Source organism: Phodopus roborovskii, unplaced genomic scaffold (assembly GCF_943737965.1).
Source record: "Phodopus roborovskii unplaced genomic scaffold, PHOROB, whole genome shotgun sequence".
Classification (NCBI taxonomy): domain Eukaryota; kingdom Metazoa; phylum Chordata; class Mammalia; order Rodentia; family Cricetidae; genus Phodopus; species Phodopus roborovskii.
The window spans coordinates 12653828-12797704 of NW_026126578.1; the positions used below are offsets into that span (position 1 = coordinate 12653828).

General features: G+C 42.5%; 3 protein-coding genes across 7 annotated transcripts in view; 2 read left to right on the top strand and 1 right to left on the bottom strand.

Annotated features, from left to right (window-relative positions):
• The first annotated feature begins 6815 nt into the window (after nucleotides 1-6815).
• LOC127236111 (chromatin remodeling regulator CECR2) lies at nucleotides 6816-116560 on the top strand. Of its 5 annotated transcripts, none has more exons than XM_051203545.1 (19): nucleotides 6816-7193; nucleotides 66785-66879; nucleotides 79044-79227; nucleotides 81084-81223; nucleotides 82434-82538; nucleotides 84478-84527; nucleotides 85470-85639; nucleotides 91124-91207; nucleotides 98567-98720; nucleotides 100096-100225; nucleotides 101207-101244; nucleotides 101328-101419; nucleotides 102198-102324; nucleotides 103542-103930; nucleotides 105150-105275; nucleotides 105452-106289; nucleotides 109030-110446; nucleotides 112353-112464; nucleotides 113537-116560. In XM_051203545.1, exons 1-19 carry the CDS (start codon nucleotides 7068-7070, stop codon nucleotides 113540-113542), a joined length of 4383 nt encoding a protein of 1460 aa, XP_051059502.1. In that variant the 5' UTR covers nucleotides 6816-7067; the 3' UTR covers nucleotides 113543-116560. The 5 variants fall into 5 exon arrangements, with proteins under 5 accessions (XP_051059502.1, XP_051059503.1, XP_051059505.1 ...); XM_051203546.1 differs by having other exon boundaries at nucleotides 109033-110446; XM_051203548.1 differs by having other exon boundaries at nucleotides 105452-106124.
• A 14462-nt stretch (nucleotides 116561-131022) lies between these two features.
• On the top strand, nucleotides 131023-139328 carry Slc25a18 (solute carrier family 25 member 18). Its single transcript, XM_051203586.1, has 9 exons — nucleotides 131023-131114; nucleotides 132403-132525; nucleotides 132693-132748; nucleotides 134944-135034; nucleotides 135965-136083; nucleotides 137692-137857; nucleotides 138113-138267; nucleotides 138696-138771; nucleotides 139165-139328. The coding sequence occupies exons 1-9, from the start codon at nucleotides 131095-131097 to the stop codon at nucleotides 139304-139306; spliced, it is 948 nt and encodes a 315-aa protein (XP_051059543.1). The 5' UTR covers nucleotides 131023-131094; the 3' UTR covers nucleotides 139307-139328.
• Nucleotides 139329-140971: 1643 nt separating this feature from the next.
• Nucleotides 140972-143877, bottom strand: part of Atp6v1e1 (ATPase H+ transporting V1 subunit E1) — a 14893-nt gene continuing 11987 nt past the window's right edge. Inside the window, exons 8-9 of the mRNA XM_051203654.1 lie at nucleotides 143555-143642; nucleotides 140972-141492 (exon numbers count right to left, since the gene is read on the bottom strand). Of these exons, the coding sequence (XP_051059611.1) occupies nucleotides 141430-141492; nucleotides 143555-143642 (151 nt within the window). The 3' untranslated portion in view covers nucleotides 140972-141429. The remainder of the gene's footprint in view (nucleotides 141493-143554; nucleotides 143643-143877) is intronic.

Genomic DNA, 143877 nt, shown 5'->3' on the forward strand with positions numbered 1-143877 from the left:
TTGCCTCTGGAGTGCTGGGATTAAAGGCATGTACCAGTCCGGTCATTTTTTTTTTTTTTTTTTTTTTTTTTGTAGTGTTGATGATGTAATCCAGGGTCTGTTAGGTAAGTATTGTTCCATTGGGCCACATCCTTAAACGTGTGGTTTGTTTTGCTTTGAGGCAGTATCTCATTTTATAGCCCTGGCTGGCCTGAAGCCCCAGCTCTCTATGTAAACCAGGCTATCCACAAAGTCAGAAATCTGCCTGCTTCTACCTCCCAAGTACTGGGATTAAAGGTGTGTTCCACTATGTCCTGCAACCCCAGTTTTGTTTGGTTTGGTTTTGGTTTTTCGAGACAGGGTTTCTCTATTGCTTTGGAGCCTGTCCTGGAACTAGCTCTGTAGACCAGGCTGGCTGCGAACTCACAGAGCTCCTCCTGCCTCTGCCTCCCAAGTGCTGGGGTTAAAGACACACCAACGCCCGGCACAACCCCAGTTTTTTGTTTGTTTGCTTGTTTGCTTGCTTTGTTTTTTGAGACAGAGTTTCTCTGTGTAGCCCTGGCTGACCTGGAACTCACTCTGTAGACTAGGCTTGACCTCAAACTCAGAGATTTAACTGCCTCTGCCTCCTGAGAAACTCGGGGTTTTCACATACTGTTCCTTACTATTGAACGTAAACTGATAGAGAAGCATCCAGGCGGCATATGGGAAAATGACGCCGGAGGTGGGAGAGACACGGGGAAGCTTGCTGAGAAAGGTCTACAACCTATGTGGTTATGAGTGAGTGGGTCCCACGACTGAGTGCAGAAGGCAGTGGAAAGCGGCAGGCAGGCTCCCACGCTCAGGCTTCCTTCATTTCTTGTGGTATATGCGGTCATGTACATCATCATTATACAATTGGTAAATATCATAGAGGATTTCCTCCCAAAGTCTAATTGAGAAGAAAAGACTCCAATAACAGGAGTCAAGAAACTGCAGAATCGGTAAGAGGAAGACACATGAGCTTGATGAGTGAATCATACAATGCCCAGTCTCTTGTTTAAGAGTAGCTAAATTACGGTGTTTCAGGAACACAGCATCAAGGAAGTGCTTTGAACACTTCGAGCTTAGAAGTCAAGTTGTGAGTAGTCTTTCCAGGCGATTGAAAGGTGTGATCAAAAGAAGCCAAGGTGATCGATCTTGCAGTTGAGTGAACCTGTTTGGCAGGGGGAGTAGGATCCCCGGTGGTATAGGGTGGAGGTGTTAGTGGCAGAAAAGGCTAGAAAGGCAGGTTAAAGTCAAAGTTTGCCAGGCTTATTTCTTCAGTAGCATCTACCAGAGTTGGAACATTCTCTCAATGCTCAAAAGACAGTCATTGTTTCTCTTTTTATATTGTGGATATGTGTGGTGTACATATGATATGTATTATCATGGGTGCATGCCATAACTTGTGTTTGGAGATCAGAGGACAAGGGTTTTTGTTTTGTTTTGTTTTTCAAGACAGTGTTTCTCTGTGTAATACTCCTGACAGACCTAGAACTTGATTTGCAGACCAGGCTGGCCTTGAGGTCACAAAGATCTACTGCCTCTGCCTCCCAAGTGCTGGGATTAAAGGTGTGTATTACCATATCTAGCCTGATTTAAAAGAAAAAAATTGTTGCTAGGCATGGTGGTGTATGTCTTTAATCCCAGTACTATGGGGCAAAGGCAGGAGAATCTGTGAGTTCGAGGTCAACCTAGTCTACAGAATGGGTTCCAGGACAGCCAGGGCTACACAGCGAAACCCTGACTCAGAAGCAAAAAACAAACAAAATTGTGTATGCGTGTGCCCCAGTGTGTGTACACAACATGTATGCAGAAGCCCAGGGAGGTCAGAAGAGGAGCTGGATCCCCTGGAACTTAAGTTTTAGGTGGTTGTGGGCCCCATGTGGGTGCTTGGAATCCTTCCTGAACCCAGGTCCTCTGCAAGAGCAGCAATAAGCAGTCTTAACTGAGGAGCCATCTCTCCAGTCCCTAATTTTCTGGAGATTGGGTCTCATTATGTAGTTCAGTGTGGCCTAAAATTGGCAATTCTTGTGACTCTGCCTTCCAGGTAGGAGATGTATGCAGCAATATTCTGCATGGATTTAAAATTAATCAAGGATCACCTAGTAAAAGCCCCCTGTTTCTTTGATTATTACAAGAGGGAGGATTTCTTGTCAGGGTGAGAATGTCCTGATCATAAACCTATAACTTTCTTATGGGGGGGATGATTTAATAATGATATACTTTTAAATTTTTTTTAAAAATTCAAAAATTGCTGTGATGATTTCAGATCCTCTGGAACTGGAGTAACAGGTGCATGCCTTTATTCCCAGTACTCAGGAGGCAGAGGCAGGTGCATCTCTGAGAACTGGAGGCCAGTCTAGTTTACAGAATGAGTTAGTTCCAGGACAGGTTCTGCCTGCCTCTGCCTCCCGCGTGCTGGGGCTAAAGTTGTGGGCCACCACCTGCCCTGAGTATTTACATTTTTTTTCATTACATTTCTGTGTGTGTGCATGTGCATTCATGTGTGGGGATGTTTGTGTGCATGCCATAGGTTCATGTGTGGTCTGAAGATGATTTGTAGGAGTTGATTCTCTCATTCCACCATGTGGGTGACAGGGATTGAGTTCAGGTTGTCAGTCTTGGTGGCAAGTGTCTTTATCCACTAAGCCACCTTGCTGGCCCATTGTTTTATGTTTTTGAGACAGGGTCTCACTGTTTAGAACAGGCTGGTCTTTGATTCATGTAGCTCAGGCTAGCCTCAAACTTGTGGTGATCCTTTTGCTTCATTCTCCTGAGTGCTGAGATTACATGCATGTAGCCACTACATCACAATAGATTTTAAAAATTTACATGTGTATGTGTGCCATAGCATGCTTGTCTAGGTCAGACAAGTCAGTTCCCTCCTGATGAAAACTTTCTGCACCCAATAAGCCTCTATGCTGATGCAGCAATCCAAATCAAACCGAATTAGAAGCAGCCCATGTTTAATGGATACAAGGCTCCTGGATGGCCTTCCAGCCCCCCCCCCCCCCAGAGAGGAGATGGGAGAGACCAGGAAAACCACTTGTCTATTTTCTGGGGAGGGGAGGCAATTTAAATATCCTGTGGGAGTGGTCTTGAGCATTTCTGGGGGAGGGGTCATCATTAGAAGGGCTTTCTGAGATGTAGCTGGGTTTGGATGGATGAAGGGGAGGAGGGCTTGGGTGGAATCTGCACCATAAAATCCCAGACTGTGGGTTTGTTGATGCCAGGGGCTGGGACAAAGCTTCCACCATAACACCCACTAGCATGTGATTTCAGGCGATGAGACTCTGGTAGTCGGGCTTTGTGGCAAGCACCTTTATTTCTTGAGCCATCCTGCAGCCCTGTTTTGTTTTTGATACAGAATCTCACATGGCGCAGGGTAGTCTTAAACTTTTGTGTAGTAGAGGTTGAACTTGAACTTTCGATTCTTGAGTCTCTGCCTCCCGAGTGTTGAGAATGAGGGCCTGCCCCACAATGTCTTTGTTTCTTATGTGTTTGGATGTGCACGGCACGTATGACAGGGCACATACATGATGTTTGGGTCTCTCTCTACCATGTGGGTTCAGGGACTTCAGCGCAGGTTGTTAGGCCCAATTTCCCATTTAATGGAAAATACTCAGGGAGAAGAGGTTATGTAAATAAGTTGTGGGGAATATGAAACAATTATCCCCAGGGTCACTTGAGGTTAGCGGTGCTGGCTCCTGAGTAGGAAAGAGCAAGACATGGTGTAAGGAAGATCCAAAGCCCAGTGATTGGAGAAAAGTGGGCTGTGCTGTAACAGTCAGGGGTTGCAGCTCCACTCAGAAGCAAGGGGAACATCTAAGGGGGCACATGTTTGAACATTCTTACAGGGGTCATTATTCTAGATTCCAGATTAGTTCAGAAAACAAGTCTGAAGCAGATAAGCACACAGGGAAAGGTGAAACAAATGTTCAGTTCTGGGGCAAGGATCCAGGGTTAGCAATTCCAAGACGCAGAGCTCAAATGGAAGCAAAGTGTTAGACCACTTGGTCAGACTCAAGGCATTTTCTTTTAATTTTTTTTTTTTTTCTTGTTCTTCAAGGCAGGGTTTCTCTGTGTTAACAGTCCTGGAACTCACTCTGTAGACCAGGCTGGCCTCAAACTCACAGAGATCATCTGCCTCTGTCTCCCAGCGACCCAAGGCATTTTCAGTTCCTTCACTGTTAGAGCCTGGATGGCACCCAGACTGCAGGTAGGGGTTGAGGTGGAACTGTGGGTGGCAGGGATGGCAGAGAGAAGGAAGCAAGCCCAAACTACAGAGCCGTTCTGAATCAGAGTTACATAGTGGTAGTATTCTATGGCTGACGTGCAAATCACATGACTCCATATGAGACACTCAAGTGGACACCGGCCTCAGCGGCAAATCCACCCAGAAAGAGGTTATGACCATGACTGACCCCAGTAAGAGGTGCAGCATTTCCAGTTTCATAACAGCTTCGCTGATTTTTAGGACTTGGCAGCGATGTGGATGGTGGATAGGGGAGTAGGTTACAATGGGGTCCGTGAGTGTAATGAGCATTCAAATACCGTAGTGATTGCTGAAATCTCTCTTACCTCTCTGCTTCCTTATATTGCTAATTTATTTACCTACTAATTTAATAATTATTATTGGTTTTTCAAGACAGGGTTCCTCTTCGTAGCTTTGTGACCAGGCTGTCCTGGAACTCAGAGAGATCTGCTAGCCTCTGCCTCTCAGGTGCAGGCTGATCTCTGTGAGTTCCAGGACATCCTGGTCTACAAATCGAGTTTCAGAATAGCCAGGGGATGGCAGGGGGCAGGAGTGAGAATGGTCAGAGTATAATGGATTAGACACCAGTGTGAAGAAATGTCATCAGGCAGAGATGCAAGTCTAATCCCAGCACCCGGGGAAGTTCAGGCAGAAGAATCGTTCAAGGTGATAACACACGATAGAGTCCTGCTTGCTAGCTAGTCTGGATTTTATGGAACCCTTTTCAAAGGAAAAGGGTGTGGCACAACAGTTCAGAGAAAGCCAAGCAGGAGTGAATTGAGTTTGAGGCCAGTTTGGGCTACGGAGGGGAAACCTTGACACAAAACAAAACGTCTATACAACATTACAGGAGATGCAGTGAATTCCACATGGGCCTGCTACCTCCTCCCCCCCCCCCCATCTATTGGTGAGGCACCTACAGAGTAGCTGAGTTTTAAAAACATTAAAAAAATATATAAACAAATGGGGGTTGCTAACTACCTACAGGTTGGTAGTTTTTTTGTTTATATTTCTTATTTTATGAATATTGCTGTTTTGCCTGCACGTTGTCTGTGTGTCAGATCTTAAGAGTTACAGTTATTAGCTGCCATATGGATACTGGGAATTGAACCCGAGTCTTCTGGAAGCGCAGTCAGTGCTCGTAATCGTGGAGCCCTCTCTCCAGGTTCAAGATGAAGGATCTTAAGATTAATTGGTTCACAAAAGACTCGCTTGAAATAGCTTGAGGATTTTGTGTTTCTAAGTGCTGCCTTACAAAGACGCAAGAGGTTATTAAAATGATCAGAATAGGTGAGGGTGTAGGAAGGTGGAATCACCCAGGCAGCTACTTCTACATATAACATATCAACTCGTTCCTCATCCTTGCTGTTATTCTCTCCAGGTTGTGCCTTCCGCTAAGTAAATAGCTAAATTCGAGTGCACGTCAGGGCCGGTGTTGCTCGAGAAGTGGAGTAGAGAACCAGCCAGGACTCTGAGACTTGAGCAGAATTGCCCAAGCGCAAACCAATACAAACAGACGAGCCTTCAATGCAGTTCTTCCAAACTTCTGGACTGTTTTTGGAGGGGAATTCCCCCTTCCGGTTTCGCAGGATTCCGACGTCCTAAACGGCATTTACCCTTTCTCCAGCCCGTGGCCTCAGCACCCTCCTCCCGGAGCACATTCCCTTAGCCCGGGCAGGTCTCCACCCCCACCCGGACACACGTCCCAGAGTCCCGAGCCTCTTCCCCATCCCCCCCAGCCTCCTAGCCACATTGTGAACACTCGCGCCCGCAGCAAGGCTCCGGCGAGGGCAGTCACAGGGCTCCAAGCCAGTCCCCTCCAGTGCGGCTGCACGTGTCCGTTCCCTGGGGTGGGGGAAATTGCTCTTCCCGCTAGGCTGCTGATTGGTGCCTCCCCCCCCTCCTACTCCACCCTTCCCGCCACACTCTACCCTCCATCCTACTTGGTTTCAGCCTAACCAGCCCCGCCACCTTCGTCCCTGGGGAGAGGAAGAGGCACTTTCAAGCCCTTCTCCAAGTCCCGTTCTCCGGCGGAATAAAAGCGCCGGGGAACAGGTGGAGAGCGCTGCGTCTCCCGCGGCCTCGGCTTCCCGGCGTGGACAGCCCACTCGCTCTGCCGCACCACCCTCCCCATCAGTAACAACTGAAAGCCCACACGTGCGCACTCCCGGAGCTCGCCCCCAGCGAGAGCACCACCCAGCGGGCCCTTTAAAAGGACCCGACCACTGCGGCCACGTGGGGGTGGGAGAGACCCTTATTGTCTCCCGTCCCCAAAGTCGCCCGACTCCGCGGCCCCAAACACCTGCACGGCCCAGCTCTGCCCCGCCCGACCCCGCCGGCCGCGGGCTGCGCGCGGCCCCCTCCGCGTCCCGCGCGGCCCCTCCCGGGGCGCGGCCGGCCCGCTCCCCTCCCCCTTCCTCCCTCAGTGCAGCTGTCCGCGCAGGGGTGGGGGCGGGGTTGTTGTTGTGGTGCGCGCCGGCCCCGCCCCCTCCTCGTGGGCGGCCCCTCCCCCAGGCTTCTGCCGGGCCCCCTCCCCACCCCCAGCCCCATCTGTTTTCCTCGGCGCTGAGTGGATTATATTGTATGGGACTGGGGGCGGCCGCACGGCCGCGGCGGGACGGGGCGAGCGCGCGGCCCCCGCCGGCTGCCGGAGCAGCAGCGGCCGCTTCAGCGACTCGGCCCGCCGCCCCCCGCCCGGCGCGCCTTAGCTTGTGCTCACGCCGAGCGGCGGGAGCCGCCGCGCGCTGAGAGGCGCTGCCCGCGGCGGAGTCGGAGCGAGGGAAAGCGGGCGGGCGAGCGCGCCGGGGAGATGTGCCCGGAGGAGGGCGGCGCGGCCGGGCTGGGCGAGCTCCGCTCCTGGTGGGAAGTCCCGGCCATCGCGCACTTCTGCTCGCTCTTTCGTACGGCGTTCCGCCTGCCCGACTTCGAGATCGAGGTGAGTGGCGGGCGCTGCGCCCTTTCTCTGCGCTTCCCCGCGGGGAGTCGCGGGCCGCCGACTTGGCGCGGAGTGCGGGCGCCGAGGGCGAGGGGCTCGGCGGCGGCGGGCACGAGGCTGGCGGTGGGCTCGGGCTCCCCGCGGCCCCTCGCGCTCTCAGAAGCAGGCGGGGGTCGAGCCTGCTTTTGTCGGCGCGGGACCCGGGGGCTCTCCCGGGACTTCTCGGCTGGCCTGAGGGCGAGAGTGCGCGCGCGCTCCCCGCCGGAGCAGCTGTTGAGGCGGGGACGGGGACCGGTGGCGGGCGCACGGGCGGGGGCCGGAGCGGCCCTGGGCAGGGTCGGCGTTGCTCGGGGGTCGCTCGCCGGGGTCGCACTTGCCCGACTTGCGGAGGCCCGGAACTCTCGGCTCTTCCAGTGAACTTCGGGCGGGCGGGCGGGCGGGCGGGGACGGGGCCTGGGCTTGGGGCGTTCTCCTAGTGGGACCGCCGGGTGCTCACCGCCGCTCGGGACGCGAGGCTGTGGAGAGAAAGTTGGGGGATCCCTCTCCCCTTTAAAAACGTTCCGCCTGGGGAACGTGCAGCCCTCTGTAGTCGGGGAGGTCTCGCTCTCTCCCTGAGTTGATTTCGCCACCATTATTCCCCCGGGCGAGCGAGGAGGAAAGGGATGGCTTTCTGGCCAGGCCGAAGGTGCTTTCAAGACCTGAGGCTTTGTGATAACTGGACTAAAATCGGAGGGTCCTAGTGGCTAGGACAGTGGCGGGAGTGTGGGAAACGGAATGTGTAAGATGGCCCAAAAGCAGCAGCAGCAGCAGCATCTCGTCTTTTATTTTTGGATGGAGGTGTGAAATATATGATTGGTCGGCAGGTTGAGTTGCTTTCTTTCCTTTGGTAATCTGTAGTGACTTCACCACCTTTTTCCTTGGGACAAAGGTACACGGAACTGTTTGTCAGTTTATTGTTTTCAGTTCCGTGAATGGCTTTACAGTTGAAATAATCGAAAAGTAATCTAATTGGAAGGTCTGGCGGATGTGATTGCCTCTCCCCCCCCATGAACCTTGCTTTTAATTTGTTGACTTCTGAAATGTTTGCTCACTTTTATTTTTAAATTCAGTTGTGTTGGCAGAAATGTTATTTGCTTCTCCTATGAATGAAGCGTGGGAACTTGCTCTTGTTGCACTTAATGAAATCGGAAAACTAAACCGATCCCCAGAGCTGGGTTAGGAGAATGAAGAGAAATGTAGGCTGCAACTAGGGCCACTCGTTGGCATTTGGAGGTACTTTTATTAAACAATGTGAGTAGGTTGGTAGGGTTCTCCAGGTCGTGGACTTCTCCACGTTTTAGGAAAATGTAGCTTGGGGATTTCACGAAACCTCAAAGCGTTTGTTTACAAAGTTTGAACATAGATGTAACGAACGTTTTTGTGAGGAAATTTTGTAATGAAATTGGACTACAAAGATCAAGGATTTGCGGAATCTTAACGGGGAAGAGATGCTTCTGACGTCCTGTGTTTCATTTTAGTTGGTTTGAAATCCTGAGGTAGTCTAATTAAATCCTGCTGCTCAAAATGGTGGCTGCCGTGTGGGGTTATTTGCTTGTGACAGTGCCATATTGGGTGCTGGTAAGCTTGTTCCCAGCCCCTTTGCTTTCTTTCAAGAAAGTAAGTGGATGTGCCGGATTACAAATTGAGTGTATTTGAAGAACACTACGGTTGGGGGGGGGGAAATGCCATCTTTCCAACTCCTTTTCCCATTTTGTTGATGGAAAAGTAGAGGAAACTAATTTTGCCTTAATTATGCTCATCATATTTAGAGTAACCTCTAATTTCTGTCCTAAGTAGTAAACTCGAGGTTTCTTGGTATTAGATGGCCTAATACCTCTAGGCAACGTAAGCTGTTACTGTCCTTTACATGGTGAACAATCAAGTCTACTTGACATGGTGTCTTTTAAATCCTAGTGGTTAAAAACAATTATGTTGCTTGTAGAGGTCAGAGGGAATTGGCTCTCTCCCTCGATGTGAGAGCCCCAGGAGTCAAACTCAGGTGGTCAAGCTTGGTACCACTCTTCACAGGGAGCCATCGCCCTGTCCTAGCTTTTCTTGGAATAGACACTTTTGTCAGTTAAAGTGTATGTTACTTGAAAAACATTCAACACATTAATACCCTGATTCTAACATGTACATACTTGAAGTACTACAAAACCCTCTCCCTCTGTGTATGTCAGTAAATGTGTAACAAATGATAACAACTTTCCTCTCTTGTAGTTCCTATATTTAATTTAGGGCTTTGAATAGTTACCAAAAGATGAACTATCTAAAATTCTACTTTCTAAGAAACTTGATTTTGACCCATCAACATGCAGAATTCCCCAAAGACGCCATCAGTAAATTTGTCTTCGTTTTTCTTAGGTGATTTGAAAAACATCAGCTAGTTTTTTGGTTAGGTTTACAGTGCAGGGTTAGACCTTCTCTTAAAGTACCTGGTGGGAGGACCCTGAAGTTCTCATTACACCCTGAAAAGCTAGAAATGAGGCATGTAAACTACCAGATAGTCAGAGTTGGACATCATTCCTTAAGGAAGCCAGTTTTCAGTCGTGGGAAAGATCAAATTTTACCCTTTTCTCCCAGGCTGAGTCCTTGAGTTTATAGGAGATTTAGGAAGCAGAATCCTTAAGGAATTTGTTCCTGTCCAGGAGAAGCAATCTCTCAGTTTGGGGAAAGGCTCCAGAATTTCTGTTGCTCTTTTGTAAGAGGTCAAGACCTCCTACTTGGAGAACAGGTTCCTAAACTGGGGATGTTTTTATTTTTGCATGTAAAAATGTTTTTGTACTGTTAATTAACCTTAAACAGATCATTTAAGAATCAACTGTGTGTGTGTGTGTGTGTGTGTGTGTTGCTGGGAATTGAACTCAAGGTCTTTATACATGCTAGGCAGACACTGTATTTCCCAGCCTTTCTTCTTTTGCTTTTCTTGGGACAGGGTTTCTCTGGTTGCCCTGGAACTCGCTCTAGATCAGGCTGGCCTTGAACTCCCAAGTTCCACCTGCCTCTGCTTCCTGAGTGCTGAGATTATTAAAGGAGTTCCTCACTACACCCTTTTTGCTTTTTTTTTAAAAACACTATGTGTTGCTATTCTTAAGTAAAGATTCTAAAATAATAAGAATTGAAGGGTACAATAACAGTGCTTTCAGTTGTTCCAGATTCTTAGTTGTTTTAGATAGGAGTGTAGCTCAGGGTTGAGCACTTGCTACCATCACCCCCCCCCCCCCCTTTTGAGACAGGGTTTGTCTGTGTAGTTTTTGATGTCATGGAACTCACTCTGTAGACCAGGCTGACCTTAATCAAACTCACAGAGATCTGCCTGCCTGCCATTCCACCATCCCGCTAGATTGGGTTTCTCTGTGTAACAGTCCTGACTGTCCTCAAACTCACAGAGATAGATCCAACTGTCTCTGCCTTCCTATTGTTGGGATTAAATGTGTGCACCACCACCCGGCATAGCCTCTGGTTTCAAAAACAATACATGAATATCATATAAAGCTTCAGTTTATGAAGTGCAAATAAAAAATTTAAAATAACTCAAATCACTGGTTGGGGGAAAGCAGGTAACTTAAAATTGTATCCTGACATAGATGGGTAAAAACCTTCTGTTAACATACGTATTCCTGACAAGTTTGTGCTGTAGATTAGGTGTTGCTTTTATTTTTCAGAAGAGGCTACGGTGTAATTAGACATTAATAGATTAAAGACATTGCATTCAGTAGTTGGTTATCATTAAATTCGGTATGGTTTTTTTTTTTTTTTTTTTTTTTTTTTTTTTTTTGATGTAATGGGACTGAACCCAGGGTGTTAACACATGATAGGCATTGAGCTGTAACCCCACCTAGCCCTTCTTTGTTATTTATTTTTAAGAGTCTCTGCAGCCAGGGTTGGTGAATTCAACTGCATGAACCATTTAAACATCAAAGCAGCTCATACTTGTCCTCCTTTGGCCACATCCACAGTTATATATGATTTAGTGAAAGCTAAATATTTTGTGTTTAATATTGTAGTGGATTAGATTAGTTACGTTTTTTTCCTGGAAGATTTTTTACCTCTTTAAAGATTTAATGCTTGCTCCAAATTGAAGTACTGATTTTCCATAACCTTATAGAGCAGTGTTTCTGAACCCTGATACTTGGGGTTGAATGTCCCTTTCCCCAGGTGGACCACTGAAAAACATTTACATTAAGTTCATAACAGTAGCAAAGTTAACTATAAATAGCAATGAAAATAATTTTATGGTTGGGGGACATCACAATGTGAGGGTATTAAAGGGTTACAAGCATTAGGAAGGTTGAGAACCACTTATAGAGGTGTTCATTATGATGGAGTTGGGGCAGGGCTGAGTGGTGCCTCTATGTAGAATTTTGGAATTGTTTACATGGATTTAAGTGTTTTTAATAGTAACTGAAGCCTGATCAAATTAGTTTCTGTCTACCTTTATTTCTAGAGATCTTTTATAGCCTTAATATTTCTTGCTTTCTATCCTTTTCCTGGTTGTGGTTCTGTGAGGCTAAAGTCCCTCCCTCAGCAGCATAATGTGGGGCCAGTGTGTATGGGGCTTTGTATTCTATCCTTTAGGTTTCTGTTTCTAGCCCCTTCAAGATAATGAGCCATGAATTATAATTAACACAAGTAATAAAATTTGCTGAAACTTAAACATATGTTAGTTGTATCAGGTGTGTTCGGGGATGGGTAATAAATAGATTTTGTTGACATACAGGTAAGAATGCTATCAGAGTGGGGATTAGACTTAACATTTTAACCAAATTCTAAAAGAGGGTCTTTAAGCTAAACTATTTAAAGGTTGATAAATAATCTGTATTGGAGCTGGTAGTTCATCACTATGTAGAATGAGGCTGGAGAATTAGCTGTTCTAGAGCAGCCTAGTCCCCCTCCCCCCCAAATAAAGGACCTAACTACAGGAAAGAATAGCTTTGTCCTGATTAGGGGAATCAGAAGCTGTTTCGTGATTTCAGGACCCATGATGCACTGTACTAGGAATTACAAATGTTTGTTTACAAGCATGAGGGATCAGTTCTAGGGCCTGGGCCCTAATCAGGCCTCTAATTGAGCCTATTCCATCCCAGGAAACTTGGATTATAATGGTGCCCTTAATTTAACTAGCCCTCTGACCTGGAGCAGATCAGAGTAATGTAGTGAGACATGCAGTACTGTACATCTTAAAAATACCAACTCATCCTTAGCTGCTCATAACCAGTGGGTAGAGGTTATCCTCATTTTACAGATGTGGAAATTAAGTTTGGCAAGGTTGGGTGTTTGTACAAGGATTCCCATCTAGGTCCAGGGGCTTTTACGCCCAAATCTCTGTTTGTGCTGTGTCGAAGTTTTGTAGAGGTTTTCATGATCTATCTCTCTCTCTCTCTCTCTCTCTCTCTCTCTCTCTTTTTTTTTTTTTTGGTTTTTTGAGACAGGGTTTCTCTGTGTCTTTGGAGGCTGTACTGGAACTAGCTCTGTATACCAGGCTGGTCTCACAGAGATCTGCCTGCCTGCCTCCCTAGTGCTGGGATTAAAGGCATGTGCCACCAACGCCTGTCTCATCTCTCTTGAAAGCTGAGATATAGTGAAAATCTAGGGTTTTTTGGTTCAAAAGAGACTTTATTTTTCAGTGTGTGTGTGTGTGTGTATGATGTATATGTGTTGCATATGTGGAGGTCAGAGGACAAGCTGGAGTGTTTAGTCCTGGCCTCTCACCTTGTTTGAAATGGTGGCTTTATGTATGTTCAGGGATATCTCAATTCAGGGCTTTAGGCTTTCATAGCAAGCATTTTACTCACTGAGCCATCTCCTTACCCCATTTTATTTCTGAGACATGTTTTGTTTGCTTTCTTGAGACAGGATTTCTCTCAGTAGCCCTGGCTGTCCTGGAATTCTGCACACCAGGCTGGCCAGAGATTCACCTGCCTCTGGCTTCTGAGTGCTAGGATCAAAGAAGTGTGTCACCATTGCCTGGGAGACTGTTGTTTTTACTCTGTAACCCAGGCTGGCTTAGAACTTGCTATAATTCTCTTGTCTTAGCATTTGGAATTCTGAGTTAAAGTGTGAGTCCCATTGTGTGGCATAAGATTATCTTTAAATCTTCTGCTGAAATAAGTGCAGAGAGCCAAGTTAATGTATGTATTGATTTCTATCTACAAATGTCTATAAAGCACCTAGGTGCTAGGCAGGGAGGGTACTAGCTGATAGAGGTACAGCTACCTGTATAACACACAAAAAATGTGCTCTCTGGGTGGATTATGTGCTTCAGTAGATAAAGGGGTTTGCTGCCAAGCTTGAAGACTTGGATTTAACCCTCGAACCAACATAGTAGGTAGGAGGAGAGAACCCACCCCTTCAAGTTTTTCAACTCTGACCTTGTTTTCAGTGACATGCACATGGGTATCTCTCTGTCTCTTTCTGTCTCTGTCTCTGTGTGTCTGTCTCTCTCTGTCTCTGTCTCTCTCTCCCTCTTCCTTTTCTTCTCCCTCTCCCTCTCCTGGAACTTGAGATCTGCCTCCTTCTGTCCCCAAGAGTTGTGATTAAATACGTAGGCAACAGTGCACAGATAACAAAAAATATTAGTAAAAATGAAATTTAGACAGTACCTGCCCTTTCCTTAGTGAACACATGGCACAGTATGTCACAGGTCTAAGAGATGAAGTCTAGGGAAGCTTGGTAAGAGTCATGCCAAGGGATGGTACTGCAGTTGAAAAGAGGGACAGGATTGCTGGCTTGCAGATAACATTTGAGTGGAACGGAAATAAGTGATTTAAAATGAGTTAAGGATAGGTGTGGTGGCACATGTATTCAACTCCAGCACTTGGCGGGCAGAGGCAGGTGTATCTCTTTAGTTCAAGGCCTGCCTGGTCTAAAGAGTGAGATCTAAGTCAGCCAGGACTATACAATACCCTGTCTCAAAAACTGAAACAAAACAAGTTTTTTTTAAAAAAAAAAAAAAAAAAACTATTTCTATGTGCGTTGCCTGCATGAATGTCTGTGCCTGGCTCCTTCAGATGCAAGAAGAGGATGTAGGATCCTTGGAGGCTGGAGTTACAGAACGCTGTTCAATTCCCAGTACCATGTGGGTACTGGGAATTGAACTTACATGGTACTGGGAATTGAACTTGGGACCTCTGGAAGAGCAGCAGGGGCTCTTAACTTCAGAGCCATCTCTCTAGCCCCAACCGAAACAAAACAAACAAGTTCTAAAAATGGCTTAAAATTTTGTTTTCTACTTACTAATGTATTTTTGTGAGTTTTAGAAAATTTTATGTGCATTGGTATTTTGCCTGCATGAATGTCTGTGTGAGAGTGTTGTGTCCCCTGGAGGTGGAGTGAATGGATGCTGGTTGTTGAGCACAGGTCCTCTGAAGAACAGCCAGTGCTCTTAACCACGGAGCCATCAGTCCAGCCCCCTCATCCAGGGTATTTAATGGAAAACATATGCTGTATATCCTGAGTTGGCCTAGAAATTGTAGTTATCATCTTACTGTAGTTAGGTACTATCTTGGTCCATAGAAGATCCTGTTTTAAACCACCTGCTTTATATCTTTTGAAGAGTCAGAATCCCCCTTTTCTCTATTGGGAAGATAAGAACAGGATAAAGTATGGAAGGGCAAATCCTTAATGTAGTTTTGGTCCTGAAAGTGGGGTATGTCCTTTTGTAATGGGACTCTCACAGAATAATGTGCAGCCACTTTTCTGGTTTTCCCAACGTTTTAAGAGGAGAGGCTTCCCAGTTTCCTACCCATCCCACCCTTTTGCCTTCTTTCTACCAGGGAGTTTCAGAGAAGTTGGGGTTATAGAAAGGTTGATATTTTTTTTTTTTTTTCCCCTCTCCATGAAGGATACTCCCTTGGTTTGGCTTGCCTTATAACTGATGGTAAATTAAGCCTTGCTTCATTTTCTCTTAGGAAACACTATTAGGAAAGCCCAAAATTCAACTTGGGTAGTAAAGATCTTGATAGAAAAATCTTAAGGCCAGCTTCCTGGAATGTTAAGGATCCAGAACGATGCATTCTGGCAGTGTGGAAACCATCAATGCAGAGGCAAAGTGTAGTGTGTAGACAGCTGGACTCAGCTTCCAACAGGCCAAACCCATAGACCAGGCTGGCCTTGAACTCAGAGAGAGAGATCCACCTGCCTCTGCCTCTGCCTCCCGAGTGCTTGGAATTAAAGGTGTGAGCCACCACCACCTGGCTCTTGAACACCTTTGTGGTGTTCTGGATTGTGGCTCATCTTTCTTTACCTTTGACATGAAGTTGTAAGTTTTAGGAAGATTACTTTGGTTTCAGATTTGTAACATGGGGTTTTCAGGCTAGAAGATTGCTGGCTATTTGCTAGGAGGGACTAGTTTTTTGAGAATGCTCAAGATCATTGAGTGAAGTAAATCATCATAGTTAATGTGAATTAAGCTCAAGGTTACTACCTATACTCACTTCTGAAGGTTGATATTTTCATTACTTCAGTTCTCAAACTTACTAATGTTTTTTTGTTTGAGATTTGGAGGAATTCTGGAGAATTAGTGAGTGCCTCTGAATTATGATATTTCACTTTTTTTGTTTCGTTTTGATTTTTTGAGACTGGGTTTCTCTCTAATAACCCTGGCTGTCTTGGAACTCCTTTGTAGACCAGGCTGGCCTCAAACTCACAGAGATCCCCCTGCTTCTGTGCCCCGAGAGCTGGAATTAGAGGCATGGGCTACCTTGACTTGCTTTTTACTTTTTTTTTTTTTTTTTTTTTAAAGACCGCCTCTCACTGTAGTTCAGGCCCGCCTGTAACTCATCTAGGCTGGCCTTCAGCTGGTGACAGTGACAGTCTTGCTGTTTCAGTCTGTAGCCCAAACTAGCTTCAAACTCAGAGATCTTCCTGCCTCATCCCCCATCAGTGGCACAAAGGTGTACGCCACCACTTCCAGCTTCTGAAGGAAGTTGAAGGAAGTTCAGGTTGCTGTCTATTATTGCAGGTGTCAGAAAACTGGTAAATAGATACTTGGGTTAGCATTCCCTTTCTTCTACCTTTCTCTTTGGAGTGGGTCTCACTATGTAGACCAGGTTGCCCTCAAAATCACAGAGAACTCCTGCCCTGCCTCACCCCCCCCCCCCAGTGGTAGAATGAAATGTGTGCCACCATTCTAAGGATTCAGGCATTATGCTGGCCTGCCCCTGTCACTTGGCAAAATGCACTCAGGCAGTATCCTGGTCATCATGCATGCAAAGGACCCCTTTAAAAGAAAGACCCCCCCCTCCCAGTTACACTTTCTTTCCTGCTGTTCCTTTGGGGCAGACAGGACTATTCCTATCTCCCTTTTCTCTCCTTTCTGTGTCTCTTAACCCTTCATAAATCTTCTCACTAAGCTCTGTCTGCTTGGCATGTTTGTCCCCTGCCTTGGTCACCTTCACTTGCCATGGAATCTGCCAAAATTCCCTGGTGATACATGTGTTATTTTGGTTTGGAGAGAAGATGGCATTGTGATGCTGACTGAACTTTGGAATACTGTGAGCTCCTTGGATGAAAGATAAAGAAGAAATGCACTGGGTGGTGGTGGTGCCTTTAATCCCAGCACTCTTGGAGGCAGAGGCAGTTAGATCTTTGAGTTCAAGGCCATCCTGGTCTACAGAGCAAGTTTCATAGAGAAAAAACAAAACAAAACAAAATCAAGAAAAAGAAAACCAAAAGAAAAGAAAGGTATGCAACATTTCAACTTTTCACCCTTTCCCCATCTATGGCTTAAGACATGTTATCATTCATTGGTTTGTAGCCTTCCTTTGCTTCTTTCAGTGTCTTCCCATTGGGCTGGAGCCTGAGGGTGGGTATGCTAGGCAAGCACTCTGCCACCGAGCCCCACCTCTAGCCTGCTGAGCCTTCTTAACATTCTCTTTTAACTGGGCTTGAGACTTGGCCACCCTTCTTTGTTTTCCTTTCATTCCATTGTTGTGCTCAATTCATGATGTACCCTAGGGCACCTGCTCTGGGCTGTGTGGAGGAGGGGTAGGATTTTAGGCTTTCATCAAGGTGCAAAATACCAGAATTGGTGTAAATTAGTACGCTGCTGTGAAGTTGGTCACTTCTGCAGCTTAAAGGCTCTTTAAGATTTATTTATTTGGTTTTCTGAGACAGGGTTCCTCTGTGTAGCGTGTCCTGGAACTCGCTTTGTAGACTAGGATAGCCTGGAACTCACAAAGATCCTTTTTTTCCCCCCTAAGAGTAAATACATGACTCTTTGAATTTTTCCAAATACATTACATTATTCTCAGAATAATGCTTTTGTGTGTCTTGTATCTTGTACTCCATTAGCCATACACAGGTTTCACATGTAATTACGTAACAATACGTGAGGGCTAGTAGTCATTTTCTTGTTTAAAGTCTCTGACCTCATCCAGCCTTTATGAAGGCCTACTTTTTCCCTGGGGTAGGTTTGCTGAGTAACTGTGACTTGAATGTAGTAGGTCAGAGCATGTGGTCACCTTAAGTATACATTGATACTGTGCCTGTTACGCTGCTTATCCCATCAAAAAATCAGTGTGAAAATAGAGCAGTGATTTGGCCACAATGATACCAACCGTTTCACTTATTAATTTCTAATAGTGGAGTAAGGTTTTAGAATTGAGAAAGCTGTTAAGTAGTCTTGTTGACTGGAACAGTGATTTCGTTTTCCTTCTGGCTGGTTCCTTTTAATGAACACCCTTTTCCTGAATGACCATTGTCTCTGCAACAATGGCACTTGGGACAGGTTATTTGCCTGACAGAAAGTGCGCTAAATTAGCAGATCTGCTCCTTTGGGGAATCGTTTCTCTTCTCTATTTCCTTTGTGTCTTGTCTCTCTTCATGAAAGGTTATTCATGGGTTCTTTGGGTATGAGAGTTTTTATGACCTAGAGTTAGTTCCTTGTTCAGATAACTTTGTTTAAAAACAAAAAAGAATTTCACTTGGTATAATTACAGGGATTTGGCTCATTCTTTGAGTGGTATTGGTTTGGGCTAGTACATACACATGTACTAGTACTAGTGCTTAGTATTATTGTTATTATTAGTGTGTGTGACAGAGAGAGGGAGACAGAAAGGGAATGTGTGCCTCTGTGCATGAGACACACACACACACACACACACACACACACACACAGAGAGAGAAAGAGAGAGAGAACACAGTTTGTGTCTCTGTGCATGTTCCTGTGGAGGCGAGAGGTCATCTTACTGATGTTCTCCTCAATTGCTTTCCACCATTACAAAGTTTTATTTTACTTTATTTTTAATTTAAATTATTTACTTTATGTATTTGGTTTTTCCTGACAGGGGTTTCTGAATGTAGCCCTGGTTGTCCTGGAACTCACTCTGTAAAACAGGCTGGCCTTGAACTCAGAGAAATCCCTGCCTCTGCCTCTGCCTCCCAAGTGCTGAGAGATTAAAGGTGTGCACATCACTGCCCTACAATTTATTTATTGTATGTGTGTTGGTGTTTTGCCTGCATGTGAGTCTGTGTAAGGGTGTTGGATCTCCTGGAGGGAGTGTTATAGACAGTGAGCTGCAATGTGGTGTTGGGAATTGAACCTGGATTCTCTGGAAGAGCAGTGAATGCTTTTAACTACAGAGTTATCTTACCAGCCTCTTATTTATTTTTGAGACAGGGTTTACTATGTAGTCTTGGCTGACCTGGAGTTGCTATGTAGATAGATTGGCCTTGAATTTTACAGAGATCTTTCTGCCTTTATTTCCCAAGTGTTGGAATTACAGGTGTGTGCAACCACAGCTAATAATAAACATCAATAATTTAATTGTTGGCTATTAGGTATAATAGTTATTATTTTTACTTTACTTAAAAATTTGTATTGTTTTTGTTTTTCCACACAGTTTTTCACTGTGTAACTTTGTAGCCTGCCCTGGAACTTGCTCGGAAAACTAGGCTAGCCTCTAACTCACAGAGATCTGCCTGCTTCTGCCTTCCGAGTGCTGAGTTAAAGGCGTTCACCACCATCACTTGGCCTTAGTTTTTACTTGCCCTTTGTTTTTGAGACAGCGTCTCACTGTGTTTCCTTGGATGTATTGCATGTGTTTCCTTGGACATCTTACAAATCAACTGGCTTCAGACTTACAGAGATCTGTCTGCCTCCATTGTACAAGAATTAAGAGTGTATCACTACTCCATCTTATTACTATTTCAGGTTTATTCTGTGTGCCCTATCATATGCCAGAGCATATGTGGGGAGCACAGAATTCAACTTTGAGTCAGTTCTTTCCTTCCACATGTGTGTCCTTGGGATAGAAATCAGGATTAGTGGGTAGTATGTTAACATGTTGAACTATCTCCCTGGCTCCCAGTTTTTTCTAAAAATTATAAACAGGTATACAGTATATGGACATTTTAAAAAGATTTTATTTATTATATACAGGGTTCTGTCTGCATGCATCCCTGTGGGCCAGAAGAGGGCACCAGATCTCATTATGGGTGGTTGTGAGACATCATGTGGTTGCTGGGAATTGAACTCAGGGCCAGTGGAAGTGCTCTTAACCTCTGAACCATCTCTCCAGCCCCAGGTTTTTTTGGTTTTCTTTTCTTTCTTTACTTTATTTTATTTATTTATTTATTTTAGTTTTTCTATACAAGTTTTCTCTGTATTGCTTTGGAGCCTGACCTGGAACTTGCTCTGTAAACCAGGTTGGCCTCAAACTCACAGAGATTTCCCCCCTCTCTTTTTTTTTTAAATTTGTTTTCAGTTGAATGTGTGGCACATACTTTTAATCTCAGCACTTGGACAGCAGAGGCAGGTGGATTTCTGTGAGGTGGAGGCAGCCCTGGTCTACATAGTGAGTTCTAAGACAGTCAGAGCTACAGCGGAAAAAAAAAGACAAATTATTATATATATGTGTCTGTGTGTGCTCAGAAGGCAGAAGATGGCATTGGATTGATTCCCTTGGAGTGGTACAGGCAGTTGTGAGCCATGCATTTTTTGTGCTGGGGACTGAATTCAAGTCCTCTGCAAAAGCAGTAGTTTCTTGGTAGACAGTTTTCTGTGGGTCACCAGCTCACCAAAAAAAAAAAAAAAAAAAAAAAAAAAACAGACACAGATATTTTTAATTATAAAAGTAAAAGATCAGCCTATAGCTTAGGCTTGCCCCACTAACTCTTATAACTTAATCAATTTCTGTGTTGCCATATCACTTGTGGATTTTGCTTCTCTTCCTGTATGTCTTGTTCCCTCTGTGTCCAGCTGGCATTCCCCCTCCCCCCTTCTTTTTCTCAAAGTGCTCTCTGTCCAGAAGCCCCTGCTATACTTCCTGCCTAGCTATTGGCCATTTAACTTTTTATTAAACCAATCACAGTGACATATCTTTACACAGTATAATCAAATATCTTGTAACATTTCCCCCTTTTTTCTAAAGGGAAAAAAAAAAGGTTTTTCAGGTAAAAATTAATATTTACAATTTTCAGTCTATTTGCATTTGGTAAATTCAGAGAAAACACTCCATTGTTAATCCTATCTTGGTGAGTCCAAAGTTTTCTACCTTATTTACCTTCTATCATAGCTAAGGAAAACTGTACCTGTCTAGTCTTCAACTCCATCAAAAATCCCAGAAGGATATAATACTGCTTGAGTAAACAGGAAGTGCAAGCAAGTTCCAAAACTGAGAAACAACAGAGACATGTGGCTGCCTGGACAGTCTAAGCTTTCTCTGTAACATTAGGACATCTGTCTACAGTCCTAAAGAATTTGACAGACTTTTCTGTGAAACAGGAATTTTGAAGGACTGTTCTCCCTTGTTTTATCCAAGTTTGGCAGTTGTCTTCTTTTGTGTCCTGCTTGTCCCATATGCACAACATAATGTCAGCACTTGAGGCAAGGGCAGTTTGTCGTCCCCCCGTCCCCCCCCCCCCCGGCAAATGGCTAGCTTTTGCCACAAGGAAAGCAAACTCCATATGGAGGTTCTTTGATGCCCATCCTATTTTGAAGTAGCTTGGTGCTGCTGGGAGCAGACATGCCTCACTGTCAAAAATCCCTATGTTATTAAAACATTTTAAATGCCATATTCTGTAGGTCTTTGAAGTGTTTGAAGACCACCTGTCTAAATATATCTGTTTGACCTTGAAGACACACTTAACATCACTACAACTTTGATTGTTACAGGTGACTACTTATCCTAAATAGTTTGTAATAATAACTTTTAAGGATAGAAATTCATGTTACATTGTTAAATGAGTTGTATAGGTACAATACCTTGCACAAGGGTAGAAACACACGTATAGCATGACTTAACAAAAATAACCTTACACATGTATATATGTATAAAATTTTATATATATACGTGCATATATGTGCATATATACGTATATATGCATATACATATACATACATACATACATATATATATAGTAAATTTTTTGAGGCTGGAGGTTGTTCAAGAGTAGATTCGAGGGCCTTGGAGAGATGACTCAGCAGTTAAGAGCACTGGCTACTCTTCTAGAGGTCCCGAGTTCAATTCCCAGCAACCACATGGCTGCTCAAAAAAACCCATCTGTAATGATATCTGTTCCCTCTTCTGGCCTGCAGCATACATGGAGACAGAACACTGTATACATTAAAAAAAAAAAAAAACCAAAGAGTAGACTCAACAATCCATCCTTTATCCCATCATTTCTATGCTATATCCCCTTTTTTTCCCTTCAGAAAGATGGCCCTGAATCTAATATTTTTTGTTCAGCTATTTTCCTGACCATGATCAATAACTACTTATAACCAACCTCTACACGATCACAAACATCCATAACCCACTGAATGATGAAAACCCATCTACCCTATCTTTTGGGAACTAGATTGCTTCTTGTTTTGTGGGGCAACGACATCTTTAGGGGATCCTGAGAAAATTAAGATAATGGTTAAGTCTTAGGAGACATAGCTGTTGTCTAGTTGGTGTGATAGGAAAATGTAGGACTTATTGAAGTCTGTGAGGCAGCCTTGAAGCTATTCTGGATGCGGAATTCTGAGGAAACTGTAACAGGTATTCTGAGAGGCTGCATCACCTAAGTCACCGTTTACATTGTTATGTTCAAAGTTTGCTCCGAAAACACAAACTTTCAAAGGTAACATACATATCTGTATTAATACAAGTGTGGACTGTGTGTTGTGCACAAGCCAGCCAAAATGATTTTTTGTTTTTAATTTGGGATCACAGTTTCAGAGGGTGACTGGATGACCATAGTTCTTAAACAGTTCTACCAACTGGGGACCAAACATTCAAACATGAGTTTATGGGGCCATTCTCATTCAAACCACCACAGGAAGCAAACACTTATTACCTAGGTATGTCATTGATTCTTTGTTCTTTTTTTGGTGGTAGTTGTTTTTGTTGCTGGTTTTTGGGTTTTTTTTTGAGACAGGGTTTCTTTGTGAGTAACCTTGACTGTATAGGCCAGGCTGGCCTTGAACTCACAGAGATCTGTCTCTACCTCCAAAGTGCTGGGATTAAAAGTGTGCACTACCACCTGGTCTGCTTATTTGCTCTTTATGGCTGATAAAAATTCTGTTGCCTGTATACCATATTTTCTTGTTAATTCCTCTGTTGTTGGGCATGTAGATTCGTTCCATAATTTGGCAAATGTGAGTATTCTAGTTCTCCCAGGTCCACCTTCCAACTCTTGAAACCCCCAAAACAGAAGAAAAAACAAAAGCAAATACAATAACAATAAAAAGAAAAGTCCAATTTGTATTGTCCATATTCTCATTGGAGCATGTTCTGACTACCAGTGGCCAGCCCTTTAAAGAAAACTGAGTCTTTCCTCAGCCTCACCAGAAGCTATCAGTTGTGGAGAGCTACACTTCAGCATCCTTATCACAGTTTTCAAAGTTCTCTTCATGGCTGGAGAGATGACTCAGAGATTAATAGCACTGGCTGCTCTTCTAGAGGATCTGGGTTTCCAGCAACCATGTGGCAGCTCACAACTGTGTGTAACTCCAGTTCCATGGGACCTGACACCCTCATACAGACATATATGCAGGCAAAACATCAGTGCACATAAAATATAAAAATATGTTCTATGGCTTTCTTTCTAGGCTATTTCTTTTTGGGGTGGGGTGAGGTGGGGTAGGGATTGTCACAGAAGCTTTCTATGTCTGTTTTCTCAACTGTGAGTCTGCATTCATCAATACTACTGCAAAAGTAGCTTAGGGGAATAGTTTTTAAGAGGGTTGAATTAAAGTTGATTATTCTCATAGGTTACAAAAATGTGTAAAATGATTTATATTTCAGGCTGTAAGCCAGACAACAAACCCCCACAGCTGATTGGAGTAACACTAGTGCACATAGCGCTCAAGTTCTAGACAAACTGCTTCCTTCCTGCTGCTTCATTGGCATATTTGTTCATCGCTTACTCCTTGGAGTTATACTGAGATTTGAAACAACACAGATCTCAACAAACTTACTAGCAGTTAGTACTAGCAATTAATAATAGTATGTTTTTCTTAAATACTTATTTAAAACTAAATTTAAGTTTAATTTTTTTTGTGTCTGACTTTACTTTGCATGGATTCAGTGTGTGGGAGTCTGGTGCCCTTGGAGGTCAGAAGAAGCCGTCAGATCTGAAACTGCAATTAGGGATGGTTGTGAGCTGTCAGGTGTATGCTGGAAATACAGTCTAGGTCCTCTGCAAGAACAAGTATTCTTAACTGAGCTATATCCCAGTAGTTCTATGTGATAGCTTGAATGAAAATGCCCCCCCCCCCAGCTTCATAGGAAGTGGCACTATTAGGAGGTGTAGCCTTGTAGGTATGTGTGGTCTTGTTGGAGGAACTGTGCTGTGGGGGCAGCAGCTTTGAGGTTTCAGAAGCTCAAGTCAGGCCCATTGTGACCTGTTCCATGCTTGCCAATCCAGATGTAGAGAACTTTTGGCTCCTTTTCCAGCACCATGTCTGCCTACATACCATAACCATGCTTCCTGCCATGACGATAATGGACTAAACCTTTGAATTGTAAGCTAACACCAATGAAATGTTTTCATTTATAAGGTTGCTGTGGTCATGGCATCTCTTCATAGCAATAGAAATCCTAACTAAGACACTACTATTTTACTTATGAGAGTGTTGTGTATCTCTTGGATCTGGAGTTAATAGTTGATTGTGAACCCTCCAGTGTAGATTTTTGGGAGTCCTTAGGAAAAGCAGGACGTGCTCCCCCCCACCCCCTGTGGGAGATTCTCTGATTAACAGCCTTGACTATTCTGGAACTCACTCTGTAGACCAGGCTGGCCTGGAACTCTGAGATTTTTCTCTGCCTTTCTAGTGCTGGGATTAAAGGTGTGTCCCACCACTGCCCAGTTTGGGTAGTGATACTATTACATTTCATTTAGTTGACTCTTAAAAAGATAGCTTCTGCCGGATGGTGATGGCACAGGCCTTTAATCTCAGGAGGCAGAGGTAGGTGGCTCTCTTTAGTTTGAGGCCAGCCTGTTCTACAGAGTGCATTCCAGTATGTTGAGGACTACACAGAAAAACCCTGTCTTGAAAAACCAACTAACCAAACAAAAGATTGCTTCTGGGCCTTGGTGGGGGAGGAGGAATAGTAAGACAACACAGTCTAAAACATAAAGATAGGCTTTTAGAAATCATAGTTGGTGTCATGTGCCTTTAATCCCATCACTCTGGGAAGAGAGGGAGAGAGGAAAAAGAGAAAACCTGGTCCACAGAGTCAGTTCCTGGACAGCCAAGGCTACATAGGAATCTTGCAAAAACAAGTTTTTTGTGTCAATAGAACTATATATAAAGAACAGAGAGAGAAATAGATAGGCTTGTTAGGGGTTTTGAGGAAGAGTCTACAGAAATTGAGTCCTGGAAAGGTGGGAATGCATTCACGGGTGATAGAAAAGGTTGCTTGCTACCAGCCCATATGAATAAGGAATGCAAGGCATTCCAGATATATCTTTAGTATGAGTCTATATATGTAGCACGCTGATTAAGTTTGAAGATTATTTTTATTCAGATTTTATCCTGAAGATGGGTTATCACTTAAGGAAACATGTAGTCAGTCTGTAAGCTGGATGTGGTAACAGACACTTGTAATGGCAGCATTCTGGGCGTTGATGAAATGGATTGCAAATTTAAAGCTAGCCTACTCTACTTAATGAAACCTTGTCAGGATCAAGCAAACAATGGAATCTCAGTTGGTAGACTCTTTGGTTATGTAGGTAGCTCTAGGTTCAATAAACCAAGTATCATCCTTGGCTTCTTGTGAATTTGAGCTTGTCTCAAAAATAGCCACAGGCTGGGTATGGTGGTACACACCTTCAATCCTAGCACTAAGGAGGCAGAGGCAAGTCTAATCTTTGAGTTCAAGATCAGCCAGATCTATATAGGGAGTTCTATGTAAGCCAAGGTTTCATAGTGGGACACAGTCTGAAACCAAAACAAGACACAAAACAAACAAACAAAGGCTGGGGAGATGGCTCAGAGGTTAAGAGTACTTGCTGCTCTTCCAGAGGTCCTGAGTTCAATTCCCACCACATGGTGGCTGACAGCCATGGTGCCCTTTTCTGGCCTGCATGCAATGCAGACAAAACACTGTATAATAAATAAATCTTAAGGGGGGGGGACAGCTGACAAACAGACAAAGACAAAACACCAACCAAACCTCAAATCCTGTAATATATAAAATGAATGTGGTCAAAACATTGTTGGAAAGTCGCTATACATGGTAGCAGTTAAAATTTAAGCAAGGTACAGCGATGATACCTATTTGAAACAGGCTAGGGTATAGTCTGTATACAGTATAAATATTTGCAGTGTAGAATGCTCACTTTCCTATAGAATGGGCAAAGAACAAGGCTAGGTGAAGGTGATGTCTTGAGAAGTAGAGGGCATGCCAAAATTCTTATGGGACAGTTTAGTTACAGTTTCTCAGTGGGTGGTTGTGAATATAGACTTTGCATTGAGAAGAGTTGTTACCTGGAGGAATGGCAGTTAAAAATACATATTTCAAATTAAAAAAATATACAGAAAAAAAATACAGATTTCAGACCATTGAAATGGCTCAGTGGGTAAAAACACCTGCTGACTACTCTGAGCTTGATTTTTGGATCCCATACTGGGAGAAGACCAGCTTCATACAATAACCAGTTAAAAAGTTTAAAACCCACCTGGCATTAGAAGAGAAGGGATTCAGGAAAAGCTGTCCTTAGACCTCTACACACACTCCCCAATCACAAACACACACTTGCACACACAATATTAGCTGTTACTAGTCACCAGATAGTTAGAATGTACCAGGGGCTGTGAATATATGAATTACCTAATTTGGGTTTTTATAAGACAGTTTTTTAATGATGATATTGTAGGTTGTAGGATTTAATACAGGTTAAGAAATCATAAATAATGAGTCAGAATTGGACAGAACTGATCCAGATGCTATTATTCCAGCTGTAGTCCTCAGAAAATCCAGAGTTTGTGAGCTCCTGATTTTACTTTAGCATTTAAATACAGTGTCCATGTGATTTGAATGCACATTAAAGCAGGAAGACCACAGGCAGGGACCTAACTGAGCTGATGAGGTCATCATAGGTGGGACTCGGGCAGACCTCCTTCATGGCATAGAAAAAGGCTTAGTGTTAGTAGAACACTAATCCCTATTACCCCACTTTCAAGTTTGCACCTTCCATGTTGGCAGGTCTCTTTTGTTTCTCTATATATGTTTTTCATTTTTAGGTGAGGCAAAACACAATGTCTATAAAAATACATCTTAAAAAAAATCCAGTTCAACACAGTACATTACATTTATTTGTTTGTGGTCTTAGTCTGCCCTTCTCACAATGAATTTGTTGATGGCACTTTATTTCCTGTGTTTTGTAATATAATACTATTTTCTTTACCTGGGTGCTTATGTTCTTGTGTTGTCCACTGGGCAACACAATTCTTCAGATTAGCTTCTTGGTCTGTTAGTTACACCACCCTTTACCCCTTTGTGGATACTTAGTTTCTGACTAAATGCTATTCCTTGATTGGCTGTGCTGCTTTGTTTATTTACTTACTTACCTACCAGTTTTTCTTTATTTATTTGAGACAGAATTTCTATGTATATCCCTGGCTGTCCTGGAATTCACTGTGTAGTGAATTCAGAGACCCACCTGTCTCTGCCTCTCAAGCGCTGGGATTAAAGGCATGCACCACTGCCTGACCCAGATGAATATTTTTATTTTCTACTTTTGTGTGTTTTGGATAACCAAGTGAATTTGTTAATGTCCTTTTCTTTCCTTTTCCTCTGTGTAGCCCTGGGTGTCGCTCTGTAGACTACGCTGGCCTTGAACTCAGATCCTCCTGTCTCTGTCTCCTGAATGCTTCACCATGCTGGTCTGACTTTGTATCTGTATCCGTTTTCTGCTCCTTACTTTACTTAGCCTGTTTGAACCCTATTACTCCGTTAACCCCTTTGTAGCCATTTTTTAACTTTAATATCATTGTGTGACATAGTATGTGTAACATGACAGTGGTATTAGTGATTCAAATTGCAATCAAAGAACCCCTGATTTGTTCATGGCCATGTCTGTAAAGTAAAAGTACCTTAACTATTGTCAGTAAAATTGAGGTAGTTTATAAATTGATTGTTTACAATACATTTTGACATTGAAATAAAACAATCATTTCAGAGTACTTATGACACTATAAAAGTTAATACCATACTTTTTATTTCTTTAAACTTTCTTTTCGTATGTTTATTAGCTACTCGTGTGTTGAAATGTGAATTAAAGTTTTAAGAATTTTTTTTGAGATTATTATTATCATTACTACTACACCAATGCTTCCTTGCCCCTTTTCCTCTAAACTTTCCATATACCCTTCCTTGAGGAAGCAAAGAGCCTAGCTCAGAAGCACAGTGCTAAGTCTAGACCCAGAGATAAGAGTCTTCTCAGCCTTCCCCTGTTCACATTATCATCTTTTGTTACTTTTGTTCAGCTCATGTTTAGGTAGTCATTTGGTGAGACTTGATGAGTGTAGGTTCTGACATATGTAGGAGACAGTCTCACAGTAATTTCCCTGATCCTCTGGCTCTTACAGTCTTTTATCCCCTCAGTGATCCCCGAGTCTTAGGTTCAGGAGTTGTAGATAATTGGGTTCCACATCTTGATTGATTGTGGTTAAAGATTTGTTTTATGTGTATGAATAGTTTACCTGCATGTGTATCTGTGCACCAAGTACATGTTTGGATACCAGATGAGGGCCTCAGGTCACCTAGAACTGGAATTACAAGATGTTGTGAGCCAGCAGACTTTATAATCCTATACTGATTTCTCTCTTTTCCTGGCATGTTTTCTCATTTCCCTTCCTCATTGAATTTTAGGCATTGACATAAGTACATACACTGTGCTTGGTGATTGACCCATTCTGAACTCCCTTTCTAGGTACTGAAATATGAAATAATACCTTTAGATTGATGTGCTCAGAGTCACAAATTAATGTAAGTATCAGCTCAGGTAAAGACGATGTCAAAATGCTAAATGTTCCTTTGCTAAATAGATATATTTTAAGTTACTTTTAGTGCATGTATTTATTACATTGGATTGAAAACCACCAGGCAATATAAGAACTGAGGATTTAGCTCAGTGATAGAAGACTTGTCTGCCATGTGTGTAAGTCATGAGTTTGATCTCCAGTATTGAAGTAAATATGCAAACCCCACAAAAGCAAATAGATTCATTTCTTTGGTGCTTTGCTGAGGTTGAAAGTGAGCATGACTTTGCCCCCAGACCACAGCAAATAGATTCCAATGGCTTTCTTTTACATTTAGAATGCAAGCCAAATCCTTTATCATTGCTTAGTACAGCCCCACAAAATCTGCTTACCTATGCCATACATTCTTAAATCAGTCCTTCACCTATATCAGTTTTCTTATTCTCATAAACTGAGTGCCATAGGGGCTATTACTGGTTTTCAGGTCTCAGTGAGAGGCCATCTCAACGATTGAAATGTGCCTTGACTGTCTCAACTATCTATAGTTCAGTTTTATATCTGTAAATGAGTATTGCAGAGAGAGGAATATAACAGATTTTTACCACCTAGCTTCAATAATCTTGTCTGTGTTTCTTTAAACTAGTACCCCTGCTTTCCCAATCCAACCATACCCTGACAGTTTATTCTTTATTCTTTTCTTCTTGTTTTGGAGTTATCTTTGTAAGTGTATTATGTTCTCTCTAAGATGAGTTTTATCAAATCAGGGACCTTGTCTACCCCACTCATACTTGTTTCTATACCCAGTAGCTTTCATTGTCTCAATATCTCTGTGTATCTTAGTTATTAAAAAATTTACTGCATAGATGAATGGTTGGAAGAATAAATTCCCTAAAATGACAAACTGTACCCAATACTCACACCTGTGATTCCAGCATGCTATCCAGCTTAGGCTAGCTTAGTCTACATAAGACCTTTCCTCCAAACTCACTAAAACAAGATTAAACACACACACACACACACACACACACACAAGTAAATAAAGCAAGCAGAGACTGTACTTAATCTATATTTATATTCTTAACATTTAGCTGCCTGGCGAAATGCCTCTTCAGATATAGTGTACAGCAGTACCTTGTATAATTTCCATAGTAGCCCTCTTAGGGACACTTTTTTTTTTTTTTTTTTTTTTAAATACAGGGTTTCGCTGTGGCTTTGGAGGCTGTCCTGGAACTAGCTCTTGTAGACCAGGCCGGTCTCGAACTCACAAAGATCCACCTGCCTCTGCCTCCCAAGTGCTGGGATTAAAGGCATGTGCCACCACTGCCCAGCTGACTTGAACTTTTTTTTGATCCTCCAGCCTCTACCTCCCAAATGCTGAGTTTGTAAGTGGCATATCCAACTTATGTGGAGCTACGGATGAAACCCAAGTTTCAGACATGCTAGGCAAGCACATGGTTATCAGAGTTACAACCTTAGCCCTCTTCGTACTTTTGGTGAGTTCCAGAGCTGACAGGAAACTCAGTATAGCCAGGACAGCCTCAAACAAGTGGTATCCCTCTTTGCAAATGCTGATCACAAACTACCTGCTCAAGGCTTTTCTAGTGAAGGAATAATGTACCTTCCCTCCCTTCATCTTTTCCTCCTATCTGTCCTTCTGTCCTTGTTTTGACACAGGGTCTCACTATGTAACTGTGATTGGGCAGACCTGGAACTCAGAGACCCACCTGCCTCTGCCTCCAGAGTGCTGAGCTTTAAAGAGGCAGGTCACCATGTCTGTCATTTCTTTATCTTATATTTATTTAGTTTCTTTAGTTTCTAGGCTGGCCTTGAACTCAGTTCTGTCTGCCTCTGGCCCCCTCCCCCAAAGCACTGGGACCAAAGGCATGCACCAACTATCACCCAGCGTTCCCCCAGTTTTTATGAGCCGGGTCTTTCCTATGCAGCCTGACAAGTGCTAGGATTGATTGAAAACCTACCTTCCCTCTACTCCTTTTAAAAATTTCTATGTTGTCTCTTTGTAGCGAATTTGTAATGTATTCTGGAAAGTCCACATTTATCTTTCTATTTTCTCTGTTGCATTGTTGGAGAACTATGGAAGGTAAAAGCTACAAAGGATGTTAGAGATAATTTAAGTCTAGCTCACAATTGTATAAGTGAGGACATTGCTCAAGATAGTTGCATTGTGATTATAACCAGGAGAGCCAAAGTTAGCATTTAAAGCCAGTTTGTAAGTGTGAGTGCATGTGTGCGTGCATGCATGAGTGTGATATCTGTGTATATAAAATGTGATATGACTCTTGTCTGGAAGTTAGGGGAGAATAGGAGTTTGCCCTGTAGTCGTTTTTATTCATTGGACCATCTAGCTGGCTTCTTCCTTGTTTATACACTTAGGTCTTTGAAGTCAGTTTTATGGTGCCTAATTTGGCTTTTAGCATTCTACAGTAATATTTTTGGAAAGTGAGAGGAATATAAAGGCATTACTTGTTTTGGGGATAATATTCATTTTTCCGGTATTAATGGGAAGGAAACTGATTACTTGTGCAATGGGTATGTAAAAAAGTGGGAATGGGGCAGATTAGATGGAGGGAATTGACAGAAGGCTGCAGATGGAGACTTAGCACTTTGGAATGAGTCCATTGGTTCCTGTTGACCACTGCAGTGTGAAAAATCCATCTGGGCCTTCCCTAAATACAAAAATGGAATGTAATGGACATAGAATTTGAAAGGTGGTTTCACTGATGTGCTTGGATCAAAAAGACTTGGAAATGTTAGGTATAGACTAGATGGAAGACTTGCTGAAGACCTGGCAGCATCTTTAGTTTTTAAGTTCTTCTTCTGTTTATTCACCGAAGGCCCTGGTAATGAGGACACTCTCTGTTTTTCACAGTTTTTGGGGTTTCTATTCCAATGGCCTCATGCTCAGCTCAGACTGTTTTCTTATCCAGCTATTCCCAAACCAATGAACCTGTCAAAGGCATTCTTCATCTTTTGTTACATTATTACTCATGGAATATAGTTAGTTGTTTTAGTGTTTCATTAGAATTCTACATCTCTTTGCCTAACTTGTCCATCTGTTCCTACAGCTGTCTTTTCTTAGAGTACTTTTTGTTTGTTTTCTCAAAACAAGGTTTCTCTGTGTAGCCCTGGCTGTCCTGGACCCTGTAGGTGGAACTCAGACAGAGATCTGCCTGCCTCTGCCTCAGGAGTGTTGGGATTAAAGGCCTTCAGCAAGAACTCTTAACTTTCACAGCTAATGATTCCCAATATCTCTGCTATTGGTTCCCAGTCTGGTTCCCAGGCTGGAGGAACTATGCCTTCCAGATTGTCTTAGAATTTGCCATTTTTCCATTACCTTCCAGGTCTTGCTAGGCACCTCAAGGTAGCATGGAATTCCAGATTCTCTTGGCCTTTGCAAGAGAATTATAAGTATGTACCACCATGCCATGTTCAATTTTTCTAGGTAGCTGAACACATGTGTATTGAGTAAAAGGAGCTTGTTCTCTGAGCCTCACTTTAAAGAATCTGCAAAGGGTGCCTTTTCAGTTTTCAGATTTATTTGTTTGTTTGTTTTCTTTGGTTTTTCAGCTTTTAGCTTGTTAGGTCAGATTGACCTCCAAGCTCCTTACATGCTGAATTGGCAACCCATTTACTCCTTAAAACGTCATTGTGCATTTCCTTCTTCGTTTTCTTATTTCTCATTGTTCTGTTTTTGTTCTCACCCTGCACTTTCTTTTCAGAGACTTAATTGCTTTTGAGATATTGTCACAGTAAACTCGTCTATCAGAATATTCTTAAGTTATGGGATGGACTTTTAAATGACAAATGTGACTTTTACAGTAATAGCGAGTGGTGCTCTATATGAATTTAGACCTTGGAAGTGATTTGTTGTACCTTCCCAGCTTTTTTTTTTTTTTTTTTTTTTTTTTTTTTTTTTTTAAATGACAGACCAGGACAAGGAATATATATTGATTGCTTACTGAATTAGGTATTTTGACAGGTAAGTGAGGAATTAAAGATAACATACACTTTAAATTTCAAAATGACATAGTCTATTGACCAAAATTCTGGTTCCTTTTCATGGCAACCCTGTCAAGTGGCTTAAATGGGTTGTGGGCATGAGGTGTGATGCTTACCTTCCAGTGTTTGATTTTGGACTGGGACTCTTGCATCCCAGGATGTCCTTAAATTATTAGCAAGAACTGGAGAGATGGCTCAATGGTAAGAGCACTTTATTACTCTTACTGAGGGTAGACCCAGCTTTGTTTCCCAGCATCCATATGGTAGTTTGAGTCTACTGCAACTACTTCCAGGGGTCCAGTGCTTTCTTCTGACTTCTGTAGGCTCCATGCATAGGTCACACACACACACACACACACACACACACACACACACACACACGCTGGCAAAATACCCATGCACATAGTTTTTTATTTTTTCTTTTAAGTTACTAAGTTGAGAGTGACCTTTAACTTTTTTGGTCTTCCTGGTATAGGCTTATTTTTTTTTTTTTTTTAAATCTAGAGCCTCATACGTGCTGTGAAAGCACTCCACCAACTGTGCTACTTACATCCCAGTCCCAGTCTTTTTTTAAAATATTTATTTTTATTTTATGTGCATTTGTTTTTGCCTGCATGTATGTCCGTGTGAGGGTGTCAGATCTTGGAATTACAGACAGTTGACAGCTGCTATGTGGGTGCTGGGAATTGAATCTAGGTCCTTTGGAAGAGCAGCCAGTGCTCTTAACCACTGAGCCATCGCTCTAGCCCCAATGACTTACTTTTCTACTTGAGGTTCTTTTTGTTATGACAAGAAATATTGTCAAATTGCTGTACATAGCACTGAACCAGTTTCACCAGGAGTGTATGTCAGTTTACACTTCCTGTATGGGACATTCAGGTTGTGTGTTTCTGTCTCTGTCTCTCTCTCACACTCACTGTGTGTGTGTATGGCTGTGCGCGCACACACACATTACTTAAAGAGTTGATGGTAGTTTTTAATAGTTTTATAATAGTCACAAGGCAACTTGGCACATCATTCTGTGTCCAGTGACGTTTGCCTTCTAGAATACTGTTGTTGCCATTAAAAAAAAAAAAAAAAATCTGCCATATATCTTTCATAGATAGGTTTGGTGTATTAAACTGACCAACTTTCTTCAGTGTGGTCCTATATGATAAATTGTACACAAATCATAAATTCACATTGGATTTTTGTTTTTGTGTTATTTTGGATCTAACCAAGGGCCTTGTGTGTTCTAGGGTAGTTCTGTACCAGTAACCTACATTCTTGGTCTATGTGTCCTCACATTCTGGTGGTGGTGCACGCCTTTAATCTCAGCAGTTTTGTGTGTCAGAGCCAGTTGGATCTCTTGAGTTCAAGGCCTGCCTGGTCTATAGAGTTCCAGGACAGCCAGGGAGGGCATCACAGAGAAACCCTCTCTTTAGACAAAAAAAAAAAAAAAAAAAAAAAAAACCAAAACAAACAAAACGTAGAAAAACTGGGATTGAAGTTTCCTGAGAAACATTGCATATGACTCATGTACAAAGTGGCCCTACTTTTCTGCACCTGATTCCTGTAGCTTAGCACTGGCCTCCCCCATTCTGTGTCCACATGTCTTGGGTAGTTCTTCCATCTGGCATGCTTTGTTTTCTTCCTAATTCTCCATGCTGGTTTATCATCCAATTTATCTTCCATCAAGCCTTGTAGTTCATCACACTCAATTATCTCTGCTCCTCTCCCACTTCCACCCACTGCACAACACCCCTCTGTCTCAGGCTGTGATTGATTTCCTTTCCTCTTCTGCCATCTTTCTCTTTGAGCTGGGTTTTTTTTTTTTCAGGTAGTAATGCCTACATTGTACTTTTTGCATCCTGACCGGTTTCTCAACTTGAACTACTGAACCAGTGAAAACATCCAGTGGGGGAGGAAAAGAGAAATTTACACCATCCTTATTATACATTGGAGCTTTGGAGTCTTGGTTTTCAAGTGATTTGGGGAAATAATTAAGCTGCATAAGTCAAATAGTTGTAGTCAACCACTGTCTGCAATTTTTATGTTTTGAATTATTTAATTACATTATTAATGTGCTAAAAATGTTAACTACTTTATTTGTAATCTGTTTTTAAGTTGTAGCATTTGTTGCCCATGCTATAAGTGGCTACAACATAAAACTCTGGTTGGCATGATAATTGCTGATTTGATCATCTGTACATTTTGCTAACTTTCCAAGTGCATTATCTTTTTTTTTCAAAAACAGATAAAAGAACTTAAAATTCAAGTGTCTAATCAGGCATGATGTACCTAACTTCATTAAGCTCTTATAAGTTTGAATGCCCTATCCTTCATTCCTTCCTCCCCTCCCCCACCCCCCATTTCTTGAGACAAGGTTTCTCTGTGTAGTCCTGGCTGTCCTGGCACTCACTCAGTAGATCATGCTGGCCTCAAACTCGCAAATATCCACCTGCTTCTGCCTCCTGAGTGCTGGAATTAAAGGCATGCACCAGCATTCTATCATTTCTTTCATAGACTACAAAACTAAAGTTAAAAATTGAATTCTTCTCTTTTGGTCTTGGCATTTGGTTTTGAGCTATTTCAAATGAAGACCATGGAATTTATATTTCAAGGCTGTTGAGTGAATTACAAAAAGATGTATTAGTCTGGCTTTTTTTTTTTTTTTTTAAACAAATTTGATGAGTGTGTGTGCATAGCCACACACACCATGGCATTGGTATGGAGACCAAAGAACAATTTCAGGAGCCATTCAAGAGAAGTTTGTTTATGCCATGCAGAAACTAGCTTGCCCCACCATCCCTAGGTGATTTTCCTACTCTTCCTTCTTTCTTGCTGTAGAAGTGGTTGGATTACAAATGCATGCCACTACATCCAGCCCTTTTTTCCCCTTAGAACTACTAATTTTTGTGTATGAGTATTTAACATACATGTGCGAATGTGTACCATGTATGTGTACCGTGTCTACAGGGGTCAGAAGAAGGTATAGGATTCTTTGGGACTGGAGTTTTACAGATGGTTTTAAGCACCATATGGGTGCTGTGGTGCTGTGCATTGAACCCAGGTTCTCTAAAAGATCAGTAAGTTCTCTTATCCTCAGAGGGATCTCTCCAGCTCCCAAGTCCAGCTTTTTATGTGGGTCCAGGGGATGGAACTCAGATGATCAGGTCTGTGTAGCTGTTGCTTTTTTACCCATCCAGCCATCTTGCTCACTCTCTTATTCAGGTTCTTTAGGGAAGCAAAAACCAATAAAATGAGTATATATGAAAAGAGCATTTATTAAATTATCTTATGTGGTGCCCATGGAGATCAGAAGAGAGTGTTGGATCCCCAGAACTGTTTTACAAATGGTTATAAACCACCATCATGTAGGGTTTGGGAACTGAATCTTAGACTTTTGCAAGAATAATAATCACTTTTAACCATTGAGCCATCTTTCCATCCCCTAAAAACAGCTGTAAGTAATGTTTATTGGCACTTGTTACGGAACAGTGATCATATTTTTCTGGTATCTCATGGGTTTTAATAATTTTTCTTTTTGGGTACTTTATTGAGATCTGCCTTCCTCTACCTCCAAGTGCCAAAAATAGAGACATGGGCCATCACTGACTAATTTCATCTATTAAAAAGTGGACATTTTATTGGTTTTAGTAACCCCCCCCCCACACACACACACACAAACTCAGGGTTTCTCTATGGCTTTGGAGGCTGTCCTGGAACTAGCTCTTGTAGATCAGGCTGGTCTCGAACTCACAGAGATCCACTTGCCTCTGCCTCCCAAGTGCTGGGAGTAAAGGCATGTGCCATCAATGCCCGGCTAGGTTTTAGTTTACTCTTAGTGTGTAACCATCACCACAATCAGTTTTTAAAAAAAAACATTTTCATCAATTGTAAAAATAAACTTCAGTCCTTTAGCAGTCAGGCTACAGCTATCTTCTGGAAACCACTGATCTGGTGTCTTTGAAATTTGCTTAGTGAACCTTTCCTATGAGTAGAATTATTCAAAATGTGCATCCTAGTGACTGACTTCTGTCACTCTAGTGTTTTGAATGCCCATTCATGTTTAGCAGGTGTTGTAGTTTGTTTTCTGTTGCTTTTATTGAATACCATGACCAAAAGCATCTTGAGGCATAAAGAGTTTTCATTCTGCTTAAATTTCAACATCACAGACCATTATTTAGGGAAGTCAGGACAGGAACTGTAGAAGGAACCTTGAGGCAGGAACTCGAGAAGAGAACACAGAGAAGTACTACTGATTACTAGCTTGCTCATCCAGCTTTTTAATACAACCCAGGGCTACTTGCCCATAGGTGGCAGCACTAACAGTAGGCTCTGCCCTCCCATATCAATCATTAATCAAGAAAATGCTGAACAAGCTTGGCCACAGGCAGGTCTGATGAAGGCATGTTCTTGAGATGTCTTCCCAGATGACCTTTGTGGTGGTTTGAATGAAAGTGACTCCCATATGCTCATATATTTGAATGCTTGGTCCCTATTTTGTCAAACTTTGGAAAAGATTAGGAGGTCTGGCCTTGGAGGAGGTGTGGGCTTCCAGGCTATTCCCAGTTACCCTTTTCTCTGTCTGGTGCTTGGGATGGGAGGTAAGCAATTTCTCAGCTACTGCTCCAGTACCATGCCTGCTGGCTTATTGCCATGCTCCCCACCATGGTCATGTACTCTAACCTTCTGAAACTGTGAGCCCTCAAATTAAATTCTTTCTTTTATATGTTGCCTTGGACATAATGTCTCTTCACACAGCAATAGAAAAGTAACTCAGATGTCCCTGTTTTGTGTCATAACAAAAACCTAGATCATTACAGGTTTTTAAAATACTCCATTCCTTTATTGTCAAATATATTCCATTTATGGATAAAATGAAATTTTGTATAACTATTTATTAGTTGACATTTGAGTTGTATAAACATTTTGGCTATTGTACATCATGCTCTGCATATTTTTGTTTAAGCTAGTGTGGGGGCATAGACTTGAACACATAACAGGAGTGGAATATAATTCATGCATTAACTAGTTTATTGAAACTATATCTGTCTTTGTAGCCCTTATTATTCTAGGACTACCTATGTAGATCAGGCTGGCCTTAAACTCACAGAGATTCGATTATCTCTGCCTCTTGAGTGCTGGGATTATTACTGGTTTATGCCCAGCTGGTGGAATTTCTCATTCCACATGGTTTGTGTTTATTTAACCTTTTGAGGAACTGCCAGATTTGTGCACCATCTCACATTGCTACCACTGGGTGATTGAGGTTCCAGTCCTTCCACATCCTCGCCAACACTTGCTTTTTAAGTCTTTTTAAGGGTTTGTTGTTGTTGTTGTTTTGTGTTTTAGGTGTTTGAGATAGGGTCTCATGTAACCTAGCCTGGCCTTGAACTTCTTGGGTAGCCAAGGCTGGCCCTGAACTTGATTTTCCTGCCTCCACCCTTCTAGTTCTGGGATGACATGAGTGCTGGAAGTATAGGCAGGTGACACCACACCTAGCTTTGTCATCCTGAATATAGTTTTCTGACTTTTCATGTCAGCCTGTGTGGCAGATATGTTTTTAGTGATATCCACAAATGTGCTACGCTGACTTTTGGTTGAAATGTTTTAGATTAGTAAGCTGGAGGGTTAATTCTTTGAACTTGGGAGTGGTGGCATCACTAGCTGGTGTGTGGAAGTCTGGTTTGCTGTGTCTCAGGCATTGTTGGAAAATCCTTTTTGGGACATGTGCTAGGGATGGGCTGTTCTGCTCTGGCCATGCTAAACACATCCTCTATATTTTGAGCCCTAAAAGCACTTGCTCTTGTCTTCATAATAGTCCATAGGTTCAAGAGGAATGCTTTATAGCAAGTAGGTGTGAAGTAGTAGTTTAAATTTCATACTTAATGCATACAGGTTAAACCGTGTGTTGGTTTGGACATCTGTTCTCAGAGCATTGTTAATTGTGCGTACCCAGATACTCAAGGGACTACTGATGATGTCTCCAAAGGGCGTAAAGTCAGTTCTGTTGTAATAGAACGCTGGTTTGGAACAGCTTGGTGGGAAGAATTTAAGGTTCTTTAAGGGCATTGTAATGAAAGTGAGTTGAAATACTAATCTGCTATTAGATAATAGAGAACATTTATTCAGAGCTCATTCTGAAGAGTTTGAAGAAACATGTGGCTACAGTGTGCCAAGACTCCTGTTATCTATCTGATAGGAAAAAATAAAACGAAGAGATCCTTTGCTTACAGGGTGGGGGGTTGTTTTATAAACAGACAGACATAATTACTTTAGTTGAGGAGGTTTGTTTAAGATGAGTGAGAGCTCATGTCAATTTTAGAGAGACTGGGAAGAATTCAAAAAGCATTGTGGGGAAAGCTTGTATGTTGATGCCAGGTCTCACTGTGCAACCTTGTCTGGTTTGGAACTTGCTGTGTAGACTAAGCTGGCCCAAAATTCATAGAGATCTGCCTGCCTTGCATCAAGTGCTGCAATCAAAGGCTTGTGCCACCACTCCCAGCTGGGGAAATATTTGAGCCAATACTTTAGAACTCTTAGCTTGCTTGGGCTTTTGTTGTTTAGCTCTGTTTATGTTAGTTGGAGTTTTTTCCTTCTCTCTCTCTCTCTCTCTCTCTCTCTCTCTCTCTCTCTCTCTCACACACACACACACACACACACACACACACACACACACACACACACACACACGGCAATTGTGTGGAAATAGGGGGTTGTTGAGGCAAGTGTCACGCTGAACCATTTTGGCCTTGATCTCATGGCGCCTGAGCCTTCTAAGTACTGAGATTGCATGATTGAGCCATCACAACCAGTTGTTTGCTTAGCCTGTTTTGGAGGTGTTTTTTTTTTTTTTTTTTTAACTCCTGTACTCAAAAATTACTTCTGTTTCAGCCTCCCACGTAATTGAGACTTCTGGCAGCTTGATCACCTGATAAACTGACAATAAAAAAATCCTCAGTTAAACATTGTTCTAACCTTTCTTTGTGCATATTAGCCCGTTTCATTCCCTTATCTAAAAGTATTTGTTTTATTTGTAATTGTATGTGTTTGCGTATGTGGGCATGTGAATGTGTACACACAAATTTAGGTGCTGGTGGAGGTTGGATTCCCCTGAAGCTAGAGTTGTAGGTCTCCTGAAATGTGTGCTAGGAACTGAACTCAGGTTCATTTTAAAGATCAGTATGTGTTTTTTATTGCTGGCTGAATCATTCCCCTTTGAGACAGGGTCCCAAGTATTCCAGGCTGACCCAGAACTCACATTGTAGGATGACATTCAGTTTCCAATTTTCCTGTCTGAAAGCACAGAGATTGCAGGCATCACCAACCACCATGCTGACTTTATGCTCTGCAGAACAATGAACCCAGCCAGGGCTTGGTGCACTCTACTAACTGAACTTTATCCCCAGCCTACATCTTCTTTGGATCAGAATTCTGTTCCACACCATTAGCTAAGGTGTTACTATTGATTACTTTCCATCTTACCTCAAATTCTGTTATTTTTTCGGGGGGGGGGGGAGGGGGTGGTTGAGACAGGGTTTCTCTGTCTTGCTGTCCTGGAACTCACAGAGATTTTGCCTACCCCTGCCTCCTGGGTGCTGGGATTAAAGGCATGCTGTTTTTTCTTAGTACTAATTTATTTCTCTGTCTCTGCCCAGTTTGATCTTACTCAGATAGCCATAGCTGCTGTGAGTTCACAGATACAGCCATTTATTTAGTAGTTCTCTTTATAATCATTCACAGGATACCTCTTTGTACTGCTTGTTAGAAGAAAGGCATTTGGAGTTCTTTTTTAAGAAAAACTTATCTCACATGGTCTGGGTAGTGGTGGTGCACACCTTTACTCCTAGCACTGGGGAGGCAGAGGCAGGCAGATCTCTGAGTTTGAGGCCAAGTTTGGTCATCCAGTGCTACACAGAGAGACTCTGTCTTGGGGTGGGGGTGGGTGGATGGGAGATTGATCTTACATGTATGATTATTTTTGCCTTCAAGTGTGAATGTGCTTGGTGCCCAAGGAAGTCAGAAGAAGGCATCAGATCTTCTGGAACTGCAGTTACGTGTGGTTGTATGCTACCATGTGGGGATTGAGAACAGAACCTGGTATTCTTGCAAGAGGAACAAGTGCTCTTAACTGCTGAGTCATCTCTCCAGTCTTTCCAGCCACAAATACTGTTCATTTAACTGGTCAGAATATTGAATTAATTAAATCCTGAGCATTACAGGCGAGAGGAGAATGTCAAGCCTTGATGAATGTCAGTATTAGCTATGACAAGTGGGAAAAAGAGGTTCATGAATACTTGACTTGGAAATAACACCCACTGAGAATTTTCAGTACAAGCTAACTAGCCACTCATTGAGGTTGTCAATATCAGCAAAACACTGAGAATCAGATGGACAATCTAATGAGAGATTGGACTTGCAGTATAGTAAAATGGAAGGTGCCTGGCTGGTCTGAAAGGTATAACCCCAACAGAGCCATGTTTAGAACAACTGTGACTGTTCTTCCACAGGACCTGAATTCAATTCCTAGCATATGGCAGCTCACAGCTGTCTAACTCCCAAGATCTGACAGCCTCACTCAGACATATATATGCAGGCAAAACACCAGTGCATATAAATAAAAATGCGTAAGTTATTAAAAAAAAACTATGAATCAGAATCAGAGCTGCTGATATTTCAAAAGAAGGGAGGCATCCAGCATTCTTTTCCTATAATTTTTTTCCAAATTGCAAACCAGATCTTTGGCTTTTGCATGCTATGAATTTTTGTAGTTTCTTATGTATCAGATTAAACGTGAATTTGTAGCAGTCATCCTGCCTCACCATCTTGAATGTTGGGATTACAGTGTGTGCTTTGGTGCCCTTCACTTTTGTGAATTGTGGATTAGAGTTAGTGTCTGTGGTACCTTTTTTCTTTGTCTACGTGTTGGAACCCTTTAGAAATGTGTCTTGATGATTTGGGCATTTTGCATGTGAGATCCTTCACAGAATAACCATTTTAATGCAATCCAAGCAATTTCTTGACAGATCACATATACATTTTTTTCCTAGAAAAAAAAATCACTAGATATTTTTACTTTCAAGAAAAATTAGAAAAACAAAACCTTCTCAAACCTGTTAAGTAGTGATTTTTCTCTTGGTTTTCCTATTCTTGTGCAGAATGCCTCTTTAAATTTTAGTTAATATAGTTAAAACATAGTTTTAACAGTTGATGATCTGTATCAGCAACCATGCCTGGTTTGTTAGTTCCAGTTGTTTTATTACAGTCAAAAGTTAATTTGGCCTTCATAGGATTTGTTTTGAACAACTCTAAAATATACAACAACATTGTCTAGCCCAGCAAGTTTGAAGCCGATAAAAGATTTGTCAGTTGGAAACTCTCTGTGTTGCTGAGTTGGTTCTTGCCTTTGTCATTTTTAATGGGCTGGCCTTTGGTTTGTTTGTTTGGTCTTTGATCAGTTGCTGAAAGTAAACAGTCTTTTTGACTTAATTACCTACTGTTTGGGTAATATTCCCAGTTGTAGTTATATTATTTGGGGGGGGGGGTAGAGTTGTTCATTGTGCATTGACTGAATTTGTCACCAGTGCCTTTGAAACCAGTTTTCAGTTAGGAAAATTAAGGGTCCCAAATGGGAATCCCAAAAAATTTCAAATTATTTATTTCTTAATTGAAGACAATTGTTTTCTTAAGTTGAGTAAACTTTGGGTCCTGTGTGAAGTAGACAGAAAAGGAATTTGTATTTTTCATGTCATTCCTAAATGAGCAATGCTTTCGTAAGCTTGGAGTCAAGTCAGGAAAATAGGTTATAGAAGATAGAAAGTTTCTCTCTTAATCAAAGTAGTTTAGGAAGGACCAGTCTGCTAGGTCTCTGGCCACAGTCTAACATGGGGCTTCAGTTATTAGACTGTGGAATTTTGTAGTGTTTTCTTAAGGTTTTCTAGTTAGATGTGGGACAAGAGATATGATCTCTTTGCCATTCTGCACCACCCCCTCCTAAATTAGATACATTCCCCCTTTGCTTCCAGACGTCTCCATCTCTAGGTCTCTTGACAGAGCAATCATTTATCAAGTTGTTTCACTAGTTGTCCGGAGGGGGCCATGGGAACTTGAGTTTGTTTCTTCCCTTTGTTGGAGCTCCACAGGATCTTCCAGCTCAGTCTCCAGCCAACTGCTGAGAGTTGCTGGACTCCAGGAGCAAATGTTAAAGGGGCTGCCTTTCATCTTGCTGCTGCTTCAACCTTCATCTTAAATTGCAGCTTATTGGGATTCTAATCACCCTGTATTAGCATACATACTTTTCATATGAGTATAAAACTGAGAATTTTGTTTTCCTTGTGGAGTTTCTCTTTTCATAGCCAGTCATTGGTATTTTGAGTTGCATACCACATATCCTTCTCTTTTTTGTATGCCTGAGTATGTTTGTGTGTATGATTGCTTGTTCATTTTGTTTCCCTTCATTCTTGCCCTATTTCATCTCTTACTGCCATCAAATCATCATAGATATATACGGCTCTAAGTGTCTGAAAAGGCAAAGGCTTTTACACCTAAGGATATTATATGAAGAATGTTAACCAGTACTTTTTGACCATAAATTTGAAAGCCAAGTGTTGCTTATTATATTTTAATAGTTTGGAACAAAATTCATGGTATAAGTTAATAGTAATAAATATGTACTGTTAATGAGATTTTTTCCCCCTGTGATTCTAGAATATTTTCTGCAATAATTTATAATAAAACTTTAAACAGGGGGCTGTCGGAGAGAGACCTCTGGGTTAAGAACACTGGGTTCAAATCCCAGCATCTGCACAGTGGCTCATAACTATCAGTAATTCTGGTGTCAGCCAATCTGGTGCCATATTCTGACCTCCATGGAATCTTGTGCATATACACACATGCTTGTGCATACATAGACACACATAATTTCTAAAAGCTTAAAAATTAGAAGGAAAGTTGAAAGAACTGATTCATTAATGGTATTTTTTGAAAAGTGCCTCTTTACAAGTAAAATAAAGTATGTTTTATACCATATAGGATATTTATAGTTCTGATTCTGAAATGACTTCTGTATCAGAGTACATCTGAGTCCACAATCCTTGGTATGGAGAATCATGAAGTTGAGTAAGGACAGTGTCCTCTGTTCTCATCAGATGTTTTAGCTTGAAAATATTTAAACAGGGCTAAAGAGATGGCTCAGTGGTTAATAAAAGTACTGGCTGTTCAATTCCCAGCAACCATGTGGTGGCTCACAACCATCTGTAATTCCAGTTATAGACCTCTTCTGAACTTCAAGGGCACCAGGAAGCCATGTGCACAAACATGCGTGCAGTCATGACATGCATACAAGCAACCCTGTGTCCATACAGCCTGTCAAGTGAGTAGTTTATAAGAAGAGTTAGCTGTTCCAGTTTTAGGGTTTGGCTCCTGTATACAACATATCCTTTAAACTACTACTAATTTAAGTTTTTTTTTAATTTAAGGTTTATTATTTTAAGTGTGTCTGTGAGTGTGTGTGTCTCTGTCTGCCTGTGTATGTGAGTGTAGTTGTCCGCAAGAGCCAGAAGAGAGAGTATTGGATCCTCTGGTGTTTGTGAGCTGCCCTACATGAGTGTTGGGAACCAAACTGGGTCCTCTTTAACCACAGAACTCTAGTCACTCTTAAAAATTTTTCCTCCCAGTGGGTAAGGTGTGTGCTTTTAATTCAACGCTCTGGAAGTCAGACTTAAAGGCAATCTGATCTGTATATAAGGTCACAGGGCAGTCAGGGATACATAATGAAACCCTGTCTAAATTAATTAAATGTAATTATGTAATACCTAGTTTTAAAAGCTATTTTATTTTGTGTGTTGTGCATGTGAAGGGGAGCACTCATTGTCACAAATGTGCATGTGGAAGTTGGAACAGCTTAGAGGGAACTGGTTCTTTCCTTCTACCATGTAGGTCCCAGGGGTTTCAGTTCGAGTGTCTATCAATCATGGTACTGGGAATTGGACCTAGGATTTTGGTAGGTGCTAGGCCAACTTGTTCTCTTTGAGCAATATCCCTAGCAAATTATTGACTTTTAATATGAAAATGAGCCCTCAATATTTGCTTATAAGATATATTCTTGTTAAATATATTAGTTTTTAGTTATTTTTCACAATCAAACTTAACATATATTCTAAGAAAAATCTTTTCCTTCTATTAGCAGTACTATCACTTAAGCTCTTTGATATTGGGCCTAAGGAAATAGGACCTTGTTAGTTTTAGAAGTTCAGTAGGTAACCTTTAAGGAAAAGACCAAAGGTGTCTCAGAAGTAGGTTTCTTTAGATCACACAACATCTAACTGATGGAAAGTATAAAGTCTATCCTTTCTATTATATGTCAAGCTATTGTCTGATCCTCATCTCCTGACAGACTTTTCTGTTGACCTGACTGTTAACCTGTAAAAATGTGGCTTTTCTGATAAGAAATGAGAGTTGAAATTTACATAGTAAAGTGATAGCAAGAAAAAGCAGACAATTTTGGTTTTAGTAGAATCAAAATAGATTTTTCAGGAATGGTAATTAGCTTACTTCCCTTCTATATACTTCTCAACAAGGCAGTCACATAAACATTACAGATATTCTTTGGCTACTAAATTGTAGACTAGATGGCCAAAGAACTCACAGTGTATGCCTCTACTGATGGTTGTGTTTCTCTCTGTAGACCAGGCTGGTTTTCAACTCAGAGATCCATCTGCTTCTGCCTCCTGAGTGCTGGGATTAAGGTTTGAGCCACCACTTCCCAGCTGATGGTTACATTTCTAATTCATAACTGTTTAGAGGATTTTAGAACTTAACTAGTATGTTAAAAGGATGCTGGTCAAGGTAACAAGTTCTGGCTGTTCATCATCTGAAGTACACAGGAAGAAATGGTTGGACCTTTGCTCTTTGCTACTTGCAGGGAAATGAAAAATATGGTGGAAGGTTCAAGTACCATAATGTACTCTGGTGATAATCTTATAAATAGAGCCACTTTTAATTTTAGTTTAGTTTAGTCAATAATATTGTATTACAGCGTGCCAATTAGAAACCAGTTACCATTATTTATATAGAACAGTGCATCATTTATTCAAATGCTTAAAAGCTTCTTTTAAAATGTCCCTGGGGACTCTCACCAGTTATTAATGGTTTCCTGTGTACTGTTCTGTGGCTTCCCTTTTGAAGGAGTGAATGCTTTTTTGATGCTCTTACCAGAGGATAAGTTAACTGGAGGTCTCCACCCTGGATTTGGGGTTTTTCTGTCTTACTAGATAATGAATGTATAGATTGAAGACTTTTGTGACACAAGATTAAGATATAATTATTTGGATAAAATTCTTTATGAAATACTGACATTAAAAGTGTGTGCCACCATGCCCAGCACTTAACACTTTTATTATGGAAATATTAGTGGCACATTCTCAAAGATAGTGAGTGACACATGTCCTTGTTTTTGTCTCCATCAAAGAAAGCATGGGGATGACATTTTAGGGGGAATTTGTCATAGCATAGGTAGGTCTCAAATGATGGGGAGTAGATTATCAGGATAGCTGTTGGACTTGCAGCAGACTGTAATGGGGGATTGTTTATGAATGGGAAAAGGCGGGGAATTTCAGGAAAGGGGTGTGATGTTTTTCCAGAACATTATTTCCCTTTTCTGTACAATTATCTTAAGCAAGCCTCTCAAGATTTCCTGGGTGTGGAGTGTCCTCAGATGCTTGATGGGAGTGGGCAGTTTTCCAAGTCTAAATGAGATGGAGAAGTCATTATAATGAAGCATAGAACTTCGGCGTCATTTCAGTGGCATGGTGTACTGGTGTACTGAAGTCTGTGATTGTTCCATCCTTGGTCACATTAAAGCTTGCCTTTTTCACTTATGGTTATCTATTCTGGGTTCTTAAACTTTTCCCATGTAGCACCGCTTTATACACCCTGATAGATAAAGATATAAAAATACATAAAGCAGGTACATAAGCCAAACATTTACTGATTATCATAAAAATGTATTATAAAACAGTTCTTTGGTATACTTATATTTTCCCATTTATTAAACAGAAAATCAAATTTGTATGCTAACAGAATTGATTGACTAGCTTTTTTCTACATGATGAATTAACACCTGGCTGCCTATTTGATACTTATTCAGATTTACCTAGTATTTCAATTTTCCTGCCAAAATCAATTAAACTTTGTTTTGTTTTAGAAAGGGTCTTACTGTATGTAGCCACAACAGTCCTGGAACTAACTGTGTAAACCAGGCAGGTCTTCACAGAGAACCACCTGCCTCTGCCTCCTGAGTGCTAGGATTAAAAGTGTGTGCCACCATGCCTGACAACAATTTTTTAAAAATGAAATTTAAGCCAGCAACTTGAATACCAGCTTTTAAAGTAAAGCATTGTAACAGTGCAATGCAAAGCTATACTAATGTGGCACTTACATTCTGAGGAATTATGGTAGAAAATGTTGTCTTTGTTGTCTATAACTGAATCATATTTCTCTAAGAGCAGAAGACTTCAAGCTGGTTGTAGTGGCACACATCTTTAATCCCAACACTTGGGAGGCAGAGGCAGGTGACTCTCTGAGGCTGTCCTGTTCTACATAGTTTCAGGACAGTTTTAATGAGAACCTGTCTTAAAAAATAACAAGAGAGCAGAAAACTTATTATGTGTAATAAATAGAAATACTGTAATTCATAACATGCAGTAGTCTTGGGCTGAAATGTTTCAGGCAGCTTTTGCCTTCTTGTTGCTACATGCATGGCATAGTGCAAAGTGCTATGTTTTGAGTTCAGGACCAAGACAGTAGTGATGAACTACCGCCCAGCTCTGCCTGGAATGCCACAAACTTAATTTGTGTTTGGTTTTTGAATTTTTGTTAATTGTATATTAAGAACATATTTTAGTGTTGCCCAATTTTTTGGAGCCCACACATTCAATTATGAAGTCCTGTATGGGGCAAGACCCACAGTTTAAGAAGCTGTGGTCTAACCTATGTAAAACATTTAAAAAAAAAAAAAAACCCAAAATCTGTAAGTTACTGTCTTGTTGCTTTAATAAGCAAAAAAAACAATCATTTCCCTCCTTAAATATGGAGTCCAGCCCATTGTGGTTGTTGTCACCTTTGGGCAGGTGGTCCTGAATTATATAGAAAAGCAAACTCTGTGAGTCATGGGGAGCAAGCCAGTGAGCCAGTGTTTCTCCATGGCCTTGTAGCTCCTGATTCTAGGTTCTTACTGTGCTTAAGTTCCTGCCCTGATTGCTCTTCACAAAGGACTATGATTGGGAAGAGTAAGCTAAATAAACCCTTTCCTCCCCAAGTTGCTTTTGGCTACCGTCTTTTCTTTACCATAGCAATAGAAACCAAACACCTGCCACCTGGCTTATTCCTTTATTTTGAGGGGAGGGATGCCTTACAAGGCTAGAGGTCAGCCTTGGATGTCATTCCTCAGGAGTTATCCACTTTTTTTTTTTGGAAACAGAATCTCACACTGAGACCTGGGACTGACTTGATTAAGCTAGATGAGTTGGGTGGTAAGCCCCAGGGATCCTCCTGTTTCTCTTGGAGGCACCATGCCTGTCTTTTAACCTGGGTGCTCCAGACCAAATGAAAGTCCTTTTTTCAAACTGAGAGGCTCTCACCACCCCCACCCCCAAAGGAAAAATAAACTTCATATTGCTGTGTAGCTCAGTCTGGTTTCAAATTTGCCTCCTGCCTTAGCCTCCATAGTGCAGGGAAAACAGGGGTGCCTACCATACCCAGCTTTAAAAACTAGGCATTAGAAGTTTTCATATTGAATTTAAAGGTCTCAATGTGTACCTGACACATATCCAGCGATGTCTTACTGTTTAATATTTGCTTTTACCTTTATTTATGGGTTAAAGGAAGCCTCACAGTAGTCTACAAGAAGAATAATTAGAGAGACCTTCCTGTAAGGTTTGATATGCCACTGTGAATATATGCATTTTATATATATATACCACCAGACTAAGCTGTTCCTTCCTCCCTCCATCCCTGTCTCCCTCTCTCTTCCCCCTTCTTTCTGTTTTTCTGTAGCTTTGGAACCTGTCCTGGAACTCACAGAGATCTGCCTGTCTCTGCCTCCCAAGTGCTGGGATTAAAGGCACGTGTCATCACCACCCAGCTTCAGTTGTTTACTTTTTCCTCCTAAGAACCTTCCTCCTTCCCTGTTTTGTTGTTTTGAGACAGGGTCTCTGTGTATAACAGAACTGGCTGTTCTGGAACTCTGTAGACGAGGCTGGCCTCGAACTCAGAGATCCACCTGCCTCTCCCTCCTGAGTGCTGGAATTAAAGTACCAGATGATAGATGAACAACCATTTGTTTTAGATTGTAGCTGTTTAGAAGCCTTTAAAGATAGTTTTGATAACCAAAGTATACATGAACCCACCCACAAGGGGATGTTACAGACCTAATTTGGGAGAATGCATGTTGCTTCATTGTAGGAAGGAGGAGGCAAGAACATATAGGCAAGTAGGAGATTCACTTCTGGCCACCAGGAATCAATTTCATAACACAACCTACACCTCTAATTGTTTTGCTGTCCTGTGTGTAAGTGCACTGCATGTTTACCTGGGTAGGTCAGAAAGGGGCACTGAATTACATGGAACTGGAAGAACAGATATAAGCTACTATGTGGGTCCTAGTCCTCTGCACCAAGTGCTCATACCCTCTGAGCCATCTCTCCAGCCCTGAAAGAGGATCTCTTGTTTGCCACTGTGTATCCAAGGCTAACTGACCCAGGAACTTCTCCCATTGACTTGTATGGGAGGTATTTTTTATTTTTCGGATTTTCGAGATGGGGTTTCTCTGTATTGCTTTGGAGGCTGCCCCTGGAACTAGCTCTTTAGACCAGGCTGGCCTTGAACTCACAGAGATCCTTCTGCCTCTGCCTCGCAAGTGCTGGGATCAAAGGCGTGTCCCACCACCACCAAGCAGGACATAACGATTATAAGAACCCAGTTTTGCCTGGGTTCAAGGATTCAAGCTCAGATCTTCATGTTTTCACTGCACCATGGCAAGTGCTTTACCCACTGAACAATCACCCCAGTTCCACAGTCCATTCTTTCAGTGCCACAAAATAAGACAGAATGAAAACCCAAAACTAAAATATGCAGAATGCAAAATTTGGAGGTGATTTCCCAACTATGACAGAGCCACAGGAAAGTGCCATTGTGGCAACAAGCCTCTCGGGTGGCTCATGGCAATAGTACCTTTATGTATAAAGTTCTGATCACTCTCCTTGTGTTTTAGTAGCAACACTGAGAGTTGTTCCAAGAGACATGCTCCAAGTCATCATAAATAACGTTACCTAATAAAAACTAACTCAGTGATAGGCAGATTACATTCAGAACAGTGGTAAAGTGTCTCATTCCTGTGGAAGAGCTGATTTCTGTGATTGGAAGCCCAAGGGCTAGGGGAGAGATAGCAGGTGGCTCATTTTCCTGGTAGTGATGTTTATTTATATGTGAGGTATTACAGACCATTTAAAACACAGGAGGGTAAAATCTAAGGCAGTCATAGGCTGGGGAAGGAAGAATGATGGCACTGACAAGCCTCTGGTGCCATCTTAAGGGATTGACTTGCAGCTGGACACGAAGTAATGCTAAGAGGTTTATAAATTGCTTTATTTTGATATTTCTTTCTGTTTAAGAATATGCCTTTTCTTTCCAGCTGGCCAATTTAAATACACGTCTTTCACCATTAAAAAACAAAAACAAAAAACTTATACAGTACTTGTGCACATGCTCTCTATGGATGCTTATTCAGGTTACAAGTGTGTTTTCACTAACTAGTTTAAAAAAAAAAAAAGAACATCTAAATAATAAGACTTAATTACCTCTGTCTCCCATGTCCTGCAATTTAAAGGCATAAAGCACTATGCTAAGCAACTTCAGTTTTTAAAAAAATATTTTTATTATAAAAGACTGGGGACGGAGAGATGTTTGAGCAGTTACAAATCTTTCTTGTTCCCATTTCAAAGACCCAGATGTGTTTCTCAGCACCTAAATGGCAGCTTACAACCACCTGTAACTTCAGTTCAAAGGAATCTGATGCCTTCTTCTGAGTTCTGTGAGATAGTATGTGTGTGTTCTACATATATTCAGCCAGGTAAATGCATTCGTTTAAAAAAAAAAACATTTTTAAAGGAAAAGGTCAGCATAAAACTAATATAGACTGGCATTGTACTTGAAATTAATTCATCAATATTTGGTTCTATGGAGCATGTGCAATTTTCAGTAAGTTCTCAACTGAAAGCTGGTGTTACAGATACTTCAAAACACTATTTTTACAGAAATCTTTTAAAATTTTTCTATCGAAGTGAAAAGCAAGGCTACTTATTGTTTGCTCTTCATTGGTCACATTTAAAGCCGAAGTGCTGAAATGTACAAAAATTATTTATTTTGAGGTTGCCATAATTTCATTTTTATTTGGAACACTGTTACACCTTGAAGAGTCATGTTGAACTTACTTAAATGAGTGGCTAAACCCACTAGAAATGCTGAATCCAGGCTGGGAGATTGCTCAGCTGGTAAAGGTACTTGATGACAGGAGTTCTACCCATAGAGGCCCACAAGGCAGGAGAGAAGCAACTCCTTCACATCATCTTTTAACCTCCACAAATGTGTACATATATTTAGGACTAGGTAGTACTGACTGTCCTGGAATTTGTTATGCAATTGCTATTATCCATTGATTTATCTCATTAGCCCCTTTATGGTTTTGGGGTCTTCGTTTTGTTTTTTTTTTGGGCTGTGTGGTTTTATTTGGTTGGTTTGGTTTGGCTTTCCTGACAGGGTTTCTCTGTGAAACAGCTCTGCTGTCCTGGAACTTGTTTTGTAGACCAACCAGGCTGGCCTTGAACTCACAGAGATCTGCCTGCCTCTGCCTTCAAGGTGCTGGGATTAAAAACATGGGCCACCACTGCCCAGCAGTCCAAGCCTTGTTGGTTCAAACAGGTTTTCTTATGTATCCCTGGCTGTCTTGGAGTTACTTATGTGTAGAGCATGCTGTTCTGGAATTCATTAAGATTTGCATACTTCTGCCTCCAAGTACTGGGATTAAAGGTATACACAACTACATCCCACCAATTTTATTTTATTTTTAAGTTTAAAACAAGAAATCTGTAAAAGCCAGGTTTATCATCAAAGTTCTGGCACAGATTTTTATTTTTGATGTCATGAATGGCTTTGTGACATTGCAAATTATAAAATATTCCCAACATTTCACCTTGACTTATGGCCCTTCTATTTTTGAAAAGTTAATGAGCTGACAATGTGTACACACACACATACCGAAAGCAATTGTATAGGTGGTGGCACACTGTTTGTAGTCCTAGCTTGATAAGAGGCTGAGACAGGAGAATAGCTAAAACTAGGACTGGGCAATAAAGTGGAGCCTTTGCCTTTAAAACAAACAAACCTTTGAGGATGCGTGTATCTGAATCTAGCAGATCATGTGCCTAACACACAGCAGGTACTAAGTTGGATCCCCATGATGGGTGGGGCAGTTTATGTGCAAGTCAGTATTAACTGTGAAAACTTTAATTTGTCTTGTATCTCTCATTGGGGAAATGGGGTAGCACCTATGCATACAGACTGATAAGTACATGGTTCTGTTTCCTTGTTTCTGTAGATACATATGTATGGGGTAGTGCATGTGTGTATAAAGATATGTGTACATCACTACACTTGGATTTATAAATGGGTGTTGGGAATCTGAACTTAAGTTTTAATGCTTATTTGGCAAGCACATAATTGAGTTCCATGCCCAGACCTATTTGTTTATGCCCTTTTCTGAGATAGGCTTACCACATGATCAAGGCTGTCCAGGACCTCAGACTGAGAGCTAAGTAATACTTCTACCCGAACTAAGATTGTAAGAGCATGTAGGAGCATGTAGTATGTTTAATGCCACAAGGAAATAACCACCGTCAGCATTTATAGCACTTCTCTTCCACTGTACAAAAGAGAGTCATATGTTTTATTCAGGGAGAGAGACTGGAAAGAGAAGATTAGGAGATACTAATGATTCCATCTCTTCTAAAACACCAACTAACTAGGTTTATTTGTTATCCAACATCCAAGTAGGTAATAATCATTGCTTATACTCTTACTTTCTCCAGCATCTGATTGAAAACAGTTGGTAATCCATACATATCTGGGTCCTAATTCCATAGATATTTTGTTTATGCTGATAAGTAAGACAAACCATCCTAATTCTCTATAACCTAAGTGTATTTATCAGATTATGTAATGGAACATTGCTAATTCACACTGACACACAAAGAATTGAGCAGGAAGTTGACATTGCACTTGATGAAAGAATTTATGGAGCTGAAACGATGGCTCAGCTGTTATGAGCACTTCCTGCACTTTGAGAGTACCTCTGTTCAATTCTAGTATTCGTCAAGCTGCTCACAAAGCACCTGTTAACTCCAACTTCGGGAAGTCTGAGACCCTTTTATGGCCTCTGTAGACACCCAGATACAATGACATATTCTCACACAGACACATAAATAATATAATGATAAATATATAATGTAAGTGTATTTGTTGTTATTTCCTATAAGGCCAGGGCATGCGCGTTTGTGTGTGTATATACACATAAATATTTGTATAGTTGATTAGAAACATTGGTTCAACTAGGCATGGTAGTATCTATCTTTAGCACTCTAGGCTACCTGGTCCATATAGAAAATTCTAGACCAACCAGGTCTAGGGTCTCTTCCATGTAAGACAATTTCCTCCCCCTCTACCCCCCCAGGAGAAAGAGCATAATTAGTTATTGGCACCTATGAAACTGAACAATGGTGATGAGAGGGCCAGCAGGGCACAGCTATCTCTAGAGATAACAGGCTTCCTTGTCACCCTAACTCAATTTTGTTAGTTAGCTTTAATTAAACTCCCTAAGTGGTCATTTCCCTCACATTGGTTAAGTTTAAATAGAACCTAAGTATTTAGTTTTAGGACTGAGTTGTATGAGATGTAACAAAAACCTCAAGTACAGTCTGACTGCCAGGTTAGTTTTACTAGCAAAGACTTACTTTCATTCCAATCTTTCTACTGGAACCAAGTCAGATTTAATGATTAGTTTTTCTCAGTTCTCTTCATAATGGATTTAGAAGCATTTCAGTTAGATGACTACTCTAGCTGTCTTCAACACTTTCTTCCCTGGCTTCAGGACACTTAACTAACCTCTTGCCAGTATTTCTTTGAAACTTCTATGCTGGTTCCTCCTTTCAACTCCTTGTGCTGGAGACCGTCTTAATATATCTTCTTAGAGTACCTATTAAATATTTTCTGGAAGAAGCTAATGGCTTCTATAAGCCAAGATTGTAAACTTAAGATCTAACTCAGTAAAAGAAACCTTGATTTGTAATGATTAAATAAAACCATGAATACTGAATAGCACAGTACAAAAATTAAGCTTGTGGGATATTTTGTTCCTTCTCTGAAGTTTCATATATAAAACATGTTTCTGTAAAAGTTAAATTGATAAGTATTTACTAATATAGCAAAGACACATGCAGCTCTGAGGAAAATTAATTTTATCTGTGGGCTTAAAGTATAAGCAGAGAAAGTTTTGGAGTCTTAAGGAATGCTCAAGCGCACCAAATGAAGTGTTCACCTTAAGTGCCATTTTAGAAACTTTATTTTATGTGAGTGTTTTTCCTGAATGTAGGTATGTGCAACAGTAACCACTGAGGCCAGGAGAGGGACTCAGTTTCCTGGAGGAAGTGTTATGGATGGTTATGAGCTGCCATGTAGTTGTTGGGAACCTAACCTCGTCCTCTAGAAGAGTAGCGAGCACTTTTAACTACTGACCCATCTCACAAATCTTCACTTTAAGTATTCTCAAATCCACATATTTTTGTTTCCATTGCCATGCTCCAATGTGGACAATGCTTTATTTTGACTTTATTTCTCCAAAATGTATGTTGAAACATAGTCATCATTGTGGGGCCTCTGGAGAAGTGATATCGTCACTGCTCCCTGAGGGAGCTCTCTTCTCCAGAATAAGGTTATATTCCTGCATGATAAGAAAATTCAGTTCAGATAGCTACTTCACTCTTCCATCTCTTCTGTCATGTGAGGACAGCACAAAAAGGTATTGTCGAAACAACAGGCCTTCTTAAGACACTGAATCTGCAGATGCCAAAATCTTGGACTTGTCATTAGAATTATAACGAACAGAGTCTTACTGTGTATAAATTGCCTAGTCTAAGTTATTTTTTTCTTCAGTGACAGGAACAGAGTAAGACATATGGGTTTTGAAAATCAAAACTCAGCTATATTCCAGACTATTTCCTTTATTCAGTGTAGTGAGTAACAATTCTGCTTCTGGTATGTATATAAGCTAAAATGAGTAAGTAAATGAATTGCTGGATGTAGTCTAAAGTATGCAGGAAGCTGATGTGGGTGGATCTCCTGGAGGGTTCAAAACCAGCTAGACAGCATAGGGAAGATCTTGTCTTACTTCTTCAAAAGCAAGTTGTACCTGGCAGGAGCCAGGTTTCTCACTTTTGGAGCTAGTAGGCAACAAGCAAGGAGAGTCAACTGTCCCAATCATAAGGTAAAGGTTTTAGAGTTGAAGACATTAGCATAAATAGTCAATTTATGTAAGAGGCAGTTTAACATCCAGAACTCCCTACCATTTTCCTTTGTAAGAAGGGACCAGAGCCTAGCAGTAGAACTTTACCATCAATTGGGAGGATATTTGTTTCATTTTGTACAAGTAGCCCCTAACAAAGACAACTGGGTTCTCTGCAAGAGCAGCGAAGAGTCTTAATTTTTTAAAGATATTTTAAGACTAAGCACCTAAGTTAGATTGGCTTAGGTATGTGTGGTGAAACATGTCTTTAATCATTTGTGAGACAGATGCTCTATATAGACTAGCCAGGATCACATTGTGAGATCCCTTTCTCAAAAAGAGAATAGAAATCTGTAGATCTTAGGCTATGACAGTATGCGGGAAAATTAAGACTAATAACTCGATGGAGAGAAGATGTTTCACCTCTTAGGAGCTCTTAATTGTCTTTGCAGGTGACCTGTGTTTGGCTCCCTGTACTTACATGGTAGCTCACAACCACATGGAATTTCCAGTACTGAGGACTCCTGAACACACATGGTGCACATAAACTCATTCAGGCAAATACACATATGCATTAAATGAGTAAATAGTTATAACTTGTTATAAAGCACTTGAATAGTCTTAACAAGTCTCAGTTGTTAATATGTAGCATTCAGAAGTTTCTTATGGACCAGCAACTTGGCTCAATGATTAAAGGTGGTTGCAGCCAAGGCTAATCATCTGAGTTCAGTTCTTGGAATCTGTGTGGTAGAAGGAGAGAATTGGACTCCACAAATTGGTTGTGGCCTACATGTATACATGCCACATGTGAACACACACCTAAACACACATGAAACAGCCAAATCTCATATAATTTTCCTAAATGTCCCTGTAGCAAATTAACTAAATTAAGAAAATAATTCCCACCACAAAAGTGAAACCAGAGTATGTGATTGACAAAAGCACCTTCTGTCAGGAAAGCTTCTTGGTGCCTCTACTCCAAACTGGTTTCCTACCTGGAAATTATGACCCTTGAACCCCAGTGCCATAGAGACTCCCTTCTGAGTACATGTGTGACTGAGGCTTTAGCCTCTGGGTCTCATTGTTGCCCAGGGCTACAGGCTTCTTGTCATGCTAAGAGCTTTCAGCACCATTATGCCCAACATTGTCACAGCAAAATGGCTATTGGAACTTTGGAGTGTTGGAGCACTGGGAAGCTGGGAAGTACCAGTGATATACTACGGTTGCTCACAAATCACAGGAAATTACTAGTCCTGCTGTTAGGTGGCTAGGTGAGTAAAAGGCTCTTGTCAGCAAAAATAAAAATCTGACTTCCATTCCTAGCACTTAATGGTGGAGAAAACCAACTCCCAAAAGTTGTCCTCTGACCTCCACATGCATAAATGGATAAATAAATAAGTAAATAAATAAATGAATGAAAAAAAATGGGCAACTACTGTTGATCAGTATATCCCTAAGAATAATCCTGAATACCATGTAAGGAATTTCTTGACCCTCTTTTTTTTTTTTTTTTTTTAAGAAAGTGTGTACCTGAATGTATGTAAATGAATGTGCTATGTGTCTGCCTGGTGCTTCAGGAGGCCATAAGAGGTTGTTAGATCCTCTGGAACTGGAGTTACAGATGGGATTGTTAGCTTCTCTGTGGGTGCTGGGAGCCTAACCCAGGTCCTCTGCAAGTTCCTTAACCACCAAACCATTTCTGCATCCTCAAATTCTGACTGTTTATAGTAGATAGTTTTCAAGGTAATGCCCTGAGATCTTTACTCATCGTGTTCAAGATACTAAGTGACATGTTCTCCACCTTCAACACTCTGAATGATCAGTGCACTAACACTCCTCTGTGCTTTCTGAGATATCCTAGTGTTTGTGGAAGACACAGACTTGCTCTAGAATTCTGTGCTGACCTTCGGTGCATGCTGAGTGGATTCCTTTTTGCCCAAGAGTCTACAGTGGGAGGGAGACATGTGGTACCAGGGAAGTGACTCTGTAAATGTGAATGCTTCAAAGATGACATTGGGCTTGTTACAGTACAAAGTGGACTTGTACAGGCAAATTAAAAGTGATGAGGAGAGGCTTAGGTTCAGATAGATTCTCTTAGAGCCTCTCTGTGCTGACACCAGTTAGCTCTTCCTTTCTTGTTTTTGTTTTTTGAGATAGGATGTTTCTGCATAGCCCCTGGCTGTCCTGTATCTCTCTCTGTAGACCAGGTTGGCCTCTCAAGTGCTGGTGTCAAAGGTGTGTGCCACCATGCCCCCTCCTCACTTAATATTTTTATTAATTCTTTGAGAATTTAACTATGTGTTTTGATCATTCTCACTAGCACCACCCCTCTTAACTCCTTCCAGATTCACTTTCCACTTCCTCCTATCTTCGTGTTCTTTTGTTTTGTTTTTGTTTTTTATTTGGTTTGGTTTTGAGACAGGGTTTCTCTGTGTATCCCTGACTGCCCTGGAACTCTGTAGACCAGGCTGGTCTGGAACTCAACAGAGATTCACCTGTCTCTGTCTCCCTAGTGCTGGGATTAAAAGTGCATGACATCACCTCCTGGCAGCCTCCTGCCATCTTTATAACCCCTCTTACATTATAGTCTCTGAGCTTTATGTGGTGGTCGTCCCATTTGTCGCTGAAGGGAAGTTTTCTTAATATGAAGTCAGATAGATCTGTTTTATGCTGTTGATGGTTGTGATGTACACTTAATGTAATTTATTTTCTCTTTGCTAAGAGATAAGTGAGTTTAGTGTGGTATTAGACTACTTTGATTTCAGCACTCAGGAGGCAGAGGCTAGTAGAGAGTTCAAAGACAGACTGGTCTACATAGTGAATTCTAGATTAACCAGGGCTATATAGTGAGACCCTGTCTCATAGGTAAACAAATAGGTTTAAAAAAGTTTTAGCATGTATTTGTGGCTAAAGTAGGTAAAGACGGTGTTGCCTCATCTCCACATGTGTGCCATTACAGTTACACCATGGCACATAACAATCGATAGGTAGAGAAATATATGTGTGAGGTTTTTTTATTAGTAAATATACACTTGAAATACGCTCAACTGTTTTGAAAGACTACCAGGATGAACTGCCACATACTTAGCATTCTTTAAGGACTGTTTTGGCTTACGGTTTTGGTATTTAGTGTTTATTTATTGCTGTGCTGGGTATAGGAGGTGACTGGACAAACACATAATATGTACACAGGTGAGGTCAAAGGTCAACTTTGAGAGTTGGTTCTCTCCATCTATGGGGTCTAGGGTTGTGGGGCTTCATAATTAAAATTATGTGAGGCCATTTTTACTTCGTAGTGTTGGCTATGAAAATAAAAGACTTTGTTTACCAGCTTTGGTTAGTGTTTGTATTTAATGTGTGACCCAAGGTGTCTTCTTTATTGAATGTGGCTGAGAGAAGCCAGAAAAGTTGGGAGAAATGTTTAACACATTTACTGAACGTTTGCCAAGTGTTAACAATGACTTTGGAAACTGGACTTTTGTTGGGGAAGCTCTGTTTGTGTTCTTTTCTTTCTCCTTCTTTATCTATTTCCTAACATAATTGTACCTGTTTATTTGCCTTGTATGCTCCCCCCATTGCCTCCGATTCTAGTGTCTTGTTATGATTGACTTCAGATTACTAAAACCAGCCTTCAGCTTTATAGGTTGAAAATTTTAGCAGTGTCCATAGGCCTCAAGTGTCAGGATAACATTTTCTATTTTTAAAAGAATGTAGGTCACCTTTCATGTACTCAGTGTCCATAGCTGCCATACAGCACACACCAGGTTCTTAACACCAAGATCCACCAGCTAACCCAGTCTGGAGGGACTAATTTGTCCCAGGGCTGATGAAATATTTGTTCCCCCACAACAAAGTATCATCATTGTGTCTCCCCAAGGGTGAGGTGGGATAAACACTGGCAAGTTCTTTATTTTGCACTATTGATAGCATGAGGTCTATCCCCTTTGGACTCTGATAATCTTTTTCAAAGAGAACTCATACTATAGGGGTTAATTAAGTTTAATGTTCTAGCTCTGTAACAAGATTCTAAGATAACTCAACATAAAAGGAGAAGGCTTATTTTGGTCAATGGTTTAAAACTATTTGTTGTTTGACCCTGTTCCTTTGAGCTTATGGTGTCCTGATAAATTACATCAGGGACACCTATTTGGGAACTGTACCACATGGCAGCTGGGAAGCAAAGAGAATCAAGAAGGGGCTGGGAGGCGGGGTTCAATATCCCTTCACGAGCATGCCTTCAGTGGCCTCGTTAATTTCTTTCCAATTGGCCTTAACTTCTCAAGGCTCTGCTCCACTCATGACCTTCTCATAGTTGTAGTCATACCTGTTTTCTTAGTATGTTGTACCTTTTCATTTATTTCTGTTTTGTTGTTGTTGGAGTTCAGCCATTAGCTGAGATCTTAATCATTCATTAGTCTTAGAATGACTGCTTCCCAATGGCTAGTTTCTTTCATTTAGCATTTGTTGCTGCTTGCTTTGTGGAGGCATTTGTCAGTATTAAGTATTTAATATAGGCTAATACTATTTTTTTTAAAAATCTTTTAACATTCGTTCTCAGATATTAAATATAATTTTCACTGAGAACCTTGTTGAGGTCCACTTGCTGACTTTATTATAAGAGTTTTCATGAGCCTGTGTTCATCTCCACATCAGCATTCTGACTGTCCCTCTGTTTGGGTTATCTATACCCAGAATTGAAAGTACTTACTGCATTCTCCTTCTGGATCCCTTGCCACATAGACGGTAGTAGGGAGTTTTCTCTCTCTCCCTTTCTCTTTTTTAGGTTTGTTGTGCGTGAGAGAGAGAGAGAGAGAGAGAGAGAGAGAGAGAGAGAGAGAGAGAGAGAGAGAGAATGAGAATACAGGTGTTTGTGCATCTGGCCTTCACATGCCTTCATCATTCTCCATCTTTTCCTCTAAGGCAGAATCTCTGGAAGCCATCAAACAGCAACAATCTTAAGGCACCCAGCTGTTTACATGGGTGCAGGGGAATCAAAGAGTGTGTTGCAAGCACTCCTATTCACTGAACCACTCTCTCTGTCTGTTATGTGTTTATCAAATCAAGATCACAAACAGTTCATTTAAAAATTTCACTCTTTTCTACCTACACTTAATTGTAAAATGCTGTTGACTCTGCTTCTGAGATACTTTCTTCTCATGTTTCTTCTCATGTTTCCTACTTCCAGTCATCATTTCAGCATACCACTCGGACCCCCAAACTGGATCTTGTCTCTTACTTTCCTCTCTTCCTAACAGTAGGTCCTGCCAGTCATGTCCATGTTAACTTTTCAGCATTGATTAATCTTTCTTTCAATAGCCAGTGTCTTTTTTAAAAGAGTAATTTTCTTTTAGGTGTGTGTGTGTGTTTGTCTCTATTGGTTTATGTATGCAAGAGGCCAAGTGCCCACTGAAGCCAGAGGAAGGCATCAGAGTCCCTGGTGCTGCTTGTGAGCCTCCCAGCATGGGTGCTGGGAAACCAACATCTTCTACAGGAGCAGTTTATGCTGTTAACTTCTTCTGGTTCTTCTCTCCAGCTCCAGGCTCAGTTTTATAGCTGAGCCATCGTAGCATGCACAAAACCCTAGGTTCCATCTCTAAACCCCTTCCTCTAAATGCCCCCCATCCAAAGTCAAAGTGTGTTACTTACCAGAGGATTTGGTTTCCAAGTCATGCAGCAGTAACCTGGTTGAGGACAGAGACACTGATTTATCATTTCTGAGGCTTATCTACTTATTTTTGTTTTGTTTGTTTGTTTTGTTTTTCAAGACAGGGTTTCTCTTTATAGCCTTGACTGTCCTGTCACAGAGATCCATCTGCCTCCTGGGTGCTGTGATTAAAGATGAGTACAAAAGAGTGCACAGCAGTCTGCTGCCACCCCCATCCCGTTAACTTTACATTTTATGCAACTATCTAATAATACTTTCCCAGTAGCAAGAACCTGTAAATGGAGGCCTTTTTTTTTTTTTTTTTTTTTTGTCCCGCCTGGTCCTGCAGTCACTTTTAAAATAATCACTCAGGGGCTTAATAATAATTACAAACCATTTGGCTATTGCTCAGGCTTATTACTAACTAGCTCTTACAACTTAAATCAACCCATTTCTTTTAATCTGTATTTTGTCCGTGGCTTCGTGGTGTTACCTGTTCTCTAGTACATCTTGTTCTTCCTGTTCCTCACTGGCATCTATCTGCCTGTCTCTGTCCTTCTACTCCTGTATCTCTGCTTGGATTTCCCACCTGGCTTTATCCAAAGTAGCTTCTTTATTAACTAATGATAATAAAACCTATTTACAGAAATCAGAGGGATTATCCAAAAAAAAGGGCAGAGTAAAACTGTCATAAACTGTGCCATTTTTTTCCTTGCTGGTTTCTTGTATCCTGCCCATGGGTAGTGAAAGCAGGTGCTGCACATGCCCTTGATCTCAGTCGTGAAGTCTAGACAACTCATGCTAGTGCCTGGTAGCAGAAGCTGGGTATGGCTAGTCAGGAACCTGTTTTTCCAGATTTCTTTTCTGGATGGCCATGCTTGTCCCTGCACTAGTCTCCTAGAACATGGTAAGTAGGAAGCTTTCTGGCCTCAGGAATCTCATTTTCCTCCCTGCTCTCTTCCTCCTCCCTCTGCAACTTATTTATACATTTACAGAAAGTCACACTCTAGATTTACTTGTTTGTTGATATAATTAATGTTTTCCAATGAAATTGGTATTTTAGAGTTGTGTTCAGCTTTGAGTGAAGGAGCTATTTTAGATCCATTCTGTTTTATGAGAAGTTGAGAAAAAATAATTATAGCAAAACAGACTTTTAGCTTTTGGAAATAGACAGGATAAGCTGCTTGTCCAGCTCAAAGTGTTTATAGCTGGTTTCAGGTCTCTGAGCATTATAGGCATTCTGTCTGATTTATACTTTACAGTCTAAATTGGCATGGCACATGCCTTTGGGATTAAATTAATTTATACCAAGTGAGAAAGCATCAGCTGTCAAAGTCAGAGGTGCCTTCTGGAGACCAGTGTGCTTTTTTTCTCCCAGTGTTCTGAGCTTACACTCCAGGCATTCTCTCTTGGACAGCAGCTGGGAGAGCTCTTCAAGGGGCCTGCTGTGCATCCCCTTTGTGCAGAAGTGGGTCTGTTCCCACACAGAAGCAAAGCTGACCTCGATCTTACACTGTCCTTGGTCCTGTGCACATTAGAAGGATTTTAGCTCTTAAAAAGCAAATGTAACAGTCTATTCTTTAAGTGGTTTTATTTCTTTTCTGTCTCAAATGAACTCAAAGCATTACTGTGATTGATTGGCAATTATGCAAATATATGATCTTTATCTTTACTTGGAAATAGAAAGAAATTTTTTCTCTCAACTACCCCTTATAGTAAGACTAAATAAACTTTGCACAAGGAACAAGAACATAGCATACAAGAGAAGATACCAGTGTTGTTTAAGAAAAGGTTAAGTATGTGACAGATTATGCCAAAGGAATTTAGTAATACCCTGTCATTAGAGTGTCTATAATCACAAATTTGTGTTTGTTAAGGAAGCAGGCCATTAGAAATAGTTAAGAATACTTTCCTATAATGTGTGCTAAGTACCTGTTTGTGTTCCCTTCCATTGCCCAGGAGTGTGGACTGTCCCTTGCTTAGCCACTGCATGGTGGAAAGATTTGCTCTTCAGGCAGAGAGAGAGGGGGGGGGGGAGGGAGAGAGAGGGAGAGAGAGGGAGAGAGAGAAGCAGGCATTGGGCATTGATCAGACTTTTCACTAATGAGCTGTGACGCCAGCTGCAAGAGGGGCAAATCCTGTTACTCTCTTCACCTACTCTCTGAAGCTGCAGAGTGGATGGATGGGAACAAGGTTCCCCTCTCTCTGCCGATCTGCTGCCTTTTCTACCCTTTCCCTTCCTTTCCTCTTTCGCCCCTGAGCTTCTTGGCAAAGGTCAGATTTCGGTGCTCACAGTTCATTGCACACAGTGAAAGGGAGATACAAAAGAGTAGGAGAGAAAGTGAGAAAAGAAAAAAAAAGTTGGGGTAGAGATTTTTTAGGAGGCTCCCTCGCTGCCTCAGTCTTAAGACTTAAGCTCTAGGTTGAAACCTCAAATAATAAAGCTTTGAATAACCAGGATTTCCAAGTACTTCTTTGCAGGACATAGTGGACCGTGAGTTAGAGAGAATTTCAATTTCTATTCAGAAACTTGTGAGTTTTGAAGAAGATAGTTTTATCTCTTTAGTATTTGCTTAGAATGTCATTGTAAGGAAGATGATGTATAGTATTTATACTATGTGTCAGGGACCATGCTGTTCCCACATTACCACAACAGTCCTTGGAGATAGACTCCTTTTTAATATATATAAATTATTTATTTGTATGTTAATGTGCATTGGTGTTTTGCCTGCATGTATGTCTGTGTGAGGACGTTGGATCCCTTGGAACAGGAGGTACAGACAGTTATGAACTGCCAAGTGGGTTCTGGGATTTGAACCTAGGTCCTTTGGAAGAGCAGCTAGTGTTCTTAAATGTTGAGTCATTTCTCTAGTCCCAAGATAGACACCTGTAAAGGAAACAACTCAGTATGTACTCCTAATAGAAAAGTACTTTAAATTATGGCAACAAATTTTAAAGTTGGACTATTAAAATGATCATTTCCCTATGAAACCATTTTGTAAGTGCAGTTCAGTATTACCTTGCTACTTGCTGCTTGGGTGCACATTTCAGTGCAGGATTAGGGTAAATGATGTGAAATTTCCAAAGAATCAATGAAGAATTGTTACTATTGGGGGGGGGTGAGTAGGGCAATGTGTGTGTGTTTCAATTGTGAACACTTGTCTGTAATGAAGGCCTTGGTCTCCATTCCCAGCACAAAAGATTCAGCTAGGCTTGAGTCAATGTGGTGGACAAGGGGACATAGTAAGACCAATATGTTACAATATGTTAATGTAGCTATGGCATTTTGGCAGTAGGATCACCAAGTGAAAGTCATCTAGGAAGACTTGTAAAAGTTGTAAAAGACAAGTGTCTTGAACATGATTTACGAATTACAGAGAAACAAGCGGTCAGTTTTTTTTATTCAGTTTTGTTTTTTGAATGCACAGTTTATTGTTCACACATTACACCCCAGAGAAAAGGAAATTGCTCACAGCAAATGAGTCTTATAACCTAACAGTCTTGTTCTAAGTGATACCTCTATATCTAGAGGCAAAGTTAAGTCACTTGAACTTTGGGTAGGGGTGGCATAAGCTATCCAGCACACAGCAAGCTGCCATGTCTACATTCACAGCTGGAGAAAGAATAGTGGATGCTGGCTCCATAGCAGATGCTTCTCCAGAACAATGGCCCTTGAGAGCTACAGAGGCTAGCTGGTTATGGCCTAGGGTGCCAGACACTCAACATTCACCAGGGTGAGGGGCAGGAGAGGCTGGTGGAACTCAGATTCTCTAGAAGGGTCCCTTTGTTGCTATGTGATTCTTGTGCACACATATTGGAGACCAGCACCTGATGAGCTGCCTGGGGCCTGGGCTTTTATAACCCTTCAGAGGTTTGTCTTTCTTAAGACTTTCTGTCCCTGCTTCTGATTGATGTGGGTGCTTGATTCTCTGATGTCAGTCAGCATGGTATGATAGCAGGATGCTGAGCAGGAGCTGCTCCATTTTTTTTTTTAAATTAAAATTATTACTATGTGTGGGTGTAGAGGAGAAGACATCTTCACATGGGCTTCAGAGATGGAATTCAGGTCACCAGACTTGGGCAGCAAGTGCCTTTACCCTCTGATCCATCATCTCGCCAGCCCCATTGATTGAGCATTGTAAAATAAAGACTGTTAATTAGGGAGAGGGAGTTTTGTTTGCCCAAGAATACTGGGCCTGGTAACTGGTCCCTTTCCACCCCTGGCTCTGTCACTGATTTACTGACTTCTTTAGAAAAGTCATTCTTTGAGATTGCTTTTGGGTTTTTGTTTTGGAAATAATATTGCTATTGTAACCTATATTGGCCTTGACTGATCTATTCTGCTCAAGAATTGAAATTGCAGATTTACTATATTAGGCCTACCTGTCTGGTGAGATAATTGAGGTTTATGGCCTGTATTTGACCTTCTGGCTTAAGCACTCCTGGGTTCTGATTTCCTATCAAGTGAATGGCCTTTAGCTTTTTTGCTTCCAGGATTTAGCTATTCGACTATTAGAATAACTGACCATTTTCTTTGGAATCTTCCTCTGTGACCGGGTTAAACTGAGCCTTTTTGTTGTTGTTGGTGGTGGTGGTTTGTTTGGGTTTTTGTTGTTTTAGAATCTCAGGTCACCTATTACATTTTGAGAATAAAGACTTCAAATTTAGGACTTTAAATAAATGGAACAATTTGTTAAGATTCCATAAAGGTTGATTGTGTCTCTACAATAGAAACATACTGTGAAAGAGAGAATGTGTGTAGCTATATAATTGGTGTCGAGATCAGAAATCACGTCTTGCCCAAAAGTTTGATATATACCCGCCCCGGATTATAGATCTAGTTGGAAGCAGACTCTTGGGAATCTTTTTTTTAATGCAAATAAACATAGGTTGTATAAAAATCAATGACTTAGAGCATATTCTGTCACTTCTGAAAGCATTCCTGTTTTGGAAAGTTGAGAAGAGAAATAAGATTAGTGATGTTTCCCACTGTCACTTTTTGCCCCTTGGCCCAATTCTTAATGTCTAAATTGTGTATGAAGATTATGTCTTCTGCAGCTTCCACCTGAACTTTCAGGGCAAGCAAATGCATCTCACCTAGGATTAAATTACTGACCTTTCATCAGTCCTGTAGGTAGAGCCACACTGCATTCTCCCAGTGCTGGCTTTGTTCAAAACATAGTGGTGCCTTAAAGCTGTTGTAGGTGGATTATTAATAATCTACCTGCAAGTCAAGTAGATGAAGACTAATTTATAATCAGTTGTATGGTGTTTCTTCGTTGTCTTAAAATATGAAGCAAGAGGCCAAGGAGGGTTCATTTTGTAAAGTGCTTTGTTATGCAAGCATAAGGACCTGAGTTCTAATCTCCAGCCCCCATGTAAACAAGTCAGATCTGGAGTTGAGAGCCTGTAACCTAGTGCTGGGGAGGTAGAGATCCAGGTTCAGTCTAGCAATATCCAGTTTTGATGAGATTGTGTCTCATAAAATAGGGTGGAGAAGCAATTGAAAAAGACAGCTTGCCATCAACCTCCAGTCATCTGCCCTCCCCCAACATTTTCTATCAAATTCCTTAATGATGTAATTAGCATCAGTTCATTAAAAAAGAAATGTGCTTGTATATATCTTCTGATATGAAGGATGCAAAAGATGCAGGTGAAAGGGAATGGGGGCTAGTAAGATGTAATGGAAGAAATAAACGAGAATGCCAAATTGTTCTTCTGAAAGTACACATAGGAAGGAGGGCAGCATTGCATTGTTATGACAGTTTATGATGGTCCTTTATTTCCACTAACCATTCTGTTGCTTGCAGTCTGGTGCTGGAGAGAAATAGTGCATTTAAACAGTTCTCTGATCTATTTCTCTCTCCTTCCTCTCTCAGGAGTTAGAGGCAGCTCTTCACAGAGATGATTCGGAATTTATCAGTGATCTGATTGCCTGCCTGCTTCAGGGTTGCTATCAACGAAGGGATATCACGTGAGTAATGCTGGTCTTAATATTTCTTGCATAGGGAATTCATGGTGGCTCCACTCTCCTGTGACAAACAACCCAGCATTGGCCAGTACATAAGAGTGTAGACTCCATCTGCAAGTGCATTCACGGCCTTTAAGTTTGTTCATTCTTTATTACGATTCTTGAGTTTATTTTATGTTGACCTACAAATGTCATCCTGTTACATAGCTACTTTTTTGAGTGCAGTAGAATTTCTCCTCTCGTATGTGTATTTTTCTGATTTTTGGCTTGTACTATTGACAAAATATTGCCAAACAAATTAAAATCAGATCTCATTCCATTCCTGGGGCCTTTGAATCTTCTATTGTTCTCAAAACAACTTGGAGTCTCTGGGCTCCTTTCTGCTGTAACTGCCAAACAGACAGCTCTTTGATGCCTTTGAGATGTGTAGAATTTTGGAGTAGATGTTATCTGTGTGACAAACACAGAGCTCCCCAGTATGACCTCTTCTCTGAGCTTAGCTTTGTTTTGAGACTGGGTCTCTCTGTGTTGTCCAGGCTGGCATAGAACTTCTGAGCTCATGAGATCTTCCTGCTCCAAATTCTCAGGTAGCTGCTGAACTATGGACATGGATCGTTCAGATTTCCTTTGATTTGATCTAAGTTGAAGCAAAATAGGACAAACTCAACCAAAAGGCCAGTTACCCTGCTGTCCTAGTCTCTTGGCCCCTTGAAACCATGTAGGAGTTCAGTTTGTGATTTTTCAAATAGTTAAAGGTGGCTGGAAAGATGGTGCTTAAGAGCATATGCTACCTACTATTAAGGATGCAAGTTTGATTGGCTAGAACCTCTTGTGACCCTCGCTCCAAGTACTTCGATGCCATCTACTGGCCTGTGTGGGCATATACACAGACCCACATAGACACCCACATAAATATATAATTTGAAAATATAATTTATTTTTACTTTAAGAAATGGTGTGCCGCATCATTTTGTTATAGTTAATCCAGTATGCGAGGCCTGATTTTAGTGTTCAGGGAAATGTTCATATTGGCTGAAAAGAGGTAGACAGTGGTATGTTATTCAGGGTGTCTGAGAGTTATTGGCCTGGCCTTGAACTTCTTGGGTAGCCAAGGCTGGCCCTGAACTTGATTTTTCTGCCTCCACCCTTCTAGTTCTGGGATGACATGAGTGCTGGAATTATAGGCAGGTGACACCACACCTAGCTTTGTCATCCTGAATATAGTTTTCTGACTTTTCATGTCAGCCTGTGTGGCAGATATGTTTTTAGTGATATCCACAAATGTGCTACGCTGACTTTTGGTTGAAATGTTTTAGATTAGTAAGCTGGAGGGTTAATTCTTTGAACTTGGGAGTGGTGGCATCACTAGCTGGTGTGTGGAAGTCTGGTTTGCTGTGTCTCAGGCATTGTTGGAAAATCCTTTTTGGGACATGTGCTAGGGATGGGCTGTTCTGCTCTGGCCATGCTAAACACATCCTCTATATTTTGAGCCCTAAAAGCACTTGCTCTTGTCTTCATAATAGTCCATAGGTTCAAGAGGAATGCTTTATAGCAAGTAGGTGTGAAGTAGTAGTTTAAATTTCATACTTAATGCATACAGGTTAAATTGTGTGTTGGTTTGGTCAGAGATTAAAATGAGCACCACCACCACATTTTTCACCTCAAACTTGTGTTCATTCCACCTGCCTTTGTTTCCCAAGTGGTGGGGGGATTAAAAGGCATGCTTTACCACTTCCAGTGCTTTTACTCAGTTTTAAAACTCATTTGTAATCACTTGTATATGTTTTTCCATTTTCATATCTACAGTTGTGCTTATTATAGCAATAATTTTTCTTTTAACTACCCTTTCTCTAAATGTGATTTGATTATCAGATAACCCAGTCTATTAGGTAGACATTTTGTCTAACTTTTAACTGTGAGTAGCTTTATACTAAATTCACTAGGTGTTGTTCAAATGCCCACTTAAGATTTGTTAATGGGACGGATGCAGTTATGGCTTACTGGTTAAGAGCATTGGATGTTCTTCCAGAGGACCCAGGTTTGATTCTCAGCATCCACAGTGAATCACAGTTGTCTGTAACTTCTAGTTCTAGGGAATTTGATTCCCTCTTCTGGCCTCCTCGGGTGTTGTTAGGCATACACTTGGTGCAGAGACACACATGCAGGTAAAACAGAAATAAACAAATAAAAGTAAACAAGTTTTTTATCAAGATTTTACTAACAAATCAGCAGAGTGCCCACAACAGCTCTGTTTTCTTTTTGAACTGACTTTGAACCATGAAGGTTTCTCACTAATTTCCGTTAACTCTGTGAACAGTGGTATCTTTTAGACCCATTAGTGGTCTAAGCAGAATACTTCACTGGCTTTCCTGGAGTGTACAATTTTATGCTGGGATGAGGCTGGGGGATCTGCACTAATTATCTACCTTATGATTTTATCATTGCAAGTGGACAGTTACTCATTGTGTGCATAGGAATAAGAATACATCTGGGCTATTTTAAAAGTCAAAATGTAGACATCAGATCAGTCCACATTGGGCCATAATTTCTAGGTTCTTTTTCAGAGTCATATGAAGCCCAGACTGGACCAGCTGGCTGTGTAGGATGATTTGAATTTGAGTGCTGGGGTGTCATGTGACTGGTGTTTTGTAGTACTGGGAATTGAATCAAGTATTCCTAACTAGGCTATACCCAGTTCTGATACAGTGATGCATGTCTACATTCCTTAAATTACAAATTCCAGCAGCAGTTCTAATTTCTTAGCTTTAGTATCTACAACTATTGATGAGCATACATGTTTACTTTGAGGTACCTACAGTATATATAACATGATGTGAAAATGCCTGATTTTCACTGGTGAAAAATACACTATCTTACATTGCTGTTGTTTGTTACCTACATTCACATCTGCTTGGATTGTGTCTCTGCATCAGGCTTTTTTTTTTTAAAAAAAAAAAAAAAAAAGCAAAAAAAAAAAAACCCAAGTTTAAATGCAATTTAAAGTAACCATGCAAAGAGCTTCGGTTAACATCTAGTACCTTTCCTCCCCTATCTTCCCACCCCATAGGAAGAGAGTGATCACATAGAGTACACCTGGCTAGCCTCTAACCCACTGCAGTACTTCCGCCTCAGTCTCCCTAGTCCTTCCTGGGTTATAGGCATGAACCATTGTGCTTGGAGTTTTGTTTTTGCAGCTGAGGAAATTATAGCAAAGCAAGTGTATATACACCCAAGATATCCAGTGTCCCCCCTCTCCTTTTTTTGGTTGTTTGTTTGTTTGTTTGTTTGGAGACAGGGTTTCTCTGTGTAACAGTCCTGGCTGTCCTGGAACTCACTTTGTACACCAGACTGGCCTTGAACTCACAGAGATCCTTCCTTCTGCCTCTGCTTCTGGGTGCTGGCATTAAAGGTGTGTATTTGTTGTATTCTGTGCCATCTCTCTACCTAAGCTGAACCCTCTGAAGACCACAGTAGAACTTAGTGAGACTCCAGTCCAATTAAATTGATTTTGTGTAGAAATCCTGTCTTGAGAGAATAAAGCCTTGATTCAAAAGTTTTCAGGTCACATCTGTAATTGTCCAGGAGTTCAAGTCCAGCTTCCTGCCTGAAGATGAGGAAGGATGTTCAGGAATTTGTTAATTGCTAACTAAGTGTTGTTTTAAAAACTTGAGTAGCTCAGTGATAGAGCACTCACCTAGCTTTTTAGAGTCTTAGATTTAATTTCTGTCACTAAAGGGAGGGGTACTACTGAAAAATTGTTTTTCAAAGGATTCTGTGAGTGGGTTGTTGGGTGAGGATGGCCCAAGTAATCCTGTAAATACTTGAGTGTAATAGAACCTTCCCCCAGGTAGGAGAGTTTGGTTGATCTGTTAGACCAACAATGCTGCAATTGTATAGCCTAGAAATTAGCTCTTACCTTTGGAGTAAGTAGCTATAGTGACCCCTCCTAGACTTCTAGCAGGTGAATCTCTCACAAAGATTAGTTGCACAAATAAAGCACTCTGTAGAAACATCACAATTTAGTCTCGTAATATAAAATGAGGAAAACTGGGATATGGAGAATTAGGATGAATTCATAAAGTAGCATGTAAAGGAAAATCTTGCATGGGCTGGATCATCAAAGTAGCCTGGAGTTGGGCCTCAGACTCAGTGTGCTTGAGGGACAGGTAGTGAGACGCCCTGCTGATCCAGACCACACCTGAGGTACTGCTTGTATGGAACCACTTGTTTACTATCTTGTGAACTTGATGTACACTCAGTATACACATGTTCCTTGCAGTGCTTCCTGGCTCTCCACCATGTCACCTCCAAATTGCTATTCTAGTTTCGGGCCTTGCCCACTAAAATATTTTAAGGACTTAACAGGAGTTAGTCCTCTTTCAGTTTCTCTTTCTCTTCTGCGTTGGGAAGTAGATTAGAATAATTGAGTACTGGATTAAAAATAACTTCTGTTAGAGGGAAGATAGGATTAAAGCATACCATGTCTTGAGCAGTGGTGTGTATATAAGTAGCATAAAAATAACCAACAGTAAATTCTTACTGTAGGGGGCTGGAGAGATGGCCCAGTGGTTAAGAGCATAGGCTTCCCTTTCAGAGGACCCAGGTTCAATTCTCAGCACCCACATGGCAACTTAAACCAGTCTGTAACTCAGTTCCAGTTTGGCCAATGGCTCAGACTTATTACTATCTCTCACAATTAAATTAACCTGTTTCTCTTATTCAGTATTTTACCATGAGGCTCCTGGCTTGTTACCTCATATTTTTCTTCCCTGGTGCTACGTGATATCTCCCTCACCCCACCTTTTTATCTCTTTGGATTTCTGGCCTAGCTATATTCTGCCTGGCCATTGACCAAAACAACTTTATTCATCAACCAATAAAATCAGCACATATTCCCAGTGTACAGAAGGACATTCCTCCCCAAAAGTTTCTCCAGCAGATCCAGCAAGTTTCCAAATGTGCCACAGTACAATAACATTAGAATTCCCCAATGGCTCCCTATTGCACTCAGCATAACTCCTGAGCAAGACCTCAAGGGCTAGTATGACCCTGCCCAGCTCTCAAACCACGCTCGGTCCTCTGTGCTCTTTCTGTCCTTCAGACCTTCAAAGCCCCTCCTCATTTCTAACTTATACCTTTGCTGCCCCTCATCTCCACACTGTAATCTCGATTTCTTCATAGCACTTTAGCACCGTGTGATGGCATCAGGCCTACCTGACTGCTTGTTGCCAATCTACCTCCTAGAAGATAAGTCATGTACCTGATCATTCCGGCCTCAGTCTCCAACATGTGAAGCAGGTCCTGGTGTGTAGCAGGTCCTCAATAAATGCGCCTTCATGAGAAGACTGAATGACAGTGCTGCAGTTCCATTTTCTATATCTACTTCCATCTGTTTCTGGAAGAGGGTTCTCGCTTCTCTGGGGTTGTGAAGTACAGGCGTGGTATCTTTTGCTTTATGTCTAGGATCCACCTATGAGTGAGTACATACTGTAATTGTCTTTCTGGTTCCGGGTTACCTCACTCAGGATATTTTTTTCTAGTTCTGTCTGTTTGCCTTCAAATATTAGGATTTCATTGCTTATTACTGCTGAGTGGTACTTCATTATATAAATGTACCACATTTTCACTATCAGTTCTTCAGTTGAGGGGCATCTAGGTTGTTTCCAAGATCTGGCTATTACAAATAATGTTGCTATGAACATAGTTGAGCAAATGTGATGTGAATGTGCCTCCTTTGGGTATATGCACCAAAGTTACAGTATTTCAGGGTCTTGAGATATGTTGATCCCTGATTTCCTGAGAAATCGCTGTACTGATTTTCACAGCAGCTGTACAAGTTCACACTCCCACCAGCAAAGTTCCCCTTGCTCCACATCCTCTCTAGAATAAGCTGTCATTGGTGTTTTTGATCTTAGCCATTCTGATCAGTAGTTTTTTTTTTTTTTATATGCATTTCCTTGATGACTAAGGATGATGAACATTTCCTTAAGTGTTTTCCCACCATTTGAGATTTTTCTGTTGAATTCTGTCACTTTTTAATTGGATTATTTGGTAGTTTGATGTCTAGTTTCTTGAGTTCTTTGTATATTTTGGAGATCTTTTCCCATTCTGTTGGGAGCCAATTTGTCTTGTTGACCATGTTCTTTGCTTTACAGAATCTTCTCAGTTTCAGGAGATCCCACATACTAATTGTTGCTCTCAGTGTCATGTGAGACTAATGCTTTATTTAGGAAGTTGTGTCCTGTGTCTATATGTTCATGTGTATTTCCCACTTTCTCTTCCATGAGGCTCAGTGTGAATGGATTTATATATCCATTTCAATTTGTTTTGTGCATGGCTATAGATACGAATCTATTTGCATTCTTCTTAATGTGGACAGCCAATTATACAAGTACCATTTGTTGCATTATGCATTCTTTTTTCCATTTTATATTTTTAGCTTCTTTTTCAAAAATTAGATGTTCATAAGTTTATGGATTGCTATCAGGGTCTTCTATTTGATTCCATTGGTCCACCTGTCTGTTTTTATGCAAATACCAAGTTGTTTTCATTACTAGTTTTATAGTAGAGTTTGAAGTCAGTGATGGTGATGCCCCCAGATGGTCCTTTATTGTACAGAATTGTTTTGTCTATCCCAGATTTTTTTTTTTTTTCATATGAAATTGACTATTATTCTTTCAAGATCTGTGAAGAATTGTGCTGGGATTCTGATAGGGACTGACATTTTTACTATGTTGATCCTACCTATCCAAGAGCATGGGAGATCTTTCCATTTTCTGATATCTTTAATTTTGTTCTTTAAAGACTTGACGTTCTTGTCATAACGGTCTTGCTTGGGTAGAGTTACCTCAAGATATTTTATGTTATTTGTGGCTATTGTAAAGGGTGATGGTTCTCTGGTCTCTTTCTCAGCCGTTTATCATCTGAATATAAGAGGGCTACTATTTTGGGGGGGGGCGTTAATCTTTTATCCTGCTACATTACGGAAGGTGTTGATGTATCAGTTGTAAGAGTTCTGGTAGAATTTTTGGGGTCACTTATGTAAACTATCATATCATCACAAATAGCACAAGTTTGACTTTTCCAATTTGTATCTCCTTGATATCCTTTTGTTGTCTTATTGCTCTAACTGGAACTTTGAGTACTATGTTAAATAGATGTGGAGAGAGTGGACAGCCTTGTCTTGTTCCTGATTTCAGTGGGATTACTTGAGTTTCTCTCCATTTTGTTTGATGTTGGCTATTGGATTACTGTATATTGCCTTGATTATGTTTAGGTAGGTTTCTTATATTCCTAATTCTCTCTAAGACCTTTATCATGAATGGGTGTTGAATTTTGTTGAAGGCCTTTTCAGCATCCAATGGGATGATCATGTGGTTTTCTTCTTTCAGTTTGTTTACATGGTGGATTACATTGATGGATTTTTATACATTGAACCATCCCTGCATCTCTGGGATGAATCCTAGTTGGTCATGGTGAACAATTTTTCTGATTTGTTCTTTGATTAGGTTTGCTAGTATTTTATTAAGTATTTTTACATCTATTTTCAGGAGGGATATTGGTCTATAATTCTCTTAGTTGTGTCTTTGTGTGGCTTGGGTATCTGGGTAACTATAGCCTCAGAAAAAAAGTTTGACAATGTTCCTTCTGTTTCTATTGTGTGGAATAATTTGAGGAGTATTGGTATTAGTTCTTCTTTAAACATCTGGTACAATTCTGCCTTTGGGCTTTTTTTTGGTTGGGAGACTATTGATAACTGTTTCTATTTCCTCAGATTATAAGTATATTTAGGTTGTTACCTGTTCTTGATTTAATTTTAGTATGTAGTACTTATCTAGAAAATTGTCCATCTCTTTAAAGTCTTCCATTTTTGTGGAGTACAGGTTTTTGAAGTATGACCTGATGATTTTGTGAATTACCTCAGTATCTGTTGTTATGTTCCCCTTTTTGTATCTGATTTTGTTAATTTGGATATTCTGTCTCTGATTTGGTTACTTGGATAAAGGTTTGTCTATTTTGTTGAATTCCTCAAAGAACCAGGTCTTTGTCTCATTGATTCTTTGTATTATTTTCTTTGTTTCTGTTTTATTGATTCCAGCCCTCAATTTGACTTTTTCTTGCAGTCTGATCCTTCTGGGTGAGTTTGCTTCTTTTTGTTCTAGAGCTTTCAGTTGTTCTGTTAATTCACTAGTGTAGGATTTTTCCAGGATCTTTATGTAGGCAGTTAAGGCTATGAACTTTACCTGTTAGTACTGCTTTCATTGTGTCCCATAAGTTTGGATATGTTATGTGGTCATTTTTATTAAATTTTTGGAAGTCTTTTGTTTATTTCTTGACCCAGTGGTGGTTCTCTTGATCATTGTTCAATTTCATGTGTTTGTGGACTTTCTGAAATTAATGTTGTTTTTGAATTCTAACTTTAAGCTGTGGTGTATCCAATAGGGTACAGACAGGGGTTTGTTCCAATTTCTTTTTGTCTGTTGAGATTTGCTTTGTTACCGAGTATGTGGTCTATTTTTGAGAAGATTCCATGAGGTGCTGAAAAGAAAGTATATTCTTTTTATGTTTGGGTAGAATGTTCTATAGATGTCTGTTAAGTCCATTTGAGTCATAACATCTGTTAGTTCCCTTATTTCTCTCATAAGCTCTGTCTGGCAGACCTGTCCAGTGGGGTGTTGAACTGTTAGTGTGTGGGGCTTGATTGATTTGTGATTTAAGCTTTAGTAATGGTTCTTTTATAAATGCAGGAGCCTTTGTGTTTGGAGCATAGATGTTCAGAGTTGAAATTTCCTCTTGATGGATTTTTCCTATAATGAATATGAAATGACCTTCTTTATCTCTTTTGATTGATTTTAGTTTGAAGTCTCTTTTGTTAGATATTAGGATAGGTAGCTACACCAGCTTGTTTCTTAGGTCCATTTGATTGGAAAACCTTTTCCTAACTCTTTACTCGGAGGTAATGTCTGTGAGGTTGAGGTGTGTTTCTTGTAGGCAGCAGAATGATTTCTGGTTTCATATCCAATCTATTAGCCTGTGTTTCTTTATAGGTGAGTTGAGATCATGGATATTAATGACCAGTGATTGCTAGTTCCTGTAATTTTTGTTTTTAGTTGTTGGTGATGGCATTGTGTGTTCAGTTCCCTTGTTTGGGGTTTGCTGCTATAAGCTCATCTACTTCCTGTGTTCTTGTGGATTTAGGTGAGTTCCTTGGGTTGACGTTTTCCTTCTAGTACTTTATGCAGGGCTGTGTTTGTGGATAGGTATTGTTTAAATTTGGTTTTGTCATGGAACATCTTGTTTTCTCAATCTATGGTTATTGAAAGCTTTGCTGGCTGGGTAAAGTAGTTTGGACTAACATCTGTGGTCCCTTGATGTCTGCATAATGCTTTCATCGTTTCTGTTGAGAACTCAGGTGTAATTCTGATAGTCCTGCCTTTATGTTACCTGGCCTTTCTCCTTTACAGCTCTTAATATTGTTTCTTTTTTCTGTGTGTTTATTGTTTTGAATATTATGTGACAAGGGAATTTATTATGGTCTAGTCTATTTGGTGTTCTGTAAGCTTCTTATATTTTCATAGGCATCATTTCTTCTATGATTTTGTTGAATATATTTTCTGTGCCTTTGAGTTGGACTTCTTCTATCACTATTATTCTTAGGTTCTGTCTTTTCATGGTGTCCCATATTTCCTGAATATTTTGTATTAAGGACTTTTGGATTTTCCTCTATTTTATCTTCAACATCTGGAATTCTCTCTTCTGTCTCTTGTATTCTATTGTTTACACTTGCATTTATGGTTTCTCATGGTTTACCCAGATTTTCCATTTCCAGGATTCCTTGGGTTTGTATTTTCTTTATTGCCTCTATTTCTGATTTCAAGTATTGAGTCATTTCCTTCACTTGTTTTTTATTGGTGTTCTTTAAGGGATTTGTTGATGTCTTTTAATATTTTTGCCTTTTCCTCCATTTCTTTAAGGGGATTTTTCTTTTCCTCTTTATGAGTCTCAGTTATCCTCATAAAGTTACTTTTTAGGTCATATTCTTCTACCTCACCTATGTGGGATGTTAGTTTCTAGTGGTGTCATAGTGCTCTTTATATTATTGGGTGTGTTCTTACCTTGTCTATGCAAGCTTGTGCTTCAGGGGTCTCTCTTTCTCCAGTTGGTATAGTTGGAGGCTGTGCCTCCAGTGAACATTCCTCCTGGTGGAAGTGGGCTCAAGGCTTGGGAGGCCACTCCTTAAGGTGTAGGTAGAGTTTCAGCTCTGGTGTACACCCCCCCCCCCTTGTTGGAGGTGTAGGGTGGCTGAGGGTCCAGTGATTGATATAGCAGCAGGTTGTTGCCAACAAGAAATGACAGAGAATGCTGTCTGGGACACAGGTGCTCTTTCCAGAAGCTACTGCTGGGACACTGCTGTCATTTCACCTAGCAGACTCTCCTTGCTCTTGTGGCTGAGGCTTAGGCCTACCTCTGATGTTGCTTCCTGCTGGTTGTCTTGCCTCCCACTGAGTCTGCTCCAGGCTTGGGGTGGGGGTGGGGGTGAGCTTCAGGCCCAGAGACTACTTTTGAATTGTGAACGCTTGGCTTTAGCTTAAATTTGTCCTACTACCTCTTACAACATAAATTAACCCACTTATGTTCATCTGCATTCTGCCATGTGGCTCTTTATCTCTCCTACATTCTGTATACCCAACTTCCTATGTCCTGCTGGCAAATCCACCCCACTTCTTCCCAGAATTCCCCTCTTTCTGTGGAAGCCAATTTTTTCCTGCTTAGCTATTGGCCATTCTTCTCTTTATTAAACCAATCAGAAGGTGCCATAAGCAAGAAAGATAAAACAGAGACACATCTTTACACAGCTTGTTCAAATATCTTGCAGCAGTAACCACCTTAATTTCCACCTAGGCAGTCTCGTTTGTTTGTTTGTTTGTTTGTTTGTTTTTGCCCAGCCCCTCACTCCTGGTTCATAAATCTTAACTGACAGTTCCTTCAGTTCTCTAAATTGTCATTGTGTAGTCTTTAAAATTTTTGTAAAAAAACCTGTTTTCAAAGCTTAGATTATCCAGCTATAATGTACTCCAGATATATAGGAAGCAGTGGCTAGAGAGCCACATAAGACCAGGAGCTAAACCAGGCCAGACAACATATGAGATGTATAAAAAGAATGACAGGCTAGTGGTGGCCTAATAGAGTTCCAGGACCCTTGTGACAGAGCAGGAGAACCAACTTCCACAAGGTGTTCTCTGACCTTCACATATGTACCATAGCATACACACAAGAAATAGCCCAAAACACACACGCCACATAAAATCACTCGGTGTTTTGGGTTTTGGTGTTTTTGTTTTATTTTCTGTTGTGTTTTTATTTTATTTGTTTTTTGTTTTGTTTTCCGACCTGGTCTCTCTCCATAAGCTCTGACTATCCTGAAACTCAAGAGATCTGTCTGCCTTTACATCCCAAGTGCTGGGATTAAAGGCAGGCACCACCACATCCAGCATAAACTTAAGTGGTTTTTTTTTTTTTTTTTTTTTTTTTTTTTATGAAAGAAAATTAGTATATAGTAGGATTAGAGTAACTTGGTATTAAGATGCTTTTCTATACTTTTTCATCTTAACCTGAAATATCAGTAAATGCATTTGTGTAGAAAGTTTTTGAGAAGATGTTTTGTACGTATATGTACTGCCTTAAGTCACACCCCCAATTTTAAAGCGTGTATTTATAGGAACTCTGTAAAACCTAATAGTATGAGCAAAGGATGACACTGTTGCCTCTCTTTTGCATTTTATACTATTGACCAGAATTTCCCATATACAGTTAAAATAAGATAACCAGTTATGTGAAATGAACACATACACAGGGTTTCTCTTTGTAACAGCTCTGGCTTTCCTGGAACTTGCTTTGTAAACCAGGCTGGCCTCAAACTCACAGAAATCTGTTTGTCTCTGCCTCCCCAGTACTGGGATTAAACCACTGCCTGACAAAAAAATTCTTTTGATTCAGTTTGTCTTCTTTGTGATTTAATGAAGCGATAGTCTAATACATAATTTTTCATTGAAAGGCTTTCATGTCCTTTTCTAACTGTTTTTTTTTTTTTTATAAACTGTCAATGTATCACTCCCCATCTTTTGTTTTATATTAATGTATTTATGTGTTTGGGGTCATTTGATTAGGCCTCAGACATTCCACAGCTACCTGGAAGACATCATTAACTACCGTTGGGAGCTTGAAGAAGGAAAGCCCAACCCTCTGAGAGAAGCCAGTTTCCAAGACCTTCCTCTCCGCACTCGGGTAGAGATCCTGCATCGCCTTTGTGATTACCGGCTAGATGCAGATGATGTCTTTGATCTTCTTAAGGTACTTCTCTAGAAAGCTTCTATTCTAGACCAGTAAAAAGCCAGCATTTTGAATGTAAAATCACAAAGTATTGAGAAGCAAGAATTTAGCTTGTTCATAGTAGTCTCTTAATAACTTGTATGCACAACCACGCCCCCTTGTGGCCAAAAGAATGTAAGCAATACAGGTGTATGGCTTGTAAGTTGTTTCTTTTCATTTCCTAAGCCCTAGCTCATACAGCTCATACTTGGAATCCTGTTTTCACACAGAAAAAAACAGCAGTGAATTTGACACTGAACTTTTCAGCTCTGGCTGTCCTGGAACTCCCTTTGTAGACCAGGTTGGCCTAGAACTCCCAGAGATCTACCTGCTTCTGCCTCCAGAGTGCTGGGATTAAAGACATATGCCACCACCACATGTCTTTGAAACTTTATTTTTTTATCCACATTCCAATTTAAAAACAAAAACACATTTAAGAAAGATGTGGAAAATTCTTCTTTCCTCCTTACTTTCTATTGCTGTTACCTGTTTTAGAAATATATTGCTGTTATCTGATACATATGTGGAATATGAATATATATATATATATGGAAAGGAGTTGGGTTAATGCTTACAAAAATGGGAATGTTGATTTCTTTCTCATCGTTTTTTGGTTTTTTTGAAATAGGGTTTCTCTATGTAGGAGTGGGTTGGCCTCTCTGCCTCCTGGGTGTTGGGATTAAAGGCGTGTGCCATTAAGGCTTGGGAGGTCAATTTCTTTTTTGTTTTTTTAGGAGGTTGGGGGTGAAACAGGATTTCTCTGTATTGCTTTGGAGCCTGTCCTGGAACTAGTGCTGTAGACCAGGCTGGCCTCAAACTCAAGGAGATCCTCCTGCTTCTGCCTCCTGAGTGCTGGGATGAAAGGCATGCACCACCATGGATGATCAATTTCTGATCCTACTCAATCACTTGATTAAATATAGCAATTCTCAATTGAGCTTTATGCACAGACACATAAAGATCATATAACTTAGTACAATTCCTACTTAGCACTTACAGTAACAGTGAGAAGACCAGTACAGATCATGCTCTGGAGCATTTCAGGAATTGCTTTACTGGATCTCAGCTGGACTAAGGAAAATGCTATGTTGTGCATAAAAATGGCTCATTGGTTAAAAGTCCTCACCAATCTTCCAGAGGACCCAAGTTCAGTTCCCAGCACCCACATTGGCAGCTCACAATTGCATGTAATTCCAGCTTCAGGGAATCCAGTACCCTCTTTGTTCTCCGTGGATACCCACACATATGTAGCATACAAACACACACATACAGGTGAGTAAAGAAAGTTTCTGTGAGTTGTGGAAAAGGTATGGTACAGAACCACATGAAGCAAACCCTTTAGAACATCTGACTGGGAGTATGCATAAAAGTATGATAGGAGCCCACGCCTGTTGAGCCTGTTATACAGTTCTGGGAGGCTGAGGCAAGAGGAGCACAGGGCTGTTCTCCACTACAGAGTGAGGCCTTGCAGTAAAAGAACTGAATTGAGTGTCCGACTGTACTAAGTGTGGCCATTCTTCCTTTCATGTGTGTACACTTAAGGTAGCAACTCTAAGCTAGAATTCTTTTTGATTCCTCTTTTTGTGAGTGTGAGCCAACCTTAGGAGCCATGGATGGGTATAGGGAACATCTAAAATCTCCTTGTCTTGTTTATCAAAGAAAGTACCTCTTCCCATTCTGTTCTGTCTGTATTTCATCAATCCTGAGAGAAGATTATATATAGCATATTAGCATTTTAAAATATGAGGTGTGTCTGATGTAAATTTTGGATTGTCATTTCAGTTTTTTCCAGTTTTATGTTGTTCATTTTTACAAATCCATTTTCCTGTTCTGCCCAGGGTCTGGATGCAGACAGTCTCCGAGTGGAGCCCCTGGGTGAAGATAATTCAGGTGCACTCTATTGGTACTTCTATGGGACACGGATGTACAAAGAAGACCCAGTACAAGGAAGGTCCAATGGAGAACTCTCCTTGAGCAGGTACTGTCTCTAACAGAAGACTTATGATGACTGCTTTATTTAGAATGCTATGAAAAAGACCAGGTGTGGTCTTGCATGCCTTTAATTCAAGCATTTGGAAGGTAGGGGTGTGTGTGTATGCGCACGCGCGTGTGCGTGTCTGGGGCAGGTGCTGTAAAAGTTAATGTATCACAATTACATAGCACTTTGTTTTTTCCAATGCAATAGTTACGTGTATTGGCCTACCTGCAACAGGATGGCAAGAGTTCCATACTGAAACACAAAGGAATTACTTAATAGCCTTTAGCACAAGACTGTGGTGAAAAATAATGTGATCTGAACTTGAAGTGTTTGTAGTTGGCATTTTCATTGGGTCACCAACCAGCTCACAGATAAAGACTTGGAAACTTGTTAATTATGAATGCTCAGTCTTAGCTTAGGCTTGTCCTGCTACCTCTTCTACATTAATTTAACCTGTTTGTATTCTGTGTTTTGCCCTGAGCTTTTTACCTTTCTTTCATTCTGTATGCCCTACTTTTCCTGCCTCCTCTTGGCTGGCTGGCTAGCCACCCAAGTTCATTTTCCTACTTAGTCTCCCTGTCTGCAAGCTCCACCTATACCTCCTCCCTCACTATTGACCATTCATCTTTTTATTAGACCAATCAGGTGCCTTAGATAATGTAAAACAAGCAACACATCTTTACATAGTTATACAAATACAAATGCAATTTTGTCTTTTCTTAGCTAAACAAATATTCCACTACAGATATACACAAGAGATTCCCAATCAGTACTTGCACAGTTCCACAGACTGTTTAATACAGCAAGCTTTGAGTACTCCTTTTTTTTCCTATTAGAGTTGATAATCCACCTTAGGAACTTGAGGATCCTTCATCAAGTGCTTCCTAAATAAGCAGAGGCCTCATTTACAAGGTGGCTAGAATGATGCTAAGCTCTGGTTTATTGAGACTTCCTTATTGCTATGAGCAGTACTTGCTATATGAGCAAGGGGTTAGATGTTACATTTTCATAAAATGTCAGTTTTCCTTGATTTTTCAATTTGGTAATCCTTCTATAAGAACAATCACATTGTCTATTCCCTGTTTCTGCTTTGTTGTATAAACCATTTTTGTATCCTTGTGGTAGAGAATAATATAATTACTAATACAAAAATCATGTTAGTTGTTAGTACCATGCCAGAACATTCCTATATAACCATACTGTTTCTTAGGGAAAGTGAAAGACAAAAAAATGTCTCAAATGTTCCTGGAAAAACAGGCAAAAGAAGAGGAAGGCCTCCAAAACGAAAAAAAGTACAGGAGGAGATTATATCGAGGTAAGAAATCTCATTGGTCTGTATTAATAGCTCTCATACTGGAAGGAACCTTAATTTCATCTCATCCTTTGCTTTATTATTTTTACTTGTGAGTGGACAGGACATAGGTCATAGCTTATGGAGACCTGAGTTAGAGTTCACATTAAATTGTCAAGCAACCCTGTCTGCATGACCTCTATCAAGTTACCTGCTCCCTGAGCCTCTTAGTTTATTGGCTGATGCCTATTCATTTAGTGAGGTTTAAACTGAACAGGACAACACCTGGCAGCACAAGAAAATGAAGGCTATGATATTTGATAAACATTCATTTTAGTGTAAATTTTAAATGTGTTATACCACAGGAAAGTGAATCAAATTAATTCCTGATCATTGTTATAGGCTATGAATATAGTGCAGTGCTAGAATACAGAAGGACCTGGGTTCCTTTCCCTATCATACTCCCACCAAAGCACTGGCTAGTTAGTCTTTTAATATCATCCTAGGTTTAGAACTTAATTCTTTTATTGCAGTAATTAAGGTGCCTGAAACATGTACATTCCTACAGTAACTAGAAATATAAAATGTAAAGTATTTTTGAATCTTTTATTTGGCATTTAATTTTAGAAAGAAAAATACATTCACATCTGGGAAATTTCATGCATCATTACTTTTTTATATGTCATTACTTTTGTGTGTGAGACACACACACACACACACACACACACACACACACACACACACACACACATGGAGACCAAAGCTTGATGTTGGTGTCTTCCTGCATTAGGATTATGAGACACCATACCTGGCTGTCTTAGGATTTCTGTTGCTGCAATGAAACACCATACCCAAAAAGCAAGTTGAGAAGAAAGGGTTCATTCAGCTTACATGTCCACATCATAGTCCATCATTGAAGGAAGCCAGGTTAGGAACCAGGAGGCAGAAGCTTATGCAAAGCTGGTAGAAGCATGCTGTTTACTGTCTTTCTTAATAGAATCCAGGAACACCAGCCCAGGGATGGCACCACCTGGGCTTTCTTCCATTGTTCACTAATTGAGAAAATAACATACAGTTAGATCCTATGGAGGCATTTTCTCAATTGAGGTTCCCTAGTTTGTGTCAAGTTGACACAAGTCAGCATACTGGCTTTGCTTTTTTAAAAGAAATATAGGTGCTAGGGTTCAAACTAGGCTTCTTAACATTTCTAGTAATATAATAAACAGCTTCTTCTTTTGAGATTAGAAGCTGTACTTAATGGCAAATCAGGTTTTGGTTTTGTTTTGTTTTTTTCCTCCCCCTAATAACAGAAATATTCCTAGGTTGAGGCAGGAGGATCCTAGTTTGGATTACAAGGTTGTCATAAAGAGGATGGGAATGGAAAGGCTTGTTAAGAAATCACATGGGTGAGCCAGTTAAGAGCATGGGCTGCTCTTCCAGAGGTCCTGAGTTCAATTCCCGGCAAAAATAAGGTGGCTCACAACCATCTGTAATGAAATCTGGTGTCCTCTTCTGGCCTGAAGTCCACATTGTAGACAGAAAACTGTTTCATACCTACTTTAGTGTGGGAATTTAGAACCATTGTATTGGTGCACATGCACTGTACTATCCTCTACTGGTAAGTGACAGAGGCAGTTCAGCTTCATAACATCCTCTTGGCATCTTCCTTAGATAAGGGTGAGGCAACATGTCCTCCCTAGTGTATCTATGTGACAGAGAGAATCTCGACAGTATAATTTCTCTCTTCATTGGTGCTGATGCCATAACCTTGATGCTTGGGTTTCAGTCCTTCCATTTCCTGCATCAAGTCTACCCAACATTCTACTTTTATTTCTCATTTGACAGCTCACCCCATCTCCAAACGCCATTGTGTTAACTGGGTCCATATCTGCAAAAAAGATCAAACAAATTGGGCATACCAGTGTCTTGTTTTAATTGTTTTTCTCTTTTTCTTGTGTTTTAGTGAAAAGCAGGAAGAAAATTCATTGGTATCTGATCTGCAGACAAGAAATGGTAATAATGGTCTTTGTTGCTGTGTACAAATTCATACGTATATTACAGTGGTATCACTTTTCCAGTCATTCAGTAGTTAGGATGAGTCCAGCAGTCTCCAATGTTTTGTTCCGTTTCCTTCTTTCCCCATCCTCCACCTCATAGACACTTTAGATCGGCATTAGTTCTGTACTGTACCTTGTGCAGTATATTAAAGACTCAGACATTTGGGTAGGCAAGTAGCTTCTTAGAGAGCTGCCTTTTAATTATCAGTGACCTGAAAAGTGTTGCATGCGTGCATACATACATGGTTAGATTTTGTTACACTATTATTTTATATGTCTACTATTATACTATTATTAATTTTTTTTTTTTTTTGGGAGACAGGGTTTCTTAGTGTGTAGCTTTGGCTGTCCTAGAACTAGCTCTATAGACCAGGCTGGCCTAGAACTCAAAGATCCTTCTACCTCTGTCTCCTGAGTGATGGGATTAAAGGAACATGCTATGCCTGGACTCTGGTTAGATTAATTCTTTAATCCACATCTTTTAAATTTGGAGGGAAATAACCAATTTGCAGTGTCATAAATGAGATAAGAAATACATTTCTACAATCTCGGTTTCAAAGCCATTTTTTTTTTAGAAAAGTAATGTGTTTTTATTAGTTTTAAGCATTTCTAGAATGTTAAAATTTTCTTTAAATCACAATCATTTTGTTTTTGTGGGCACTTGTCTAGTTAAAATTACAGAAATAGTATGCATAATCCCAGCACTTGGGAAGCAGAGGTGGTAGATCTCTGTGAGTTTAAGCTAGTCTAGTCTATGATGAGACTCTTTCCTTTAAAAAAACAAAACAAAACAAAAAAGTATAAATTGTCATGCAGACATTGTGTAAAGTGCTTGTAATCCTAGTGGTTGGACGTTTTCACAGTCTATAGTGAGATCCCATTCTTTTTTTCTTTGTAGGGTCCCGAGGACCAGGCCAAGGTACTTGGTGGCTCCTGTGTCAAACAGAAGAAGAATGGAGACAGGTCACTGAGAGCTTTCGAGAGAGAACTTCTCTCCGAGAGCGCCAACTCTACAAGCTCCTCAGTGAGGACTTCCTGCCCGAAATCTGCAACATGATTGCCCAGAAGGTAGAGCCTGATGTTAATATTGCATCTCATTCACCTGCTGTCCTTATCTTGCAGATGGTTTATAATGTCTTCCTTACTTCTAGAAGTCTGTGTCCAATACCCTTAGAATGACCTTTTGCGGAGTGAAACTATTGAAGTTTAATAAGGATCAGGAGAAACAGATAGGCCGATTAGATGTTTATTCGGGGAGAAATAACTTACAACATAGACAGATAAACACCAGCAGGTTCCTGGTCCAAAGGATGCCTCTGGATGTTCTCCTGTCCCAGAGCTGCAAGCAAGAGAGCTCCTTGAGCCCCTTCCTCAGATTTAATTCCCCCTGGCAACATCAGTCCCTGTCCACCCCCCATGGGCATGGTCTGTGCCACAGGTGTGGACAAAGTGAAAATCTCACTGGAACCAGGTTTCATTTCTCTGTAACTATCACCAGGAAACATGGCCTGAGTTTGTTCTCCTCTGCTCCCCAATAAAAATAATTTTAGCACCTACCTTGTATTTCCCTCACAGCATCAGTTTTTGGTGAACATTTGTCCTGGTAGGCCTGTGCCAGTTCTTGCCAGATTCCACCTGAGCTGTTTGTGGTTTCTTTGACTCCAGGATAAACTACATGAACCATATATACCTTATTTATACATGGCATTTTCAGACATTTTTCTGTCCCTTTTTTCTCTCCCCTATGGATGTCGTTTACAAGCCTCATTTCAGATTGGAGAGATGGCTTAGGAGTTAAAAGTGCGCACTGCTCCAGTTTCCAGCACCCATGTCAGATGACTTAGAGCTGCCTGTAATTCTACCTCCTGGGGATCCAGCGTCTTCTGAACTCCATGGGCACCTGCACTCGCGTGCACACTCGCCCCGCCCCCATCTCTCTCTCTCTCTCTCTCTCTCTCTCTCACACACACACACACACACACACACACACACACACACACACACACACACACACTTTGTTTTTAAACCAGGTGTGATGACACTTAATAGTCCTAGTGCTCAAGTGGATAAGGAGGAGGTTCATGAGTTTGAGGCTAGCCTAAGCTACATAGTTCCAGCCATCCTGGGCTCTAGGGTGAGACTTATCTTTTTTAATTACTTACCCTTCCGTTATTTTATGCATTTATAATACACTTTTTTTTTTAAATAATATACTTTCTTAATACCCCCAACCTCATCCAGGTTGCCCTCTTTTTACTTCCCTCTTATACCTATTGAAGCCCTTCCTCCCAGTAAGGCTCCCTCTGCTTTCATCTTTTCTTATGACCCACTGCATTTAAGCAGCTTACTATTGGCTACACCCATTAACTGTCTGTGTCTCTTCAGGTAGGGAATGATATACCCAGGGACACTCCATTGGAAAAAACTGACCCCTCACCTCCCCTTTTCCAGCATGTATCAGTTGCCAACAGGTTCTTGATTAGGAGTGGGACTTTGTGTTTACTTCTCCTTCTCAGTGTTTAGACTTCATTGATACCTTTGTCCTCATTCCTTATAAAATTAAACAGTATCACTCAGTAGTCCCCAAGTCAGCTTCTTAATACTGGCATGTAAGAGCTACCTACACCAAGTGAAAAGTACATTATAATCCATCAAGTCTAGGCTAAACCTAGACTATTAATGTTAATAATGCTATTTTGGAAGCCCTTGTCCAGTATAACAGCCACAAATATGATAACTCCTAGGACCTAAGTATACTTGGCAAGTGCTTTCCTTGCTGAGCTGTACCCTCAGCCTCTAACAAACAAGAGTAAACAGAATGTAAAATGCAACTCTGTGGAATGTTGTGTAGAGAACTATAAATGTGGTTAAAATGTATGTTAAATAGGACTTCTTGCTGGTGCTAGATGACTAATGTAGTTACCAGAATCCATTGCCATCTTTTGTAGACAACATGTTCTCCCTCTTGAGATCCTTTGAAGTGATATCTGTCATCCTATAGGTTTACAGCCTGCCTGAGTGACTCTGCTGTATTTAAAATAGCCAAGTGGTGGAGGCATATACATCTAATCCCAGCACGGGGGAGTCAGGGGCAAGTGGAGCTCTGTGAGTTTGAAGCTAGCCTGGTCTAATGAGTGAGTTCTAGGACATAGAGAAACCCTGTCTCAAAAACTAAACAAAAAATTTCTAAAAGTCATTGAAAATTCATTTATAGTACTAGCAAGTTTATCAGTAATCTTGGAGTTGTACATATTTTATATGAAAAAACTGTTAGTATATATTTTCAAGTTCTTTTTTAAAATAACTAATTTTTAAAATATTGTTTAAATATGGTGTTCTATTTGCATATACACCTGCGTTCCAGAAGAGGGCATCTATTTATTAAGAACTATCTGTTCTTAAGAGGAAAGCTTAACTGTTAGAGCCCATCACATCACTGTAGTCTGAGCCTTTTCCCAGCATAATAAAACTTTTCCTCCAAAGCAGAAATTAATCTATATAAATGCTATAACAAGCCTGAGCATTTGAAGCCAGCCTGGGCTACATAGTAAAACCTTGTCTCATAAGTATATATTGAATGTAGTGAAGGAGAAACATTGTATGACTGTAGTGTTTTTAACAAATGAGTCAGTTTATTGGAAGCATTCTCAAAGGACCTTCATTTAATAGTTCTTGCAGAAATGATTTTCTCAAAGCTATAGAAATACTCATCTGTATAGTAGTCTTTGCTGTACTTGGCATTTAGCACTTGAGTTATTTTCATCATACTATTATGTTTTTATGAGTCTCTTTGTATGCACTGTATTTCTTTAAAATTCTTTGGGCTGGCCAGGCATGATTGAACATGTCTTTGTTGAGATTATAATTGTGTTACAACATTTCTCCCTTCCCTTTCTCCAAACACTCCCATATAACCCTCCCTGTTCTTCAAATGTATGGCCTCTTTCTTTTTAATTTACATTCTAAATACACCTGCTCAATTCATGCAGTGTTGCTTGTGTGAATGTGTTCAGGGCTGAGTGTTTGGCCCTGGACAACCAGTTGGTGTCTTTTCTCTGAGGAGGACCATCTCTCCCACTTCCCAGTTTTCCAGCTTTCCTCGGTTGCCCATAGTTCTTGTTGGGTTGAGGCCTCCTGAACTTTTGACATGTCCATTGGTGTTGGTGTTCAGCTCATGTTTGGGCAGTGAGGTGTTATGGTTATAGCTTCTGGCTCTTACAGTCTTCGCTCCCACCCATCCCCCCCTACAGTGTTCCCTGGGCTTGTGCCTTTTATCCTATTCAGAGGATCTACAGAGTGAGTTCCGGGCCCGAAAAGGTTACATAGTGACATCCCTGCCCTTGGGAGGCAGAGGCAGGTAGTTTTCTGAGAATTTGAGGCCAGCGTGGTCTGTAGAGCTCTAGGACAGCCAGGGCTACACAATTACTGTATAAACCCATACTATTTCATAAACAAATGCTCTGAGAATATTTGTTTTTTTAATATACTGATAATATGTGACACCTTCCTAAAGCATTTAATGTGGATTAAATTATTGTTACTACAAAGTGGTGACTCACGCCTTTAATACCAGCACTTGGAGCAGAGGCAGGTGGATCTCTGAGAGTTGGAGTCCAGCTTGGTGTATAGAGTGAGTTATGGGACAGCCAAGATTGTTACAAAGAGAAACCCTGTCTCAAAAAAAAAAAAAAAAAAAAATTATTGTTACTCAATATTTGCTTACAACTATTATGGTATAATAGAATTTTATATAAACATCAATTGTAAATAAAGAAATGGTAGGTAACCTGTAATAGTTAAAGAATGCTATCATTTATTTTTAATTATATTTAAAAATTATTGGGTTTACATGGTAACCTATGAACATCTATGGAGACAGAGTTTATAGAATTGTAAATTAATTTTCTTGCAAAAATGTAACTACCAATATTTATCATCTTTAATGTTGCTGGAGATTATCCACCTTAATGACTATGCCAGTTTCTCTAATGATATATTTGTGTCTCCCCTGCCGTTTTTTTGTTTTGTTTTATTTTATTTTGTTTTGTTTTTTTAGTTCAATAAAACATTTGACACTTGTTCACTTTAAAAAACCAAAAAGGGCAGGGGTTGTAGACGACTGAAAAGTAATTGTTAGTGGATGGTGGCTTATAAACATTAGGAATGTTGTCTACACAACATTGGTTGTGGTGATGCACAGATTTTAGCTCAGCATTCCTACCATTTGAGAGGCAGAGGTAGTCAGATTTCTTTCTGTACATTTGAAGCCAAAAGCTGGTAATAATATATGCAGGGAACAATCACCCTCTGTATCAAATATAGCATATCCTTCTTTCATCTAATGTAGCAAAGTTGGGAGTGAAACTGGTGTTGGCTTCTTTTGCTATTTGTATGGTAAATTGGCAAGATTTCCTTTGGAAACAGTGCTGTGCTGGGGTTATATCTTAAGTGTAAGAGATAACTCCTACTTGGATTGTGAACTTCATAGAGGAGATGCTGATAAGCTTGGTGAGGAGGAGACTGCCTAGGGAGATTTGAAGAGGTACTTGAAGAGGATAGAGGATCATGACATCTTTGGTACTAGTGATTGTGTTTCCTCTGGGAATTGCTTATCCTATCGTAAAAACAGAAAAGCTGTATTTGCAGTGTGCCTAAACAGTCTGAACCAGTCCTTGTTGTCATTGAGAAGTTTGTTGTTTTTTATCCTCTCTTAGTTTGCTTATTCTTCAAAGTCTTATGACTTTGTATTAAGCATTTCTGGGACCAAATCCCGGCTCCCAATCCGTGTGTGTAGGGGTGGGAGAGTAGGGTGCGTGTGTGTGCATGCTTGAAAGCACAAATGAGTACCTAGAGCTTTTAAGTTTTTATTACACTTTTATGTGTGTGTGTGTGTGTGCCACTGCACCAAGTATGTTTCAAGGATCAAACTCACATAGTCAGGCTTGATACCAGGTGCCTATAGCCTCTAAGCCCTTTAAGGGATCATTTGATTTCAGGTGCTCCTAGTGCCCCTTTCAGAACCATTCCTTCCCTCAGGTGAATTGATTAAAATGGGTTTTTTCTTGGTCATTTAAAGAGGGGTTGGGTTTTTGTTTGCTTGTTTGTTTTGGGGGGTGCTGTTGTTCTGGGGGGGTTGTTTGTTTTTGTGGTGGTGTTTGGTTGTCTACCCAAGGATGCCCTGAAATTCAGAGTCTTTCCCTTGCTTCCCAGATGCTGAGGTTATTAAATGTGCCTATCACATCCAGCTGGAGAAGGAGTTTGCCTCAGGTTGAAACTAATCTCTCTGGCCAGTGATGAAGATTTTAATAGGAAATTCTTGGTTGTCAGTGGCTTTTGAATTGCTACTTGTTAAGAAAATAGACTGACTTTACCCAGCTGAATAGTTTTCCCTTATCATCCTAAAAGATGGACACCTTTGGCCCCCATCAGATAAATTAGTCACTGGTGTGCCTCAGTGGCCATTCTGATGCTGGTGGCCACAGCAGCAGCAGTAGCATAGCTGAGAACACCCTAATCTATCTTTTCCTTTCTTTTCCTCACTTCTAACTGTAGGGAAAACGTCCACAGCGCACAAAGCCAGAGTTCCAACATAGGTTTATGTCTGACCACCTGTCCATCAAATCCATCAAGCTAGAGGTGAGTGTATTGAGAGTAAAAAAGTGTATTTGAAAAGGGTAGTTCCATTTCATTTCACATGCTTTTATCCTTTGCCCTTAAAAAAAAAATCTCAAATGTTCACTAAAGATTTAGGATTTTTAGACAAGGTTTTGTTCTGTAGCCTTTGCTGTCCTAGAACTTGCTCTGTAGACCAGGCTCGTGTTAAACTGTTAGAGATCCACCTCCCTCTGTCTCCTAAGTGCTGGGATTAAAGTTGTGCACTACTACCGCTAAGCTTCAAGAAAGATTCTTAGTATGTATAGTGTTTTTCCTGAAAAAGTAGATAAAAGAATGGAAGATTGGGTGACATTCTTTTTATCTTAAATATTTCTGGGTGGCAGGCACATGTTCAGTCTAATAGAGATCTGGTTAAGTTCTGTGATAAGGAAGTTCATGAATGCAAAGATTTGAAGCCAGGGAAAGAACGGTCGATTCGATTTAGGCAGACAGAGGTGTTTGACTTTAGAGTGTGGGATGGCTAGATTTCTGATGGTGAGCAGTGGGTGTGGAATTAAAGCCTTCCTCACAACAAAAGCTGCAAGGCAGCAAATGGAATGCCATGTCAAAGATGAGGGTGTGGCTGGCATGTTGTGATATTTCGTGGGGAAATATAAATAACTACTTCTGGAGTCTACAGCTCTCATGCTGTGTTGAGTAGGAATGAGAAATGAGGCTGTTGTTAGGTGCAAGTGGTGCAGAGATGAGCTGCTTAAGAAGCAAGTGCTTGCCTGGAAGTTTAGCTGATGACTTTTTCTCCTAAGATGGAGGGCACAAAAGTTCCCATTCTGTCACTGCACCTCTCTCCGATCCAGGGTCTGTCCAAAAAGGCTTTTATAGCATGTTGCTAGTGTACTTTGTGCTCTCAAAGCCTGGTTAGCTATCATATTCTCTCTCCTGTTTATCTCCTCCTGACACTATATTCCATTGCATATGTAGTAAGGTTAGTAGTCACACAAGGGTCACAATTGTTTTTGCTCTGTCACCATGTCTTGTGCTAGCTTATGAAGTTGGGGGGTCCTCTTTGCCTTGCATTTACATGTCAACATGAGACTTTGTGCTCTTTGTAAATTTTTATTGACTTTATTTTTATTTAGCCCGAACATCATAATAGCATAAGCTTATACAGTCCTACTACTGTGGAAAGCAAATTGAGGAGGATCATAAATTCAAGGTCAATCTGGAGTGAGATTCAAACCTCCCTCATATAAATAAGGAAGGGGCATTCCTTAGCTTTTACAACTCTTTTGGGTTTTTCAAAACAAAAAGTATTGCTTATGCAGGCCAGGTTTGTTCAGGCTCACAGCTTTGCCTTCGACACCTGGTGCTAGGAGGTGAGCACCACAGGTGGTTCCTTCTTTTTTTTTTTTTTTTTTTTTTTTTCTCCCCCTTTCGTTTTTTTGTTCTAAGCAGGGTTTTTCTGTGTAGTAGACCTGGTTCTCCTGGATCTCACTCCGTAGGCCAGGCTGGCCTGGAACTCAGAGATTCGCCTGCCTCTGCCCCCGAATGCTAGGTAACACTAAAGGCGTGCAGCACCACTGCCCGGCACGTGGCTCCTTCTTAACCCCTACATATTTCTAGTTGACAATTCTGCAGTGATTGCCTTGCTGCCAGTTCCCTGGTAGTCCTCAGCTTGGGAGTGGCCTGTTGCTGGTACCCACTTTGGTTCTGACTAGCTTCCAACTCCTCCTACCTTGGTAGGTTCTTCTTACTCTTTATTACCTTGAACCTCCTTGAAAGCTGTTTTCTTTCTGCTCACTGCTTCAGGGAGTCTTTCATGCCCTAATTCATGCCCCCAGATTACCTGGCAGTCACTAAAACCTCTACATAAGTGCAAGCCACTCATTTCTTTTCCTCTCTTTAGGAGCTGTTATTAAATTCTGTTGCTTAGTTTGATCTTAGCATTAACAAACTATGCTATGTAGTTTGTCTGGTGACACCTGTTATTCTAGAGAAACTGACTTTGCTTCCAAAGCAGAAAGTCTTTTGATTCTTTTTTGTGTATACAGGTCTCAACCTCCCAGGATTCCAATACTAATTGCCTCGAAGAGTCTTTTAATTGTGGCTTCTGGGAAGAATATCAGTGCAGAGACACTGATAAGCCAGGGAATAAGGGCTCCTGGGATATTTTTGTCAGTAGGCCCTACTGGGTGTCCAGAGAGCAGTTTTAGGATGGTGTGGTCTCAAGTGTGCTCCTGGTGGCAAGGATAAGAGTTAATGCCTTGGGGTAGAGAGCGTGGGCACTGCTTCAGCTAGAGCTTCTCGTTAATAATCCTTTGGAGATTTCACAGTGGCTCCTTGGTAGCATCTCATTAAGATGCCTTCATGATTCTAGTAGGTCTCTTTCTTACCTGTAAGGCATTTATTTAAACACCAACCACTATAGCATTTGCAGCTGACTCTGTCTTTGTAAGAAAGGGTCTTAACTAGATGGCTCTGGTTGTCCTGAAACTCAAAGTATCACCCAGGGTGGACTTGGACTCCTGATGGTAATCCACTTAATGTGCTACCACATCCAGCTGGCCTCTTTTACAGGGGAAATATTGGCAATGTGAGACAGTCTGAGAGGCTGAAAAGATGGCTACATGGCTAAGAGTACTTGCCGTTCTTAGGATCAGAGTTTGGTTTCCAGGATCCATTTTGTGTGGCTTACAACCACCTCTCTAGCTCCAGGAAATCTGGTGCGCTCTCTGCCCTATATAGAGACACATGCATGTAAATAAAAATAAAAAAGTTGACATACACCTTTTAATAATCCCTGTACTTGGGAGGCAGACCTATGAGGTTAAAGCCAGTCTGGTCTACATGGAGAGTTCCAGGTCAGCCATAGTGAGACCCTGGATCAAACAAATCTTTTTGTAGAAAAGACAATGAGACTCACACATACACACAGTGGTTAGTAATTTGTACTTCTTGTTGTTGTTTGTTTTGTTGGAGGGGGGGAGGTTGGGTGTCACGTGGAGGTAGGACGATAACCTGCTATTTCTCTTTGGTCCGTCAGGGTTAGCAGCAAGTATTTACCATGGGTTCTATTAAGTTAAAACATAAGTGAGTTCTGAGAGCTCAGCACTGGCTGCTCTTCTAGAGGACTTGGGTTTTAAAGGACCTGGATTTTGGCTCCCAGCACCCATGTTTTGGGAGGATGTAATGCTCTGTCTTTAACAAGCATGAGGTGCATATACATAACATGCGGGCAAACATTCACATAAAATAAAAATAAATAAAATCTTTAAAGAAATGAGTCCTGGGGCTGGAGAGATGGCTCAGTGGTTAAGAGCCTTGGCTGTCCTTCCAGAGGACCTGAATATCCAGCATCCACATGATGGCTCACAACCATCTGTTATGAGATCTGGCACCCTCTTCTGGCTGGCGGCAATGCAGACAGATGCAGTACACATAATAAATAAATAAATCTTAAAAAAAAAGAAATGTTTTGTTTTCTTTTTAAAGAAATGAGTCCTAACAGGGAGGAGAAAAAAGTAAGTCCTTTGCTTAGGTTGTCTCATTAGCACATACTTTGTCTTGAAATGGAAGCATTGTGAAAATAAGCTCAGAGATTTTCAGTGCAGAGCATGGGTCACCTCCCACCCCTCACCCCCAGATGTTTTTTCAGATATCACTTCTGTGAAGTAGCTGTAGAGATTCACATGAGGAAACAGATCCAGGAGATGTGATGCAAAGATGGATTTTTACCCATTATGGCATGGAAGTGATTCTAGATAAAGTGATCTGAGAATAGAGGGAATGAAAAATAGAGGTAGAATGCTGCCTGGCATGGTTGCTGTTCCTGTAATCCTAATATCAGAGGCAGAAGCAGGGTACTCACTGGAAGTGGGTGGCTGCCATGATCTACACAGTGAGTCCCAGGCTAGCCAGGGCTAAATTGTGAGATTCTTAAAAATCAAATTTAGATGGAGAGGCCCTAACCCCAAGACAAAGCCACAGTCAAACAAAGGCAAGCAAGCAAAGGGAGGTGTGGGTTCTTACCTCAGTTGACAAAAACGATTAGGAGAACTTCCAAGTTTGGCTTTAAAGATGTTATAAATTCAGGTCACTTAGTTGTTAATGTTTAGTATGCTTACCATGTGTATGTACAGCCACTGTAACATAGATAACAAAGCTTCAAGCTGAAGATCAGAACAGCAAAGCAGCCAGTCACTAGCTCCAACCTCTAGCTCAGACTGAAAGGCGATCCTGACTCCACCAAACCTCAGACTGTAATCCCAGACCGCTGTGCTGTCTTCAACCACGCTGGAGAATCCTAAGACTGGAATGTCTTCCTATCCTCTGTGGCTGCAGAATGAATGCCAGCTCTGAGACCCTGTTCCTGTCTTACACACCTCCCTGATGCTGGGGTAACAGGCATGTGATCTCAGGTGCTGAGATGAAAAGGCGTGAGCTCTGTTACTCTTTATTCCTGTGTGGGCCATAGTGGCCTTGAACTAACAGAGATGGGTCTACCTCTTGATTGTGAGTCCTGGGATTAAAGGTGTATGCCACCACTGCCTCTCTCTACAGCTTGAGGCTGACTTTGCTTTCTGAGTCCTCAGGCCAACTTTAATAAATCATAAATAATATATCACCACACACCACACCACCACCTCAGTCTCCTATCTTGTTACAAAGTCTCACACTCTGTAGCTCAGTTAGTCTGGAACTAAATGTAGAGACCAGGCTGAATTCCAATTTACATAGATCCTGCCTCTTGTTTCCCAAATGCTGGGATCAAAGGCGTGCGACACAATACCTGTTGACCATAGTAATATATTTAAAAATCAGTATGCCAGCAGGAATGGTGAGCATTTATAATCTCATCATTTGGGAAGTGGGAAAAGGAGAATTGGGAGTTTGTCCACTAGAGCCACTCTTTAGTGACTATTTCTCTCTTTTTTTAAGAATAGAAACTTTTTTGGGTGGTTTGTTTGTTTTGCATTTATTGTGTTTGGGGGTGGGGAGGATCATGAGTCACAGCACCAGTGGTAGACCAGAGGACCGTTTGAGGAAGGGGGTCCATTTTCTCTCTATCGTGTGGGCTCCCGCATTGAACTCAGGTTGTCGGGCTTGGTGACAAGCACCTGTACTCATTGACAGGATCTCATGCAGCTCAGATTGGTACTTGAGGATTACTTCCTGACTACAGGGATTATAGATCTGTGCCACCAGGACCAGTTTACATGATGCTATTACAGTCTGTCCATCATAAAGGAAGTTAGGGCAGGAGCTCTAAACAGGAACTGAAGTAGAAGCATGGAAGATACTGCTTACTGGTTTGCTTCCCGTGCATGGCTCACTCAGCTTGTTTCTTTCCTTTGTTTTTGTTATTTGAGACAGGGTTTCTCTGTGTAGCCATGGCTGTCCTGGAATTCACTCTGTAGACCAGGCTAGCCTTAAACTCAGAAATTTGCCTTCTGAGTTCCTTTATCACTACCATAGCCCATCAGCTTGTTTTCTTATACAACCCACAATCACCATCCCGGGGTGGTACCACTGAAAATGAGCTGATTCCTTCCTACATCAATTATTGATCAAGAAAATGCCCCACAGACTTTCCTACAGGCCATGTGGTGAGGACAGCCCCTTAAGTAAGTAATCTCCTCCCTTCTCAAATGGCTGGTTCCTGACACATTGGCAAAAAACTAACTTGCACACTGACTCAGTTATATGGGAGGCAGTGGCCAGAGATTCAGTACTCAAAGACTTGAGCTTGCCAGCTGTTAGTAGGCAAATTGCCTGCTATCATTTTTGAAAATATTCTAGAGCACTTCGTTTATTCTGCTGAGGCTCTTTCTCAATACATTGTCATGTAGACCAGATTTCCCCCTTGGTTGCTCTTTTCTTGGGGAAGAAAAGTCTTTTTTCTTTTAGTTTGGCTTTAGCTTTTTGAGGCCAGATCTTCTTTAGCCTTGAAGTAAGGCTAAAAGAATTAAGTTATAAAACGACCATGGACTAGCAAAATAGTTCATGAGTAAAAGCACCACCAAGCCTAATGACCTGATTTCAGTCCATGGAACCCATAAGGTTGGAGGAGAGAATCAACTTCTGCAAGTTTTCCTAACTATGGCACAAATGTGCCTTCATACATACACACCAAATAAATAGATAGCTAAATAATATGACATCAAGTCAAGTGTGGTGACATGCTATTAACCTAACACTTGGGAGGTGGTGGCAGGAGGTCCAAGAATTCTGGGCCAGCCTAGACTGTATGAGACTAAATCTCAAGCAAAATTTAAGATGGCCATTGAAAGTCCACTCACTCCCCAGACAAAATCTTGTCCAAATTGTGAGTCAAGTATGAATCTAAATCTTAGGGGAGCTGGAGAGTTGACTTAGTAGTTGGAACACTTCTGTAAGATCCCAGATTAGTTTCCAGGACACATGGGTAACTCCAGGAGATCCAGTACTCTCTTCTGCTCTCTAAGAGCACCCTTACACACATGCATACACTCACATAGACATGACCCACACAGAAAGTAATTGTAAATCTTTAAACTGGCTTTAAGAACCACAAAATAGGGCTAGAGAGGCTCAGCAGTTAAGAGCACTGACTGCTCTTCCAAAGGACTCAGGTTCAATTCCCAGCACCCACATGGTGCTGTCTCTAACTCCCAAGATCTGACACCCTCACACAGACATGCAGGCAAAATACCAATACAGATGAAATAAAAGTAAATAAATTATTCACAAAAGCACAAAAGAGAGGGAATGAAGAAGGAATTTCATCAAAAGCAGTTTAAGTGTTAAAAGTTAACTTCTATAACAATCTGCATTCATCTTTGTTCCCCTGCACAAAAACTATTTTCCACAGTATAAAACTTAAGAGAATTGGCTATAGAAGGTTCATATGTCCTTTCCATGTTAAATTAGAGCTTTTCAAACAAGTATTACTGTTACTGCAATGTATCATGAATATCCACACACACACTTCTTAAATTCAGTGGGAGTGATGATGTGCAGATTATGTACATCTTGTTCAGTTTTCTGTAAAAGGGTTTTTTTTTGTTGTTGTTGTTGTTGTTTTGTTTTTGTTTTTTGTATAGACTAGGCTGGCCTTGAACTCAACCTGCCTTTGCCTCCCAAGTGGAAGGGGTCTTTTTGTAACCTGGGCTAGCCTCAAACTCATAACCTCAATGCTATGGCTCTGGTTTGTACCTCCCATTATGTTTTAATATTTGTATGTATTTGTGCATTGATCGACATATTTCACATACAAAAGAAGTCTGTATTTGAAGTCAAAATCCTGTGACTACTAGTATCATGAATTCAGCAAACTAGCTCTTAACTCAGGGAGGAACTGCTCTGTATTATCCGCTGACCTCTGCACTTGTTGGCTCCTTACAGGAGACTCCCATGCTCACGAAGATGGAAAAGCAAAAGCGCAAGGAGGAGGAGGAAGAACGGCAGCTCCTTCTGGCAGTACAGAAGAAGGAGCAGGAGCAGATGTTGAAAGAGGAGAGAAAGCGGGAATTGGAGGAAAAAGTCAAGGCAGTGGAAGGTATGTAGAGGCTCAAGGCGACTACTTTCATAGGTGCAATGGTATATGCTTAAGAAAGGTTTTTGTTTAAGTTTTTTGCATTATTTGGATTTTTGTTTTGCTTTTGATGGGCTGGCATGTAGCTTAGACTGACTTTGAACTCACTTTGAATAACTTTCCTGCCTCTACTTGCCAAGTGCTAAAATTAGAGATGGGTAGCACCACTCCCAAATTATGTGATGCTTGTACCCAGGACTTCCCTACATATTAGGCAAGCAGTCTATTCAACTGAACTAAATCTCCGTCCCAGATTTTTCTTTCATTAATCTTACTAGTGCCAGGGAGTTTGCTTAGACTCAACTCCAGTCTTAGTGTAGCAAGATAGATATATGTATGTTTGTTTGAGACACGGTCTCTCTGTGTAGCCATAATTTGGATCAGACTGATCTTGAATTAAAAGAGATCGACTTGCCTTTGCCTTTCAAGTGCTTGTCTATAGTTTTAAAAGCAAAGGGTAACAACTGTAGTTGCCTTCTTAGATAGCAGTAATATTTACCAGCTGTACTTGTTTAAATGTATACCAATGGTTTTCTCTCTTCATGTCCTCTTTTTCTCTCTCCTCAATATAGCTTACTTTTTATTTTATTTTTTAAATTAACAATACTACAATCTTGTTACAGGATATCTCTCTTTGTGTCTGTATGTCTCTCTCTTTCCCTCTGACCTGGTCTCATTATGTGGTCCAGGTTGACCTAGACCTAGACAGCAACCCTACTGCTTCAACCTTCCATGCACTGATTTTAGGTGTGAATAACCACACCCCCCTGAGACAGTTCTCCAAAGTGACTAGATCTGTGCCGTGCACTATCCTAGGTTTATGGGTTTAAGCAAAATAAGTTACTTTTGTGGAAATTATAAGCAAATATTGTATAATTATGGGTAGTTTTAACTGCTCAGAAGTAGATTCATGTAATCCTAGCATTTGGAAGAATTAGGCAGAAGATTCAAGAGTTAAGGTCTTGGCTGTATAGGAAGGTTGAGGCCAACCTGGTACATGAAGCCCTGTCTCAAAAAAAAAAAAAAAAAAAAAACCCAAAAAAACAAAACCAGCACTCAGGAGGCAGAGGCAGGCAGATCTCTGTGAGTTCAAGGCTAGCCTGGTCTGCAGATCGAGTTCCAGGACAGCCTCCAAAGCCACAGAGAAACCTGTCTCCAAAAAAAAAAAAGAGGTTAATGATTAAAGTGACATTTAACTGGGATTATCACAAACTCTGTCTGACATCGCACTTGAATAAAATGAATGAGGTTGCTTTGTGTATGTAACTGATGGTGGGCTCACAGAAGGCCCAGAGAGCAGCAAGTGCAAATGTTCATTTGAACTATGTCTTGGGTATAGATCGAGCTAAGAGGAGAAAGCTCAGGGAAGAGCGGGCATGGCTATTGGCTCAAGGCAAGGAACTACCCCCAGAACTTTCCCATTTGGACCCAAATTCTCCAATGAGGGAAGAAAAGAAGACCAAGGACCTGTGAGTATTTATTAGTAGCAGCTGGCCATGTTAGTAAGCACTGCTCCCTGAAAAGCACTTGCTTAAGTTGGATCCCTGGGACCCACATGGTGGAGGGAGAGGACTGACTTGCAGGGACCATGATGGGCACACAATAAATAAGTGTAATTTTTTAAAATCATTTCTCGAGATGGCTCACTTCCTAGTCTTTCAGGATCACTGGAGTTGGATTCCCAGCATCCACGGGAAAGCTCGCAAGTGCCTTTAGCTCTAAGGGGTTCTGAAGCCTCTGGCCTCTGAGTACATCTATACTCATATAGACACACAGAGACACTTTTTGTGACTGGTGATGGCACACGCCTTTAACCCCAGCACTTGGTAGACAAAGTCAGCTGTATCTCAGCCTGATCTAGATAGGGTATTCCATGACAGCTAGGGCCAGTCCCAGAACAACCAAAACAGTTTCTTCCAACAAGTGTGGTAGTACATTTCTGCAACCCCAACTCTGTAGAGCTATGGCAGAATCTAAAACTTGTTAGCCTGGACTACATAAAATAACCCTGTCTTTATAAAAATAAAAATCCTGGTTAATAATTACAAAATCATAATAAAGTTCTGGTTCATTTAGGTCAATTCTTTTTTTTTTTTTTTTTTTTTTTTTTTTTTTTTATTCTGCCTAGCGCATTTTTCTGTGTATAATGTAATTTTTAACTTCATTTTATTTGCATGGTGTGAAGGTGTCAGATCCTCAGGAACTGGAGGAGCCATCAGTAGTGAGCCATCCTGTGGGTGCTGGGAATTGAACCCAGGTCCTCTGGAAGAGCAGCCAGTGTTTTTAACCACTTGAACCATCTCTCCAGCTCCACTTCTTTTTATAGATGGGGAATCTGATAGTCCTTTTTTTGCTATGGTCACCATTGCCATCCTCATGTTGTTTCCAGTGAGTGCTATCAGTCTGTTGGGAGGTCAGAGTTAACTAATGTCTTGTTTTGTGGTTCACAGCTTTGAGCTGGATGACGATTTCACTGCCATGTATAAAGGTTAGTTACTGTTCTCAGTTGTATTTCTGATGAACATCTTTTCGTGGGAATGTGTTAGTTATTTTCTCCTCTTTGGCTTTCAGTTCTAGATGTGGTAAAGGCTCACAAGGATTCATGGCCCTTCTTGGAACCTGTGGATGAATCTTATGCCCCTAACTATTACCAGATTATTAAGGTATCTTTGAAATTGTATTTAAGTGTGTGTATCTTGCTGGGGTTCTATATTAGTAATTTTTCTATCATAGTGACCTAGTGCCTATTTTGACTCCATAGTTCAAAGAGTAAAGTCCGTGGTAGCAGGCAGCTCTGTCTGTGGTACTAGGAACTTGTTCATATCTTGGTGGTCCACTTCCTCAACTAGGCCAGCTCTTAAAGGTTCCACAGCCTCATAAAGCAGCACTATTAGCTGGGAGACCAGCTATTCAAACTCAAGGATCTATGAGGTCAATTCATACCCAAACTATAACATTATTGTTTTATTTTTCTTTTGCTTTTATGTCCTCCTTTAAATCAGAACTACTAAATAGACACACACACACCCTTCTTTGTTAGGTTTGGTTTTGTTTTAAGACAGGGTACCATGTTTCCTTGTCTGGTCTGAAACTCACTATGTAGACCAGGCTGGCCTCAAACTCAGGAAGATTTGCCTGCCTCTGCCTCCTGAATGGTGGGATTAAAGGTGTGCGCCAATATTCTTAGCTACACAAGTTTGTGAAAAGTTTAAATGCCAGAGTCCCTTTCCCTCCTAGAAACTGATTAGGGATGGTGTGTAGTTTCTTGGTTTCATCTTGTTTTGAGACGTTTCATTGTTAACAAAACTGGCATGGAACTCAGTATGTAGCATAGGCTATCCTCAGACTTGTGTCAATTCTCCTGACTTGTAGTGCTGGGATTAAAGCCACTGTGTCCTTTATAAGCATTTTTTAATTAAAGTGTTATATGTCCTATTTTAGATCCCGATGGATATTTCAAGCATGGAGAAGAAATTAAATGGAGGTTTATATTGTACCAAGGAGGAATTTGTAAATGACATGAAGACCATGTTCAGGAATTGTCGAAAATACAATGGGGACAGTAGTGGTAGGTGGTGAGGGTCTTCTTGCTGGATGTATGTCTTCTGCACTGTTACAGTAGGAATAAAATGCTCTCTAGACATGCATCCTCTTGTCCTTCAGACTTCACTCTTGTATTCTGTTTTGAGATAGTCTCTGTAGCTCAAGCTTATCTTGAAGTTCTCTCTCTCTTAGATTTATTTATTATTATAAATGCAGTGTTATGCTTGCAGGCCAGAAGAGGGCACCAGATCTCATTATGGATAGTTGGGAACCACCATGTGGTTGCTGGAAATTGAACTCAGGACCTCTGGAAGAGCGGCCACACTCCCAACCGCTGAGCCATCTCTACAGACCCCCAGATTTTATTTGAAGTGGACATGGGTGTTTTTAATATACACCACCACATGTATGCCTGGTACCCACAGAGATCAGAATAGGGTATTGGATCCTCTAGAACTGTAGTTATGAATGGTTGTGATAAAGAGTCAAACTTAGACTCTTTTAACCTCTGAGCCACCTCTGTACCCCTACCTTGAGCTTCTGATTGCCAAATGTTAGAATTTCATGTGTGCCACCCTGCTGGTTCAAGGTTTTGCCTTAGGGGACTATAAACAGAATGTATACCAAAAGCCATAGGATTTGTTTTCCAGTTTTGCAAACAATGCCCCAGAAAATCTGGTCCAGCCTTCTGGATAAACAAAGTCTAGCAGTGGTCTGGTCTAGGCTGTCTTTGGGCCTACAGATAAGACTGAACTTGTGCTGTCTTGTTTTCACAGTAGATAGAATCTAATGCTTCCTGAATGCTCAGCAAGCATTCTACCACTAAGTAATATCCTTGGACTCCCTTTCTTAAATCATTTTGAAAAATGGCATCATAACTTTTCTAACGGTTCTGAAACTTGGGGCTATTCCTGTATCAACACAAAAATACTGTAGCCTAAAAAACAAAACAAATTCAATTGTAATAGTAGTTTTAGCAACTTAGCCAAAAAGAATTAAATTTTTACTAGTTTGAGGTAATGTATTAAGAGTCACCTTTATGTCACAGACCTTCAGCCTTGAGCAGAATACTAACAACATCTTCATCTTGTGTCCATAGTTGTACAGTGTAATATTGTCCAGAGGTATAGTAAATTCAGACTTTAACACACTAGCTTTCCTTATTATTGTCAATAACTGTCTTTTGTGTCTAGTGGAGTAGTATGTACCTAGAGATTAGTCCTCATGTCTTCTTCCTTCTAGAGTATACCAAGATGTCTGATAATTTAGAGCGGTGTTTCCATCGGGCCATGACAAAGCATTTCCCTGGTGAAGATGGAGACACAGATGAAGAATTTTGGATCAGAGAGGATGAAAAACGGGAGAAAAGGAGGAGTAGGGCTGGTCGAAGTAGCGGAAGCCATGTTTGGACCCGCTCTAGAGACTCAGAAGGATCCAGCAGGAAGCAGCCACCAGTGGAGAATGGAGGGAAATCGTTGCCCCCTGCACGCCGGGCTACCTCCTCAGGGGACGATCAGAGTAGCAGTTCTAATCAGCTCCCTCCAGAGATGGGCACATCCAATGGCCAAGGCTTTTCCCGCCCCTTGCATTGTGGCAGGGTGCCTAACCAAGCACCCCCTTTAAACCAGATGGTAAGGGAAAAAAAAAAAAAAATCTCCTTTAGTATTGTCTCCAAGCCAGTCTGTTTATAAAAATCAAAGGACTAGTAACTTGTATGGTCTATGGTCTTCAGATAACCACGGGACAGTGTTGCGACCCCTGCCCTTTAAAATTATTTTATTGCTACTTCATAACTCTATAATTTTATGAGTCATAATGTAAATATCTGATATGTGACCCCTATGTAAAGGCCATTTGACAACCCTGGGGTTACAACACACAGGTTGAGAACCACTGTCATAGATCATTTATTTTGGTTTTGGTCTTAGATACAGGGTCTCATTTAGTAGAAGCTGACCTTAGACTTGCTGTTGTAATGGAGGCTGAGGCTGGCCTTGAACTTCTGGTCTTTCACACATCCTGTCTCTGTGATCATTTAGACTCTCTTCTCTCTTAGTCCTTTAAATCATGTCTTCTCAAAGTGGGCAAAACTTGGGATCAGAAAGGCCTGATGATACAGTTCTTACCAGTATTCCTGGCTACTCTGGAAGGTTGAGTTTTGAAGATCACTTGAGTCCAGAAAGTTTAAGACTAACCCTGGGACACATAATGAGACCTCAATCTCAAAAAGGAAAGCAGAAGACATAAAGGACAGTGTATAGGCTACACATTATGTCTGAAACACTGAAATTTCATTATAAGGAGCTGGGGCTGGAGCTCAGTTGCTTGCCTAGCATGTGTGAAGTCACGTGATTGATCCCCAGCACAGCATCATAAGGGTATGGTAGTGTAAATCTGTAATGTGTGCACCAACTATGTCTCTTCACATATTAAATTAATTAAACTTCTTTTCTACTGAAGTTTGTCCCACTAGGTGAAGAATCTTTCCAGCTCTTAAGAGACAGAGACAACAAGACCAGAGAAGTTCAAGGTTATACTCAGTTACACAGCAAGTTTGAGACCAACCTGGCTTTAATAAAACCCTACCTCATAAATGTATAAATGAATAAGTAAATAATTATTATTATTATAGGATGTAGTTGGGTCCAGAATGCTTAAAACGGCTCTATTTGTGGTGGGGGAAAGATAAGAGAAATGCAGTCTCTTTTTTTCCTGGTGAGGAAGCTACTTTGAGATTGGGGCTATTCCTGGTGACAGGGTCACATTGATATCAATCCTTAGGGAATCCCCTGTCATCCTTTATGACTTGTCTTTCCTCATCCGCCTTTCTGTTTTACTCACTGCCTCCAGCAGCCAGCAGCGCCAGGAACATTTGGCTCTCTTCAAGGATCAGATCCCACCAACTTATATGGCTCCTCTCGAGTCCCAGAGGTGCCCCCAGGAGATCCTTTACAGCACCCACCCTTTGCCATACAGGTAAGTAGTCTGCACAAAGACTGCTGAGAAGGTTTTGTAAGCATGATTGAGAGACAGGCTCTTTTCACATTAAGTGTGATTCAGCCTCTTTACTGAAAAATCTGTTGAACTAGATGAAGGGTCTTTGCACTTCTGTCTTGTTCTGTGAATGTGTTTCTTACCTTTTCTGTCACCAGGCTCCAGTTGGAATTAGCAACCACCGAGGACCCCGGCTCAGTGCTCCTAAAGAGAAGATGTGTGAAGGTCTAACACACCTCTCCAAAATGGGATCACATCCCCCCTCCTTGCAACTTGGGCAGATGAATTGTCCCAGTCAAGATGGAAACATCTATCCACCAGCTCCATTCCAGGCAGGATTTATTCCTTCTAGGCATGGTGGGACTCCAGCCCGACCCCCAGACTTCCCTGAAAGCTCAGAAATTCCTCCTGGTCACATTTATCATTCATACAAGTACCTGAATCGAGTACACCCTGCTGTCTGGAATGGGAACCATGGTACTACAAACTCAGGACGTTTGGGGCCAGATGAGAAGCCCCACTTGGGACCAGGACCCTCTCACCACCCTCATACCCTTGGTCATGTGATGGATGCCCGAGTGATGAGACCACCTATCCCACCAAACCAGTGGGCTAAACAATCAAGCTTTCTACCTCATGGAGTTCCTTCCTCGGGGTACATGCAACCACCCTGTAAGTCTGCTGGACATCGGTTGCAGACACCTCCAGCTCCAAGTCCTCTGTTCGGGGGACCCTCCCAGGCTCTCCGGGGGGTCCAAGGAGGGGAATCCATGATGGACAGCCCTGAAATGATCGCCATGCAACAGCTCTCCTCCCGAGTCTGTCCCCCAGGTGTGCCTTACCACCCCCGCCAGCCTACTCCTCCCCAGTTACCTGGTCCCTTTCCACAGGTAGCTCATTCAGCATCAGTGTGTGTGTCAGCCCCCAAGCCTGCTTTGGACAACCCTGGGAGCACACAGGATGTCGGTGAAACACAAGAGCCTGAGAATGACAGGGGTAATTTACAGTCTTTTTTTCCTTTTCTTCCCCCCCCCCCTGACTTTTGTGTGTCGATTCTTGAGTACTCTTTTCATATAGAATATGAAGATAACATATAAAGTGAGACACTCTTTTAGGAACTTTTGAGACAGGATCTCTCTGGCTTTCTTGGAACTTTGTAGGCTGACTTCAAACTCACAGAGATCCCCCTGCCCCTCTGCCTCCCAGTGTTGGAATCAAAAGTGCACCACCATGTCCAGCCTCTTTTTAACTTTTTTGTGTAAGCTAGTTTATGTAAGCTTGTTTCAAGGCCAGCCTGGTCTACAAAGTGAGTGCTAGGACTGTTACATAGAAAAACCCTGTCTCAAAAAACCAAAAAACCAAAAAAAAAAAAAAAAAAAAGAACATGCCTTTATACAAGGTGTTACCAACATCCTTGGGTTTATTTTATTTGGTTTTTTGTTTGGTTTCGTTTTGTTTTTTTAAAGATTTATTTACTTACTAGGTGTACAAATGTTCTGCCTGCATGTATGCCTGCAGGCCAGTGGAGGGCACCAGATCTCATTATAGATGGTTGTGAGCCACCATATGGTTGCTAGGAATTGAACTCAGAACCTTTCAAAGAACAGGCAGTGCTTTCTCCAGCCCTATTTTGTTTTTAATTGGGGAGGAGGAGTACCTTGTAAGGAGTTAGTTTTCTATTACTGTGAGACCAGGGACTGCTCTTAGGTTTTCAGGCTTGTCAGGTGCCCTTACTGGATGAGGCATCTTGAATGCCCTGGTTAGGTCTCTTGCTGTACTTTAAACCCATGATCTCCTCATCCCTCCCATCTCCCAAGTTCTGGGATCATAGGCTCATACCACCATGCCCAGTCTCAATGTGTGTGTGTGTGTGTGTGTGTGTGTGTGTGTGTGTGTGTGTGTGTGTGTCTGTCTGTCTGTCTGTGCTATTTTGTTTTGAGTTCAAGTATAATTTTATAGTTTAAAAGAAAAAACACAGAGCAGCCTAGCTTTAAAACCTCAGCTGCTGCCCAATGGAGGAGAGAAGGAAAACCCATGCCAAGGCTGGTATGGAAATCAGACACATGGCAGCAAGCAATAATACAGTGGGGAGGGAAGCTTTAGAGAAAGAGTAAGGAACCCCTAAGTATTGGGAGTGGTTAAAAAAAAGCATTGCTTAAGTAGAAAAGAGAAAATCAGCCTGGAAGTGGTGGCACACACCTTTAATCTTAGTACCCAGGAGGCAGAAGCAGGAGAATCTCTGAGTTTGAGACCAGTCTAGTCTACAGGGCAGGATGAGGTCCAGGACAGTCTCCAGAGCTACACAGAGAAAAAGAAAAAGAGAGAAGAGAAAGACACATAGAAGAAAAAGTTACACCTGTCTGAATAATTCAAAAACTGTAGCAGACTGGCAGCCCTTGTATGGCTGTTGCCTCTAAGCTTCAGTCCAGTATCTTTGTTTACAGTTAAAATCCAAGGCACAGTGGATTGCTGTTTGCTAGTGTTAGAGCTGAATTTGAGCCTGTACTGGTAGAGAGCAACGTCATGTTCTTTGTGTAGTTTATGTGTGAGTTGTGAGCCTTTGTCACTCACTGTATGTGCTCCGTGTATGTGCAGGAGCCTGTAGAAGCCAAAAGAGGGCATCAGATTACTTGGTGCAGAAGTTAACAGGTTGCCGTCTGGGTGCTAGGAACTGAATCCAGATCCTCTGCACAGCAGTAAGCACTCTTAACCCTGAACCGTCTTTCCAGCCTTGGCAGTCGTCTTATGCAGTCTCTTGTACAGTCTCGTCTTGTCTTTTCTCTGTTGTTGGGTTTTTGTTTGTTGTTGTTTGTTTGTTTGTTCTGTTGGTTTTTTGAGGCAGGGTTTCTCTGTAGCTTTGAAGCCTGTCCTGGAACTCACTCTGTAGACGAGGCTGGTATCGAATTCATAGAGATCCGCCTGCCTCTGTCTCTTGAGTGCTGGGATTAAAGGTGTGAGCCACCACCACTGCCTGGCCAGCATTCCCCGTCACAGTGCCTCTTAAAGCATGATGATCTTGAAAGTCATTATGAAAATATTTTCAATGTCTCCAATACATAACAGTGAAGGACAGTGAATTCTAGTAAAGGTTGAAGCAGTTTCTCAGTAGTAATGCTGAAAGATAAAACTGAAAGAGAATAATCTTTTCTTGCTTACTTGTATGTTCAGTATATAATGTATGTGATTTTGTTTAATACTTGGCTGTGGAATGGAGTCACTTGAATTTTTATGGAAATAGATGAAAATCCACATAAAATTGATACTAGATCTGTAACTCAGACTTCTTGGCATCTTGCTGCTCTTGAGTGTTAACAACACTGGAGAGGCCAAGACTTAGGCATTTCTTTAGTAACATAGATGTGCTGTGTTCTGCCTACAAAGACCCCCTAATATGACACCTTTCAGAGATTCCCTGTGTCACGGTATCTATCTGAGATTTAAATTGCTGAATGTTGCCTGGTGGTGGTGGTGCACACCTTTAATCTCAGCACTCAGGACTGCAGCAGGTGGATCTCTGAGTTCAAGGTAAACCTGGTCTACAGAGTTCCGGGACAACCATAACTGTTACATAGATAAACTTTGTCTTGGGAAAAAAAAAAAAAAGAAGAAATTGCTGAATGTCATCTCAGCCTTGACCCTGATCATCTATCTGTTTACCATATTCTTTCCATTACTGTATCCCGTGCTGTTGTCATTTCAACAACTGATTGGCTGTTTCGTTCTTCTCTTTCCCCAGCAGAGCCTTTGCCTGGGCTTGAAGAGAAAACAGCAAGTGTTTGTGCTTCAGAGGGTGTATACCTCAAACAGCTACCTCACCTGACACCTCCCCTGCAAGCCAACTGTACCAGGCAAAGCTCACCACAAGAAAGGGAAACAGAGGACTCAGAACTCAAAAGTGATGCTTCAGAAACTGCAGACAATTATAAAGCATCAAAGAGCAAGAACACCTGGCCTTTGGATAATAGCTACACCAGCCCACCTGTGCAAGGTTGTTTGAGAGACGTCTCCATAGTGGCAGACAGAGGGACTCTACCTGAAAATGGGGTTGTTGATGAAGCATCTCCTTGTAGGTCAGAGGGGAAGGGTCTTGGTGGCAGTGGTTCAGAAAAGCCACTCTGCCCCAGAGGTAAAACATTGCAGGAAACCATGCCCTGTACAGGACAGAATTCCGCAACACCTCCTAGAACAGATCCCAATTTGATGGCAGGCACTGTAAATCAGTTTTCTCCCTTATACATGCCTGGTCTAGAATATTCTAATTCAGCTACACATTACCATATGAATTCAGGTCTGCAAGGCTTGGGCTCTGTGATGGGAGGAAAGTCCCCAGGATCACATCCTCAGCCCTTCTCCCCCAGAGGGTTCCAGCCTAACAATCCCCATCCTGGACTCTTTCCCCAATATCGCTCCCAGCAGGGAATGAGGTATGCCTACCAGCCATCTTCTCAGCCCTCCTACCATCCCTATCAGCGGACTCCTTATTACACCTGTCCACAGGGCTTTTCTGATTGGCAGAGATCTCTCCCTTCCCAGAGAAGCCCAAGTGGGCCCCCAGGGAGTCACCCCCCACGTCCTTTCTTCTCAGATAAGAATGCCTTGTCTAGCCTGCAAGGTTGTGAGACACTCAATGCTGCCTTAACTTCTCCAACTCAAGTGGATACAGTGGCTGCTAAAGTTGTCCCATCTGATGGACAGAATCCTGGTCCAGAGGAAGAAAAGCTGGATGAATCTGTGGAGAGGCCAGAGAGTCCCAAAGAGTTTCTAGATCTGGACAACCATAATGCAGCTACGAAGCGGCAGAGCTCGCTGTCCACCAGTGACTATCTTTATGGAGCTCCACCTCCATCTCTGAGTTCAGGAATGACTTTCGGCTCGCCTGCTTTCCCACCCCACAGTGTGATGCTGCAGACAGGGTCTCCTTATACTCCTCAGCGTCCACCTAGTCATTTTCAGCCCCGGGCATACCCATCCCCTGTGGCTGCCCATCCACCTCCCCATCCAGTGGCCCCCCAGCCCAATGGCCTCTCTCCAGAGGGCCCCCTCTACCGATGCCAGGAAGAGGGCTTAGGTCACTTTCAGGCTACAATGATGGAGCACACTGGCACTGGAAGCGGAATGAGAGGATCTTTCCACGAAGTGCACAGACCATCAGGGTAAGAATGCATTAGGGTTCTCTGTCCAAGCTGAAGAAATAGATGTAAATTATGACTTGATGGATATTAGATTGTAGTTTTACCTTTGACATTTTCTTCCGTTGCTGAAAATGAATCAACATTTGTGCTCATTTTTGAGGTAGTAGATAGCTAACTCTAGAGCTTACTTTCTCTGTGAATTCGTATTTAAATGATTAGATTGCTTGTTATTTTAAAAAATAGAAAAGATTTGAAGGTGTTTGTTTTTTGAAATGGGTGCACAGTGTAGCCCATGCTACCCTCAAACTCTGAGGGACCATCCTCCCTCAGCCTTGAGAACTGAGATTACAGGTGTGCAACCACTGTGCTTGGCTTAATAATTAGAGTTTGAAAGCTGTGGGCAGAATCTGGTCAGCCTTGCTGCTTAGTTGACTTGACACTGACCAGGATAAAGAGGATCTGCCTTAGGAAGCCTGCATATGTGGGTTATGTTTTGCTTCTTACCTCATTTCCTCCCTATTGTTGCTCCCCCCCACACACAAAAAAAAAAAGGTGGAACAAGTCAAATGATATTCTCATGTGACTTTGTCAACGCATAGGTTGGTGGTGGTGCCTTTAAGAAACCTATACAGAACTGGGCAGTGGTGGCGCAGTCCTTTAGTCCAGCTCTGGGGAGGCAGAAGCAGGCAGATCTCTGTGAGTTCAAGGCCAGCCTGGTCTCCAGAGCGAGTTCCAAAGAAAGAAAAGAAGGGAGGGAAGAAAGAAAAAGTCTAGTAAAGTTGTTTATAAGATTATAAAGCCTAATCATTGTACCATTCAATTTAAAAGCCGGTGTGACCCTGTCACTGCTACCCCATCTTAACATCATTTGTTACTTTTGTGATTGTTTTTGTCTACTTGTTTGAGATAGGATTTTGATCAGTAGCCCAGTCTGGCCTGAAACTCAGTCTTCTTGCCTCAGCCTCCCCAGTGCTGGAATTTACAGGTGTGTGCCACAGTTATTCACTCTCACAGTTTACATTTGCCTGCTTGTTCAGGGCTTGGGGGTGGGGGGGGCATTATCATTGTTTGGTTTTATGTTGAAGGGTATTTTTTTTTTTTTTTAGACAGTATTCCTCTATGTAGTTCTGACTGTCTGGAACTCTCAGTATAGACCAGGGTGGCCTTTAAATTCACAGAGGTCCCGTTCTGCCTCCCAAATGCTGGGAATAAAGGTGTGTGCTACCACCCCAGCTTGTTTTTGTTTTTAAGGCAGGGTCTTATTGTATAACTATGACCTAGAACTCCATATGTAGTTCAGGCATTTGACTTGCCTGCTAGTTCTGTACATCTCTAAGTAATTGCTTGTGTTTGGTTGGTTTTCTTTGCCTTTTCTTTAAACCACCATAGCTTATATTGCAGCCTTAAGTACCTTAGCATGTATCACTTGAGCCTCAGGACACTGCCCTGTAGCACCGTCTCAAAGTGGAAGTACCACACCCAAGAGAAATACAGTGGTCACTTACATGTCCTTGCTCCTCTGTGTCCTTGGGATGTCTTTCAGAGATTTGCTTTTTCTCTTCCTTTTGACTTCTTTTTGCTTCAGAATTCAGTGAATTCAGTCTAGGCTCAGTATTCATTTCATTTTGTTATTATGTCTGTTTAATCTCTATATAAATCTTTAATAATGTTTGTTTCAGGCTAGTTCTCCAAAGAGTGTTCCTAATGCTAGGTTTGGTTCATTGGCCCCTATGTTTATGCTCTAGTGTGCTTGGCTTAGGTATTTGCTGTTTCACCCCAGGAAGCATGTTATTATTCCATTTTGTCCCAGTATTGATGATTCCAAATTTACCAGCTGGCTAATTATAGCAATGTCTTTGTGACTTAAGTATCTGTTCTCCTAGTAGGTCCTCATTAACACTTAACTGTCCCTTTCTTCTGGCTGTAGAATGCACATGCATCCAATCCAGTCACAGTCCTTATTCCCAAAGACCCCAGCACCTGTATCGTCACCGGAACAGTTGCCACCACATAAGCCCCCAACACTTCCTCTGGATCAGGTAAGAATTACTAAAAACTGGAGCATTTCCTAACCCTTGCAGGTGTAAAGAATAGATGTATATTGAGTACATTGGGCTTCTAGGTACTTCAGATTTCAAGTTTTAGGTGTTGGGATATTTACATAGACTTTACTAGTTGATTTAATGTAAAACCTGAAGCCTAAAATGCTGTAGGATGTGACTTTTTTAGCTGTTACATCCAGACTTAAAATTTATTTCAATGGTGTGTGATGGTGTATGCCTTTAATCCCAGCACTTGAGAGGCAAAGGCAGGTGCCCTCTTGAGTTTTGAGGACAGCCTGGTCTACAGAGTGAGTTATAGGAAGTTGTGAGCTGCCATGTGGGTACTGGGAATTGAACCCTGATCCTTTGGAAGAGCAGCTAATTCTCTTAACTACTGAGCCATCTCTCTAGACCCAAGGAAACCCAGTCTTAAAAGAAAAATCTGGGGTCCCAATAGTGGAGTAAAGAATATTTAGTCTGAAGAGATGGCTCAGTGGTTACAGGCACTGGCTGCTCTTCCAGAGGATCCAGGTTCAATTCCCAGCAACCACAGTGGCAGCTAACAACTGTAACTGTCTGTAACTCCAGTTTTATACCAATACATATTTTAAAAAAAAAAGTCATTCAACCTGTACCTAACCTTGTTATTCTGAGAATAGAGGTGGTTGGTTTTTAGTAGGGCCTGAATAGTTTTATGTTCCTGCATTTTTAGGATGCTGGAGAGTCCAGCCCTAGGGATCATGAATCCTAGCTGTGTGCTAGGATTATTCCTGTATTACATGTGCGGTGTTAGGGATTGTTTTTGTCTGTTTATGAGGCAAATTCACTTATGTAACCTTAAACTTGCTTCTACCTCCCAAGTGCTAGGTTCACAAATGTACATCTATACTGACTACTTTTAATTTTCCCACCTCCCCCCAACTACTAAGCACCAGAACCTAAGTCTAAATAGGAAGCCCAGGACTCAGGCCAGCTTCTGGGGTAAACCAGCAGTATAGGCAAGCCTATGTGGGTTTTCTGACATATTGTTAGCCAATTGATGTGATTGACTATTTTTTGTTACTTTCAGAGCTAGTCCAAGGAGGAAATAACCCCCATGGGAATGGACAGCTGCATGTGAAGACATCCAGGCCTTTGGAGGATTTGGAGGATGATTTTTGTAGGCTCGTGTTCTGCTATCCTGCTCCACCTCTTCTGTGAATCATACCATCCTCAGCTTGAACTGCTGGGCTTTAGATGCACACTCTGTAAATGACTGACTGACAGGGCCCATGGCTGGGATCAGCTGCACAGCTGACTACTTAGCAAGAGCAAGTTCTTGGAGTTCTTGCTGGCTCCTCCAAATCTCAAGACTCTGTTCAGGGAAAATCACTTTAAACTTGGGTGGAGGGTACATGTAAGGATGGAGTGGTGCTCCTAAACTTTCATGAGCAGCTAATCTCAGGTATATATTTGGGAAAGGGACTACTTGTAGTATTAATGTGTTTGGAGCTGGGTCCAGTTTACAGAATTTTCATGTTGCCTCTTTTGTTTTTGTTTTTTTGGGGGATTTTTTTTTGTTTGTTTGTTTGTTTTGTTTTTGTTTTGCTTTTTTTTGGTGAATGTATTGTATATAGAGTGGGACAGCCAGGTGGGCACATGGAGGAGCTGGGAGTCCTTCCCAAGTGGGGCAGGCACACAGTACTGGAGTAGTGTCTGTCAGGTCACACTGAAGCTTGTGGAGCTTGGGAAAGAGACCTGGAAGGTTTCAGTGTGTGTGTGTCACTAACTTGTTTTCCTAGTAGCCTCCTTTCCAGCAAGCCTCCGAGGACTTACTATAGTCATCCTCAGCGTTTATTTCCCAGTTTGTTGTATAGCCTACTGGGTGTTTCTTAAGCCAGAAGGCAGGCTGCTCTCACCTTGGTGGCCCAGGTTCTGGATTTGGGAAAGTATGTCCCTTCCTGATTTTTCCACCAGCTCTACCAGATAGTTGTAAACCAGTAATTTGGGCTCTTTAGAGTGTTTTACTTATTAGAAGTGGTTTCTTCATGGGCCTGTTAGGCCTGTGGTCTAGAAGCCATCACACAACGCTTTCTAGCACAAATTGTGTTTTGTGAAAGTGACTACTCAGGTTTGTTATATATGTTAGTCTCAATAAAGAAATTGCACAGGTTTGAATAAGGAAAGTATATTCTATAGATTTAAATTTGAATTTAGGACTATTACAGTATGTATAGTTTTTATTCAGTTTAAGAGAATCATAGTAGCCTCAGTTGTATTGATTTAAAGTAGCTGTCAAGGGCTAGTTCTTGGAAATTATTTGTTGTGTCTGTCATAGGAAACAATTTACAGTATTACATTACTATGGATTTAGAAGTGAATTACACTGGATTCTCCCTGCTGTAGCCTTCTACATTTTCTTTTAGCTGAGATATCACCAAAGTTAGGACCTATGTTTAAATTTTTTAATGTCTCACACAAAATAAAACCAAGGGAAATGCCCTGGAGTTGCAAGTCTCTGTAAAAGAATATAACTTTGGGGTGGTAGAGATCTCCATAAAATACCTTTCTGCCCTAGATTCTTCTTAGAAGTTTAGGTGTGGAAATTTCCCTCCAGCCCCAGCATCCACAGTAAATGCAGAATAGTCTGCCAAATATTGTGAAGAGGGAAGGAAAAGAAACTGGAAACATCTAGGTTGTAGAGATAATTGGACCCTAGAACACCTGCTCTCCATAGCAGTGACTGCTTACTAGCCTGCTGGTGGTGCTGACCCCTGTAGTATCTTCCAGGTATGCACACACAAATAGGCAATTTTCTTTCCAAAAAAATTTGTTTTAATTCTAAATCAACGGAATTAGAAGCCTAAAAACTTAACATGATCCAGTTTAGAATGTAAAAAGGTCAGATTTGTTAGGTGGCTCTTGGTCTGCTGTTTCTGTACTTGCCGCCATAGCAGAGGCCTGTAACATGTCACCAGGAATGCTACAGCCCTCAGGCCTCTTTCAAGGTGCTAAAACTGGAGGGAGGTCACTAAGCTGAGTGCATTCTGCTTCCACCTCTCCACCTCACCCCGTTACCTGTTTCTAATGAAATGCTGTGAATGGCACTGGGGAGCAAGGAATTGGTGAGTTCCTTAATCCCTTAGCTTCTTGAGAAAATTAAATAGAAAACTGAGCTACTGTATTAAGTTCTAACACTCTGAGAAGAACCTGTTGTGTCCTGTGTGGGAATTGGGTGGTGCCTAGTGTTTACAGAACCTAGTCCTGTAGGTTCTTCCTCTGGTCTGGCCCCAACATTTTTTGGTCTTTGAAGAACTAGGTCCCTTGGAGCAGCCAGAACAAAATGCTACACTTCTGTGAGCCCCTCATCCACTGGAGTGCAGAGAAAAGCAATTGTTTCCGCCTTTCTCCCAGCACTTCTCTTCCTGGTGTCTTTGGCAGATGCAAATAACCTCATTTGCAGTCTTCAGTAGGAAGTGGTGGTTATTCAAGATGTAATGATTAGAAAGTAGTAAGTAAAGGTGTCTTAAGAGATTCACTCTTGGACTAGGACCTGTATCCACTGGTCACCATGACCTTGTCATTGTCACTATGTTGACTCCATGGTCCCCAGAAGGACATAGCTGCGCATAATTGGAAGCATTCTTTGATTTAGTGTTAGACTTACCTTTATCAGACTTAGTCATAACTCTGAAACCTTAGGGTCTCTACAGATGTGTGGTGGTGCAGGCCTTTAATCCCAGCACTCGGGGAGGCAGAGGCAGATGGATCTCTGTGAGTTTGAAGCCATCCTGGTCTACAGAGCTATTTCCAGGACAGCCTCCAAAGCTACAGAGAAACCTGTCTCAAAAAACAAAACACCCCTAGGACCTAAAAGAAACAAGATTCAGAAAGTAGAGCCTTTTAGAAGGTTTATGGGTATATGTCTTTGTCCCTCAACCCCAGTCCTGCTGTGAAATCTGTTTCTTTTTACCAAAATAAATAAATAAATAACAGGGCTAAAATTCCTTGCTTAGAAGAATGTGAAGAATAGATCAAAATATGCAGCGTTCTTGTTCATGTAACTTTATCCCATCTTAAAAATAAAGGGACAGCCACTCTGCCTTCTGAGCCAGATTGGTTTTGGGTCATCTGGTAGTACACCTGACTAAGGCTGTACTGATCCCAGGCCCCAAGCCAGCTGCCCTCAAAAAATAAAGCTCATGCTAGTCCTTATATTAAACTGTGTGTGGTCTCCACCCCTCAGCTCAATCAGATTTCAACTTTGAATGTCAATTACACTAGCCTTCCTCTTGACTGTCGTCCATTTGGTGTTATTGTCCAAAAGCATTTGTTTGTTGTATGGCTGGTGTGTATGTTAATTTCTACTGGCAGCAAAAGGTATGCATGTTAAATGCATCCTTAAACACAAAGATATCCCATTGTAGTTCTTACCAAGTTTATCACCAACAAGACTTCAAGTCAGAGCACTTGGTCAAACATTTTCTTTTAATGAATATTCAAGTCCGTAAGTGATAAACTGCTCTTTAAACCTAATTTGGGGGGCTGGTGGTATAGGTCTGTGGTACCATTTGCCTAGCATGTGCAGGGTTCTGTTCAATCCCTAAACTACAAAATAAAACAGACCTAAGACAGGTCTGCTGGTATGGGCCTGTAATCCCAACTCTTGAAAACCTGGGGCAGATGGATCACAAGTTCAAGCTTGCCTGGGCAACTTAGTAAAATGCTATCTCAAAAATGAAAAGAAGGGGTATAACTCAGTGGTTAGAGATCTTGTGCAGCATGCATGAGGTCCTGTCTTCAATTCCTAGTACCACAGACACAATTGAAATTCATGGGAAGGTTTAATCCAAAGTCCTGAACCCAAGGGCAAGTGTCAAAATCCTCATGTGTTTCAGACAACCTCATTTGGTCTTGAATTCTTCACAGTTCACTTTTTGGTCAGATTCCTAACCCTGTTGTAGAATTCCCTTCTATGTATCCATGAATGTTCAGTTCTGAGGATTTCTGGAATGGGGGTAGTAGCTCTTGTGAACAGCTATGGCAAGGATACTTGGTATTTGGGTGGACCGTGCTTACAGCACTAATTTAGTACAAATGTGAGCTGAGCATGGTAGCCCAGGCCTCTAATCCCAGCAGGTAGACTGATCTCTGCTTGGTCTAGCTCCAGGCCAGCCAAAGCTCTACATAGTGAGACCTACCCAAACAAACAGAACCCTACACAAAGTACAGATGGTGATGAATGTGATTGAGACTTGGAGGTGAGAAAGCACTGGCCTACGTTTCTTTGTTCAGTGACTGGACTCTGTAGTCTCAGGACCTGAGGTAGACCTTCCATTGAGAAGATAGGCTGCATCTCCACTCAGCAAGGCTGACACAAGCTTTGCTCTTGATCCCTCTCTGCCTGTTAGTCTTGGGTTAAACAAACACACTCTCTGGGTGAGATGGGGCATTGAGCCTTGTGTTGTCTAGGCTTAAGTTGGCTGCTCTCATCCAATCCTCTCCCCTTGGGGTTCAATGGGAACAGCCATATGGATATTGAGTAATTTATTGAAATGCTGCCTTGCTCCACCTCATTTTGTAGCCTCTTTGGCCCCTTCATTTCCCTAAGCAGGAGGCATTTTTCATTTGATTATGGGTAGCTCCTGGGGGTCCCAGTCTGCTCCTCCAACCTGCACAGAGGGTAAGACATTTGTCTCCTGCTACAAAAGTGAACACCCTATGAACTATCCTGGCCAGTACTGGAAAGGGAATGGTATTTATTTTTATATTGTATATATTTTGTCATGGTCTGCTGGTTCCCTGTTTTCACTGAGAGCGACAATTACCTCATTAGTTAGTTTGATATTGTGTGTTGGATAATTTTTTGAAAGAACTTTTTTTAAAAGCTTTTTTGATCTTTGGAGATCTGTAGATTTATTTCCATATGAACTGGTTATTTTGTATAAAGTACATTGTTAAATTAGCAAGGCGTTGATGTGTATGCCTGGTGTGTATTCCTGTGTCACTTTTATCTTTAGGGCAGATGCCTATTTCATCAGAGCTTTGAGCTAGGCCACACTGCCACCACCTGAAAGCATCTACTTTGACCTCAATTAGATGCAGAAAATTTTCACAGTGGTATGGTCATATGTGCAGTCTACCAAATCATGGATGGGAGAAAGCCCATCACAGCTAGTTTGTGGCAACACCTCAGGCCTTTACACCTCACCCCAGCTACAGTACATGGGTGGTGATGAACATAGATGAGTCCTTACAGAGCCCTTGGTAGACATGGGCAGTCAGTTAATAGGGACCATAGATAACTAGCTTATAGTCATTCCAGTTAAAAGTATCCAGAAAAGGGAGCTGCAGCCCTAAGGCACTTGCTCTGTAGACCAGGCTGCCTTGGAACTCACAGAGACCCACCTATCTATCTGTGCCACCACTGCCCAGCTGAGGCCATAGCTTATGCTAACCCAGTTTTTATTTGTAGTTTCTGGGAACTGTTCTGGTGAAGTAGCTAGGTTCTTTTAATCAGCTTTGTCTTGAACCAAAGCTCCTGGCTGCTTTTATTCTTAGTAGGTCTGTAACTAATCCTCATTTCATAAAAACTCAACCATATGTGTGCCCACCTACAATCCCTGGATGTTGAAGCCTGCAGGACATTCAAGAGGTTGAGAACAGCTAGGATTCTGCATCCAGGCCTTGTCTCTCCTTGACCTTCACATGGGGTTCTGGTCAAACTTAGATTGGTGACCATAAAAGGTGAGCGTTTTCATCTGCTGAGCCATCTCTTCCGTCCAAGGCCTCTTCCAGAAAAACAAAACAGTCCTGAGAATGTATATATAAGACATGCTATGTCATTTTCTAGTGTGGTGTTCGCGTGTCTATATAATTTTAGAAACAAACTTTAGGATGAAAACCATTAGGAAACCCAGGTCTGGCATTATGCTGGTCACATTGTTCTGTCTGGTGATTGTTTCTGTAGAGTGAGGTGACAAAACACTGGTTTCCAGCCCCATGTGCTAGCTCATTAGAAACCCAGCCAAGCTGCATCACTGGCTTTTATGAACTGACAGCTGCTTCCTTGTGTGTACTATGACTTACATATTCTCCACTGAAAGCCTTCATGTTATAAGAATTCCTCAACAAAGAAAGCTAGATGATTAAAAAATTAGCTCTAGGGTTGGAGGAAGGGCTCAGGGTTAGTATTTGCTTCTCTGCAGGCACACCCACATGGCATCTAACAAGTGCCCAGAATACCAGTTCTAGAAGTTCCAGTGTCCACTTGTGATCATCATAGTGCACGTACATACAGGCAGAACACTTACATGTATCAATTAAAAATATTTAACAAAACAATTCTTAGGGCTTAATGTAAATCCTTGACTGTACCTTTTATGAGCAGCTGGGCCACTACCCCACCCCCCCACCCCCCCACCCCGATCCAGCTCCTGATAAGGCCAGGTGTGATGCATTCCTGTCCTATTAGCACTACAGAGGTAGAGGCAAAGTCGTCCTGCCTTTGTAGCCTAGAGCTTGGGCTGCAAGAGACTCCATCTCAAAACTGTTGTTTTCCACTGGGCAGCTTGGTTTTAAAACTTGCTAGAGCAGTTACCTGGATCCTGTGCTGTGAGCTTCCTTGTTAAAACTGGCACAGAAACAAAAAGGCACAAGTAGAATGTGGTTCAGGGAAGAGAGGGAGCTGTAATTTGCCTGTGAGCTGCTCTCCATTTTGGCCATTGGAGACTGAAGGCACTTGTCATCAGAGATGTCCTGTTTCTGGGGTCCCGTTAGAAGCAGCCCCTGCTGGCAGCTTTGCTCTAACCTACATAAAAGTGTTACAGTTGGGAAAACACCCAGGTGTGGATGGGGTGGGGGGGGGAGAATGGCCATTGGCCTGTGGTGGTTGCACAAGTGGTGTCTTTGTCAGGAAGGCTGTGGGCTCTTGCCTCCTGGGTGGTTGGAGATCTTGCCAGTTTAGCCAGAGGTGGCTGAGCTCTGAGCACCCATGCTGCAGCTGCCTGCCCTCACCCCCCACTTCGCTTTGGTAACTTGGCCTTGCTGATCTGTTGCCCTGGATTCAGTTCCTTGAGCTTTTGAGAGGACAATGTTTGTGTGTTTCTTTCAGTCTCCTTTGTGCCCACAAGGCTCACTTCTCTAGTTTCCTGAGGCAATTTTAGCCAGGGCTTTCAGTGCACAATGAACTGTGCAGTAGCAGCCAAGAAGGCAGCTGGGAAATGCCCAGATTGAGCTATTGTGTGCTGCAGTCCCTGCCCCTCTGCCTCCATGACAGGAATTTTAATTCAGGTGTCTTGAGACCATTTGAACAGTGGAAAAGCACAACTTGCTCCTAGAATCCTGTCAACTCATTCCTGACTGCACAGGACCAGTCTCCCTAATCTAGCCAGTTAGAGCTGGCCAGAGTGGTTTGAAGAAATGAAGCCTGTTCCTCAGGTTGTGTCTGGAGTTTTCACTGTGGGAAGGAATTAAATCTTATAGGAAGACCCAGCACAGCCTGGCCTCCAGTAACTGAGATGTGGAGTGACTCCTAACCAAGTTGTCAGTGAGTACAGTTGCCGTAGGCATCCTCAGGGATTGCCTCCAGGACCCCCATCTGCAGGTGCTAAAAGCCTTTCCCTGTGTTAGCTGGTGTTTGCATGTCGTCTATGTACATCTTCCTGTATATTGTCATCTGTAGGTTTCTTATAAAGTCTATGTAAATAGTAGTTAAAGATACTGCTTGGTGCTAACGAGAAAATGTTTGTACGTACTCAGCTAGAATCCCTCTCCCACATGTTTGCTGCAGTTTGTTGAATTCTCTTTGTGCATGGCAGGCACGGGCTGTTAGATATGCAGCATCTGCCTGGCACATTTTTTTTTTAAATTCAGAATAAAAAAGGGAAAAACTAAGTTCGTTTTCTCAGAGTTAGTAAGTACTGAGAGAGAAACCTGGCCTACAGCAAGGTGCATGGAAGGAGCGAGCATAGTTGAAGGCAATGAGTATTTTTGTTCCCTTTAGCTAATCACAGTAGGGGGCTCTTGTGCTTTCCTGTCATTTGACCTGCACAGACAGACCTCAGTGCACAGGCCAGGTGTGATCTATTGTGATGTTGGTCCGGGGATCTAGACCTGCAGTGTGAACAAATGAACAGCGCCCATCCTGCCTGATCAGCCTGTGGAGGGCTTGCCCTCTGGTGTGAGGCACCCCTGTGGTTCTAATGGATAGCACTACTTTCTGAAGAATGTTGGAATCCAGCCCACACTACTGGCTAAGGGGGAATAGTGGTGACAGGTGTTCTCTATTCCACACCTGGGAAGAAGTAGCAGAGCTGAAGAATTAACTCCCTTACTGCCCACCCTGGTCCAGGCCACCTGCTTCTGTCTGCCCTCCTTTAATTGGCCTCAGTCCAGGTCTGCTTCCTATTTTCTCTGCACCTCGGGGTTTTGAAACTGTGTCCCTGATGCATTAGAACTCCCTTGCCTACACACTATCCTATGCTGTGTCATAGTCTGTTTACCATGATAACCCATTGGCACTGCATTTTAGTCATTGAACTTGACAAGCTCTTGCCAGTCCAGGCTGCCTCTTAATAGTTACCTGGACTTTGCAAAGCCTGCCTGCCTGCCTGCTTGATGCCCATCCTTAAAGAGATTGGTGATGGCTGGTTTACAACCAGCCCATACAGTGTTGGGAACCTTGACTGTATACCTATGTCATCGGTGTATCCTAGTAACACCAGGCTGGTTCACTGTGCCTCAGAGGGTTGGAACACAACTGCCTTCCTAAGGTTTGGGGTCTTGCAGGGCCAGTCTGAAAGCAAGCAGGCCTTGTAACAGCCACAAACAAAGCTGAAGGTCCCCTCCACCCTGGCTGTCAGCTTCTGTATGGTCTTCCTACAATGTCACACCAGTTTGTTATTTGTTTGAAACAGAGTCTCATGAAGCCCAGGCTGATCTAGAATTTGCCTTCTAGCTGTGTATACCCATGAACTTAAGTTCTTCCTGCCTCTACCTCCTGGCTGTGGCTTATCATTTGCAGGGTGGGGACTGGCTGGACTTCATGCACCCTAGGCAAGTACTAACTGAACTATATCCCAGCTTTGGTTTTCTTGTTGTCTTGGGGTTCTAGTGTTTGGTTTTGAGACAGGTCACTCTGTAGGGAGAGCTCACCTGGAATTCACTGGTTAGTCTAGGTTGGCTTCAGATTTATGACAATTTATGTAATCCCAAGACTTGTAGACAGGCTTTGAGTCCTGGCTCAGTTTTTTTCTCTGTTTTCTTTTCTCTGTTTTGTTTTGTTATTTTTCAAGCCAGGGTTTCTCCTGGCTGTCTTGGAACTCAACTCATTCTATAGACCAGGGTGGTCTTGAACTCAGAGACCAGCCTACCTCCAGAGTGCTGGGATAAAAGGTGTGCACCACCATCCCCCTCTCCTTTTTTGAAATTTATTCTTTTGTGTATGAGTGCTTGGCTGTGTATGCACCATATCCTTGCCTGGTACCCACAAGGTCATAAGAGAGCGTCAGAATGCCATGGAAAAGAAGTTACATATGATTGTAAATTATCATGTGGGTGCTGGAAACCAAACTCTGGTTTTCTATAAGAGCAACAATAACATTTGGCTATGATTATAAAAGTACGTGGCAACATAGTGGAGTGCTTGCCCAGCATGTACATACAGAACATGGAGTTCTGTTCACACATCTACAAAAAGAATGATCAGGTCTGGTAGTATATGTCTGTCACCCCAGCACTCTGAAGGCTGAAACAGGGGGATTGTGGGTCTTGGACCATATTGCAGAGGCTCTTGTCCACACGGGTCCCACCACCCTTCTCAGCCCCAAATAAACACACAGGCTGTATTATTAAACTCTGCTGATGGCTAGGGCTTGTTTTGTTTGTTTGTTTGTTTCTCTGTATTTGGAGCCTGTCCTAGAACTCTCTGTGTAGACCAGGCTGGCCTTGAACTCACAGAGATCCTCCTGCCTCTGCCTCCCGAGTGCTGGGATTAAAGGCGTTCGACACTGACACCTAGCGACTGTCTTAATTATTGAGCTATTTCTATTAATTTGTGTATTTCCATGTATCTTATCTTACTGGAGAACACCTGGTGAGTCCTTTCTTCCCTGTCCTTACATGGCGTCTGTTTTGTGATCTTCCTCTGCCTACCTTTCCCAGACTTCTCCTCTCCTTCATAATTCCACCTATCTTACTGCCTCATTGGCCAAACTGTTTTTTTCAACCAATAAGAGAAACACACAGAGGGACAAATCCCCCCCTCCCCACCCCCATCATGACCAGCTTGACCTACAGTCCACATAGTGCGTTTACAGGCCTAGCCATACAGTGATACCCTATCTCAGAAAACAAAAAAATGTGTGACCAAGAAGCACATGTGGGATGACATACCCCCTTGCACACAATGTCCCTTGCAGATGCTGCTGTAGTTGAGATAAGAGCCACACTCACCTGGCCAGAGCATTCATTAACTGGCTCCATGCTGGCCCCTCCTCACACTTGCCATTTTCCCCAGTGTGTTCATCTAGTGACAAGGCAGTTGAGTCTCAGAAATACTCGGGTCTTGCGACTGCTTTAATCAAATTGTTTCTCAGCTGCATGTCCAGCACCCTACTAGTCACCAGGTGAGGGGATCTCTGGCCTGGTGTGGCTTCTGTGAAGTTGGATCCAAACCCAGACTAAAGTGCAGTGTGGCAGGGACTACAGTGAATGGCTTAGTGATTGCTTGGCACCTCTGCCCATGTGAAAGAGCTGCAGCAGGGGCAGGGACAGGGAGGGAGGGACTGCACTCCGATAAAATCCCAAGGACAAAGCAGCTCCTATTTGTGGGAAGTCCAGCCCGTCCTTTATTCCAGAGGAAGCAGAAAGAAGGTTCTCCCTGAAAGCTGGTAAGAGTTGTCTTGTCTGTCCGTGTCAAGCATATAGAGTTGGTAGGAGGAGATGGCAAGTAAGCCAGGGAGCATGCCTTCCGTGTCACCCACTGCTAGCAGGGATAAGAGGAAGTCTTTGGCATCCAGGAGCATTCTGGGAAGTGGGGTACTTCCTAGACAGTCAACACAAAACTAATGGCCACTTTGGTAGGAAGGGCTTAGCCCTGGGAGACCCATGTCCTCTGCTGGTAGGAGGAAGCAGCCCTGGTTCTCATTACTGAGACCCCTGACCCAGCTTCATCACGAAGAAGAGGGCAGCTCGGGAAGGCTGGCTGTCTTCTCCAAACATCAACTGAAGGTCAAAGGCAGGAGTTGCCTTTATGGGTCATTGAGGCCAGCTTGGTCTACATAGCAAATTCTAGGACAGCCAGGGCTACGTAGACACCCCTCACCCCTTTAAAAGCAAAATAAAAGCCACTTCTGAGAGGAAGTGACATTGCTGTTTAGATAACACTCAGATTCCCAAAGAACGATTTGAACTTACTGTTGGTCTGTGGGCAGAGTGCTTCCTGGGCACATTACCAGTGTGTGCAAGGCTTAGATACAAAACAGTGAGTATCCCCTGAAGAGGCTGCTTGAGCTGATGGAGAGCAGAAAGAGGGGTGGGCAGGTGCAGGAATCTATCTGTCCTTTTCATAATGTGAATGTGGGAGGTCAGCAGATAGCTATGGAGGTCGGTTCTCTTTTCCACCATGTGGATCCCAGGATTGATCAAAAGTTGTCAGTCTTGGGACCCTCATCTGCTAAGCTATCTGCAAATCCTAGGCAGGGCTTTTGTTTTGTTTTACCAATGATGGAAGACCTGGTTTGCTCCTGGTCCTTCCTGGGTCTGTACCTTTGAAACTACAATAGCAACAAATTAGTGTGAAAGTAGAACTAAGTGGCGAGATAAAGTAAGGCTGACAGGATGGCTCAGTGAAGAAATGGGTTTGTTGTACAAACCTGGGGACCTGGGTTAAGTCCCTGGAACCCACAGAGGAAGGAAACAGCTTTCAAAATTTGTTCTTTGACCTCTTTGACATACACATCAGACTCACACTTTCAAAAGTTTTTATTTTATGTGTATGGATGTTTTGCCTGCATCTGCATATATGTCTGTGCAACACATGCATGCCTGGTACTAGAAGAGGGTATCCCATCCCCTAGAATTGGCATTATAAGTGGTTAAACCACCATGTGATTGCTGAGGTTTGAACCTGGGTCCTCATCCATCACTCTTAACCACTGAGTCATCTCTTAGCCACTCACACACATTGTAAAAAAAAAAAAAAAAAAACTTCAAAGAAGGGCTGCCATGAGACTAGAGCTGGAGCTGAAGCTTGGTGCTCTGGACTATCAGCCCCTGATCCTGTGACTCTGGCCAGCTCCATTCTGTTGACCCCTGTTGGGAGTCATTGCACACCTTTCAAGCAGCACTGGTGTCAGGACTGTAATCCTAGCTGTTTGGGAGGCTGGGGCAGGGGTAATGGCAAGTATAGGTCTGTGCAGGCCACAGATTTAAGTTCAAGGCCAGCCTGGGTAACACTGAGACTGAGACCCTGACTTAGGAGCCACAAGTAGATGTCAGTGGGAGAGCACTTGCCTAGAATATGGAAGGCTCTGAATTCTATGAGGGAAAATGGTGCTTCCTGAGTTTACTTTGTTTAGTGCTGTAAAAATATTGAAAATATCCCAGCACTCAGAAAGTAAAGACAGGCCAGAGTGAGTTCAGTTTAAGTTCAGCCTGGTCTGCATAGTAAAACACTGTCTTACTAATCTACCCCTCCCTTTAAATTTATCAAGTAGCTCTTCCAGAGAAATGAAGGGGATGGTTGCTGATGGGGTTGGCTTTGATGATGCGGAGGAGGCAAGATAGCTCTGTGCCCAGACTCCTGACTCTGGCTCACAGCCATCTCCGCAATCTTGCTGACCAGATGGGCAGGGAGTTCTATGGAAGCAGGTGACAGAAGTGCCCCAGAAATCTGGGCATCTTAGAGGTCACAGTAGTAACAGGCACCTCTGTGGAAGGAGCGCTGCCAGTGGAGCTGATGTCCTTCCCCTGGCCTGCACTGGTGCAGGAGGCCACTCAAAGCCACCTCCTACTATGCCCATCTCTGCAGGCAGCTTCCTTTCCTGGCTGCCCTCTTCATCATCCAGTCTCCTCGGGTCAGACCTAAGCCCTGGGTGACCATCAAATTTAAGAACTTCTTTCTCAACCTTCATTCTTCCTGCCGTGACACCCAGTCTCTGCACTCCCTTGCATTGCCATGAAGCCCTCTCCTGATCCTGTTGGGTTCATCCGGAGTAATCAGCCTTAGGCCACACTGTGCTTCCCCTTCAGAGGGTCACTCATCTCCTTACACAGTCAGAAAGTACTTCTGGGGCACTGCCAGTGCTACCTTTACCTGGCTGCCCCAGTTCTCTGTAGTGTACCAGACCAGCCAGGACCAGCCAGCCCCCAGTCCCACTCTGCCAGCTGCCTTTGCTCTCTGCTCCTTCACAGGCCCACCGTGCCCTTCCTCAACTCTGGCTCTTTCAAACACTAAGCCGCTGTCTATAGATTGGAATCTGAAGAGTGTTGTGTATTTATTAAATACACTGGTTAAGTCCTAAAGCTAGCTAAAAGAGCAAGTCCATTCATTAGAAGGAGCATGGGACATTGCTTTGTTGTCCCTGGTCAGGAATGAGGTGATCACTGAGCCAGATTGTAGAATCTTCCCTTAGTGCTCAGGCACAAATGTAAAACCCGCCCATGAGGTCTTCGAACTTGCACTGAGCCACACTGCCAGCCTGTCCTTTCAAAGTGCTGGCACCAGTAAAATCTAAATTCTCTGAAGGGAAAGGATCTTTTGTCAGTCAGCTACAACCCGGCTGCCTGGGACATTGAAAGCATTCATGAGAGTGCCTGAACCCTGGGCACTATGGGCCTGTTTCCAAGTTCAGGGTTTTCCTGATAAGATTTCTTTAAAGTCATGGCTGGCTAAATTAAAGATAATTTTAAAAATTTCTCCATGGGACATAAGAGAAGGCTCAATGTTAAGAGCCTTTTTGCAGCCGAGTGGCATGTGCCTTTAATCCCAGCTCTCAGGAAGCAGAGGCTGGCAGATCTAGTTATCTGTGGGCTCAGATTCATTTACTTGTGGCAGGAATCTTGTGAAAGTTGGGGTCTTTGAATACCTGAATTTGTTAAAGGGTACCTGGGGCTAGGATTGACAGGGTAAGAAACTCACCCTCTAGCAAATACTGCAGCTTGATATAGTGAGTGCCCAGGCTCAGGGTGTTCCTTTGTTCTCTGACTTATCTCAAACATGCCCATTCCCATTGCCAAGGGACACTGATTTCAGACATCTAATTTTGCTCTAGAAACACAGGGAATGTAACCTAAAGAGTTGCCACATGTCTATTTCCTTTACTCTGACTTAACAGAGAAAAGTTAGGTTCTGCACTTCCTAAGGAGCCACTTAGTTTTTGGGTTTGTTTGTTTGTTTTATTTTTTCATAGCAGCTTACCTTCTCAAGGAGATGCTGATCTTTACTATCATAACTTTTTTCTCCTTTGAGACAGGGTTTCTTTTGTGTAGCCATGGCTGTCCAGGAACTCACTTTGTAGACCAAGCTACCCTCAAAATTAGTAGGCCAGGCTGGCCTCAAACTCAACTAAGATCTGCCTGCCTCTGCCTCTCAAGTGCTGGGATTAAAGGTGTGTGCCACCACCTCCTGGGTAATATGACATTTTGCCACCAATACCCCAAGATTCTGGCATCTAGAAAAGCACAGGGTTTGAGCTTTAAGAGATGATCCGGGCCAGACACACACCTTTAATCCCAGGCTCATAGCAGTTTACAATTGTAAATGTAGTCTCAAAGTCTGACACCAGATATGAATTACAAAGGCAAACATGGGTACGAAACATACATGTATGTGTATGTATAAACACCCTTATGGGTGGTCTTATATCTGTATACACATGCAAATAGGGTGTGTGTGTATTAAAGCAGTCTAGGGAGCTGAGACATGACTCAGTGGTTAAGAGCAAGCATATTGCTTCTGCTGAGGACAGGTGGCTCACAAGCTCAGCACTTCAGCTTCAGAGATTCTAGTGCCCTCTTCTGGCCTCCACAGGAAATAACTCACATGTGCAGACAAATAGTTAAAAATAAAAGTGGGCTGGGCATGTAACTCAGTTAATAGTGTTCTCCTAACAACCCTTAAGCCCTGGGTTCATTTCTCAGGCCTGCATAAAACCAGTAGTCACTCAAGCCTACAATCAAGAACTCAGGAGGCTGAAGGAGAATTGCCACAAAGTGGAGGCTTGCTTGGACTTCGATGTGAGACTGTCTCAAAAATAAAAAGTCCAGCGTGGGGATTCACATCTTTAATCCCAGCAGAGGCAGATGAATCTTTGAGTTCAAGGCCAGCCTGGTCTACAAGGAATTCCAGGACAACCGGGAAAACACAGAGAAACCGTGTCTCAAAAATAATAACAGCAGTTCTTTGTAGGATGGCTCAATGGGTAAAAAGTTGTTATACAAACACTATAACCTGAGGGTTGACCTCTGACCGCCACACACGTACTGTGGCACACACACTAAATAAAGCATGCATGATAGTAAAATTTTAACTAAGTCTGGCAGGATATGCAGCAAGGTCAGTGGAATGTCTCAGGATCCAAAGACAAGACTACATCTGGCATTTAGGCAGGAGCTAGTAACAAGGATTAATATCAGTAAGGCCTGCAGTCTCAGGCAGGCCTTCATTGGTTAAAAAAAAAAAAAGGCCCAAGCCACTGAGTTCAGTCCCCAGTATCAAAAAACAGCAAAATAAAAGCTTCCACAGGAACGCTCCTGAAGCAGGGACAGCTGCATTGGATCCCTTCTGAGTGCTTGTTTCCTGGCTGTCTTTCCTGTAGACCTCCATTCTGTTTGGCCAACAGATCAATTTCTATGCTGCCAGTCCGTCCCTTCAGCTGCTCCCACCACCAACTCCTGTTCCCTACCATGCCCTTGTTCTCTGATCTCTGGCCCACCAGGAAGTTTGTGCTCTGGGGCTGTCCTGTCTTGCTGAGTTACTAAGCCTCGCACTTCTCTTCCCATAGCTGACTTGGATCTGTCTTGAGCAGGTCACCCCTCTGCTCAGCACCTCCGAATCTGTTTCTAACTCTTCAATTCTGGCCTTGGTGCCCCTTCAGCTCTCTAGTCAACTGGTGGGGTCCTGTTTGTCCAGTGTCTTTTGTTTTGTTTCTGGGGAGGAATTCAGGCCTCTGGCACAAGCTATATGAGCCAAACCCCACCCCTGTAGGCTCTGCCTGGGCCTCACACCTGCATGGCTACCTGGTGAAACCCTGCCCAGACCTCACTGACATTGCAGCCATGCATGGAAGAAATGGGCAGGGGCTTGATATCACAGCCAAAAGACTTCATCACTCTCCACTTACATTTTTGGGGACAGTTTCTCACTGAACCTGGAGTGTATAGATTTGGCTAGGCTGGCTGACTAATGAGCTTCAGGGATCCACGTGTCCTGTATTTGCTAGAGGGTGAGTTTCTTACCCTGTCAATCCTAGCCCCAGGTACCCTTTAACAAATTCAGGTATTCAAAGACCCCAACTTTCACAAGATTCCTGCCACAAGTAAATGAATCTGAGCCCACAGATAACTAGATCTGCCAGCCTCTGCTTCCTGAGAGCTGGGATTAAAGGCACATGCCACTCGGCTGCAAAAAGGCTCTTAACATTGAGCCTTCTCTTATGTCCCATGGAGAAATTTTTAAAATTATCTTTAATTTAGCCAGCCATGACTTTAAAGAAATCTTATCAGGAAAACCCTGAACTTGGAAACAGGCCCATAGTGCCCAGGGTTCAGGCACTCTCGTGAATGCTTTCAATGTCCCAGGCAGCGGTGGTGGCTGACACCTTTAACCCCAGCATACCTTTAATCCCAGAGGCAGGTAGATTTCTGTAAATTCGAGGCCAGTCTGCTCTACAGAGTGAGTGGCAGGACAGGCTCCAAAGCCACACAGAGAAACTCTGTCTCCAAAACCAAAGAACCATAATCCCAGGCAGGCAGGGGTGGCCAACACCTGTAATCTTAGTACTTGGGTGAAGGCAGGAGAATTAGGCATTAGAAACCACCTTCATCTGCATAAAGAGTCTGAGGCTCTATAGCAAAGCCTGTCTCATGTCACCTTTATTCCTCACATCAAAATTTTAAAAAGTTACAGCTGGGTGGTGGTATTGCATGACTTTATTTGCAGCACTGGGGAGGCAGAGGCAGGTGGATCTCTGTGAGTTTGAGGCCAGCCTGATCTACAGAGCATATTCCAGGACAGCCAGGGCTACACAGAGAAACCCTTTGAGAACATCTCAAGTACTATAGTCCATGTCTACTGTGAGAGGAACTCCTGGTAAAATTTCTTCATAACCATGTCTCCATTACTCCCAGCACTCCCCTGAGCCTTTGGGGACGGCCTCTTAATTTGGGTTTCTACTTTCTCACCCCTCCCTTTATTTTCTGACCGAAGTCTAAACAGTTAAGGGTTCTGACTGAATGCACATTTCCAAAAGGGAAGACATGGAACATGCTGTGGCCTGAGGAATCCTGTGTCCTGTCAGCTCTGTGGAAGGATAGCATAAAGGACACAGACACATTTCTTCCCTCACTGCTGGCCTGAACAGCAGCTGCCTGTGAGGACCCCACAGCCTGAGTCCTGGGAACCGTCAGTGGTTGATCACCGGAAGGATGTCCAACCAGGACCTGAGGTAGGCGCTAGGGAGACCGCTGGTTTGAGGGAGGGTTGCAGTGAGAACAGCGGAGTAAACGGTTGGGAAGAGCTAATGAGACCTGTTGCCCCAGATATACAAGCGGAGATGCACACAGTGTTGTTAAAATGCAGTTTGCCAGCTGGCCATGATGGTGCCTGCCTGTGTCCCAGCTCTAGGAGGCAGAGGCTCAAGGATTAGGTATATATAAGGCCAGTCTTAACTTCACGTAAGATCGAGGCCAGCCTGGGCTGCATTGAGATCCTCTTTAAACTTCCCTGCCTGCAGTAATATTTTCAATTATCTTAACACACCTCTGCAGGCTCTCTTGCTTATTCAGGTTCCTTTGTGAAGAAACCTTCTGTTAACTGCTTTTAGCTATTTTGTGGCAAGTATTATCTTCCTGTCTGCTTATGGCCTGAAAGATAAGAATGTTTTATTTTTCCACGGGGCCTGAGAAAGCTTTGTTTTCTATTCCCAGACTCCTCTCCTTGACATGCCTAAAGCATGTGTTTACAGAGGCTAGGACAGATAATGTATGCTTGTTAATCCTGGTTCTTGCTTGCTAAGAAGCACACATAATCAGGGCACCTTATCTTTAAAAAGACTTTGGGTTTGCTTTGTGTGACTGTTTTGCCTACATAATTTATGTGCATGCCTGGTGCCTACAGAGGTCAGAAGAGGGTGTCAGATCCCCTGGAATTAGAGTTACGCATGGTTGTGAGCTGCCTGACATGTGGGTGCTGGGAATCAAACCTGGGCCCTGGAGGGTGTCTTATCCTTAACAACAGTTGCCATTTACCTGACTGTCATTTATTTAGTCCTCACACAGACCCTTAGATGAGGGAATGAAGCTTCAGAGAACTGAGGCAACTTGCCTGAGTGAACAGCTCAGCCAGGGTTCACTTACACCACATTCTCTTGTCCTTCAAGTAGAAATAAAGTTGGATCTTGTTTGAAAACTTTCTCACAGGCTTAGAAGGGTGAGGCTGGAAGGCATCTGAGTTAAGGCCTGGAACTCCCTGGCGGGCCCCTTCCAGCAGGCCTGCAGTGTGTTAGTCTGGTGAACACTGTGTGTTGTTGTGAGATGATCAGGCTGGTAAATATGGGCTTCCTAGAAAGAGGTTCCTAACCTGTGTGGAGGAGGGGACAAGGACTATCAGCTGGGAGCCCCGTAGCGGCCATTCCTGATTTTCTTTGCCTGGCCCTGCTCTCGTGTGCCCTATCCTAGCTGGCTGTGGCCAAGTACCTTCTCAACACTTGTCTTCCTCTCCTCCCCATGGCCTAGCATCACTGCAAAACTCATCAACGGAGGTGTGGCAGGACTCGTAGGGGTGACCTGCGTGTTTCCCATTGACCTTGCCAAGACCCGACTCCAGAACCAGCAGAGGAAAGATGTGTATAAGGGAATGTAGGTATCGGTGGGAGACGCGAAGACAGGAGGGCCCTGGGGAGGGTCTGGGGTTTCATGTGCTTCTTCAGGGAGGGACCTGGGGGCCAGGCCAACTGAGGTATGCCCAGGTAGGGGAAGAGGTACATTTGGTCACTGCTAACTGCCTTTCTGGTCTCTGCTTCTAGGACAGATTGCCTGATGAAGACTGCACGTGCTGAGGGCTTCTTGGGCATGTACCGAGGTGGGCTTCTGAACTCCCAAACAGGTTTCGGCTCCTCTCCCTAGGATGATGGGGTGGAGTGTGCAACCCACACTTTGTGAGCTTGTAGCACAGTGGTATAGGTGTTCATTCAACCCAGGGAGCTGCTAGGTTGGGGCCTGAACTAGTTGGTGGTTCTTGACTACCCCAGATTTCAAGAGGCTCCAATGTGGAGACAGCTGCTTCTAGCTAAGGCTTCCTTGGAGGTGCTTGGTTGCGCTGTGCTTAAAACAAGTGCTTCCGTCCTTCCCCTGCCTCCCAACCCTCTTACTCTCCCTGAGGTAGAATGACCCACAGAGCTGTGGAGCTCCGCCCCACCTGACCCCTTGCTGCTGCTGCTGTCTGTAACCTCCACATCCATAAGGAGACCTGGATATGGGTCATAGGTCAGTGATGGGAAAGTGCTGATATGCTGGGAGTCCCCCCTGGAAGCCCCCCCCCCAATAAGGACAAACACTTGTGTGAAGCCAGGTGGTGGTAGCATATGCCTTTAATCCTAGCCTTGGGAAGCAGGGGCAGGTGGATCTTTGTGAGTTCCGGCCAGCACAGAGCAAGTGCCAGGATAGCCAGAGCTACACAACGAAACCCTGTCAAAAAACAAAATTGGACCAACCAGTTCCCAAAAAATAATAATAAAAAAAAATCCCCAGGCTGCTTATTCACCATTAGATAGCAGCAGGATAAAATCTGGTGACTTCTTAGCCAAGTGTGGTTCTGTATACCCATGATGCCAGCATTTGAGAGATGGAGCCAGGAGCTCCATCATTCCCAGTTACAAAGGAAGTTCATGTCCAGCCTAATTGTGATCCTGTTCCAAACAAACCAAAAAGGGAAACAACATCAACAACAAACAAAAATAGACGACTTCTTAGTAATGGGACACATGCATCCATGAAGAACATGGGTTTACGCAGGAGAATGGGACTGGAGAGCTGGTTCAGCAGTTAAGAGTGACACTGTCCAAGCAGTGGTGGTGTGTACCTTTAATCCCAGCACTCGGGAGGCAGAGGCAGGCAGATCTCTGAGTTCGAGGCCAGCCTGATCTACAGAGCGAGTTCTAGGGCAGCCAGGGCTACACGGAGAAACCCTGTCTCAAAAAGGAAGAAGAGAAAGAGCAAGCACCACACTTCCTGAGGACCCACATTTGTAAGTTCACTACCACCTGTAATTTCAGTTCCAGGAGGACCATCTTTAGTCCTCTATAGATATTACACACACATACACACATACAAACACATACACACACACACAGACACAGATACATACACCACACCACATACCAAGCAAATAAAATAAAAATGTGGGGGCTGGAAAGACGGCTCAACAGCTAAGAGCACTGAATTCTCTTCCAGAGGTCATGGGTTCAGTTCCTGGCACCCACAACCACTCGTAATTCTAATTCCAAGTCAGATGTGTCTTCTTAACTTGCAGGCACCACACATGCTTAGGTGTGCTTACATACATGCAGGCAAACACTCACATACATAAAATAATCTTCTACAAAATGAAATCTAAAACAACAAACCAGGTGGGTGTGGTAGTGCACACTTTTATTCCAGCACTCAGGAACAGGAGGCAGAGTTAGGTGGTCTCTGTGAGCTCAAGGCCAGCCAGGGCTGCATAGTTAGATCCTGTCTCAAATTTTCAAAAAAAAAAAAAAAAAAAAGGAAGGAAGTAATGGAGGGAGGGGAGGACACAGCTAGGAGAGCCTGCAGCTTGCTATTGCACAGCAGGACAGTGAACTTCAGGGTGGCACACCTGACGTGCTTGCACTCAGGAGGCAGGGGGATTGTGAGTTCCATGCCATTCTGGGCTACGTACTAAGACCCCTGACTCCAAAACTAATAGAGTCCAGCAAGTTAACAGCTGAACCACTTGCACACAAGCCAGAGCCATGTAAAGGGCAGAAGAAGAGAATGACTTCACAGAGCTGTCCTCTTGACCTCCACATGTGTTCACGGGCACACACAATAAAAGAAATATATTAAAAATAAAAGGAAAATGTGCTAGGGAGAGAGAATGAAAAATGTACCCACCTTTCAGTAGGCTAGACCACTGGGTTGCCTCGCTTGGCTTCTGCAGCCATATTCATCCCAGAGCTTTGCCCATCAGTGGCAGACTGCAGGAATGGTCTCTTCTGCAGCAGCCATAGCTTTCTCTCCATCTCTCACCCCCAGGGGCTGCAGTAAACCTCACCCTGGTCACTCCAGAGAAGGCAATCAAGCTGGCAGCCAATGACTTCTTGCGGCAGCTGCTCATGCAAGATGGGTAAGGTTAGGTGACAGTGGCACAGAGACCTTCACTGTATGTCCGGAGACAGTAGATTCAAGAGAACATACAGAATATATAGAGATGTTTTTTCTGATGAATTTTTTTTCTGTGTTGTTTGTTTTTAAACAGGATTTCTCTGTGTAACAGTCCTGGCTGTTCTGGAACTCTTTGTAGACCAGGCTGGCCTTGAAATCCCAGAAATCCGCCTGCCTCTGCCTCCCAAGTGCTGGGATTAAAGGCGTGCGCCACCACCACTTAGCTCTTGTTTTATTTTTTTTTTAATTTAGGGTTTCCCTACTTAGTTGTCTGGCCTGGAACTTCAGTGATCCTCCAGCCTCTACCTCTTGAGTGCTCAAAATCATAGCCTTATGTGGCCACACCCTATAAGCTGACAAATTTTAAACATTAACCCCCAAACCTCTCTTCTTCTGTGTCCCAACTTGTCCTAGGGATGGCACTTAAGAGGCTGGAGTAAGACTCTGACATCCCATTGGTGTTTGGTGGTCCCTGATTTCACCTCAGGTCTACCTGCTGCCCACTATAGCCCCTGCTGGTAACCCAGCTCCATCGTGCAGGGGCACTATCTGCACTTCTAGAGGGTAGGCAGCAGAGCTGCAGTAAAACTGAGGACAGCTTGGCTTACATACAGTTACATACAGTTACAGCCAGGCATGATGGCACACACTTTTAATCCCAGTACTCAGGAGGCAGAGGCAGGAGGATCTCTGTGAGTTTGAGGCCACATGCATCCATGAAGAACATGGAAGTAAGTTCTGGGATAGCCAGGGCTACACAGAGAAACTTTGTCTTAAATAAATAAAATAACAGCAACAACAAAACAGGTCCAGCCACAAAGAGGGGCAGAGTGGATGGGCAAAGTGGGGCAGGGCTGGCCTGAGACTAAGGACTTTACTCCTGGACCCACAGGACACAGCGGAACCTGAAGATGGAGATGCTGGCTGGGTGTGGGGCTGGAATATGCCAGGTGGTGGTTACCTGTCCCATGGAAATGCTCAAGATTCAGCTGCAGGATGCTGGCCGCGTAGGTGAGTCACATCCCAACTCATGGCATCAGCAAGGCCAGATCAGCACAGGGCACACTGCACTGCACTCCCAGCACCAGGCTCTGAGCACACCCCTAAGTCAACAGATGTGTACACAGCATGCCTTTAACCTTTTCAGCTCCAGACCAAAGAACAGACACAAGAGCCTAGATTCTACAGGATGTAAGCTCATACTTCTGTGCTAACGCCTTGATGGTCAGGCTGGATTCCTGAAGGGGTTTTTTTTTTTTTTTTTTTTTTTTTAAAGTGGGGCTTAGGGGATTGGAGAGGTGGATCAGTAGTTAAAAGCACTTGCTGTCCTTCTAGAGAACTGGGGTTCAATTTCAACACACACACACACACACACACACACACACACACACACACACACACACACACACGACAGGGCACCTCACAAGCATCTGTAACTCCAGTTCCAGGAGATCCAACGCCATCTTCTGGCCTTCTTGGGCAATGCATATATTGCCAGGAAAACACATACACATAAAACAGTAATTTTTTTTTCAATTATGAGTCTTGCAGTGGTGGCACATGCCTTTAATTCCAGCACTTGGGAAGCAGAGGCAGGCAGATCTCTGTGTGTTCTAGGCCAGCTTGATCTACAGAGCAAGTCCTAGGACAGCCAGAGCTACACAGAGAAACCCTGTCTCAGAAAACCAATCAGAATGCTGACAGTTGCACACATACATTGTGAGCAAGAATTGGGTTCCAAGGAAGAGACAGGGGCCTCTGTAGGGCTAAGTCACGGTGTCTGGTTAAATAAGCTAATATGTGACACTCTCAACGCCACCACCCTCCCGCTCCATTGTGCACACTGGTGCTGGAGTCTAGCCAAGTTCCAGACTGGTTACAGCAGCTTAAGCAGCTTCAGGAAGTCCATGTGTCCCTGTCTGGCACGAGAAACTGCCTGCCATGCCACCTTTTCAACCAAAGAAATTCTAGTATAAAGCTGGTGGTGATGGTGGTGCAGGCCTTTAATCCCAGAGCTCAGGGGGCAGAGGCAGGTGGATCTCTCTGAGTTCCAAGCCAGCCAAGGTTATATAGTGAGACCCTGTCTCAAAAAACAACAACAAACCAAAACCCCAAACTAACCATCCAAACAAAGAGCAACAGCAAAGAAAATGTGTGTAAAAACCTGAGTGGTGTACCTGTCTGTAATCCCAGGGCTTAAGGGGAGTCCCAGCCTTGGCTATAAGAACCACACATACACACACAGACTTTGTGGCTTTGGATCTGACACTAAAATGGTTCAACACTGAATTCTGTTCTGAGTTGGAGGGGTTTTAAAGGGCGTGTGCTCCTGGTCTTGGAGTAAGGAAGGAGGCAACCCTGGAAGCCTGCAGAGGTCATTTCTGACAAAAGCATTTGCTGGTGTGGTGGTAGCGGCTTTTAACATTAAGCAGAACACACGAGGTGTTTCTGTCTCCAAGTGCTAGCAAGACACAACTATCTGAAAAGGCTCAAAGAGCTGAAAATGGCGGGCCATAGGGGTTTATTTAATCAGGCTAGGCGGACTGGGAGAGGTTCACCACTGAGAACACCTTGGGTACCTGCTGGGATTGGTGCAGACTTGCTGCCTTTCCTCTCTAGCTGTCAGTCATCAGGGCTCCGCCTCATCAGCACCCACCTCCCGGCCCTACAGCACTGGCTCGGCTTCCACCCACAGGCGCCCATCTGCTACGCTCATCGCCTGGGAGCTGCTGCGCACTCAGGGCCTGTCTGGGCTCTACAGGGGCCTGGGTGCCACTCTGCTCAGGTGAGGACCTCTTCCCAAGCCTGGGCCAGAGACCCCCAGAGTCTTATCTAGGGAGCTGCCTACCTTACCCATCGCACCAAACCGCTTTCCCTCCAGTTGGTTCCTCTGAAGGTTACAGGGGTGGGGATGGGGGTGCTGGACAGGGGAACTTCTCTGCCAAGCGGGGGGGGGGGGGTTCTCCCACCTGCCGCGCCCCACTGGTCCTGGGGAAGCTGCTGAGAGAGGCACCCAGAGGGTCGTCTTCCTCCTTTACAGAGACATTCCCTTCTCCATCATATACTTCCCCTTGTTTGCGAACCTGAACCAGCTTGGGGTCAGCGAGGTCACCGGCAAGGCCCCCTTTGCACACTCCTTCGTGGCAGGCTGCGCAGCAGGTTCTGTAGCCGCGGTAGCTGTCACCCCTCTGGACGGTAGGTGTGGAGAGGGCTGCGGTTTGGGATTTAAGGGTCACCCAGCTTTTCCCATCGGGCTCACACAGCCTAAGAGCTTGCAGGTGCAGGTGAAACAGCCCCAATCCTCCACGCCCTTGGTGGTCAGCCCCTGGCATGAGCTCACCGGAGGCCTCACAGAAGGCTGTGCCTAACTCTTCTGTCACCACACAGCCCCTCACCTTCCCCAGGCTTTACTTTTTCTTCCTGGTAGTTCTGAGTCTGAGCTGGCATTGGGGGACCTGTGATGCTCAGAGCCACACACAGCCCCCTCACAGGCAAGCAGCTGGAGTTCTCCCACTGCAGGGGAGATGGAGAGGGCTGCTCTGGTCCAGCAGGGAACACCCACTCTGCTTGCAGAAAGGACAAACTCGGTGTCTGTTACTTGCATTAACTTCTGTTTTGTTCAGTTCTGAAGACTCGGATCCAGACCCTCGAGAAAGGCCTGGGTGAGGGCACCTACAGTGGGGTCACTGAGTGTGCCAGGTGAGCCAGCGCCCCAGACAGCACGCCAGCTCAAGACCCCCTCCGTGGCAGCACGTGGAGCTGTTTTGGGATGTGAGCTCAGGGAATTGCTGAGTAGCTCCCGTCTCACCCTGAGCTCTGGATACGGGTTTATTTAATGGTTCCAGTCTTTGGTTTAGCACTTGAGCTGTGAAGGCGGGGCCACAGGTCTCAAAAGAGGTATGAAGTGATGGCCCTTCTGTAATCTTATAATCCTAGCACTCAGGAAGTTGAGGGCAGCCCAGGGCCAGCCTGGGCTACATCTGGAGATCCTCTCCCCAAATCCAACAACAAAAACCAAGTAAAACCTAAGAGACAAGTCATGAGTAAGTGTGCTCTTAGCCTTCAACTACCAAGGTTCTCCTTTCTCCACAGGAAACTCTGGGCACAGGAGGGAGCGGCTGCCTTCATGAAGGGAGCAGGCTGCCGGGCCCTGGTCATTGCCCCCCTCTTTGGGATCGCCCAGGGCATCTACTTCATTGGCATCGGAGAACGCATTTTAAAGTGCCTTGAGTAATCTAAGGTGTCCCTCACTTGCTGCCACCACTGGCCCTACTCCTGGGAGGAGGAGGAGGTGCAGGGAGCATAAGACGCCCACCCTGTCGTACGTGGTCTCTAACTTATAGTGCTACCTCAGAAGAAAGGACCCACTTTACTAAGCAAGTAGAGCCCTCACTTCCCTTTATGAAGACTAGGCTGTGGTACAGCTTACCAGGGCCATTCAGAAGCCCCAACCACCTGTTTAACAATAGAAACGGCCTAGGTGTGTGAAGGCAGGATCAGGCACAGTAAGGACGGGAATTTACACTAACATACCCACTGTAGATAGACATAGCACAGCTGTATCAGCATGAGGATTTAGTGTTAATCCTAGCACTGATGCTGTAACATCAGAAGTGCACCGGGCTCAACCATGTGCCCTCCTGAACATCACCAACGGTCAAATGAACCCAAGTGGGCAGCTGTCTTGCCCAGATGCCCTCCCTCAGGTATGGGCCCAGATCCCTCCTAGTGGGTCCTCGTGGGACACGATAAAGTCAGCTAAATCCTTGTCCGGTAATCAGCCCAGCAGACTGACAGGGAATGTCTCCTGAAGAACCAAGCTGTGGCTTCTGGGTTCCCACAGCATAATGTCACACAGATGACATCAGGCCCTAAGAAAACAATCCTGTCTCCCTCACCCCCTTCTCAAGACAGGGTTTCTCTATGTAACAGCCCTGGATGTCCTGGAACTCACTTTGTAGACCAGGCCAGCCTAGAACTCAGACATCTGCCTGCCTCTGCCTCCTGGATGCTGGGATTAAAGGCGCGTACAATCCTGTTTTAAGAACAGGAGCCAGGCTGGAGGCACAGCTCAGTTGGTAGAGTGCTTGTGTAGCATGCTCAAGTCCTGGGTTCCACCCCCAGCACCTCATAAACTGGATATGGTGTTATGTGCCTGTGACCCTAATCTTAGGAGGCAGAGGCAGGAGGACAACAAAGTGAAGGCCATCATCTGCCAATAAGCAAGGTCTAGGCCAGCCTCACTCCATGAAATTACCAATTATCTGAAATTGTAGCAGCCCCGCCTAACTTAAGTCTGGTTCTGGGTGGCAGATGTGCATACAAATAGTCACCTGAACGGTGTCATTCTCTGTGAGACACGACAGCCAAGACGCCACTGCAGGGTCATAGAAACCTCTGCACAATCACTTAAGGACAAAGCAGAGCACGGATGGTGGCCAGGGGAGGGTCTGTACTAATTAATACAAAGCTCCCTCCCTATAAAACTTGGGCTTTGTTCACTTTGTCTGGATAAAACTGTTTCAGCAAAGATGCATGGACCATGGGGGGGGGCATGGCTCAGTGGTACAGCCTATGCTTACCATTAAGGCTCTGGGATCCACTCCAAACACATGTGCACACATAAAAAAAAAAAAAAAAAAAAAAAAAAAAAGCTGTCCATTTGGTCACAGGGCTGCAGAAAGGTCTAGTAAACTATCAATACCACCAGGATTCAGAAGTAGTTCTTCTTGGGACCACCCCCCTTTTTTTCTTGTGGTGGTGGTGGTGGATAGGGTCTTCTTTGTTGCCCAGCCTGGCCCCAAACAATCCCTCCACCACAGCTGGAACTACACATGTGTGCCACCATGGCCAGCACAAACTCACAGTGCCTTACAAAAGAAATGACAACCAAACCAAACCCACATAAACCTTCTGTTTTAATAAATAAAGAGTATCTGTGGCTTAGACTTTAAATCACATTTACAGGTAAGGAAAACTAGACCCAAACAGTAACAGTGAAGCTAGTGTTGCTGGAGGAATGCCAGACCCACATGCACTTGACACCCAAAGAGCAGGGACAGCATGCACACTCACTCTAGACCAGACTAGGAGCAGGGAGCACAGGTCCTTGGTGAGGGCCACACAGTACCGCCTGACCCCTCGAGTCCTGCTGCAGTACCAGTGCACAGTGTGGTGTCAGATGAGCCGGGGCTGGGCTCTTGCCCACACCAAGTGGCCTCCTTTCTGTTGACATTGGGGTGAGGGTGTGGGCTGCAGAGGGGATCCACTGATTACCAGTTAGAACAGAAAGAGGAAGCCACACAGATATCTGCTGCTCCAAGAGTACAGCCTTGAATGAACTGCACCTCCCCAGGTTTAGTCCAGAAACTTCCTATTGGCATTTGCACCAAACAAGGCTCCCCGGACTTCCGGCATCATCTGTAAAGAAGGCAGTCAGTAAATAAGGACCTCATGGGACCGTCACACGGGGAAAGTCCGAGCTAAGCACATCAGGTCTGTTGTATACATTGCACTGTGCCAGGGGCAGTCACAGTGTGGGCTAACACCAACTGCTCACAAAAGGGACAGGGAAAGAAACTGACACAGGAGATGGTGTGTCAACAGCGCTACTGCATCTTACAGTGGATCCGATGCTTTCTTTCTGAATGCCCACAACCTGCCAGGAGTGACCGACCACACACGGCACTTAGAATGGAGTCTGTGCTGAAGCCCTTTTTAAAACAGTTACAAGGACTTTGCCTCAAAAATCTAAGGCTGTGACAAATTTTAGGGGTCACATAAACTCTTGGCAGTTAAGTAAAAGCCAGCATTCCTCAGGAACTTATAAAACTGGTTCCCACCTGTCAAAAGGAGTCATCTCCCTTCCCCCCGGTTGTGTATCAAAACCCCTGCAGGTGTCCAGGCTCCCTCGGTATCTACCACCGTACCTGTCACACATTCAAAGTCCACAGCTGGCATCCTAGGTGTCCCTGTATGTCCCATCTTTCTCACTCTCCCTCACTTCTGTTACCCCTCCCCCCGACTCTTCCAGATGCCTCTGGCTATTCTCTCTCTTTCACATCTACAATAAATGCCCTAACCACATCATGGAATGGTTATGCTGGCAGTTTCTCTACTGTGCCCCCACAGATACAACTGTATGTACTGGCAAAGAACCGAAGGGTAGGGGTGTGTGTGTGTATTGGGAGGGAGGGAGGGGGAGAAGGAGAAGGAAAGAGAGAGCTGTGTCAGTATAGCTAGAGATGGAATAGGGTTTTGCTCTCTAGCCTAGGCTGGCCTGGAACTGGCAATCCTCCTGCTTCCTAATATTGGGGTTAATAGGTATGCATCAATCTATGTGTCTGAAGTTGTTTTGTCTCCTTAGGAGACAGAGGGGATGAGGAGAAGGAGGCAGACACCATGTCCACATGCTGTGGAGGTCACAGGGCAACCTCAGGTGTATTCCTTTACCTCCAGCTTTCATTGGCCTGGGGTTTACTGACTCAGCAAGCCCAGGAATCCTCCTGCACTAGCTTCCCTATTGTTGGAATTACAAACATGCCATCACGCCTGGCTTTTTATGTAGTTTCTTGATACTGAGCTCAGGTCCTCGAGCTTGTGAGGCTTGAAGCTTTCATGTCTATTTAACTACTCATCGTATTACTGGGTGCTACAGTAGCTCTCAGTTACCCAACGATGATACAAGCGAGTGCTAGGGCTGCAAGACAACCGCTTTTTTTTTCAGCACATTGCACTTTCTTGGAGACAAGGTCTCAATTTGTAGCCCAGATTGGACTCAGACACAGTAATCCTACCTCAGCTACTCAAGTGGCAACACTACCCTGTCTGGCTAAACTACTCATTTTTTGAGACAAGAGTTCTCTGTGTAGTCCTGGTTGTGCTGGAAATCACTCTATAGACCAGGCTAGCCTCAGAACTCACAGAAACCTGGCTGCTGTAGGCATGCACTACCACACCTGGCCTAACCACACCACTAAATCAAAGATGCAGGTTAGCAGTACAGCTGTTAACCATGCCTGGAAGACAACCTGCAAGTGTGGAGACAGGAGGGCCGGCAGCTTGCACTCACTTTCAAAGGGTCTGTGTTCTTGCAGCACTTCAGAGCAAGGGCCAGCCTGCTGTGGGATACCCTTTACACAGTGTGAAGACATTTCACTGTGATCTGGTTTAATAAAAAGCTAAACGGCCAATAGCTAGGCAGGATTTTCCAGGGCAGAGGCAAAAGGAGTCACCAGCCAGATACAAAGAAAGCAGGAAAACAACATAGGCAGAGTATAAAGCTAAAAAAGTCACTAGGCAGAAAGTACATTAATAGAAACAAGCTAATTTAGCTACAAGAGCTAGTTAGAAACAAGTCTAAGCTATAGGCTGGGCTTTCATAATTAATAAGTCTCTATGTGGTTATTTGGGAGCTGGCAGGCGCGACAGAAAAAGTCTGACTATGCCAGGCAAAAGGTAACCACAAGTCTTCTGCACTCACCTGTTGGGCTATGAGGTCCAGCCGGCTTTCCAGAGTGTTGGAAACCTTTATCTTGCGATCCCCATTATAGATTTCAACTCCACCAGCTCTACAGAGAACACAGGAAGAAACACACTTACACCACTCCCTTGGCACGGGTGGCTTAGGCATGCGAAACGCACACAGGGCAACAGGCTTGACCTTAATTCAACAGCTGCAGTGAGAAGTCAACATGACACCAAGTGCTGCTGAGCACAACCATGTGGTTACAGAGCACTGTTCAATTACAGCTAGGCCTCCCCAGCAGGGTGGAGACTGGTTTCAATCATCAGAGCTATGGATAA

Excerpts from the sequence above, each read along its gene's own strand:
- Slc25a18 (XM_051203586.1), top strand. The coding sequence starts at position 131,095 with ATGTCCAACCAGGACCTGAG. Across the intron at positions 131,115-132,402 it reads ATGTCCAACCAGGACCTGAG|CATCACTGCAAAACTCATCA; the intron begins GTAGGCGCTAGG and ends CCCATGGCCTAG. Across the intron at positions 137,858-138,112 it reads CTGGGTGCCACTCTGCTCAG|AGACATTCCCTTCTCCATCA; the intron begins GTGAGGACCTCT and ends CCTCCTTTACAG.
- LOC127236111 (XM_051203545.1), top strand. The coding sequence starts at position 7,068 with ATGTGCCCGGAGGAGGGCGGCGCGGCCGGGCTGGGCGAGCTCCGCTCC. Across the intron at positions 84,528-85,469 it reads TGATCTGCAGACAAGAAATG|GGTCCCGAGGACCAGGCCAA; the intron begins GTAATAATGGTC and ends TTTTCTTTGTAG. Across the intron at positions 103,931-105,149 it reads CACCCCCTTTAAACCAGATG|CAGCCAGCAGCGCCAGGAAC; the intron begins GTAAGGGAAAAA and ends CACTGCCTCCAG.